Below are 134,220 nucleotides of genomic sequence, written 5' to 3'. Positions count from 1 at the left end.
TAACCATTAACAAAACACACATACTTTACAATGTAGTTAATATAACTCGAGACAGCAAAAGAAAAAACAACACTACCTTTAACTATTAAAGTTATTCAATGAGTTCTAATCTACAATGAACTTATTAGTGAATTTAAGAAGTATAATTAATATAAGATGATATATTTTTTTGGATAATTTAATTTGAATAATATTATTTATGAAATATGTGTACATTTATCTAAACATACAAACAAATACTACAACAATACCATAAATAAATTAATACTTTAACTAGTATACACACATTCCACTCTATTTTACATTTTGCCACCCAAACCTTCTTCCCATGATGCCTGTATTCTCTTGGCCCACAATGAACCTACTGGAAAAATAAAGCACTCCCAACTTCATCATATTACTTTTTTTTAAAAAATATTATACATTAAAATTCTATTTCAAAAAATACAAAATAAGTTGATTTTATTTCTAGGGTTTGTTATTTTATACATCAATAGTAAAAAATATTTCAAAAATATGTTGATTTTATGTCATCTGACATATTTAAATAATTCTAAATTCTAAAATTTAACCTTTAAATTTTAGAATTTAAATCCTAAATTATACACCTAAACCATAAAATCCAAAATCTTAAGCCCTAAAACATATAATCCTAACTTCTAAGAGAACATATGATAATATAAGAACCCCTCTTATGAAATATTTCTTTCACCATTAGTGCATGAAATATATTTTTTATTTTTATATTTGTAGTTTATAATGTAACTATAAAATTGGTAATTAAGTTTTTCTGCTTAGTTTTCTTTACAAAAATAAACTCCCAAACAAGAGAAGATCTATACTTTAGTTTTTATTATCAAATCTAAACTAAATAATCTTATTTTATTATCAACAATCAATTGATCTAGTAGGATGAGGCGCTAAATCTCTTAAGAAAATTTAGTGGTTCAAGTTATAGTGTTTGTGAATTAAGTAAATTAGGTTGGGATGATCATCATTGTTTCTGCAGTATACTAAATCCGAATTAACCGATTAATAAATCAAATACAGATTATGAAAAAGGGAGGCTTACAACCTTCTTTTTTCTTTCATAAATTATTATAATTTCCGAGCAATACTAAATAATATACAAATGATGCTTATTTACCAGGTGTGAATCACTTATATTCTAAAATAGTTCCTAAACTTTTTAACATTCTAAATTAGTTTTCAAATTATGATTTTCATTCTAAATTGGTTCTCAAACTTTTAAACGTTTCAATAACATCTTCTTAATCTCACCACTGATTTTAGATCAATCGAGCTTTTTTCAACCCAAATATTTTATATTACTTAAGTTGCAAAATCTTTGTAATCGTGAACAGTATCGATGGAACTCGGACAGATTAGGAAACCCTTTCCTGAATTCCTGGGATTTGGACAGGATTTCACTTTCTTTAATTAACTAAATTTAATTCTTTTTGATAATGAGTGTTTGTTAAATAAGGCAAAATTTTGGGATTGTTTGTTTAATTAGCAAAATGGTTGTGGATCTCGTGGGAAGTCCAAAACCCAAGTTCGAGGTGATTGCGCTGCCATCGCATCCTATAATTAATTAATTTAATTTAATTACTCCAAAGTGGATAATACTGCTTGATTAAATGCTAATTAATCATGGTTATGTCAGTGCAAATCACATTGTTCGGTATGTTGAGACAATGATGCCTTTAGTGGTCTTTTGACATCCACCATCATTACTTTTTTTTAAATAATCGAGAGAGAGTTAAGGTTTAATTATAGATAATAGATGTTAGTGATATTTAATTATTGGTTTTTTCAGAACAAAACAATTAACTGATAAAAATTCATATACGACGGTATTAACAATATGTATATGATACAACATAATATATATTTTAGATTTTATATCTTTTAAGATAATTGGATGAGTGAAAATAGACAGTTAAGAATACCTCTTTATATTTTTCTGTAATTATTTTCTCATTTTCTGTTAAGCTCAAGTGTTTATTTCCGTGCATTCAATAATTTTTAAAAATGTAAAAATTAAAAGATGGGAACAAAGCTGCCTAATTATAAGCATAAAGTTGGTAACATTTGAAATCATTCACTGTCTATAGTTTCCGATTTTCCTTTGCCTTTGATTTTGCAAGAACTTTTATGCCATTTATGTCTTCTTCCCCAATGATTTCCTTTTTCACCTTCAATTCATTGCCTCTAATTTTTTCCTAAGCTAGAAAGCTTCTTTTTGGTCTCTAAAAGGTTAAAAAAATCCAATTGAAGTTTATTTAATTATGTACGAATTAAATGATTTAAAATTAAAAAGAGGTTATATCTTGAGGTTTCATTTTCGAGCATGATGTTTACATGGATGTATAAACATTCATTGTTAAATGCTTAATAATCTTTCAAAAAATATTATATTATAATTATTCAAGACTATTAAAAAATAATTTAATTACTTATTTTTTAATCACTATCGAAAAGAAAAAAAATAAAACAAAACTACTATAATTAAGGTATTATAATTGTGTTATTGAAAATTATAATCAAGAATGAGCCCCACCGCACGTGCATGTTGCGACAAAATTCCGACATCATCGAATGCAGAAACAAGTAATCCTCACTTTGATTAGCCAAAAAGAAAAGATGTCTTAAAATCTTTATGTATTTACATTTTTTGGTTCTTTTTCTCATGTTGGTCAACTGACATCGCAAATGATTAATGTTGGAGTTTATGCAGAAACGATGATTTTTTTTTTGAAATTATACATGTTAAATCATGATTAGAATAGGAATATATATATATATATATATATATAGCATATATGATTGTTACATAATATAAAATTCTTTTAGTTTTATATAGATTTAGGATCATTGGACGAGTGAAAATAGACGACTTAGATTTACTCTATTTTTTTCAGTGAATATCTTTTTATTTTCTACTGTTAATCACAACCATCTATTTTCACTCATCCAACGATCCTAAAATTGTATAAAATTAAAAGAGTTTTACATTATGTAACAAGATCATATATATATATATATATATAAAGATCTCTAGTTCTTCTTTAATTTTATTATTTTGTTGAAATTTAAGTTTGAATCTTTATATTTTAGTTATTTGTCTGAGATTTAGTTGAAAATCAATCTAAAGGATTTTTAAGACTTTATCTTAAATTAACAGGATTCGTTTCAAGAGTCATGAAGATTTTATTTTAAAGAACGAAATTATTCTCTTTTGTGTTGTTGTCTCTTTTTTTTTCTAATAGTCTGATATGATTATAAGTTAGTATATTAAAAACTTTTTTAATCTATCGACAACATACATCCTACAAACATAGTTGTTCGAACTCCATACCTCTAAAAAGAATAACTTTCTTATTTATCACTCAGAATATATGTAAATTTCTTAGTCTGAAAGAGATTGATTTTCGTAGAGTGAGGTGAAAGAGAATTGGTGTTTATTGATAGATGTTAGAATGATAATGAGTTTATTTCACTAATATGATAATTGTTTAGTAGTACAATATCTATTAATATTTATCATATAATATTTTAGAGATGTAACTGTTTTATTATATAGATTCATGTACTAAGATTCTACGTAGATGGTTAGTCGTTCGGATTTATTTATTCTGTTTGTGAAATTTCAAAGTTGAACCAATCAAATGTTATTGTTTAACCTTTTTTTTTAATGCTTCATTGATGATAACGATGATGACCATGATATGATGTTGGTGGCAGTTTGCATTCGACGTTAGCCACTATCTTTCCACCACGTGGCCATCACACATTGACTTTCCGACAACAGTTTCCGACGTCAACACGTATGGAAATCATTGTTGGTCTCATCCTTCACTTATTATAGCTTTTAAAAAAGTAATATCAAATTAACCTTTAATTATCTCGTTTACTTTTGTACTTGTTTCATTGTAACCCAAATATCGTTTGCCACATGTGCTTGTAGTGATGGATAAAAGGGCGTCCTTTTGAAATTATAAGTTATTATACTATTATTTACATTTTTTAATAATTATTTATGTTAAGAGTTAATGTAAGAACATGGTTTGGAGGCAAATTCTTGAATAGGATGCAGATCAAATCATCAAATTCTTTATTTATGTTATTGTGAATAACATATCTACACGAATGTTCGTTCATTTGTAGCTTATAGGTCAAATGCACTAATCCGACCGACTAAATCAGACCGTATTCTATGTGAATTATTGTTCCGACAACTATTTATTTTAGGGTATATTACACTATTAGTCATGAATCTTTAGATTATGTATCCGTTTTAGTATTAAACTCTAAAATACTTTAATAAATATTGAACTTTAGTTTGTATTTCAATTAGGGTACTAGACTGTTGAATCATTAACGACATGATGATATGATCGTTTCTTCTCAATTTTCATTTAGAAAATTGTCACCTCATTCGAACACTATTGTTCATCAATCTTCACCCATCATCTTTTGTCATTTGTGGCAATATAGTACCAAAATATTCATATTTCATTCATTTTCTTCTTCCTAATTTAATTGTACATGAAATCCACTTGAAATCAACCAAAAAATCTAAATGTTTGATGTTCTAATGCTCTGATCTCCTTCAGTGATTGTTCGATGAGACTAATTTTTAAGCATGTTGTTCGTATTCTTGAAAGAATACTTCTCACTAATCTAATTTTAAAACAAACATCTCAAATCTCATAAAGTCCCCAACTCCTCCAAATATGATATTTTTTAACGTTTTTAAAGAGTTTTTGAGAAAATCTAAACTAATAAAGTGATAGAAGATGTGGGATGAGTTCACCAATGTTTAGGTAGTCACAAAAGATGTTAAAGAATGACGATTTCTAACGACTAGGTGAGAAAATTTTAATTTTGATGAAGATGATGAAGTGAAATAAAAAATTAATGTCTTATCTTCCACGTTTACACATGTTATCTTGACATCAATACCAAACTGTCACATCATTGTATTGTTATGATTTAACGATCCAATACCATAATTAAAACATAGAATAAAGTTTAGTGTTAAAATTGAACAAATTTAAAGGTCAACGATAAAAACAACACAAAACTAAAATTTAATAACTAATAATATAACTTAGCCTAAGGATGCATATGATTTAGTTCGATATTTTTTAAAAAAAAATTAATAGTTGATTCGATTAACATCAATTTTCAAATTTTTATATTAACTTTGAGTTTTGAGATTTTTATTTTATTTTAATAAAATAACTTTATTTGTTCTCCTAAAAAAATTCCCATTACAAAACAATCTAAATTGTTTGGTTAGAATGAATCCTTAAATTTCCGACTTGAAAATGACATGGCACTCCCGAAATACCCCACAAATAATAAGGTCACCATTCATCCTACCTCACCCACTAAAGGATAAGCACAGATAAGGCCCCTAAATCACCATTGCCATCCATCAATTCAATAAATAAATAAAAAATACAATAAAAATTTTGAGATTTTTTTTAAAAATAATTAATCGAACAATATCAATATATTATATAATTTTTAATAATATTTTAATGTTTTTAATGTTTATTTTCTTTCTTTGAAATTTAAAAACTTGTCTATAATGATCATTTCTAATGTGTAATTTCCTACATGTTATATATAATATGGTCTATTTGTATACCGATAACTCTTTAGCTACACCAGGAGTACCACCACCAAGTCTTCATCTATGGCTATCACCGTTGCTGCTACCGCCGTGACATCACACTTTTTCGGAACTCAAATCCATTACCCTAACCTAAAAAGCTCAGGTCGAATCCAAGCTAGGTTTGGGTTTAGCTTTGGCACCAAGAAAGCACCACCGGCACCCAAAAAAGCATCCCCAAAACCGGCCGATCGCCTTGTTTGGTTCCCCAGTGCAAGCCCACCGGAATGGCTAGACGGCACAATGATCGGAGACCGAGGGTTCGACCCTTTCGGCTTTGCTAAACCGGCTGAATACTTGCAATTCGATTTGGACTCATTGGACCAGAACTTGGCCAAGAACGAGGCCGGTGAGATTATCGGGGTGATTAACGAGACGGCGGAGCTGAAGCCAACACCGTTTCAGCCGTACACAGAGGTGTTCGGGTTACAAAGGTTTAGAGAATGTGAGCTGATTCATGGGAGATGGGCAATGTTGGGAACTCTTGGTGCCATCGCTGTTGAGGCACTCACTGGAGTTGCATGGCAAGACGCAGGGAAGGTATGTCGTATAATGTGCTTTGTTGCATGCAATAATAATAATAATAATTACATTGTTTTATGACCTCTTAAAATTGTAGATTTTTAAGCATGCACCCCCTCGTAAATTTTGAAAAATAATGTACCATTTTTTTAATTTTTAAAGTCTCGTCATTTATCTTAATATTTATATTTGAGGTATTAATAATTAATTACATGATTAATTTTAAAAGTAAATTTAAATGATTTAATTATAATAACATATCAAAATCTCATTCATTCATAGTTGCTCATGTAATTCTTATACTTTTGTTTGTGATTTTTACTCCATGTAGATTTTAAAAGTTTGATTTTGACCGAAACAATAATCTGTTAGTTTTAACTTCTTTTATTAGTTCATGTAATATACATATAAGTTATAAATTTAGTTTATATTCAATTCATTGAGTGGCTTCGGTGACAAAACGAAATCTTATTTTCCTTAGAGTAATTCAATTCGAGCAGTTACGTTTGCAAGGTGTGTATTGTTAATTGACTAATAAAATTCTGAACAAATATTATTTTGTAATTCCCAATCCCTATATTATTCAAACAATTTAATTTATGTTCTATGATTGGTTCATTTTAAGTTATTATCCAAACTTTGGCTAGACCTACTACCCATCCAACTTTTGGATAGGTTCAATTGAAATTTTTCTTCAATTTTATATTATTATTATTATTATTCAATTGCAGGTTGAATTAGTGGAAGGATCGTCTTACTTAGGGCAACCACTTCCATTTTCGTTGACCACATTGATTTGGATAGAGGTATTGGTAATTGGTTACATTGAGTTCCAAAGAAATGGTGTGCTTGACCCTGAGAAAAGGCTTTACCCTGGTGGCTATTTTGATCCACTTGGGTTAGCCTCTGACCCTGACAAACTTGATAACCTCAAATTGGCTGAAATCAAGCACTCAAGGCTTGCCATGGTTGCTTTTCTTATTTTTGGTCTCCAAGCTGCAATTACTGGAAAAGGTCCCATCAGCTTCATTGCTACCTTCAACACTTGATGGATTTAGACCTCAAAGTTTAAGCATCTCCTTTCTATATCCATGGATTCTCTGTTAGTAGTTTACAGTGTTGTATTATGCAAAGGTGAATGTTGACTGGCCACATTGCTCATTATATGCAAAGCTCAATGTTGTATTTTATAGGCATAATACCAAAAAAAATTGTTAATAACATTTAATTAAATATTCGTTTTGACGTTTATTCTTTTTGTTGGAGCACTTTGACTCTATGACGTTTTATTTTATGACAAAATGTCAATTGGTTGGATGAAATTGTTTGTTAACTAATGATTAACGTTTATCGTTGACGTGACAAGATTTATGTGTCCAAAATGTTGACATGAGACATGCCACGTATCTAAAATGATGATGTGACAATGTCACGTCACATGCCACATGTTTTAAAATGATGACGTGACATGTATCATATTTCAAAATAATAACATTACATGGCATATATCACATGTTTAAAATGATGTCGTGAAATATATCACATAATCACTTTAGACACATAAGATTTGTCATGCTAGCGACAAGCGTTGACAGTTTGTCAACTAACGTTTTTCTAACATGAAGCATTTACTCCAGAATGAAATGTTGGGACCAAAGTGATTATTTTATCAAACGTTTAGGATAAATTTTGATATTACAGATTTTATTTTACTAGATACTATAACGGTTAATTTAAAATATTTTAAATATCATTCCATTGATTATATAAAACGATGTCCTTCAAGAGCAAACATTGCACATGAATTGAAACTAGTATACATAAATGAAGGGTATACATCAATATGGCCATATGTCATTGGTTTAGGCCTGATTTATTACTATTCGGGTGCATCAAAAACAAGACAAGTGCCTTCGCCACCTGTGTTCCATAAGAAGTTTGCATATTTGGATGCATGAAAAGGGTTCTTCTCATCAACTTGCAAGGCTTGTGAGTATATTTCTTCAGCTTCCCAATGATCATTTCTCACTTGCCATAAGAAATCAGCAAACAGTCCCAACGCCTCAGAATCTTCTGGATCGGCTTCAATTGCACGTTTGTAGAACTCTTCCGCCCTGCATATATAAATTAATTGGTATCGTATAGGTAGGTGTATAGTAACATCGTTCTCGTATGTATTAGTGTATCGAAGTAGAAGTTTACGGTGCAACTCACTTGGTGAATAAATAAAATTAGAAAAATAGGGATCTATATTTGATGAACGCAGAGGATCTTGAGTCTTGTCGCACATTCAGTCTATACAAGCAGGGATGGAGACGCATTATAGGTGGGAGGGCCAATGCCTCCCAACTTTGATGGTCTAATTATATTTAGATCACTGATAATTTTGAAACGATTGTAATTAGGTCTTTTCCTCTAAATTTTTTTTGGGTATAAATGTATTTTAGGACACTGTCAATTTTAAAGTTAATGGAATTAAGCTTTGACCCCAAATTGTCTGGTTTAATTTTTTTTTAAAAATAAATATTTTAAATTTAAAAAATAAACACTTAATCTAGGGATGGCAAACGGGTACAGTTTCGTGGATTCCGCACTGCATCCGCTCCAATTGGAGCGGGGATGGGTATAATTTTAGCGTGTAGTGGGCGGGTGTGGATTTATAAAGTGGTACCCGTCGTGGGTGGTGGGCGGGTAATGGGTTTGAGACATTATCCGCCCCGCATCCGCCCACCCCGCATCCGCCCACCCAACTAAATATCTATTAAATTTTGGACCATAATGAATTTAGGTGTAATTTTAGAGACTAATTATAAATTTTAATATTTATAATATATAACATATAATTTAACCAAATATTAAGGATATTTAGTCTTTAATCTGGTCTTTAATTAGGGAAATATTCGGCTCTTTAATTAAACCCATAATCCCACTAACCAATCACTTTCCATGTTCTTTAGCCATGCTGCCCATACAAATACAAATTAGCCGTACTATAAGCATTAACATCAAAAGCAGCAGTTTCCATGTTCTTTAGCCCCTCAAAACCCATATTAGGCGCTTTATGAGCATTAACATCGAAAGCAACTCAACAATCCAGCTCTGCGACTACATGCTACAATCTGTCTTCATAACATTCGTAGAGCACTCCTCTGACAAATTGAAGCATGCTGCTACCCCATCACGAACTGTCTGGGAACCAACTCCAACATCCATTAGTTTGCTGTCATGCGGGTCTAGATGGGTATGTCGCTATTGGGTAGTGGGGAGATGGATTTGAAAATGCGTGGGCGGGTGTGGATTTGAAAATTTGTACCATCATGGGTGGTGGGCGGGGTGGTGGTGGATTGAAAAAATATTAGGTGGGTGGGCGGGGTGGTGGATTGAAAAAATATTAGGTGGGTATGGGGGAGGGGTATCCGCACCCGACCCCCGACTTAATCTCTTAATTTTTTATGGTTTAATTACTTTTAAGAGCTTACATATTTTAAAGTTAACAACTTGTCCCTCAAAGTTTAGTCACGATTCCATCCCTTCATACAATACTTTACTTCTTTATTAGTGTTTGATGAGATAAGAATTTGTATCAAATAACTCTTTGTAATATGAGTTTTTTTCATCGAATAATTAACTCTTATTAACAATTAGGGTTATTCGTTAAGCCTTAATTAACCATAAACATCTTGTAATTTATGATATTTTCTTTTTAATTTTTCACATAAATCATGATTTCCTTCTTAGTTATGATATTTTTTGTTTCAATTCATATCCTAATGGATAAGACTTCAGATAGTAAAATAACAAATAAAGCTAAAACAATGAAAGGCATAAACTTAGATTTACCTGTCATAGTCTTTGACGACAAGATGAAGGAACCGAGCATAGTTTGCGAGCAAAAGTGCATTATCAGGCTCTTCAGCAACACACATTTGATAAACAAGATCTGTCCTGAAATGAACATCATAGTTATCTGGTTCAAGCTCCACATGCAATGGAGACACCATTTGTTGCCTCATTTGATTATCAAGTGCTCTATAAACCGATTCCCCTTTTCATCTTCGTACGTCGAACCGGCACGGTCTGGGTTTTGATTTCGGTGATAACGTTTACTGGTCCTTGGATTGCCTCAAAGGGAGCCTTGTCTGCCATTGATTGAACCGAAAAGTTAGCCAAGAGAAGCACAACGTAAACCATGAGTGTGGGTGTTTTGGAGAACACATGTTGGAACAACAGACAAATGCCAACGTCGTCTTGTTGGATTTTGGACATAGCCGCCGTCAAATCTTCCGATGAAAGACCTTCCTTTATCATCAAAGAGAAGCTTTGGATCTCTCTGATGATGAAAACCAATGAAGAAATCGCGTTTCTAACAGACGAATATGCAAATTCGCTTGCATGATCGACTAAACTGTTTAATTTCGAACTTCGTTTTCGTTTTATGAACCTCGACGAATGTGGTATCCGGACGTTGTTGGCTTTTTGTTCGATGGGGAGCAGAAGAATCTCGTCTCGTTCCAGCCAATCTGTCGGCTCGGTACAGATTCCGAGCGACGTCGGATCGAGTAACTCGACCTTCAAAGGTAGACGATGCTTCGAAGGATTCATATGAACAATGTTTTCACGTGGGAAGCCATTGGAGCTGCTGAACAAGAATGAACCCTAAATTTTGTTGAAACGAAACGAGATGAAGCGAACAATAGGCCAATGATTGAGTTCCATTACGCAATATCGAAAACGACTGCAAATTCAGGTGAGGTCCATAGCGCAATCTGTTGAAAAAAACACAACTTCATCAATGCAACCAAGGAAACCGATCAAAACTTAAAATAAAATAAAAAACTCATGATTCTAAGGGATGTAAGCAGGGTATCAAATTACGGACCGAAAACGTGATAGCGGCCGTAATATTGATGTAGTACTGCCGTTCGAAACCGGTTTTCATGATTTTTGCGGTAGGTCACGGATTCACACTAATCTCGAAATGTGACACCCGCAATTTAATGGGAAAAACTCGATTGCGCCGATAACAAGATGCAACAACCGTGATTTCAATTTCCGATCATAATTTTTTTTTCAAAACATGAAAGGTTGGGGAGGAGGAAGGGGGAGAGGGGGTTGAGAGTGAAAGCATAATTTTTTTTGGTTTCAGACAATGAAATGGGGGGAAGGAGGAAGGGGAGGCAGAAAAGTCGGGGAAGAGGAGGCAGAAAGGTTGGGGAAGGAGAGAGGAGTTGCTTTATTTCTTTCTTTTTTTTTTAAATATAATTTTAAATGATATATTAATTTGACATTCCTCCATTTTTAAAATTTATAATTTAATCCTATTTAAAATGTAAACTTAATTTTATTTAATTTAGTCTTAATTTCGTAATCTAAATTTCTACAATTAAAATTTACAATTTATTTTAATTATATTTAATTTAGTCATTTTAGGGTAAGTTGTGCAACATTAAAAAGTTCACGACCGCGATACCCACAATGACACATTAAAAGTTCAGACCGCGATACCCACAATGACATCTATTATGTCCGCAAACCGGATAAACGTGACCGAAAAAACTATTTAAAACTCTAGTATAATCAAATAAAGAGTAAAAAAAATGATAGAAACATACCCAGAAATGAATAATTGCAGGAGAAGTACAATAATTATATCTGTTTTTTTTTCAAATCAGATAGCTTATTGTAATAGTTTTTTTTCTTGGAGAGCTTTGAAAAAGTTAGATATTTAGGAAAAAATACATTTTCAGTGGTTATCACTGTACTGGTTTGTTGCAGGTCAACAATTTTAATGGTTAAAAGCAAGCCATGTTTATTGATTTATTTATTTATTTTGGTAAGTATGTCTCTTAGTTTACTGATTTTATTTAAAAGATGATAAAACTTTGATTAAAATATAAAAGTTATATTAAATATAGAGAAGCAGCAGCTTGAAGGTTGAATTGGAAAGAAGCAAAATTTTCATAGCAAAAAAAAAAAACTAAAATAAATAGTGAAAACATATAATCTTTTATATATATAAATAATTTGAATTAATTATAAGATAATATATTCATTTTTAAAAATTAATAACAATACACACATATGTAGATTCAATCCGTAAACTGGCCATCAAACACAAAGCGAACAATGTCGGGTTACTACATTCGTTGAGGTTCATAAAACGAAGATAAAAATTGGATAGTTTCGTTGATGACGTGTCGTAATCGGTTTTCGTCCGGACACGAAATATTTATTTTGGGGGTAAAATCGATATGAATAAATGGTTTTGAAAATAATTTGGGGAGTCGTCATCGGCCTTTTGGGTCAGGTAGGTCGAATACCTAAAAATTATTTTTAAAAGAGTTTTAAGAAAACATCAATTAAAAAATTAAACTGATCTGCGTTTATAACCAAAAATTCATTCTTTTTAATAATAAAAAGGATTCGTGGTCGGTTACGTTTAGGGAAGGATTAGCACCCCTACAACACCCAAAATTGGTACTTTTTAATTATAAATTGTCTCTATTATTAAAATTTAAAAATTCAAAAATATATTTACTTTATAATCCTATTATTTCAAAATTATATAAAAAAAATATTATTTATTTAAAAATATCAGAAAAGAACTTCTAGGTGCCTAAGACAGCTCTTTTCGTTGATATTATAAATATTAATTTAAATAATATTGTTTAATTTTAAAATACCAGAACAGGACATCCAGTTGTATTAAGACTGTCCTTTTCTTCGATATTAAAATAAATAAAAATTTAATTACTATTTATTATATATATTTATGAATACATAAAAATATTTAAAAATATAAACAAATAAAATAAAAATATCACTAAAACATATATTTTAAAAACATTAAATAAATAAAAACATATAAAATAAATGACTAAATTACAGTGAAAATAAATTAAAAATCTAATTCATAATTAATCGAAACATTAGGATTAAACATGCTATTTCTTTATTATTTATTTAATGACTAAAATAAAATTATCTAAAATTAGGATTATAATAAAATAAATTAAAAATATAAACTAAGGATTAAAAATATTATTTATTAAAATTAAAGGATTAAATCTGTTATTTATCCTAAAATATATTTAATATAAGGACTAAAATAAAAGAAATTAAAATTAAAGATCTGAATTAAAAGTATTATAAAATCGATTTAGTGACTAAAATGTAAAACATATAAAACAGAGGGATTACGGAAAGGGTTTAACATTTATAAAATTACACAAATAGCCCTCCCCAAAACGGCGTCGTTTGGGAAGGGCTATTAAGCCCGAAACGGCTGGCCCGAAGGGCCAGCTCTCTCATTTCTCAATTTACTCTCTCTCTAAACTGAGAGAGTTTAAAAACTCTCTCGCCTCTCTAGCTTCCCTCATCGGAGGGAAGCCGGTCACCGGGCGGCAGCCGTCTGCCGCCGTGACCCTCACCGCCGGCCACCGCATAAGGTGGCCGGAAATTTTATTTTTATACCATCGGATAGATCGGACCGTCCTTAGGACGGTTCCGGTGTTCTTTTCACCTAAATATCTCCTGATCGGAGCGAATCTAAAAAGTACCTTCGGTTTCCGAAGGTTTTGGTGATGTTCGAAGGGGTCCGATGGCTTCTCGGTAAGCTCCTTTCTTCTTTTTTTTCTTTTCTGTTTGGTTTTTGCTAGTTGTGGTAGTATGTTGCTCTCTGTTTTTCTCTCTCTGTCTCTGTTCTCTGTCTCTCCTCTTTTTTTTCTTTCAGGTTCGGTGGTGGCTTTATAGCCACCACCGTTGTGGCAGTCGGACCGGTCCGAAGAGGGGGTTTGGTGAGTCACCGGACTACCAGTAGTGACTCACCCTTAGCCATGGCGTGTGGAGGGCAGCTGGTCTTCTGGAGTCTTCATTTGGGACGGGCAGCGGCGGAGGCGGCGAAAAAGTGTCGGCAGCGGTGATTGGAAATTGGGCCGGCGCCGCGTGGCCCTAGGGTAATGATACCCTAGGGTTTCTTCTGGCATATCTGAGGACCGTTGGATCTCTCAGATAGAGATCCAACGGCTGTGATGATGAGGCGGCTGGGATTAGGGTTATGAAACCCTAACTGAAACTCCCAAATGTTTAGGGTTTCTGGTTTGATCTGGACCGGTTCTAGTTTGTTTGTAACTGGGCCGGTCCAGTTGTAATTGGGCCTGTAATTAATTATTATTATTATTATTTTTTTATAATATTATATATTATTTAATATATTTAATAATAATAATGATGATAATAATAATAATAATAATATAATAATGATAATAATAATAATAAATAATATAATAATAAAATGATAATAATAATAATATGGGTAAAAAATTAGTATCTTCAGCTGCCCCTCTTTGCTCATTCTTGTGTTAACAAGAATAGGGCAAAGTTGAAAAGATAATAAATTTTTTTACCATTTGGCTTCACTTGATCATAATGGAGATATGAATAAATTCTTCTCTCTCCAGATGAGTTCTTCTCATTATGAACTTTCTGCTGGGGATGATGATGACCTCTTTTTCTGTGATAGAGTCATTCAAAAGGTTGAATAAGCTTTTGATGAGTTCTTCTCATTAGAACTTTCTCCAGAAAGGCTGATGATAATCTATCCCTTCTGTGATAGAATTATTGAACAAGTCTTCTTATTATAAACTTCTTCCTTCTTCAGATGATGAGTCTTCTCATTATGAACTCTTCCTGACAATGTTGGTCCATCAAATGATGAATTCAAACAAAAGTTGAACAAGTTCTCTCATTATGACTTCTTCTTCCTTCTTCAGATGACGAATTCTTCTCATTATGAACTCTTCCTGGCAATGTTGATCCATCAAATGATGAATTCAAACAAAAAGTTGAACAAATTCTCATTATGAACTTATTCTTCTTCTTCAGATGACGAGTTCTTCTCATTATGAACTCTTCCTCTGGAAAAAATAATCCATCCAGTGATGAATCAGAAAAAAGGTTGAACAAATTCTTCTCATTATGAATTTCTTCTTCCTTCTTCAGATGACGAGTTCTTCTCATTATGAACTCTTCTTCTGGAAATGATGATCCATCAAATGATAGATTTGAATCTTTGCTAAAATCTTTGAAATTCCTGTTAAAATTCAACATAGATGAAAATGAATGAAAATGCACTATTTTGTAAACACCTAAAATATGATGCATGAATGTTGAGTTATTTGATTTCAGATTGGTGAATTGAGTATTTCTTCAATTGTAAAACCCAATAGATCTTTCTTCTTCAAATCAGAGAATCTATCATCTTTGACAATGTAGAGGTAGATATTATATAACAAAACCTCTTGAGAATAAAACTCAATAGTATAGGCTCTTGAAAAAACTTGTATTCATACAACATGTGATTCTGATAACAACTCATCTGATTATGAAGTGACCTTTCAAGATGATTTCACAGATATCGATAGTTCTTTAATACCAAGAATCTTGAATTCTGATTCTGCTGAGGAGAAATAAACTGTTTATACTTGACAAAAATGGGATTCTCAGATGCTGAAGCTTCAATAGCCATGTAGACGTGGTCCAGATTCATCAATTTGCAGAATTGATAAATTTTATATGTGCTGCTCAAATGACTAAAGATGCTGACGCACTTCTTCCGGTAAAAGATGGGAAGTCATTATGTGATGATCCCAATTACAAGAAAATGCGAAACTTGTGCTATGATTTTTAGGAAAGGAATAAGCAAAAGAAGCTTGAAAAGAAAATTCTTAATGAAGATGATCATGCAGTTCATCTTTAATTCCAATGATTGGTTTCTGGGGTTCCTACCGAATCAGATCAGATAACTCAAAGAACACTTCCAGAAGATGCTATTGGAAATTTATCTTCTAATTCAATGATTGGTTCTGCCAACCAGATCAGATAACTCAAAGAACACTTCCAGAAGATGCTATTGGCAAATTCATCTTCTAATTCAATGATTGGTTCTGCCAAACCAGATCAGATAACTCAAAGAACTTCCAGAAGATGCTATTGGCAAATTCATCTTCTAAATTCAATGATTGGTTCTGCCAAACCAGATCAGATAACTCAAAGAACACTTCCAGAAGATGCTATTGGCAAATTTATCTTCTAAATTCAATGATTGGTTCTGCCAAACCAGATCAGATAACTCAAAGAACACTTCCAGAAGATGCTATTGGCAAATTTATCTTCTAAATTCAATGATTGGTTCTGCCAAACCAGATCAGATAACTCAAAGAACACTTCCAGAAGATGCTATTGAGCATACATTTGTTCCAGTTAATGTTTGGATAGGATATCACAGTGCTTATTCGATGTAGAGCCAGAATTTGTAGATTCGAAGCATTCCATGCTACTACACTGAAAAGGGCTATATTAATAATTCTGCCAATTAAGAACAGATTTTTCTTATTATGCTTCTTCCATGTGCTGATGCTTTTCCATTAACAAAGAATGGTGGCTTTCATGGGATCCAAGAACAAAGTTGAACTGTTTATAAACATGTACAGGAAGTGCCAAATTGACAAAGGATCTGTAAGGCTCTGAAGCTTATAACAATGAGCCACCTTCAAGTGTCCAGAAGTATGTTCTTGATGAGTGCTGAAAATGGAATCTAGTATGGGTTGGAAGGAATAAAGTTGCTCCACTTGAACCTGATGAGGGGAAATACTTCTAGTTTTCCTTAAAAAAACCATAACAAGGATCTGTATAGAGACATATTTCTCAATGATATCAATGTCTTGTTCTTTTTGCTAGAATCAATGCTACAAAGGTCGCCTTCTACTGTTTTAGTATATCTTTGAAACAGATGTGCAAGAACTGAATGGTGATCGGTTGGAGCAATTGATGAGTAGATTTGGCGGATTCGACCTTGTTGTCGGGTAGGATCCCGTGTAATAATCTTGATATTCATGGTTTAAGATGGTGATGATTGCTTACTTTATATTCCATGCTTTTAAAAGGTATTAAACATAAAGTAATATTCAAAAATCTTTAACTTATTTCAAAATTATGTTAATTCAATAGAAAAGAATAAATTGAATTTTCAAAAATAATTTAAATTTCAAATAAATTGAACTTGAAATAGATAGAATTGTATTCAAAGTTCTGGCAAGCATAAGAATGATAAAAATTCAAATGTCTCAACAAATTATAAGCATAAGTATTTCTAAATTAATCAAGTTGACACAATTTAGAGAAATGATGTAAGCTTTTGTCTGGAAGATCTCAAACGTTGTCGAAATGCTTGTAGATGTGAAGTTTCTTCCAAACTGTCAAAATCTTAAGAGGGTTCAATTGCCAGATGCCTAATATCAATCTGCATTTGAGCCGCCTTTTCAGGTTTTCAACTCAAATCCTCCCTTTGGTTACAAGATGCCCTTTTCGGGTTTTCACCTTGACCTCCTTTCTTTTTTCTTCTTTTTTCTCTTTTTTCTTTTTTTTTTATTTTTTTTTCTTTTCTTTCCTTTTTTCTTTTTCTTCAAGCATAATATTTCTTGACAGAATCCGAGTTTATTGGATTCTCAGAATTTTCCATCCATTTCTGCCAAGATCAATGCTCCTCCGGAAAAGGTCTTTTTTACAACGTATGGCCCTTCCCAATTAGGCATCCATTTCCCACGGAAATCTTTATGTATAGGTAAGATCTTTTTTAGTACTAGATCACCCTCTTGGAATTCTCTTGGATGTACTTTTTTGTCATGAGACTTCATCATCCGTTTTTGATACATCTGTCCATGGCAAATAGCTTTCAATCTTTTCTCCTCAATAAGGTTCAATGATCAAATCTAGCTTGGATCCATTCAGATCATCCAATTTTATTTCTCTCAATATTCGAAGCGATGGAATCTCAACTTCAATTGGTAAGACTGCTTCCATTCCGTAGACTAAAGAAAAAGGCGTTGCCCCAGTAGATGTTCTAACAGTAGTTCGGTATGCATATAGAGCAAAAGGTAACTTTTCGTGCCAATCTTTGTAAGTTTCAGTAGTCTTTGTAAATCTCTTGATGTTCTTATTTGCTGCTTCAACTGCCCCATTCATCTTTGGACGATATGCCACTGAGTTTGCATGTTGATCTTAAACTGTGCACAAAGTTCGGTCATCATTTTGTTGTTCAGGTTCAGAGCATTATCTGTAATGATCCTTTCTGGTATGCCATACTGGCAAACTATCTCTTTCTTTATGAATTTGCAGACTGTGGATCTCTTAATATTAGTATATGAAGCAGCTTCAACCCATTTGGTAAAATAATCAACTGCCACAAGGATGAAGCAATGTCCATTCGATGCTTTTGGTGTGATTGCCCAATGACATCTATTCCCACATAAAAAATGGCCAAGTGCTGTCATAATGTAAAGGAGATGGGGGTACATGAATCTTGTCTGCATATATCTGGCATTATGACATTTCCTTGCATGATCAATGCAATCTGTGTACATGGTAGCCCAATAATATCCATATCTCATTATTTTTCTGGCCATGGAAAGACCATTTGCATGTGTTCCACATATTCCACTGTGTACTTCTTCAATGACGTTTCGAGCTTCGCTGGTTTAAACATCTCAATAGCATTTGATCATTGCTTCTTCTATACATAATCTCTCCATCAAGAAAATATCCAGCAGTCATTCTTCTCAAGGTTCTTTATCAATTTCCGATGCATTTGGTGGATAACTTTGATTTTTGATATATTGCAGAATATCATGATACCATGGTTTACCATCTACCTCTTCTTCCACACTATAACAATGTGCAGGAATTTCATATACTTGCATTTTGATTGGCATCATATCAACCTTCTTAGTTGCTTGAAACATAGCAGCTAATGTAGCCAAAAGCATCTGCCATTGATTTTCTTCTCGAGGAGATAATTGAAGGTAACTCTCTCAAATTCTTTTACTAATTCGAGGGTAAAATTTCGATATTCCAACAATTTGGGATCTTTGTTTCCCATTCTCCTCGCAATTGATACACCACTAAAGATGAATCTCCATATATCTTGAGACATTTGATTTTTCTTTCTATGGCTGCTTTCAATCCCATGACACAAGCTTCATATTCTGCCATATTATGGTGCAAAAGAACTCCAGTCTACTCGTAAAGGGATAATAAACATTTCTGGAGAAATTAACACTGCCCCGATTCCTCGTCCCAAAGCATTAGATGCTCCGTCAAAATAAAGCTTCCAAGTTGCAAATTCATCATTTGTTCTGACTTCTTCATTCATGGATATGCATAACAAATCTTCATCGGGAAAATTGAAGTTCAAAGGCTGATAATCTTTGATACACGACTGGCCAGAAAATCAGCTATTATACTTCCTTTTATCGCTTTTTTGGTTGACATATACAATATCAAACTCAGATAATAACATCTGCCATCTAGCTTTATCGCTTTTTGGTTGACATATACAATATCAAACTCAGATAATAACATCTGCCATCTAGCCATTCTGCCTGTCAAAGCTGGTGATTCCATTAAGAATTTAAAGGATCAAGTTTGATATCAACCAAGTAGTATGGTATAACATATATTGTCTGAGTCTTCGAGTAGCCACACCAAAGCACAAACATAATTTTGTATTGGTGGATATCGAACTTCACAATCAGTAAATTTCTTGCTCAGATAATAAATAGCTTTTTCTTTCCTTCCGATTCATCATGTGTCTAGTACACATCCCATCGAATTTTCGAAGACGTCAAGTAGAGAATTAATGGTCTATCAGGCATTGGTGATACTAAAATGGGGCATTGGATAAATATTTCTTAATAATATCCAAAGTTTCTTGACATTCTTCATTCCAGACTTCAGGATTCTTCGAAGTAATTTGAACACTGGATCACATTTGTCAGTTAATTGAGAAATGAACCGAGATATATAATTTAATCTTCCCAAAAAGCCTCGAACTTCTTTTTTTGTATTGGGTGGTGGAAGATCTTGAATTGCTTTGACTTTATCTGGATCAATCTCGATTCCTTTTTGCTGACCACAAATCCCAAAAGTTTCCCAGAAGTTACCCCAAAAGTGCATTTGCGGGGTTGAGCTTTAATTGATACTTCCTCAATCTCTGGAAAAGCTTCTCAGATTTTGAATATGTTCTTCTTCAGTTCGGGATTTGGCAATAATGTCATCTACATATACTTCAATCTCTTTGTGCATCATGTCATGAAACAAAGTTACCATGGCTCTTTGATAGTGCCCCTGCATTTTTCAATCCAATGGCATCACTTTATAACAGAATGTGCCCACATGGTTATAAATGTTTTTTTCCATGTCTTCAGGATTCATTTTTATCTGATTATATCCTGAAATCCCATAAATGAAAACCATGCGTGCCCTGCAGTATTGTCCACCAATGTGTCTATGTGGGGTAATGGAAAGCTATCTTTCGGACTAGCTTTGTTGAGATCTCTGTAATCACACACATTCGAACTTTCCCATTTTCTTGGTACGGGAACAATGTTGGCTACCCATTCTGACCATGCGAATATATCTTTGAACTCTTGAAGGAGATTTAGCAATTCTTGTTTTATCTGGATGGTCAGAGTAGTACCAATTTTCACCTCTTTCATTTCTTCATCTGTTCCCAAATTCACAATCTCAATCTCTTCTTTGGGGTTAGAATTTGTTTGTCTTCTTTTTCTATCAATCTTAATAGTTCAGTAGGAACATCACATTCCAGTTCATCCTCACACCCATTGATTTCTTCCAGACATATAGGATGCTCTAAAATTTATCACTGGATTAAATTTAGGAATACACATGCTATTACACGGTGACACCTGCAAATTTAAGTCGGACATATTCCGAAAGAATATAGTAAATTTATGAAATGTAAGAATGTAATAAATTAAAGAATGATTGCCATCCGAAAATTTTAAAGAAAATTTCTTATATTTAACATAATTTCTTTTACAAGATAACAAAAAGTTTTCATTTTTGAGCTAAACATAAGATTAGTTCTGAATATTACTCTGCGTTAATATTAAAAACTATAGGAAGATCTTCATGGTCCAATTGGTGTGTTTCTCCAAGAAGACATGGTCGAATCCTATCCAAGTATTTGCCAGTTTGTTGTCATTCATGATCATGTTGATAAATAATCCATTCATAGCTTCTTCAACTATGTCTTGATCTTTCGTCAACTTTTCTTCTTTAAAGGCTTCAACAAGCTGTGTCTACATTAATTGTTCCCCCTGATCTGAATGTGGTCTTCAATTGTGGAAAAAAACATGTGTTCCCATATGATTTCTTTCCCTTTCAATTTGCCTTTCTGTCTTCACATCTTCTTTTCATCTCTTTGTTCTTTTGCTGAAAATTGGGCTTAAATCCAAGCCCAAAACGATCTTTCTTCATCTGTATATTGACAGGAACTGAAATCCCTTGAAGATTCTTTCCTAACCCTTCCCAGCTTTAGCTCCGAGCCTAAAGTTTGTTGTACCGTCATCTTGGTGCAATCAGACAATCTGGGATATGGAATTTTGCTTCCTTCTGCAATAAAGGTTGCATTTACAAATTCAAGAGCTCGGAAAGAGCATTCAGAGCATCATTGGTGTCAATATATGGAACATCACTTGTTACTGACGCAATGATTTCTTCTTCAGCTCCTACGCATATTAGTTGTCCTCAACAACAAATTTCAATTTCTGATGTAATGAAGAAGGAACGGCTCCTGCTGAATGAATCCATGGCCTCCCTAATAGACAATTATATGTAGGGTGGATGTCCATCACCACAAAGTCAATATTGTACACGACTGGGCCAATTAACAACGTATTTCTATTTTCCCAAGTACTTCTTTTTGAGTTCCATCAAATGCTCGCACTACATTCTGATAACTCTTCATGTGTGATTGATCCACAGGCATTCTTTGAAGTGTGACTAGAGGCATCAAGTTGAGAGCGGATCCATTGTCATCAATACTCCTGGCAACACATGACCATGACAATGTGTTGTGATGTTCAACTTTTACTGCCCCATTCCGCCTTCCGGTATTTCATCATCCGTGAACGTTATGTAATTGTCAGCAGTTATATGTCCCCACTTCTGTCAAGTTTTATTGAGGGATATATCTTCGGGGATAAATGTTTGATTGAGAATTTTCATCAAAGCATTTCTATTTGCTTCTGAATTCATCATAGATCAAGAATGGAAATTCTCGCTTGTTGTTTGTGTAGTTGTTCAAACCACACTATACTCACTATGTTTCAAGAATTTCAAAAATTCTTGGGCTTGTTTTTTCTGTCACAGGCTCATTAAATCTGGAAGGGATCACTCAAATACCTTCTGAGGTATTGCCATGGCTTTTCCTTTTGATTTCACTTGTTCTGAAGCATTGGATGTTTCGGGAGAGTAACATCTCCCACTTCTCGTAAAGAAACCGACTTCGCTCACTGCTTCAGACGTCGATGTGTACCCAAACTCTGTATTTTCTCTTCTATTTTTCTAGAGAAACAGATCCTCCTACCATTGAAACTTGGTAGTATAATTCCAAGGTACCCTGCGGGTATCTTTGTATGAAAATTTCTTGGGCTTGTTTTCTGTCACAGCTCATTAATGGGAAGGGATTCATCTCAAAATACCTTCTGAGGTATTGCCATGGCTTTTCCTTTTGATTTCACTTGTTCTGAAGCATTGGATGTTTCGGGAGAGTAACATCTCCCACTTCGTAAAGAAACCGACTTCGCTCACTGCTTCAGACGTCGATGTTGTACCCAAACTTGTATTTTCTCTTATTTTTCTAGAGAAACAGATCTCCTACATTGAAACATTGGTAGTATAATCCAAGGTACCCTGCGGGTATCTTTGTATGAAATGGTAGAGGAGCGGTGATAACTACTTTTGGCTTTATTGGTGCAGGAATCACCGTAGATGATTTCACATAATGATCACAGGATCATTATTCTTTGACTAGGTTTAGAATCCTCTGATGAGCAAAATCATCTTCTTTTTTCTGGTTCTTCAAAGAATTCTATTTCTCTATTGTTCATCAATTTTGCACAAATCCCTAAACTCGGGACATAGTTGAATTTTATGCCATTTCTCCTGATGATATTCACAATAATTCTTGCCTTCATTCTGCTTTGGCCTGAATTGTTGTGGAATTATACCGGCTAAAGAGAGTTGTTGGAATACCCAAACAAACGGAGATTTAATTTCAGAAATGTCAGTTTTTGCTTTCTTTCTGTTCTCTTCCTGAATTGCATTCACGTTTTTTATCTCCATGATTTGGCAATGGATGATTTGATGCAGATGGTGTATTGAATTCCAACTTCCCAGTGTTGATCAAATTTTGAACCACCCTTTGAATGCAAACGTTTTCAATAGATGACCAGTGATTCCTTCATGATAAACACAGTGTGCCTTTGTATCATACCAAGGAGGGAATGGTGGTTGCATGGGAAACCAAAGGATAGGGCCGTATGAATCTACTTTTAACAGCGAATCATAGATCTCAGCATATGGTACTGGTAAAGGTGTAAAGACAACCTTTCATTTTCCTTTCGAGATCCTCTGGAATCTGCTCGATTAGTGTTTGTTTCCTCTTCTTAACCCTTGGCTGGGTTATTGTAACACTTTTCGATGAATCTTGCTGTAAGAATTTGCATTGTTGACTTCATTCTCCTTTTTCCGGTACGTAGGTCTTTTGGAACTAGACCCCATCATTTGATTCAATCTTGCCACTTTTCAAGACATTTTCAATGAGTTCTCCAGAAATGACCAAATTGCAAAATTTCTGGTTGCATTCCCATTAGATGATTTAAATAAGGAGCCTTCAATGTATGGAACAAAATTAACTGTGGCCTCTTTTTCTGACAAAGGTGGTTTGAACTTGGGCCGCAGTGTCACGCCATCTTGGGCATACTGTTGAATGTTTCATATTCTTTTTCTCCAAATTTTGGAGAGTCCATCTATCAGGAACCATGTCTGTTACGTGGCGATCCTGCTATAAAATGCTTTAGCCAGATCTTTCCAGGATCTAATGTTGGTTTTGGTCCAATTGAGTATACCATTTTAAAGCCGGTCCTGTCAAACTATCCTGAAAGCAGTGAATTAACAATTTCTCGTCCTTCACATATCCTGTCATTCTTCGACAAAACATTGTAATGTGGGATGAAGGGCATGTAGTACCGTCATATTTATCAATTCGGGAGCTTTGAACTTGATGGGAGGATTAGGTCTGGAACCAAACTCAACTCACTAGCGTCAAACCCATAGAATGATTCAGTTATTTCCACGGATTTCATTCGTTCTTCTAAGCTCTTGATCTGTCTAGCTCTTCATTTACTTTTTGTTTCTCATTCAGCTCATTCAAATGGGATCAAATGATCAGTATTAAGATCCCCTATTTTCACATCGGATATAAGCGGATTTTTGCTTGAAGATGCAGGATTCACTTGTTGATCTTCATGTGGTTTGGCTTCTTGTAATGCAGACGAGCATTGATTTGTATAGGTGTAGTACCAGAGTGATAAATTGATTCGGTGGAAACCTAGAGGATATATGGGTTCTTGGTCGAAAGATACAGGATTTCATGCATTTTTCCACTGATAGCCTGCCTTTTAAACATGTCCTCTATTTTTCATCATATTGTCTTGTGAATTTGCAATACTGGCTTCAATTTTTTCCAGCTTCATTCTCATTTCTTCTTGTTCTTTATGATGTTGTTCCTCAATACGCTGTATTTATCTCCATAATTCTCTTAGTAGCTTGTCTAGTACCGTAGTGATGTTGTATTTCTCTTTGGCCAGAATAACTGCGATTGAAAAATCTTTTAATATAATTATTTTCTCAAATTTTAATAATGAATTTTATCTTAATAAATAAAATAATAAATTATCATAAAGAAAATTATGAAATGAATGATGAATGTATGCAAAATGCATGTATGCAAAAAAACATTGATCCCAAAAAGTTAACTGTCATAGAACAACTTTCATCGGCATACAAAAGTTCTTTATAAATTCAATAACTACAGATAGGGCATAGCTTCCTATTAAGCTTGATAACTTCTTTCATTAACCATGACACCTTCTTTCCGCACTTAGAAACTGGTATCAACGTGATGCTCAATTATTTTGCTTAACAGCTAATTCTCCAAACATATCTAGCAACTTCACTCATTTGTACCATGGCCTCAAACACCATATACTTCTTCTTCACTTCTTTCCACATAGAAATCAGTGACTTTTGCCATTGTTCATCGTTCCTTCAAGAGTTTGCTCGAACTCAGTGATTCTGACTTGACAATTATACAGAATTTTTCAAGATCTCTAATGCGTCTTCGCAGTGAAGCATTTCCTCATTACTTTCTTTGAGGTCATTAGGTCCTAGACGAACCTTTTCTTGAAATAATGACTCTTCAAGTTGCAAAATATAAGCGTTAAACTCTGATTTTTGTTTCTAGACTGATCCAGATCTTCTTCAAGTTGTTTGTGCTTCTTGCGTTCTTTGATTAAGCTTCTGGATTTGAACACCCTTGTTTCTGCATCTTTGCATCCAATTCTAGCCACTTCCTGCTCTACCTCAAGTCTGGTGTTGAAATTTTTTCTTTCCAGCTCCCATTTTTCTTTTTCAACATTGGATTCTTCCATTTTGGCCTCTGACTTCAAGTTCAGCAATCAAACTGGTTCATTTCAGATTTAAATCCCTTGAACATGATATTTTCTCACCTTAAATTTATCAAAAATGTCATTCTTCATCTCTTCTAAATCTTTGGTTCGATCTCTTTCTTTGCATTTCATTCATGATCTCGCGATGCTCAGCCTTGTGTTTTATAATTCGCTCTCTTCTGTCGACTCAAAATCTTCCATTTTGCTTTCCTTTCTCAAGGCTTTTGTAGACGGCTATTCTTTCCTTTCAGATCTTCAACTCGTCTTTTCTCGATGTCAATTCTCTATCTGTATTGTTGCTTGGCTTGATCCTGATGTTTTCGGGATTTATATAACTCCTGGTAATTTTCTGTAATGCTCTGAACTCATCATCACCTTTTTCTTTATCTTTTCTCAACATTGCACATTGTGATGAATGAAAGTCAATGTCAAACCCCAACATAGCTTTATCTTGTCTCATTTGCTCTAATTCTTTTTACCAGCCTTCTCTTTCTGCTTCAAACTCAGCTCTCAAGATTTCAATTTCTGACGGAATCACCTTAATGCGATCTTCCATAGAAATATCCTCATTTTGATCTGGTAGAGGAATATTTTCGTTTTTCCTGACAGATCTCCATTCTTCATAATCAGGAGTTAGCATTTCTTTTGCTGCTTTAGCTCGGATACAAAAAGTTGTTTTCCAAGCTGTAACGGCTTCCATGATACTTCTTTTATAATTTTTGCTATGGAATGCGAACTCAGATGACTGTAATCCAGCAGTGACAGGTACAAATTGGCGACCTTCATACTGTCTTATAACCAGAAGTGGTGCATATCCAATTCCTCCCCAATCCGAGCAGCATTATCCAATTGTAATCACCACATCTGTAAAGAATTCCCTTTGGATTTGCCACGGGGCTCGCCAAACAATGTCATTGCTTTGCAGATTTCGAAAGGCATTAATCCACTATTTCTTAATTTCTTTCGGCCATTCCTGCTCCAGAAATTCTTTTAATGGTGAGTAATCCGTATTAAAGCGTCGGTATGAAACTTTTTCTGTCCTCCAGAAATGACTACGGATCCAAACATATAACAACTGGGTACACCCTGAGAATCGTCCACCTCCTAACTTTCTACAAGCATTTAACGATCTGAAGGTCTTGCTAGAATTGCAGAAGCAGGATTAATCTTTTTCGGTAGCTGCTCAAAAAATCTACCACTGCAGCTTCAACATATCCCAATACTTTTGGGAAGATGACCATACCATATATACCCAGAGCAAATAAATCGAATCGTACTTTAATATCTGGATGGCTCTGAATAAGTTCTCTAATGTTGGTCCAAGCAATGCCTTCGCTTTCGCCTTTTTGTTTTGTACGTGATGCCACCCATTCTTCTCGTACCCCGGCAATCTTTGCTAATTAACTCGAAAGGGTTGAGTTTTAATTGACTTTGAATAAATTTGATTCTCCAAAGCCCCATCTATATGTAGCAAAGTTGTGTATTCTTCAATAGTAGGGACCAAATCCTCTTTATTGAGAGTAAAGCAATTGTACCCTGGATTCCAGAATTGAATTAGGGCTCTGAGTAATTCATCATCAACTTCTACATAGAGCAAATATGGGATGTCTCCGTAAGTCTGATAAAACTGCAATTTTTTGTTTGAATCCCAACTTTCCCAAATGCTTCGCAAATCTTGCATATCATTTCTTTTTAGTGAAACTGGAGCATAACTGGCCAAGTCAGATACATAATCATCCTGCAGACTGTCTCCTTCTTGTCTTTGTAAGTCCTCAGCCCACTGTCTTACTTCTGAGTTTAGAATTACTTGATTTGAACACTTTTTATCCATAGATGAAGGCTTTCCAATGAGACAATTAACACAAGGATCAATGTCTTTTATCCTGTATGATGTTATGCAAACAGAAAAATAAAGAACACACAAAAAAGAAAATAAATTAGTTTACATAATAAAAAATTCAATAATAATTTACATAAATATTTTTTATTTAAACATACTTTTTCTAAATTTAATAATTTAAATATACATGTAATTTAATCAGTAAAGAAAATAAATAAGCAGAAAGTTAGAATTCATTTTCCTGTGTGTACTCCTATTTAGACAAAATTTCGGCATGACTTCGGATCGGAAGAGTTTCTAAGGTTTTTTATATGCAGGGTTTCAGATCTAGGAGTAAAGGTACTCGATTGTCCATGTTAGTGCCCCTTAGGCTGCTAACCTCAATCCTAGTCCATCACAGACTAAGTGGATCGAGTTCAATTCGAGGGGATACATTTCTCTATGCCTGACACGGAGAATAAATTCTCACGGAGACATAGAGCATATGAACCCCGAAAGTTACTTGCTAGGTCTGACACGGAGAATAAATTCTCACGAAGACGTCGCTTTCACTCCCACTTAAAAGGAACAACTCAATTATAGAGCTTTATGTAATGCAATGCAAGTGTTGTGTGTGAGGAGAAATGTTCAAACCTTTTACAGAAAAAAATAATGAAATAAATACTTGCAAATAAAATAAAACATATAAATATTATAAAATAATAAAAAAAAAATTTGACAAGAAAGAATTAAAAATTAAATATATGAATTTTTAATTTTTAATTAATAGAGGCAATTTATAATTGATTTTTAAAAGTTTGACCGGGTCCCCAGCGGAGTCGCCAAGCTGTCGTAACCGGTTTTCGTCCGGGCACGAAATATTTATTTTGGGGGTAAAATCGATATGAATAAATGGTTTTGAAAATAATTTGGGGAGTCGCCATCGGCCTTTTGGGTCAGGTAGGTCGAATACCTAAAAATTATTTTTTAAAAGAGTTTTAAGAAAACATCAATTAAAAAATTGAACTGATCTGCGTTTATAACCAAAAATTCATTCTTTTTAATAATAAAAAGGATTCGTGGTCGGTTACGTTTAGGGAATGATTAGCACCCCTACAACACCCAAAATTGGTACTTTTTAATTATAAATTGTCTCTATTATTAAAATTTTAAAAATTCAAAAAAATATTTACTTTATAATCCTATTATTTCAAAATTATATAAAAAATATTTTTTTTAAAAATATCAGAAAAGAACTTCTAGGTGCCTTAAGACAACTCTTTTCGTTGATATTTATAAATATTAATTTAAATAATATTGTTTAATTTTAAAATACCAGAACAGGACATCCAGTTGTATTAAGACTGTCCTTTTCTTCGATATTAAAAATAAATAAAAAATTTAATTACTTTATTATATATATATTATGAATACATAAAAATATTTAAAAATATAAACAAATAAAATAAAAATACTAAAACAATATATTTTAAAAAATTAAATAAAAAAAACATATAAAATAAATGACTAAATTACAGTGAAAATAAAATTAAAAATCTAATTCATAATTAATCGAAACATTAGGGATTAAACATGCTATTTCTTTATTTTATTTATTTAATGACTAAAATAAAATTATCTAAAATTAGGATATTATAATAAAATAAATTAAAATATAAACTAAGGATTAAAATATTATTTATTAAAATTAAGGATTAAATCTGTTTATCCTAAATATATTATTTTAATATAAAGGACTAAAATAAAAGAAATTAAAATTAAAGATCTGAATTAAAAGTATTATAAAATCGATTTAGTGACTAAAATGTAAAACATATAAAACAGAGGGATTACGGAAAGGGTTTAACATTTATAAAATTACACAAATAGCCCTCCCAAAACGGCGTCGTTTGGGAAGGGCTATTTAAGCCCGAAACGGCTGGCCCGAAGGGCCAGCTCTCTCATTTCTCAATTTACTCTCTCTCTCTAAACTGAGAGAGTTTAAAAACTCTCTCGCCTCTCTAGCTTCCCTCATCGGAGGGAAGCCGGTCACCGGGCGGCAGCCGTCTGCCGCCGTGACCTCACCGCCGGCCACCGCATAAGGTGGCCAGAAAATTTTTATTTTATACCATCGGATAGATCGGACCGTCCTTAGGACGGTTCGGTGTTCTTTCACCTAAATATCTCCTGATCGGAGCGAATCTAAGAAGTACCTTCGGTTTCCGAAGGTTTTGGTGTGTTCGAAGGGGTCCGATGGCTTCCTCGGTAAGCTCCTTTCTTCTTTCTTTTTTTTTTTTCTGTTTGGTTTTTGCTAGTTGTGGTAGTATGTTGCTCTCTGTTTTGGTCTCTCGTCTCTGTGTTCTCTGTCTCTCCTCTTTTTTTTCTTTCATGTTCGGGTGGTGGCTTTATAGCCACCACGTTGTGGCCGTCGGACCGGTCCGAAGGGGGTTTTGGTGAGTCACCGGACTACCAGTGGTGACTCACCCTTAGCCATGGCGTGTGGAGGGCAGCTGGTCTTCTGGAGTCTCATTTGGGACGTGGCAGCGGCGGAGGTGGCGAAAAAGTGTCGGCAGCGGTGATTGGAAACTGGGGCAGCGCCGCGTGGCCCTAGGGTAATGATACCCTAGGGTTTCTTCTGGCATATCTGAGGACCGTTGGATCTGAGAGATCCAACGGCTGTGATGATGAGGCGGCTGGGATTAGGGTTATGAAACCCTAACTGAAACCCCCAAATGTTTAGGGTTTCTGGTTTGATCTGGACCGGTTCTAGTTTGTTTGTAACTGGGCCGGTCTAGTTGTAATTGGGCCTGTAATTAATTATTATTATTATTTATTTTTTTATTTTTTTATAAAATTTATATATGTATTTAATATATAATAATAATAATAATAATAATAATAATAATGATAATAATAATAATAATAATAATGATAATAATAATAATATGGGTAAAAAATTAGTATCTTCATGACGCAAGTGAATTCACGTATTCATCGGTTAAAAATGCGATTTCTTCGTTGGTTTTCATCATCGGAGAGATCCAAAACTTCAGTTTGATGATAAGGGAGGGTCTTGATTCCAAAGATTTGATCTCCATCATGTCCAAAATCTAACAAGACATGACGTTAACATTCGTCTGGTTGTTCCCGAGAAATATGACATATAAAATTTTCTGGCTCCGACACTGTTCATAAACCATAGACCCATCGATATGATCACTACAGCAAAATTGTTTTAAAATAGCGTTTTTAGTAGCGTTTTGAGAGTAAACGCACCTAACTTTGAACATATAGCGACATTTACATTCAAAACGTCACAAAATGATAAATTTAATTGCGTTTTTATACAAACGCCATAAAAGGGTCAATTTATAGTGGCATTTTTTCAATAAATGCCGCAATAGAGTACTACTTTAACGGTGTTTTTATACTAGTGGCGTTTTTTCAACAAACACCATAACATAGTCGTACTTTAGTGGTATTTTTATACAAACACCGTAATAGAGTTCATATATAGTGACATTTCCCCCCAAAAAACGCCGCACTAGCATAGTACTTTAGCGGCGTTTTTATATAAATGTTATAATAAGGTACTTCTATAGTGGCCTTTTTTTCAAAAAAATGTTGCAACAAAGTTGTACTTTAGCAGCGTTTTTATACAAATGTCGTAATAGGGTTCATTTATAGTGGTATTTTTCAGCAAATGTTGCAATAACGTAGTATTTTATTGCATTTTTATACAAATATCGTAATAGGATTCATTTATAGTGACTTTTTTTAACAAACGCCGCAATAGAATAGTACTTTAGCAACGTCGTTATACAAACACCACAATGATTAAAAAGTATTTTTTATTCAAAAGGGATGACCAATTAAAATAAAACTGACATTTGGTGTAGTTTACTCTTAAAAAGTAAAAGAAACCAATTAGAGTGGCCTCTTTTCAACTCAATAATCCAATAATCTATTCTTCGCTTTCTCGCAGCCGGAACTTCCCAGGGCGCGTCGCCGTTTCCGGCAACACTTTCCCCACGGTAATGTCATTTTTTCCATAAATACTTCAGTGTTTAATGTTGAAATCAGCTTGATATTAAGGGAAGAAAAAATGTCATTTCCCCCCCCCCCTAAATACTTCAATGTTTAATATAGAAATGAGCTTGATATTAAGGGAAGAAAAAAACTATCGCTTTGGTTCGAGTCGTTAGCAAATTTTGATGAATTGATAAAGAGAAATCCATCGTTGAAGATCGGGTTTCTCATGCTTTTCATTGCGGTGGAAAATAGGATTATGTGCCAACTGTTTTCGACAATTTCAGCGCAAATGTTTCCTTATATTGCGAATAGTTTACAGCCCTAGACTCGACTAGCCAACGTTTCCGCTACGCGACTCCCAAATTTTCTCTGAAAATCTTTCCTTCTTTGTCATCGCCCGCCACTCCACTGTCCAAAGAATCGAAATCGGTACCTGACCATGGATGAAAAGTTCTCGCTCGACGATCCAACTCAATTGCTCGACTCAGCTTCTGAGTTCGCCCATCACCTTGTGCTCCAAACGACGCCATTGAAAGATTTTCTTGATCGTTTCTCTCTCACTGTCATCATTAGGTAACCCTCTTCCCCTTTCAACTATTCTTTCACTCCCTTTACTTCACTAAAGAATTATTTAACGGTTATTTTTCTTGTATTAATTTGGGAATTTCTTTAGCAATTTAAATGTTTTTTTTTAATTTTATTTGTTGGTACAATTAGCAGTTTATAGTTTAAAATAATGCAATTGCAATCATAAAACGTTGTTGGCCTCAAGGCAGATTCTCAAACAGTACGTTGTTTATCATGCAAAACGGCACGTGTACAAGTCCTCTAAATTATTTTCATTGATTTCTTCTGTAGTTTTTGCACTTACTAAGTTGAATTTTTACCCAAAAAAAATACTCTTAGCTATGGTATGAATTTAATTTTCAAAAAGAATAAACTATGTAAGTGTTTGCCACAACTGGTTATTTTCAGATCCCTTTTAAGATATGTCTTTTAGGGATAAACAGAACTGGTAGGTTTTAGGATTTACTATATTATATGGCCACAGGAGTCTATGAGCAAAGCATGACGAATGTGTTTATCTACATGTATTTAGACAACATTCATATACCATTGTAAATTAACGCGTTAATTTTTCTGAATGTTGACAACTATGTCCAGGTTTCATCTTTTCCAAAGAACTTTGACGACAAATCTGTATCCGACATAAAATTGATTATGTATTTAGACAACAATTCTGAATAGTTTTGGTCTTTATGCTGCGAATTTTAGTGATCCGTAAACGACTTATCTGGAGTTGTTGCGAGTAATCCACGATTGCTTTCTTTTCCTAATGATCTAGATCTTCGGGACGATAAACAGTACCTTAATGATCATCCTGGAGCTATGGCCATTTCTACAGCACAGGTAACTGATTTTAGCATTAGTCCATCCTTTTCCTGAAATGTCATTCTGTTTTAACTTGTTTTCCTACTGCATGGATTTTTTATTATTTACAAGCAAATAATTTAAACCCTTCATTTTTCTTCTTTGCGCGTCTACAAGGGAGGAGCTGAGAGAGCAAATTGATGCACCTGCTTACATCGAATACAGTGCCAAGTAAAATTTACATTACGTTGATTTAATTAATCATACAAAAGCTTGTTTCATCTCTATTGGTCAGTTGGTCTTTTTTCATTTGAGTGCTAGTGGAGTTTTTTATCAGTTTACATTACGGCAATTAAAATTTAAAAGAACTTCACTTCTAGATTTTTATTCTCTAGTTTTGTATTTTGTTGTTGCTTTCAGGCCCTTTATTTATTCTAATGAGATTACACTAGCTTTGAACCTTATTGTTTTCAGGCCTGTTACTGATTATAATGAGATTACAAACCTCTTCATCGAGTGTATCTATGTTCATTTGTACAATGCCAAGATGAGGGTAAGAGACTGAGAGTTGATGTTCAAGTATACAAAATTACATTCCAACTTATTTTAATGTAATTGTGTTTATTTTTAGGAACGACTTGTTTTATCTCAACTTTGTATGTAGGGTTGCATCAACACTCAGCCTTATGTAGGGTTGCACCAACATTCAGCCTCGGATGACAAATTTTGTTGGTGGCATGACTACTCAGCCTCAAGTGGCAATAAGCGAGAAAAGCGAGAGAAGCAAAGAGGATATGAAGAACTTCAAAATCAACTTAAAGCTATGAAGCAGTAGAATCAAGCAAAAAAATCTTCATACTAGGTGATTTCTTAGGTTATTGTTTTGTTTATTACAGTGAACAATATTAAACTACGTTATATTTTTGTTGGATGTTTGTAAACTTTGAATTATTCATATTTTTTATGTATTTTTGTTTAATTGGAAGCGTAATTTTATTTTTAGGTTGTTATTAAATATTGTTACAAGTTAAATTAGAGTAATACAAAGTAGGAACAAAACATATTGAAAATAGAGATGATGAACAATTTACGGTTCAAACGAAGAGCAACCCAATCAAACTTGCCTATGTCAACCTTTTGCAAATAGTGGCGTTGTGGTAAAAAAGTCACTATAAATCATAATATGTAATGGCGTTTGTATTACAAATGCCACTAAAAACAATAGCATTAACGGCGTTTGTGGCAAAAAAGGCCACTAAAAGCAATAGCATCAGTGACGTTTGTGGTAAAAAAACCCACTAAAAACAATAGCATTAGCGGCGTTTGTGGTAAAAAAAAGCCACTAAGACAAGAATTGTGGCGTTTGTGGCAAAATGTCGCTATATAACTAAATCTTTTACAGTGTTTTAGGTTCACGAACGCCGCTAACTTTTGCAACGTTCGTTTTAGCGGCTCTTCTTGCGATGCTCTTACTAGTGCCGATAGTATTTTTAGCTGCGCTTAAAAACGCCGGTATAGGACTAAAAAACACCATTAAAAACCTGTTTTGTTGTAGTGAATATAGGCTATTTTATTGTTTCTTATGGTATAATACAAAGAAAAAAAAGAGAAACATAACGTTTAATTGAATAATTATTTAGCTCATATGCATTTTCTAGCAATTTAGCTTTAGTGTTTCATTTTGGGACAAAAATAACTCTAGTTGGATGGAAATCTTAATTGACTAACGATCAATTTCAAAATGAGAGTCTTTTGTCCTAAAAGGAAACGTTGGAAAATGTACTAAAAAAGAATAGGGTTCAAAGTGACTATTTAATCAAACATTTGTGCCCTTATAAATGTTGGGTCAAAACACTCCAAAAAAAAGAATGTATCAAATGCTCTAAAAATTAATAGGGTTAAAAGTGACTGTTTAGACGTTAGGGATTTTTTCACCCGAAAGTGAAATGTTAAAGACACTTTTACCTTAAAATAAAATGTTATGGTCAAATGCTTAAAAAGAGAATATGAAACAAAGTAATAATTTGATCAAATGTTAGGGGTATTTTTTTATTGAATAGTCATATTTGCTCTTTTATTTTTGCAGCACTTTAACCTTATATTTATTTTAGATTTGATGTAAATTGTTGATGACTAAGATCAACATTATCATTGACGAGATAAATTTTATGTGTTAAAAATGATGATGCTATAACTCTTATGTTTAAAGTAATGATGTGATACATATCACATATAAGTGATGATATATATGTTATGTATTCAAATGATAACATGACATGTATCATGCTATTACTTTGTAAAGATAAAATTTACTATGTCAACGATAAGTGTTCATCTTTAGTCACAACAATTTACATAAATTAATAAAATAGAAATAGACCTGGCTAAGGGGCAATTTGGTTTTGAATATAATATTCTTAGATTTATTTATTTTTAACAAAAATTGGTTTTCATCAAATAAAAATTAAAATGTGACAAAGGCAACACAATCTTAATATAAAAACTCAAAGTGTATGAAGAAAAATAAAATCAAAATTTTCCTTTAAATATATGTTTATCTTTTTTTTAAAAAACATAGCAACTATTAATAATATTTTATCTCTCTGTTCAAAATTAGACATAATATTAATGTAGACGAGAATGTGGAGAAAATTAATTTAACAGATAACTTCGTGAACGATTTTGAATGTATATATATGAATTTAAAAATATATATTAAATTTAATATTATTTAAAATGTATAAAACCCTTTAATTTATAAATAAAAAAATATAAATAGTTTAAATATTATTAAATAAATTTTAATTATATACATTGAATTATTCCCCCGAATTCATTATCTTATGAATTATAAGAAGCTAAGGTCTGACATTTAGCCAACCCATGTGCAGAAATTCTTTTTATTTTTTAGCATAGCCGAAAAGATTGATCATGGAATAGGGAGCTATTGTGGCTAGGGTTGTAAATCAGTCAAATCAAATGCAGATTGAGTCAGGTTAATTTAAAGATTCAATTCGAATCAAGTCCGGTCTAGGTTAAATCAATTATGTAATTTTCAAATTGATTTGACAACATATTCAATTTAATTTTAAGTCGGATTAATTTTGGCAGATCAAATCAGTTCAGGTCAAAACAGTTCAGGTTCAAACAGATAATATCAAGTTAATTCAATTTCGGATTTACTTTATTAAGATCTTGTTCTATCATATCACATCATTGACAAAAAAAATTCAAGTAGAATCTTACTAGATACAGATGACTTCAGGTCATGTCATTTTTTTGTTAATTATTTTTCATATTTCAAGAACGTTGAATTGTAATTTGTAATTGTATAAGATTTAGAGTAAATTACATAAAAAAAAATAATTATTGTTTAATTTCAATAGAAATATAATTAAGACTAATTGAACAAACATGAAACTACAAGCTGAAATTTAAATAAATTAAACAACACGTAGGGATTAAATTGAAACAATTGTAAAATGTAAAGATGAAATTAATATAAATTGAACTGATTGCATTAATTTTAAAAGTTGGTGAAGGAAAGTTTATAGGTTTAAATATTATTATAATTTATAGGGTTTGAAATGAAGTTTATGATGTGATTTTTAGGGTTTGGAGTAAAATACAAAAAATATAAATATTTATGGGCTAATATCGGATAAAAATATAGTTTTAAGGATTAAATTGAACAAACATGAAATTAAAAAGAGAATTTAAATAAATAAAAAAACAGTAGGGTTCAAATTGAAACAATTATAAAATGTAAAGCTAAAATTAATATTGAAATGGACTAAATTGCATTCATTTGAAAATTTTGTGAACAAAAGTTTATAGAGTTCGAAGATTATGATAAAGTTTATATGGTTTGTAAATTATGATATAATTTTAGGGTTTGAAATAAAGTTTATGATGTGATTTATAGGGTTTGGGAGTAAATACAAAAACTATAAATAATTTTGTGTCGATTTTGAAAAAAAATATAATTTAAGGACTAATAAGTAATAAATACATGATACATGCATTAAAAAATTACTTATACATACATACATTAATATATTACATACATATATATACACTGATATATGCATTCGCCATATATACATATCACACATTAATACATACTGATCATACATACATGGGTTATGTGACATGCATTAATAAATTATACATACGTACATGCATGATACATGCATAAATAGATTATACATACATAAATATATGCATACATGCATTAATAAATTATACATATATATACATACGTTAATAAATTATACAAACATACATAGATACATACATACTACATAGTGCATAGAGAGACGTCATAGTGCATACATTAGATCAAACATAGGTATATTAGATCGAAAATGCATACATGTCATACATACATGATACATGCATTAATAAAGTATACATCAATGTACGTACATACATTAGATCAAACATACATACCTGCATGCATGTATTAATAAATTATACATACATATATATCATACATGCATGCATTCATACATACATAAATATATTACATAAAAATAAAATTATTTTTTAAAAAAATAGTGAAAATAATAAAAATTATAATCATGAAAAAATTAAATTTATCGGTATGTATTTTTAAAATATTAAAAATGATTGTTAATAACATTCAAAAATTTAATTTAGGACTAAATTAAAAAATATGAAATATAATTAAAAAATGTATCATTTCTAATACAAATTCATATTCAATATCATTGTTAAAGTTGCACTTATATTATTTGACCGTTAGTTTCCAACGTCGGAAAAAAAAGAGAAAGAAAGAGAAAAGACAAATGTAAAAAGACAAGAATGAGTAAAAAAGTTCGTCGCTTTTCGTACAACATAATGAAACTGTGATAAACAAATCAGTTTAACATGACACATTAATATTTCGTCACTTACGTTAATGGTTGTTAACAACGAGTGATTGATTTATTATAAATTTATAATATTAGTAACCAATTCATTTTTTTTTAAACTTTAGTAGTGAAAACAAAATTTTACTCAAACTTTAATGACCATTTATATAGTTTACCACAAACATTAATTTTGTTATATTAAGTCTAAAATGGAAAATGCAAAGGAGAATGAAATCCCGCCAAAAAAATTAGTTTTGGTTGCCGCTCATTCATCTCTCTTATTTTTGTCTCCATTGCACGCCTAAAGGAAAAAAATATCTTAAATTCCCCCGTTTCTAAGCTATAAATAAGAAATTCAACAATTAAATTAAATTTTCAATTTAATAAAATTAATTTAACGATTATAATTAAACTTTTATATAATAATCATAATTGGTATAAAAATCTATTTAATAATTTAATAATTTCAATTAATAATTTGTTATAAATTTTAAAAATATGTTGTATTTATTTTATCCATCTCAATTTATTAATTTAAAAACTTTTGAATATATTTATAGAATAAAATTTATATATATATATATATATATATATATATATATATAATTAAGTTTCATAATTAATTATGCACTTTAAATTATGAAGATGTATTTTGTAACACTATAATATAATAAATTCATAATTTTAGAACTTCATCAATTGTGACTTACAAGTCAAATAAATATCAAATAAATTAAATAACAAATCAAGTATTTTATAGGTTGAGTCAATTATATGTAAGGTTTATAATACGTCAAGTTGATAATAAGTTGGATAATACAATTATTTACAAGGTTAATCTTAGGTTCGAGTTCATATCAATCCGATACAGGTCGAATTCGATTATCATTTTATCAGTTCAATTCGGATTTAAGTCATTCTCAGATCTGGTATAAGTCGAATTCATATCCACAATTTTCAGCTCCAACTCAAATTTAGGTCAACATCAGTTTGAACTCAAATCAGTTTCGAATTGCCATCACCCAAGTCATACATAATTATAACTCAAATCAATTTTAATCAATTTTACATATCAGATAAACTTTTTACAATCCTAATTGTGGCTTCCCATGCCTAATTTTAGGATCTACGACGTGACCAATACACCAAACAATGGGATTCATAATTTCGTGAATAGCTAATATAATACTTATTTATGTTTTTTTAATTAAATTAAATAAATTAATATAAATAAAATTTTAGGTTTATTTTAATAAACAAATAAATATAAATAGAAAGATGTTAGATTCATTTATGTTTATATAAATTTGTATATTAGCTAGTTTTTAAACACATTTATTATTTTTTATTTAATTTTTATTTTAAAAATGATGAAGATAGACATTAAATACATTGTGAATTTTAGAGTTTAAACTGTGAATTTTAAAAAGTTTAAAGATTTAGTGGGTAATTTATTTTCTTTGATTTATAAATAAAGAAAAAAAAAAAGAACCTTTGACATTCAACCATATGAATTAACATATTCGTGAACGTTAATGAATATATTAACAAATTAAATGGATTTACTAACAATATAAAAAGAAACTTATCCAAAAAAATATAAAAACAAACATATTCATATACACTAAAAGAATATATTTACGAATGTTAAATAAACTGAATATAAATCTCTTAAAAAAATAAACAAACTACACATGATTACAATATAATATATTTTCATAATCTTTCTTAGCCATTTAATACACATATTCTACAAATATAATTATTTAAATTCAAAATTCTAAAAAAAAAATTATCTCTTTAAACACTAAAACTACTATAAACTCACTAAAAATAATATCTATAAATTTTAAATATAACCTATAAAATAAATTAAAATACTAAAACTGAGCGGTCCGCGGTGGCTCAGCCCACAAATTTGTGGCAAAAAATTGAGCAAATCATGCAGTCTACATGCTACCATAGCATTGTCGTTTATAACAAAAATATCCCAATCTCAAATAATAGAAATAAAAATCACATTTACTACTCACATATGAACTTTATCTATAAAATTTTGTTTGTAGTCTACACAATTTGATAATTGTTGCATTAATACCAATAATGCTATTTTTTATTGTTAAATTTAAGCTAAAGTATATAAGTCTTATGATTATTAGATGATGTTTTGTTAAATCTTCTGATTATTACAGTTAAAATATCCTTTGAACTATTCATACATTTTACATTTATTTTTTTCGTTAAAAAAATTAACAGTCGTTTAAGTTTGACGTTAACTTGTTGACGAGATATAATAAAATCATATTTTAATGATACTTACTAATATTGTCGTTATTTTCAAGCACCAACTTGATGACATAATATTTCAAATACTAACTTAATATTATAATATAAACGAAGAGTCGATCTACAAAATAAAATTTAAACGATTTTACAAACAAAAATAAATTTAAATACAAACCAGTCTCGAGCATAGGTTATATATTTGGTGATGTCATCTAATTTGGTATGGTTTTGGGCAGCGGATTCTCTGGGTGGGCCCATCCATTGGTGCTGCACTAGCAGCACTCTACCACGTGATTGTGATCAGAGCCATTCCTTTCAAATCAAAGTGATGGGATCAAGATCAAGAGTCGTGATTGTGATCTTGAGATAAAATATGAAGAAAAAAAGGCCCCCCCCCAAACCAAATCTTTTAATTTGTTTGTATTATTTTCCTTGGTAATTGGTACCAAGCATGTAAATATAATATATTATAATAGTCTGCTCTTTTTAAGTTTCGAAAGGAGGTTGGTTGGCAAGGGGCAATGCACGTATAGTTAGGCTGTACGGCAGTTTTAATATTGAATTAAGAAAATATATTACTAGAAATATTAGTATATTTTAATATTTTTAGTAAAATATTATTTTTTACTGAAAATGTTAATTTCGTTATCTAAGTTTTTATAGAAAAAAATAATATTTTAGATAGCGTCCAATATTAATATTTCGGTAGAAAAATAATATTTTAGGTATCGTTTTATCAAAAATATTTAACATTATAGGTAGCATCCAATATTAACATTTCATGTACAAAAATAATGTTTTAAGTAGAAGTTTACCGAAAATTATAATAATATTAATATTTCCGATATATTTCTTAACTGGATATTAAAAGTTATACCTTAATAACCCGCAATGCCCATCTAAGAATTACGTGCCCGTTTTTATGAAATGTATGGCTATAATTTGTGAATGGGAATTGATAAATGTCATATTTCATAATCACCGTTCTTATATATATATATAGTAACATATTTCAGTACAAATATATACTAATAATAAACATTTTAATTTTTGTATAAATAATTGAATTTATTTTATTGTTAAAATTATTAACGAACGTCTGAGTTTGACGTTAATATTGATTGAGATATAATAATTATATTTTAATAATATCTATTAACATTGTGTTATTTTCAAATACTGGCTTGATGATAATGTTTAAAATACTAACTCAATTTATATAAACGAAAAATCGATCTATAAAATAAAATTCAAATGATTATGCCCCCCCCCTCCTGGGAATCTTTTTATGTTGTTTGTTATTTTCCTTTGGGAAATTGGTACCATGCATGTAAATATTAATATATATAATATTTGCTCTCATTTTAAGTTCGAAAGGGAGGTTGGTTGGCAAGGGGGGCAAAGCACGTATAGACGGTTAAGAAAAGAGGTTATAAAAAATATTAATATTTTTTAATATTTTTCAGTAAAATATTACGTAAAATATATTATTTTTACTGAAATTATTAATTTTACTATCTAATTTTTGATAAAAATAATATTTTAGGTTACGGTCAATATTAATATTTTCGGCATAAAAAATAATGTTTTAGGTATCGTTTTACTAATAATGTTAAACATTATAGTTAACATTCAATGTTAATATTTTCGATAAAATAATATTTAGATAACGTTTTATCAAAAATAAAATAAATTAATATATATGGTAAAAATAATAATAATGTGATTAAAGTCATTCCTTTCCAATCGAAGTGATGGGATCAAGATAAAATTTGAGGAAAAAAAGCCCCCCCCCCAATCTTTTTATGTTGTTTGTATTATTTTTCTTTTGGTACCATGCATGTAATATATAATATATTATAATATTCTGCTCTCTTTTTAAGTTTCGAAAGAAGGGAAGTTGGCAAGGGGCAATGCACCCATCTAAGAAGTACTGCCCGTTATTATGAAATGTATGACTATAATTTGGAATGGAATTGATAAATGTCATATTTTCATAATCACCTTTCATGAAATTATGACTGTAATTTGTGAATGGGAATTGATAAGTGTCATATTTTCATAATCATCCCAAATTATTGGATTTATTTTTTATTGTTAAAAAAATAACAGTCGTCTTAGCTGGACGTTAACATATTGATTGAGACATAATAAAATTATATTTTAATAATGTCTACTAACATTGTCGTTGCTTGCAAACACTGGCTTGACGACATAATGTTTCAAACACTAACTCGATATTATAATGTAAATGAATAGTCGATCCACAAAATATAATTTAAACGATTTCGTAATCAAATTTTATCATATCAAAGTTAACATGTTAACATCCGGCTTAGATTACAACCAATACTTAACAAAAAATGACAAGTTTGAAATAAATGAATAGTTGAGTGACAAACTTGTAATTGTTAATAATAGAGACTTAACAAAAAATACCCTACAATCATAAATTATTTTATAATTTTTAATAGTAAAAAACTTAACAAAATATCTTTATATAATCGAGAGACCATTTATTATATTTTAAAATTTAATACAATTTAAACCTTTTTAATAAATTTATATAAACCTCTTAAAATTTTTCCATAAATCATACTTTTTAGACTCTTTAATTTTTATGGTTAAATTTATTTTGAAAAAAAAAGTTTAGATGATGATTTTACCTTAATCATAACGAAGATTATAAATCAAATCAAGAAAATATCAAAACTCTGAGTTATTGTCTTTACACAACTAAATGCATAGTTCATCCTAATCATCTTATATTGCGTTCTAGAATTAACTTTAATTTTAACCTAAAAATGCCAGGAAATGATTGATCGGTCGATATTCACTTCTTTTGTTCACACATAGAATAGTTCAATTTGGGTGAGCGTTCATAACGTGAAACGAGTTAAAAAAATTGAAATTATTTGAGTGAATTAAATTAAGTTGAGTAAATTAATTCAAACTTAAAATTTAACCTATTAGTTATAAGAAATTTTGAGTTATTTAAATTTTATTTTATAATTTATTTTTATAATTTATTTTTTTTAAATCCAATTGAATTTATAGAATTATAAGTGAAGTCAATTCTAATCATCCTTTTCCAAATCAAACTAAATAAGAAGGTCGATTGTTTTTAGATCGATTTTTGCTCTACCCTAAACTCAATACAATATTAGCTTAAACCCCTCTACTCCACCACCCGCCATTTTCTCATCATCAACCTTTGCCTAAAATCACCATTGCAAGCTCCCCCAACACCTCCACTGACTAAAACCAAGAATTCTCTCTTTAATTTACATTGTCCCTTATCTCTTTTTTTTAATAATCAAAAAAGCAAAGAAGAAGTGAAAATGGAGGCCAAGAAGAGGATGTTAGTAGGAGCCAATAAATTCAACGAGAGGCAACCTATTGGGACCGCCGCTCAGAGCCAAGGCGACGGCAAAGACTACACTGAGCCAGCACCGGCTCCGCTTTTCGAGCCCGGCGAGTTGACATCTTGGTCGTTTTACCGAGCTGGGATCGCTGAGTTCGTGGCCACTTTCCTTTTCTTGTATGTCACTATTTTGACTGTTATGGGTGTCTTAAGGAGAAAACGAAGTGCACAACCGTGGGAATTCAAGGGATTGCTTGGGCTTTTGGTGGTATGATATTTGCTCTTGTTTACTGCACTGCTGGAATCTCAGGTAAAAAAAAAACTTTTTTTCTTCACTCCAACCTGTTTGTTTATCGATAGAATCATTCTGATATCGGCTTCTGTGGGCGGTGGTGGATAGGTGGTCATATTAACCCGGCGGTGACATTTGGGATGTTATTGGCGAGGAAGCTGTCATTGACGAGGGCGATTTACTACATGGTGATGCAGTGTTTGGGCGCCATATGCGGGGCGGTGTGGTGAAAGGGTTCATGGGAAGACTCGGTACGTGCCTTGGGCGGCGGAGCTAACTCCGTGGCTCATGGCTACACCAAAACCGACGGGCTTGGTGTTGAAATTATTGGGACCTTTGTTCTTGTTTACACTGTGTTTTCCGCCACTGACGCCAAGCGTAATGCCCGAGACTTTCACGTTCCTGTAAGCATTTCAAATCTCGTTAACTTTTCATTTTGGATGGAATAATAAAAACAACTAAATATACTATTCGAATCAAATTAAATAAAGTATAATATTATTAGTTGAATTGATTTTTAATTTTGTGATGCTAGATTCTGGCACCGTTGCCAATTGGGTTCGCAGTGTTCTTAGTCCACTTAGCCACTTTTCCGATCACCGGAACCGGTATCAACCCGGCTCGTAGTCTTGGTGCAGCTATCATCTTCAACGAAGACAAGGGTTGGGATGATCATGTAAGCCTAAAATTTATTTATTATTGATCAAATCGAAATGATAAAAATTTTAGTATTTAATAATATCTCAAATTCGAGTTTTATAAATTGTTTCGGTTTAAAAGTTTATTTGTTAGGGAAAAAATTTAAATACATACCAGTCTGGAGCATAGGTTATACATTTGGTGATATCATTTAATTTGGTATGGTTTTGGTTGCAGTGGATTTTCTGGGTGGGTCCATTCATCGGTGCTGCACTTGCAGCCCTCTACCAGCTGGTTGTGATCAGAGCAATTCCTTTCAAATCAAAGTGATGGGAAGATCAAGAGTCGTGATTGTGATCTTAAGATAAAATATGAAGAAAAATAAACCCTCCCAGCTAATCTTTTTATGTTTGTTTGTATTATTTTTCTGTTGGTACCATGATTATGCATGAGAATATATAATATATTATAATATTCTGCTCTCTTTTTAAGTTTCGAAAGGAGGGAGGTTGGCAAGGGCCAATGCACCCATCTAAGTACGTGCCCGTTTTTATGAAATGCATGGCTATAATTTGTGGATGGAACTGATAAATGATATATTTTCATAATCACCTTCTTTCTTTATATATATATATATATAGTAACATTTTCAGTACAAATAATATACTAATATTAAATATATGAATGCAGGCTATAATTTGTGGATGGAACTGATAAATGATATATTTTCATAATCACCTTTCTTCTTTTATATATATATAGTAACATTTTCAGTACAAATAATATACTAATATTTAAATATTTTAATTTTTTATATATAAATTATTGGATTTATTTTTTTAACGGGACCCAAGATTTGAAAGAAAAAAATCAAAAAATATTATTTTTTAATAAAAACTTTAACTAATGAATCGTTGATAAACAAAACTATCTGCCATTGTTCGTTATAATAAATGATGACGTAGCATATAATCTCATGAATATTTTTAATACCGAACTTGACCCCCAAAAAATCTAGAGGATCAAAAATATCATATTAAATCATAAAAAATGGACAAAAGTTAAATAAAATTATTTATGTATTTTAAATAATTCCAAGATTCAAAAATATCAAAATACAATATCAAGGTTAACAAAAATAATTAAGAGTTTTCATGGCCACAACTCGGAAGTTCAAAATAATATGACTCAATAGACTTCTAACAAAGTGATAAATTATATGATAAAGATACTATGAATAAAACCATAAGATATAAGGTATTGTATATGTATAGTTCATGCTAAACTCTAATATATTCGTGGAAGCGATAAGTTCACATATAATATGGAGTCCATGCTTATCATAAATCATGAAGAGATTTCATGCTATGTTCAATAACAAATCAGCAATGTCCTCATTCTTAATACTATGATATTTACAAATCTCAATACATAGTAATTTATCAATTTCATTTTGTATTCATTATACTGTTTACATTATTGTCCAAGCGTGATCATAGGTACCTTATGAGATGTCAACCATGCTCAACAATAATTCGTAAGGTTACACGAGCATTATTCATACTATTCAATTAATAACAAAATTTAATTCCATTTGATGAATCTAAATGTTTTCAATAAACATAGGTTCAATCACAAAAGCATATTAACTTCAGTCTCCTTTTAACAAGATTGATGTTAATTCCCTATTTACTTAAGTTTAAAAAGGTATGTAGTCATTTCATGTAATTATTTTAATTCTATATACCTATCATTACTTGCATCAACATCGTTTTACATTTATTTTATTATAAAAATAATATATCACCAATCCTCCCAAGTATTTCTCGTGTTCAACTTCATTGAAAAAAATCAACTGATGCTAAGAGAGATCAAGGCTAGATTGCACACCAGGTTTTGGGATGTTTTACATGTCGCGAGCGTACACAACAACTGATGCTTGAAGATCACGGTCCACCTTGAAGTGGCATGGAAGACCTCTAACCTCTCTAAAGGAATGTGAAACTAGAAAATCTTTAAGCGCCTCTCCTCTGAATCAAACAGTACAATGTGACTGGGGGGAGGCCAGCGTTTTGCAAAATCTACGGCAAAACTAACAGGATCCGTCATGAAACGGTCTGATTCGGCAGGGATTCCCTTACTCGGCGTGCAATCTAAAAAACGCATTGGCAGGTTGTAATGCAGAGTGGAATAGTAGGGTGTGGCATGGCAAGGCATGAGGAAAAGGATACTTTTCACCTTCCCTATTGCAGCTTCTTTAGATAGATAGTTCATCGCATCCTCGGTTCCTCTTTGATGAACCAAACTCATATATAAGGCCATTGGAATATTGCTTGCAAGCAACAAGAAGATAGCAAGATGCTTTCTGGAAGACAATTTATTGCAAATGCATGAAGATCTTTTCCTTTCAACATTTGGAGATCTACGTTCTTTGAGTGAAGCTAGTGAGAATCCAGCGAATATCAACTTATGGGAAGCACAGGGAGGACAAACCTGAATTCTTTGTGACCAAGAATGCTGTAAAGTCCTAAAACCCATAGATAAGCCCAGAAAGCTTCCAATATCTAGACTTGATAATGCCGTCAACACAAAATGGTAGAAAACTGAATAGCATCACTGTAAATCCCTGAGTGAAGTACCAGTGCCACTTGTGAGTTCCGTAATAATCTCCTCCAGAGGAAAGAAAATTGAACTTGAGAAAATTAAGTGGTACTAAAACCCAGGAGCCATACATTAGACGATCCAACAAACACATAATTCCTAACACCACACTCCCGATAGGAATCAACTCCAGAAATATAAATCTCAGCCGCTCATGAGTCAAGTACAGCTCAAGTAGGCCAACATACACCCAAGTATAGCACTTGTTGTCTAATGCACAAGCTAATGCAGCTAGGATCACACCCAATTTTCTTGAACCTGGGGGAACTTTGTTCACAGAGCTTCTCATTGACGGCCAGTAGTATAGGCCTACAAGAGTGAGAATCGTCTCCAAACTATTTGAAAGCGTACGATTGAAACAGAAAAACATGAACCAGTTTGCCAGTTGAGAAAATAGAGCCCATTTTGCAACACCATCACCAAACAGGACAAGCGAAAATTTATACAAGTACAATCACCAACTGCAGAAAATATGGATTGCAGCAGTCGCGGGGCCTTAATCATGACCATGGTGTATCAAGACCCAAATGCGACAAGTTTGTAAAAGAGAGCGCATCATTGGATGCAAGTAGCTTCGAATTCCCTCCTCCCACTCCCATGTCAAATGACCATACCCAAAGGTGATGCGATGCGCAACTTCAAGGGCTTGCCAGTGTTCATCTGGATTGAAGTAAGTTTGGATCAACAAAGCGTTGAGCATTCGAAATCCCAAACAAATCGTGAATACATCCTTTGAAGAATATCGTGAATTCTTTTGTGATTTTTCTTCTGCTTCAGACAGATTTGGATGTTTAAGTGAAGAACCATTCTTTCTCTGTCTCATTGTTTGCTGCGAGCGTGATTCTCCTCGGACGAGTAGAGTAAAAAGGGTCTGGTTCAGTCAATGCGTGAACGAAAGGGTCTCGATCACCAAGTCTGCGATGGCGGTGCTAGCTGCGATGTTCTTGGGTGTTCACTGTTCACCAAAATCGACAACGGTGGTCTCCTTTTTCAGATCCAAGGGCAGGCCTGAAGAGAGGACACCAGACAACAAAAACTCTCTGATCAAGGTAGGGGACGGTGGCACACGATGGATGATCCTCCGGAAATCACCTGATGAAAACAAGAGTAAGAAAGAAAAAGGCTTGCAAGAGGGAAAAAATGAGTCTAAATTAAAAAATAATAGGTGACAAAAAACACTGCATATGACATATAGCTTTGCCTAAGGCCTTTTTACTCATTTTAACAACCTTTTCTGATTAATTTCTGGATTAACACCTTTGAATGAAAAGCTGTATGTATTCGGTACAATGAGATGAGTTTTCGGCCGCCCGGATTCCAACCCAATAATAAAAACATTCCACTCAACCCCACCCCGACCATAAACTTTCTTAATGCTCAATTTTGTTAAACAAAAATATAATTTTCCCAGCATTACAGGTAAAAAATTCAAGAATAAAAAAAATGATATTAGCATATACAAAATAATTTTTTATTTTCAATTTAATCTTGAATAATTAATTTTGTTTCAGAATCAAAATCCAAAACAAACCTAACATCCTGATAATGAACATGTTCGGTAATTACATCCAGAACAAACCTAAGAAAACTAGAGCAAATCACTTATTCAACTTACCAGCAATTCGACCCTTGAGATCCTGATAATGAAGGTCCGATCAAATGTAAGCAGCTGATTATCATCGTAAAGCAAGCACATCCCAATTAAACAGCATATTACGAGATAAATCATTATTATCCACAAATACAGAAAACAACAAAATCCAAGATAATAAGCTAAAGTAGTTACCTTTCAAGCAAAGAGAACAAGAGCAAGCTTTGAGCATACCATTTGCATCCAAATTCGCGCGGCCATCATTCTGTGAGAATGGATTAGGCAAAACCTCGACCGCTCGATGCACCCACCTTCCCTCGAAGCCAATCTACCGACGCCCAGATCTTTATCCGTATTCCTACTATTCTCATTCAATATATGACTTACTTCCGCAACACTTTCACCTTCTAACGTATCCTCACTATCAGACAATTCGAAACCTTCTTTCGACTCGCTGAATTCGTCGTTGAACGACACTAAATCCTCTTTTGGACTATCAATGTTGCCGCTACATGTACGTAAAATTTTAGGGTTTGATTCAAATAAGGGTATTTAAGATTTCTCTTTGATGAGATTTTCTGCACCTACACATACTTTTTTTGCAGATTGGGAATCTGCTTCTCAGATCTAAAAGAACATGTTCCTTTCTGCATCAACATCCAAAAGAAGAAAAAACACATCACTCAGATCTAAAAGAAACGAAGCCTCAACAGATTTCACTTTTGCTAATCAAAACTCTTATGAACAGAAAGAAACGAGAAAACAAAACAAAGGCTTCAAAAATCCAAAATCGAATAACGAATACGATAAGAGAGAAGAAGAAGTACCTAAGAAGAAACGTGCGTCGGGGCGCGTGGCGTGCCTGGAAAATGGAAAATGCACAGAGCAAAAGGGAGAAAACATAGAACTAACCCCGTAGAATGTCATATCGGGGTATAGTAGTAAATTCTCCATAAATAATTATTATTTATATTGAATCAAATTTTATTATTATTTTTAATAGACACTAATTTTATTAAAAATAAAAAATATTTAAATAGCACAAAAATTTACTATCATAATCATAAACTAAACATATGATAAAAACATTTTTTTATAATCAATAACATTAGAAATTAACTACATACAAGGAAAAAGTTAAAAATTTAATCAAATAAATTCAAACAAAAGATAAATACAAGCAAATTTAATAGAATCGATAAATAAACCAACTGTAAATCGAAGTAGAGTGACATGAAAAAAATTCACGATTACAAATTACGTATCCAAATTCAATATGAGGTTCTAAAATAAAGAAGATAAACGTGATAACAAATAAATCAAAGCTCATCATAAGAAATAAGATAAAATAAAATAACAGTCAAACGACGAAAACGAGTCATAAAGATAGAATTATTAAAAATTAAAAAATAAGAAAAATAAAGATATATTATAATAAATAAATAAATAAACATAAATATTGATGATCGACAACCAGTACCAATGCTGGTATCATTATCAGTCACAAAGATAAAGAATAAAAGTGACCAAAGGCAATCAAGAAAAGGAAGAGAAAATTAGAGTTTTCTTTTAGTTGCCCACTAATTCAAATCGAGTCGCGTCATACACCTGATTTTGGTGGGTGAATCTCCCGGTAATGATATTTTATATATACAATGACTTGAACTCAAGACCTTGCTTAAGCGATATCAAATAACTTACTACTTGAACCAACTATGTTGGTAAATTAGAGATTTTTTTAAAGAAAGTGACTCAAAATATTCATTATTTTCATTTTACTTTGTGAATAACATAGTCGAATAATAAATATTCGAATCTATTTTTATAGATAATGAATTTAACTTTACTTTAATATATGAATCTATTAAATGACATCAATGATAAAAAGAGAATGTTGTTCTATCTAGAAGTCATAAGTTCAAATAGTTGTGTTTGCAGTGTATGTACATTGTTAATTGATTAATTTTTTTAAACAAATATTACCGTATAATCTCCTCAGTCTATTCAAAATAAAGCTCTACTTCAATATATAATTATTATTGTTTTCATAATTTTAATATTATAGGTATTATTTAAGGTTTAAAGTTTACTTTTATAATTTAGAATTAAAGAATTATGATATTAGATTTTATAGAAAACCTATGCTATAAATAAGTTATAGATTTAATCTTTATATCAATCTAATTATTTTTAGTCTATATAGTTTTAAAATATTAAAAAATAGTTTTAATTTAGACATTAGTTGTGAATTTTGTTAGATCAAATTTTACTATCCATAAACTATAAGTTTAATTTATATTCTTTAATTTTTTTTAAATTATAAATATTTCATTACATTATTTTACGTTGTTTGTAACAAAATTTTAAAAAAATATAGATATTAAAGTAATCAAATCAAAATATTAATAAATCCATAATTATAGATATTATAAGGACTAATAAAAGAATAATTTGTATACTTTATCTTAAATTTTATAATACAATACTACCTTACTAATGAAGCACCAACATAATTCCCTAATTCTCTCTCTTTCTTAATCATTATCATCATCATCATTATCCACGTTTTACTCCATCTATTCGCTGCAAAAACATCCCAAATCTCCCACTTCCTTTGTATTTCTCTTCCACCTCGGGAAGCCCATTAGACCTCTTTTACTCCCTTTTTGTAACTCTCATTTTATATTGATTTATTCTTTCCTTCATAGATCCAGCCCTTCTTCTTCTGTTTCTATCTAGTATCAAAGGTACATTTTTTTCCTTTTTCAAGTTTCAATTTCAAATCATTTTTGCTTCACTTTATCTCACCATCTTTTCATCATTTTTTGGGGTTCTAGTTTATTTCAAATTAGATCAGCTTACTGGGTTTTGCATGGGATATTTTGTTTTCCCCAAATCGGGGGTTTGAGAATGAATCAAAGTTTCTTTAGTGTCTGAGATTATGTTTTCTTTTTTGTTGCTTTTACTGCTAAAAGAAGAATATAAAAGGCTTAGCTTTGTAGATTCGCATGTATTCATTTGTTTTCGAATGTTTTTTCATCTATTCATATACCGATATATGTGTTGAACACGAGTTTCTAAGAAAAATGATGAGTTAGCTAGGCATAGTGGCTCTATGTGTTGCCATGAATGAAAATAAACTTGTTCAAAGTTCTAAAATTTGTAGCAAATGTTGTTGAATTTGACATGGTCTGATTCTGAAATGTGTGTTTTGCTAATTTTTTAAGCAGATAATATAGTCACATAAAGAGAAGAAATCGAATTAAAGCCGATCTGTGGAATTCGATAAAGAGCATTACGATTTGATCTAAAGCACATTCAAGCATGTCGTTTACCGGTACCCAACAGAAATGCAAGGCTTGTGAAAAGACTGTTCCGGTGGAACTTCTGTCTGCAGATGGAGTTCCTTACCATAAATATTGCTTCAAGTGCAGTCATTGCAAAGGGACTCTAAAGGTTTGCTTTTGTTGATTGCTTTCAGTAGTTTTCTAATCATTCGATGATATCAATTAAAAAAGAGTTGACATTGCTTGTTTTGTATTGCCATTTATTAAATTTAGTAGCTTTTACTTATGTTACTCGGATTTGGGTGTCATTATGTGGTTTTACAATCGCTTTGAGCATTTTCTGATCCTTTGTTGATGTAGATGAAAAGCAAAGTTGACATTTATTAGATATAGTACTTTTTAATTTTACTTATGTTAGGATTTGGGTGTGAGTATATGGTTCTACAATTGCCTTTTAATCATTCGTTGGTAGATGAAAAATTAGTTGACATGCTTGTTTTGTACATTGAATAGGTTTAAAGCAAATGGGACATTGTGTATGTTTTGCCATTTATTGCATTTAGTAGTACCTTCTGGTTATGTTGCCTCGGATTCTAGTGTCAGTGTGAGCATTCGACTTAGATATGCTTTCAGTATGGGTATTTTTTCCTATATATTTGAAGGGTCATTGCCCTATTATCATTGTCCAAATGTGTTGCATATGAGTACTTCAGAGATGTACTAAGGAGTGCCTTAGACATTACTGTTTTCATAAGATGGTCCTGGTCCATACGGAAGAATTTTCAATGTTAATACATTTAGAGAGATATGTTTTGTTCGAGGCTTGGCGAATGTTAGTTGTTGATATGATAGTTTATGTTTTGACGGACTTTATTCATTGAATTGTAATGAAGTCTCTGCTTCTAACTTGGCATATGTATATATCTCCAGTTGGCTAATTACTCCTCAATGGAAGGTGTTCTTTATTGCAAGCCTCATTTTGAGCAACTCTTCAAGGAGACGGGCAACTTCAACAAGAATTTCCAGTCACGTATGTATCTTTGATCTTTTCAGATAAAATCGTTTGTCTGATCCCTTAATAATTTCATTATGGTTTAATATGCCATTAATCTTATTGTCAACAGCTGCAAAGACAGCTGAGAAGTTAACTCCCGAGCTGGTAAATTTATGATGCAAAATACACGTGCTTTGGTGATTCGATTAGCAAAATTATAGGGTTTGATAGGTTATTTGATGTTCTTGCTAATTCCTAATAGCTGAGCAACTCTTCAAGGAGACGGGCAACTTCAACAAGAATTTCCAGTCACGTATGTATCTTTGATCTTTTCAGATAAAATCGTTGTCTGATCCCTTAATAATTTCATTATGTTGGTTTAATATGCCATTAATCTTATTGTCAACAGCTGCAAAGACAGCTGAGAAGTTAACTCCCGAGCTGGTAAATTATGCAAAAATACACGTGCTTTGGTGATTCGATTAGCAAAATTATAGGGTTTGATAGGTTATTTGATGTTCTTGCTAATTCCTAATAGCTTGGTTTGATTGCAGACGATCACCGAGCAAAGCTGCCAGCATGTTTCTGGGACGGTCGAAAAATGTGTACTTGTGGCAAAACCGCATATCCACTTGAGAAGGTAGAGTTCCAAGGTCCCAATAAGTCTTTTTCTTTTTGTTTGGGTGAGAAATGTATCTTTTCTGCATTGCAAGATTCAATTTCTGTCTATCTGCCCTAGTTCCATCTGGGGTAATCAACTGTTCCGATTAGTACGTCATCACGCTATAAGTGATTCTTTGTTCTTTACAAATCGGACTAACCTAGAGCTTAACGGCAATTTGATTGGTTTATATCTGTGTCTATCTACACTCGAGCACACATAAGTCGAAGTAAGGTGTTATGAAGTGTCAAATTGTTGAGATTTTCTTAAAACTACCGTCTCATGCATTTTGATCTTTGCTTCTGTAGCTTTATCTGGCTCTTGACATCATCGAAATGCGTATTAACATACTCATTTGTCTCTACAATGATCTTACTGCTGTAACTTCATCTTCATCCCATTTTTTCGACAGTAACCGTGGAAGGACAGTCTTACCACAAATCATGTTTCAAGTGCTCATGGTGGCTGCTCTTTAAGTCCATCAAATTATGCAGCACTTGAAGGCATTCTGTATTGCAAACATCACTTTTCTCAGCTCTTCAAGGAGAAAGGAAGCTACAACCATCTTATCAAATCCGCATCGATTAAGCGTGCTGCTGCATCCGTTCCCGAGGCTTGAATACCTTCGACGTTCTCCGTTTTTTCGGTGTTTGCTGGTGTGATTTCTTATCGATCTCTCAGATTTTATGCTCCGGAGAAACAAAAAAGAACTCCGGTTCCTCTCCGTTTGCTTTCGGACATTAATCTACATTTAAGCATGGTATTTGTTTGATCTGTGTAGAAGTGAATGTTGTAAAACAACTCTTTCAAGGTTTTATCAAATTCAATTGCCTCAGTACAAATTATTATTTATATAATATTATTAATTTAATTTCAATTATAAAAGATTGATTAAAAATATTTTTTAATAATAAAATAGTCAGCACACTATCCGAGCAGTTTGTATAATAGATTGAATTCGACAATTTATAGAATAAATAAAAAAATTATATGATCTATTTTAAATATTTATTAGGATATATTATATGTACATTGACACCCCATCGTTTAATAATTTAAATATTTATATACGTAATATTAAATTTCAAATATATTTGGTGTGAAAAAAATATAAGAATATATTATTTTTAATTTAGAGTAAATATAAGATAATTTAAAAACTCTTAACTTTTTTAATAATAATAATGAACACTCATATCTTTATAAGAATAATAAATGTATTTGAACTTGAGACCTCAAGAGATAACACAAATGTTTAACTATTGAAATCGTTTAATATGTACAAAAATTTTAAGTTAAATTGATTATTAAATTTGAGATATTTTTTAACGAAATATATAATATTATTTTTAAGGGTCGGAAAATGAAAACTAATTTGAATTCAATTATTGTTATTATGACAGTTTAAAATGTTATAAATTAATATATAAATAATTAAAATATTGTCGTTTAAATTTAATGATTAGAAATGATATATTTATATACCGCCGAGACTTGGTAATGATATTGTACGTGTTTACCAGTGTTGCAAACTCACTGATTCGGAAACGAACCCGTTTTCCAACTGAGTAGGAAATGACGAACTCACTCGCCGATCTCCATTGCCATCTCTCTCAGTAAGCTTTTTTCTTCTCTTTTTGCTCTCTTTTTAATTTAATTTAGATGTGTTTCATTACTTTTTTTGGTTGCAGATTAACGAAGCAAATCCTCGATTCGCTCTTGAAAACGCCAGATGCTCCTCACGTAACCTCCAGAATCTCAACAAATCAACGCTCGAATCTCTTCTCTCAACAGAATCATCACTCAAAGACTTCGCCTTAGCTTGCGCATTGCTCTCCGCTTCTCGCTCCTCCACTCTCGAGCTTCTCACATGGATCCCGGCCACCTTTCGACCGCCGCGGAAACCTCCTTTTCCGATCTCTCAAAGCTTACAGCGTTCCGGATGGCGGAAGCGAAATTTGGCGGCAGATTTAATGCCTGAAATCGTGCCATTTTGAAGAACAAAATTAAGGAGAGCTCCATTGAGAGTGATGAAGATGACGAATTTTCTGCCGCTTCGGGCAGGGCTCCCGTAGATTTCGCCATTTTGGCCGCTTATCAATTAGATGTTTGTTTCTAAGGTTTTATAAATTATAAGTTAATTTTCTCAGAAAATCCGTTTGCTTTTCTTTATTTAAAAGAAAATCAACATTTATAATCTATCATTTTTGTAGATTGAGTATCCAGGTTTAGATAAGATGTTAAATTTTGTTATTCCTTGTGCATTAACTTGTCTTGATCACTGGTCGCCAGAAGTGAAGTAATTTTGTAATTTTAATTTTTTTGTGATTATGGTTTTCTTGAGATTAAGAATCATGTTTCTTTTTTATTGGCATTGATTATGTTTAGGGGCAGGGGATGATTAGCTTTATACATGTAGCAAAAAATGTACAAGCAGGGGCTCTTGATTGGTATGGACGTGATTCTTGATGCTTGCTGCCAGAACATTGCTTCTGCTGATGAGATATGGCAGTATGTTGTAGAGATGTCGTCACTTGCATTCAAAGAAATGATCCCCGTGGTCTGTGGTATACTTGCATTCTTAGTCTCTTTAATGTCTTGATCGTATTATTAACCAAGTTTAGTATTCCTTATTAAGCAAGATCTCTATAATCCCTTTAGTTCGCAGTATGGCCCTTTTCTTTGTCCTTTTAGCATCTTGATTGTGTTTTAACTAAGTTTGGTATGCTGTTGTGATGCACGATAAGCCATGTAGCTCGTGTTATGGTTGTTTCCTTAGTCTCTTAAGTTTCTTGAATTTTCTGTTAAAATAAGTTTGGTATGCTCTCATGATTCATGATAATCCCCAAAGGTTGTGGTAATACTTGTTTTTTTTGTCCGTCTCTTGTGTCATGATTGTGTTTGTTAACTGAGTTTACTGTGCTCTTATGACGGAAGTTAATCCCTGTAGCTCGAGATAGTTGTTTTGTTCGTCTTAGCCTCTTGATTGCTTTTATTAACCAGCTTGGTATGGTCTAATGGTGCAAGATAATCCCTGTAGCTTGTAGCATTTGTTTTCTTCTCTTAAGCTTCTTGAATGTGATGATACTAAGTTTAGAATAGCGATTGTTTCTTCTCTAGCATAGAGATTGTGTTTGTTAACTTAATTTAGTATGCTTAGAATCTCCGTAACTCAGGTATTCTTGGTTTCTTCATCTTAAGCATCTTGACTGTGTTTGTTGATCAAGTATGCTATGGTCTTATGAAGCAACATAATCCCCTTATCCCATGGTATACTTACTTCCTTTGTCTCCTCAACATCTTGATTATGTTTCATTGAATAAGTCTAGGAAGCTCTTATTATCTCGTGGACGTGGTAGGGAAAACTTTGTGCACAATTATGGTGTAACGAATAATTGTGGACTCAATCGTCTTAAAAGGGGCATTAGGGAGAAAATTTTACGAAGTGTTATCAATTGGCCAATTGGATTGCAAAGGGACTTTCAGATTCAGGCATGAGGCTATATGCTTTTGTAATGAAGTTTTTTCATTTCAGAAGATTAGCTGCTGCTTTTGATCAATTTCTGACCTTTTCTTAGTATACTTGTTGGATGGTTGTTTCTTGATGCTTGTAGCTGGTTTTACTTCATTCATATCTCAGGTGTATACATCATAGTTTTGTTGATGTGGTAGAGGACGTAGTGCTGGCTAGTTCTTTATTTCATTTGCATTTATCTAGGTTTGAGAAGATCCTGACCGAGATGTTGAGCCATTTGGACGGCAACCAAGGAATAGAGAACGGCGTATTGCGTGGCTTAAGTTTATTGAGCCAATCTTCAATTCTATGAGCCTCTTGTTATAGTCCATTTGGGCGTATTTTCCTACTACTCTTCCAGTGGCTACATGTTGATGATGATGAAACAGTTCTACTAGTAAGATTGTATATTCTTGCTCATCAAATTTCAGTTTATTGCTGGTTCAAAAGTTTAGTGAACAGATCTTCCCATTAAATTCTCATTGTTCTGCAGGTTCTCAAACAACTTCATACAATTGTCCGGTTAACATGGATACGGAAGTCACCATACTTTGAAAGGTAAACTAAGTACATATACTTTGGGTTTGCATTTGATTTAGGTGGTTGAACTGTCCAATGGGAAGAATTTTGGTTTGTTTGATCATTTTTAATGGCATTTTAAACGGTTTGTAATAACACAATGCTAGTGATTCAAATGATCATAGAGAAAGTGAAATAGAAAGGATATTTCTTAATTCTCCCGTCTTTTAGGAATTTCAATCATGTGAAGTTCTTTCTGTGAACGGTAAAAAGTCCTATAAGTCTGATCTGATTCTTCGTCCAAAGTTGTTTCTATCGAAACTTGTTATGTCATCTCCTTGACTTACTGTTCATCATGAACTCCTTTCAAGGATTCTATAAATTAAGCACTCAAGTACCGTGAATTGTTCAATAGAATTTACTTCCACGTTTTTTTTTGGTTGGTGAAAGGTATGATTCCAGGAAAAGGATCATACAAGGGGATTAGAGTAGGCCTTGTTGAAAACCTCCCTAATCCCACGGTTTTCAATCTTGCATATCCTTTTTTTTTTTCTTTCCAGATTGGTAGATGAACTTGTTGTATATACAAAGAAGCAGCACTGAGAAAGGCTCGTGAAGAAATTCGAACTGATATTCTTAATCTACTAATCACGCTGCAGCAGTAAGTCACCATCGTAATCTCGATCATTTTCTAAAATCTTTTTTCCCCATGACCCTAATCCTTTTCTTTTTTCTCTGTAAGCACAGATGCAAAGGTCTACAGTTTGAAACAGCCTGGAACAAGCACCGCAATGATACAAACTTGACCACCCTCGATCGTAATCTATTAGTGAGCAGAGACTGTATCAAGCCTAAAGAGGGGAGTGGACTAACAGTAGAGACAACTGAAACCGGAGAAAATCAAAATCAATGATTAACCCGAGCCAAAGTCGGAGATGAAGCCAGAGCCTAGCAAAAAGAGGTAAAATAGAAATCGATGAAACTAAGCTTCATATAAGCAAAGACAGAGACTTGTACATAACACTCTTGTGTAAGTCTCTAGTAAGTGTTTAAGATTTGAGGATGTGAAGATTCTATAGGAAATGGTAGGTTTAATGATGTCATGCTTAATGATAACATGTTGAGATGAGCAAATATCAACAATAGTTTTTTGATAGTTTGTGCACGCCTGAATGGGAAGGGCATGGTCGTCACGCTTCTTAATTATTATAGGAAATGGTAGGTTTAATGATGCCATGCTTAATGACATAACATGTTGAGATGAGCAAATACCAACAATAGTTTTTTGATAGTCTGTGCACGCCTGAATAGGAAGGGTATGGAGATTATGGGTTCTTATCATCATGATGACATGGTCATCACGCTTCTTAATTCTTATAGGAAATGGTATGCTTGGTGATAACATGCATACATGCAACCTTTGACATGAGTAAAAATACCAAACTAGTTTTTCACACTTTGTGGAATGTAAAGGATGGTGCAAATCATTGATTCTTATCATCCTCACATTGCATAACCATCATGATGACCATGATCATCATACATGCATAATTCCATGCATACCAAGACTAATTAAACACACTAAACAAAAGAAGTGTAACTTTGAGTTTTCTTTGCCATTAATTAATCAAATATTGAAAATATAAACAATAGCTCAACTGTATACAGACCAATTCTACAACTTTTTTTCCTGAGAATAAAGAACATAAATGGTAATTCCTCTAATTTTTTCACTAAATCCCAAAGCTATTGCCAATACAAAAAAAAAACCAGTTTCCCAGACTTCCAAGGGAAAAAGAATATCTATGGCACGGAATGAGGCGACGTATTCTACCATAAGACTGAAACTTAGCCTCTAAAACATTATAGATGTTCTTGCACTAAAGGAAACCACATATATGCCAATCTTACACGTAGGCTGCGTCTCATTTGCTTCGTTTCTTGGCTTCACTGTAGAGTAACCCCCAAAACTGAGTGTATAACCGAGCATTCCGGTAACGGAGACTGGATTTCTGAAAATTAAAATTGAAACCACCACAGCTACAGCTCCTTTTGCATTTCCTAGAACCTGCAAGAACAAACATCTCAGTACCCATACCATACACCGGTTGTTCCTATGATCACTTCATAAAGAAGCAACATGCATAGGAACTACTTTGGTTACATAAACAACTAAAAGATGGGTGCTATTTGTGATTTTACAAATTTGACGCAATCAAAATCTTCACAAATGACTTTCTTGTTCGAATGATTGAACAAAGTGCACTCATGTTAATGTAATAAACTCGTAAAAAGCCGATCCACAACGTACCTGCAAAGTTAGGGCGCTGGTGTGTTTCGTGACCAAAAAGTTGGTCAAATTCACAAAATATGCAAGTGCTGAATTGAATAGTAGATACCAAATGATCTTGACATCATCACGGGCAAGAGGAAGGGTGATACCAAACACATTCTCCTCCATAATGAGTGTTGCAGGAAGTAGGGGAAAAAACAGCTATAGGGGCCATGTAGAGGAGGAGGTTCATGGAATTCAGCTTCTCTCTAAAATAAAATTACAATAATTTTTCAGCAACCAGTTTCTAGTCTCGAACTAAAGCAAATATATTAAAAATAAAAATCATGCCATAAACCATAGAAGCAGAAGCAAAGCATAAAATCTCCTCTCCCTTCGGATGAAAGTAAAATCCCCTGTAAAACTGACTTGAGAGCTCGTGCAGCTGTAGTTGAAATGCACATGATAAACCCGAACAGATGGAAACTCGGTTCGCCTATGGCCATTGAAAATAATGCAAAAAAATAGCCGGAAACCGGATTAAGAAAATGAAATGAAACGATGTGAGTAATGCATAGATTTAACTTTATAAAAGATAAAGAGGAACATTGAAGGTTTCAAATCAATAAAGGGGTATAATGCCAGCTATATTTGCTCCTCGTTTTATAGAAGCAACAATGTCCATCACTCCCCCCAAATACATGAAAACCTTCAGAAAAAGAAAATCCCCTTCTCGTACACGGATGTGTCCAACACTCAGACTTGAGTCCGAGTCTCGTAGAATTTCAGACTACATGCTTCTTAATGCTAGACTCCAAACATATGATACAAAGAACCATTTGAAGTAGTAATAAAAAGGACCATTGATGAACCATAAACAACAAGGTTTTAAACGAGTTAAAGACTTAATCATCCATTTGAAACCAAGAGAAGAGAAAAGATAATCCACAAATCAAGACCATTACGAAAAACATCCAAATTAAGCAAACAAATTAGTCCTTTCCACACTAAGTTTCTTGAACTCGATTGCGACCGGATATAGGAATGTATCCGAACATGGTCCTTTTAGATTTTTCGGAACATGGAGGTCATAGCCACATGTTCCGATAGTAAAGTAGCCGTTTTGAACAAAATAAAGCAAAGCCAATTTCCAAATTCCAATGAAATCTTCAAGAAATCCCCTAAGAAAGCTATCAATTAGAACAAAAGCTATAAAGCAACAAATTCAACAAAATGAAGCGAACCAATTCAAAACTGATAAAATGAAGCGAAAACATTTCAAAAAAAAGAAATCAAAATAAATGATCAAGTAAAAAATGCATACCCCACTGGCAATGATAACCCCAGTAACAACAGGAACAAGAGTAATGTAAGTAAGCCAAGCTTCCCTCTTCAATGTCATCAAGTAAGCGAAGACCGCCGTGAAAAACGGCGTCGTAGCACCGACAGCCTGGTTAAAACTAACCGGCAAATACCTCAATGAAATGTTCCCAAACACCACCGACACACAGAACACTAAACTCAAAGCCGAGATCTTAAAGAACTGAACCCTAGATCGAATCGTCTGCATTGGAACCATCTTCATCCACGCGATCGCTATGTAGCTCAACAAAGAACAAGTTGTCATGTGACACATGGTAAGAAGATTGGGTACTTGAAGCCGTAATGCTTAGTAAATACTTGTTAACAACAAACACCATGTTGGATGTGTACCAGGCTGATACTAGCCGATTGTGAAAATTTCGATTGGTTTTTCATGGTTTTGTGGGGTTTGAGAATCTGGGTATCTTAATTTGGGTGTAAGAGAAACTGGAATCTGTTGGGGGGGGGGTTTATAAAAAGTGGATCTGAGTGGTGTTTGGGGGACTATGGGTGTTTTTGGTCGGGGAAGTGGGGTTTTTAAAGATGATTTGATGGAATTAGCTTCCATGGATCTGATTCTAGTTTCTCATTTCAATAGCAATTAATTCCAAAGAGAATAACATTGACAAAATTAACTTAAATAAATGAAAAACAAGTAAAGCTATAATGTTATGGAAACAACTATGGGCTGCCCTCTCTGCAAATTTCTCTGAGAAAACGATGAGGACTAATTTTAAATAGATGAAGTAAACGCCTTGGATGTTATTTCTTTATTTTGTTTTTCCAAGTGGTTAATCTAAACTAATTTTTTATTCCATATACTATTAATCATTATATTTAAGCTCAAATTTATCATTCTACCTTGAACTCTACATAGATTGCAAATTTAGTCTAGTATTCTAATTTGATCGATTTCAATTCCTCTATTTTTAATATTTTAGTCCTTACTTAAACAACTCAGGGATTATTTGAGTAAATTACAATAACTTAAAATGATTAAATATGAGTACAAACTATATCTATAACTTATAATTAAAAGATCGATAACATAATTTGATTTAATAAATTGTACAGTTATTGTTGAGTTAAAACTAAAAATAAATACTTAAAATGATCAAATTAAATATATAAATTAAAAAGCATAAAGACTAAATTTACTAAATAAAATATGAAGATTAAATCTACAATTTATACAGAGGAATTTAAACCCGCGTCCATCTTATTAAAAACATTACTTTTATTCAACAAATAGAAATCTAGCTAAAAATTATATAAAAATTCGTATTATTATAAGGTAAGAAAATTTTCATGTTTAGATAAAAATACATGAGCTACAAGACTTGTGCTTTTTTTTATACATATATTTAGAAATCAATAACTTGTTTGTAAAATGGGACTAAAATCGAACAGTTTTTTACATTTCAATGTTCTCCAATTTAGGATTAAACTTGTAAATGAATCGAAAGAAAATATATCTATATTCGTTCGTTTAACTTTAGCAGAACAAAAATAATTAAACAAACAAAATTTCTTATTTATGCTCGTTTGTTAAGAAATATAACTTATTCACATTCATTAATTAAAATAATAAATGAACATAAACGAAAGAATATAAACGAACACAAACGAACAAATATAAACAAACATACATAAAATTAATTGGGTTAGGGCTTGGGGAATTTATATTGTGGAGCGAACGTTTATGGTCCCTAGGAAATCATGAGGTTGATTCAGCCTTTGAGCTTTATTCATTTCAAAAGGCCCAAAATTTAAAAAAACGTCAATATATAAATATAGAATGTGTATGTTCATTTCAACTAGAGATCGTTATGAGATATGAACCCGATGAATTTTGACTCGATTTAATTTTATTGAATCAGATTTTTTTTATAAAAAAAAGATAATGATTGGGTCGAGGTTTTTAAGGGATAAGTTTAGATCTAACTGAGTTTGGATTTATGATGAAAAATAGTTGATCGTGCTCAATCCAAAAAATAATATAATTATATATATTATATATTTAGAGATAATTGTAATAATAACTCTCTCTATATTTTTTTTTCCAATTTCAACTATATTTTAGTGACTAAAATTAATATTTTTTATAAATATATTTATTTTAGGTCAGTTCGGATACGAGTTTTATCTCAAAAGACGAGATGAATTTCATATTAGATAAAAATCACCCCAAACCTTGATCGAATCAAGTTTCAAATGGATGATATTTTTTTCTTTTGATCGAGTCAAATCGAATTAACTTGAAACTCAATCCAACCCATAATCATCCTTAATTTCAATACATACTAATGTACAAGTCTCCCTACGCACTCCCTCAAAAATTACTCTATTTTCTCAAAAGTTTCTTGGCCTTTATAGATAAGACTTCACTTTAATTTTTTGAGTGTACAAAATTTTAATGGATTGTGTTAATTTTAGGAGAAATATCCGTTTCGAATATTATATCAATTATAAAATTTTTATTTGTATGACAATGATTTTTTCACGACACAATTAAGATTTATTTAAATTCATAAATTCATTTTTCAGTAAATACTAACATTCTTTTACAGTAGCACTATTATTTTTCAACAATTATTTTTAAAATAATATTAAATTTTACTGTGACATAATAATATTTTTTTTCTTCCTTACAATTTTTTAGATGATGTTAATATGTCGTTTTGCAATAGTAAGATTTTAATCTTTATCAAGTCAAAATGAAGGAACTTCGAATTGAGGAAACTAGATCCAGCTTTTTTTTTTTTTATTTAATATTGAAAATTTTCAATCTGTACTTGAATTCAAGCTTCAGTAGCTTATTTTTTTTTTCTAGAAAAAAGAACTTAATCAAATGAACTTGAATAGTTCGATCTTCTTCTTCGATTGATTCACTCTAACAGCAAAACTCGATTCAGCTCGAACTTTTGACCAAGAGGCTTCAAAGATCAGCGAACACACTGAATTTGCTTGAATCTCCAATAATGAGCCTTACAGCTGCAACTGTTGCAGCAACCGACATAAGACTAAAGAAAACAACGTTGAGCTTATGCCATAATTGTTGTAAACTACTCACTGTGTCCTTATTTGCCACGAGATACATATGGTTCGCTAGGATGAACGTCAATGGGAACGTGCTCAATGCTCCGGTGAGGCTCTGGAAATCGCCGAGGAAGGGAAGAAGAGCCGCCACGAGCGAACTAATGGCGAGGTACCCGCCCCTTGCTGCGGTCCGGAAAGATAAGCTTTTAATCTCGAAGACACCTCCACTGACTCCGAATTTCGTGTCCATGTACTCGTATGCCGGACTCGCGAATATCTATGGTCGTTAAAAAAGCTAAATCAAGTTAATACGATACGTAGCTCAAATTCAATCCGACCTGACCTATGAACATTGAACGTCCAAAAACTTGAAGGGAAAGAAAGTGTTGCTTACATGCAATGAAATGACTGATTGTAGGAAGGCTGAAATGTTAGCGAATGCCTTCAACCATACCGGACCGCTTACGCTGCTAAGCAAATACGCCGGTGCGGAAGATCCATAAGCCCAATAGCCGATAAAAGTAACAGCGAACATCGGCACGCTTCCGACCGTGAACTGAAAGTACAAAGCTTTCAACATATTCTCCACACATGGCTCCCTCAGTGTTGCCTGACAGGAAAACAATGGTTGAAAACTATAAAAATGACTAAAAATTAAACATACTCGTATCAGACACATACTAATATCTGACACTCATCGTTTAGTTTGAATAACGTAGGGTTCGAGATTCCATAGCTGATATTAAACTCACCTGTATTTCTGGAACCATTCCTGTATTGAATGCAAAGAGAAGACTTGAAGATGCCCCTATGATTTCAAATATTTTGCTACTTATTGTCCCGTGTATACTATAATCTCTTGGTGGTAATTTAATTCCTACAGAAGAAAATCGTTATTCAAATAAAAACACGGTTTAAAACTCGATAAAATCTTATATGATTGTTCGATTTCATTTATTTAATGAGTAATTCAAGTTAAATCATGTTTGTATGTTCATGTTAGAACATGTATCTGAATGAGTAACTAAAAAATACGAAGATTCACAATAAGAATTCTATCTCCTTTGTTGCTGTTACCTTTATATCGGATACATACTTAAAATCTACTTGCATAACGTAAAAAACTTACCATCTCGGGCAGACAGTACGGAAGCGACGATGATGTATATTAAGCTAAGAATTGTGGAACATCCAAGCCATGCTCTTAGAGACGACAAATTGGGCGTTAAAATGGCAAACAATATACAAGCAAATCCAGCTATGCCCGTAAAGTATGGAAGCTTCATGGTATGGTCATCAGTGAAAAGTACATAACAAGCCTGCATTGCATAAAAAAATCCTTAAAACCCTATTCGACACCGAAAAACTCCAACACTTTAGTGTCATACCCTACGATATCTTATAAGTTCGAGGAGTCTTTGCAATATTTAATATATATTTTATGTAAGACAAAACGATAAAAATTTTAAATCAAAAGAGATAATACTCCTAGAGAAAAAAACTCGTATTACCTTTAAGGAAGCACCTCCCATAATAAGAAACCCTATGTCAATCATGAATAGATTAACTTATTGTAATATCCAGGTAATAAGATAATCTTTTTTACCTGTTGAGAAATGAAAGCTCAACGAGTAAATAAAAAAATGAAAAGATCACTATATCTAATACGACGTTCTCCTCTAAAATTATGGAGTTTTGCAACAAGCATATTTGCATACATCGATGCAAATGCTGCCTGGAACCAGTGATCTGTAATCTCGCCAAGAAAAGTCAGGTTACTTCAAGAAGAACATCATGACTTAAAATTAGGCCTATTAAATCAATTAAAATTTTAAAAATTTTCGGATTCAATTAAAATTAGTTTTATTTTCGAGTCATTGTGAGATTTGATCGCGATATAATAAAATACACATATTCGATATATCACTTTGTTCTCTAAAGAAACTTTTTTCTATTATTATAGTGCACGGAGTAATATAATCAATTAAGACAATGACATAATAAAAAATCAATAAATATAACAGTTTATAATTTAAGATATTTGAGATAAAGAAATTATTTAAATACTAAAGTGATAAAAATAAACCGCTTTAAATATCAAATACCTATTTAACTCTAAAATATTTTATTAGTAAACAAGTACTAAAAAAACTATAGCTAATTACAACTAAATATACCAAAAATATACTATCTTCCACACACAAAAACCCAGAAAATTATGAAATTCAAAAGGAAAAAGATCAAAACTTTCCCAGAAAATGGCAGTAAAAATGAGGAGAACGTACCAACACCAATTTCGTGAGCCGATTGTGGGCAGGAAACAGCGGATGATTTATCATTTTCTACATCATATCTATTGTCTGCTACTACCATGTTTGACCTTTTGTTGTTTTTGATTTTTTTTTTTGTTGATTTTGTGAATTATCTTTCCTGTTTTTGATCTATCTTTGGATGTATAAAAGTTATATATTTATATATGAAAAGTGGGATATATTTGTCAACCTCTTCTTTCCATTTTCAATTTTTCACATGGTTGAATTCAATGCGACAATTTATCACACCCAAAGGAAACAACTTTTCTTTCTATTTATGGAAACTCTGCTCTTTTTTAAACTTCTGAGAATCAAATCCATGCTCTTACACATGAGAAAAGGTGACATGTTTCCACCTGTCCCTTTTAAATACGTCACATTTCTTAAATTTGTCTCCCAACTATTATGAGATGACATGTTTCGTGATTTTATTGATGTTCGTGTACTATTAAATAGCACCCAAATGATATTATTTTATCAAAATAACTCCCTTTTGATAGGGGTAAGTGTTCGATTGACCTCTTGAGTCAAGTCGAGTCGAATAAAAAAAACGAGTTATTAAAGTTTTCAATAGTGGTAATGTTAACATTTAGTTCAGATTATCGTTAATTTTTTAACGAAAAATGAGTTTAGTATATATAAATAATCAAATAATAATTTTATAACTTTTAATAATCGATTAATTCAATAAAATAATGTTCTATAATCAAATAATTGTTACTCAACAAAAGAATATCTTATAATTTGAGAAATTATTTATACGAGTACTCGTATTTAATACGTACGTGTATTCATGCATTTACAATGTCCTAGTGGGGCCATAGATGAGAGCGTAGTTCACGTAGATTTTACTAGCCGACCACTCACCCACTTTCTTTATCATTATCTTCAACCTATATTTTACTAACCCAAAGCTCGAAAGGTCTAATCTGCCCGTAGTCTCTGTACTTTTTACAAATTCTTCTCTTACCCTCTGTACCTTTTATAAATTTAAAATTTAATCCTTCTACTTCTAATTTCAGAAATCTAATCCAGATGTTCCTTTGATTTAAAAATTTAAAAGAATTATCAAAGAAATTTCGTTAAATTAGAGTGTGATGTCTTAAAAAGAAAATTAACCATTTGTTAAGTTCCAATCATTAATTGATTATCATATTAATTAGTTTTCATTCTGAAAATAAAGAAAAAATAGAATTTATATGCTTATTGCGATTCAAAAGCTAGGTTCTTTTTTTTCATTCTAGTTTTAAGGTTTTACCTTGATTAATCTGGGCAGATCCGGGTATCACATTTGGTTTTGATAGGTGAGTCTTCCAGCGTGGATTTTATGCATACATAAGACTCGAACTTGAAACATATTTAAACGGTATTAAGTTGCTTGCCATTTTAATCAATCCCGTTACTAAAAAAAACTAAGTTCTAATATCATGTTTAATTAATAGAGAAAATCATTTTATATCTTGAAACTTGACCACACTATCCCTTATTTCTCTCTTGCTAAATATAATAATTAAAACCACTTTGAATTAGTCAAATGATGGTAGACTACAAAAATATTCTCTTACGATATTTGAACACTAAAAAAAACATATTCATCCAGATAATATGAAAATTTTAAAATTAATATGTCTCGAGCTTTTTCCTTTAGTACAATCAGTAAACAAGTGATCCATGATCTTCACTCTATTATCACAAAAATGTTACTAAAAGAAATCACAATCAACTTGACAACTTTTAACTAGTAATTTATTCATTACGATAAATCACTATCATATACTATACCATTATATATCATAGCATAAATTATTGAAAATAAAATATCAGGGATGAAATTCTTGAAACTATGACAAGAGAGATCAATTTTTGAATATTTGAAGAATATAAGGACTGTGAACGGAATTGGACCACTAAAAGCAAAAGCTGCTTTTAGTCCTAAGGAAAGCGACGTGCCCCACGTCATTCTTCTTTTTCTTCTTCAGAAAGTTCAAAAATCAAATTTTTTAAAACTTCCCACCATATCTCACACTCTCGTAAATGTCTCCTTTTTGTGACTCAAAGATTCAACCTTTATTTTCACCTCTTTGAGCATGAAGGGTAGTTTTTTAAGTTAGCAAAATTCTCAAATGGAGGCTTTGTTGAAGAAGAAAGCTAATTGGACTGACTCAGTGTCTGCAAGTGAGTTGAGTAGCTTCAATGGTGGTGAGTCAGAATTTAGTACTTCACTATGTAACTCAAAGATTTAACTTTCTTTTGTTTGTTTTTTTCAAAGATAAAGAAAAGGGTAGATTTTCAAGTTAGCAAAATTTCCAAATATGGAGGCTTTGGTCAAGAAGAAAGATGATTGGACTGAGTCAGTGTCTGTAAGTGAGTCTATTAGCTTTAATGGTTGTGGTGATTCAACAGAGAGCAGTTCCAGTGAGTCCGGGTCCGGGTCAGCTTCTTCTCTTTTGGGTTGGCCTATAAGGAGAGCCATTACCACTGTTGCTGGTTCAGCGTCAAAGAACTCAGCAGATGTTTCAAATGAAAATGGAGATGAAGCTGACAAGCATAAAAAACTGGGTTCAAAGATTAATGGTGAGTCATGTTGTTTCTAAGTTTAAATTCGAATATATTCGTGTTCGACACATATTCATATTTGAAACTCGAATTCGAATACAGGCAATATTAACAAATTAGACCAAAGTTTGAATTTTTTTTACAGCTTAATTGGTTTTATTTTTTTCCCTTTGGAAATTTAAGTAGAGATAGATATGATGAAGGAGAGATTTGCAAAATTGTTGCTTGGTGAAGACATGTCAGGTTCAGGCAAAGGGGTCTACACAGCTCTGGCTATTTCAAATGCCATTACCAATCTCTGTGGTATAGCTCTCTTTTCCCTCTGAATTTTATGACTTTCGAGATTCGGGATTTAAATTACGGTCACGGAAATGATTCCGGTCACATATGTTTATCTATACTTCGTAACATAAACTGTGAATATCATCGACGAGAAGAGCTAAAGCAATGAAATTATGATCATATATGTAGCTACTGTATTTGGACAAATATGGAGATTAGAGCCTGTTCCTGAGGAGAAAATCAATGTGGAAAAAAGAGATGGAATGGCTTGTTTGTGTTAGTGACCACATTGTCGAGTTGATACCTTCTTGGCAAAATTTTCCCGATGGAAGTAAGCTCGAGGTATTGCTCCGACTCTTCATTTTTCGCTTTGAAATATCGATCTAGATATCAGTGTTTGATGTATCTGGACATTAGTATAGGGATATGTCACCGGAGTCGAAGTTTTTTGAATTTTTAACCGTCTATTTTGTGTTTTACACAGGTCATGACTTGCAGGCCTAGATCGGATATTTTCGTAAATCTCCCGGCCCTGCGTAAACTCGATAACATGCTTCTGGTATGAACTAAAAATGCTTGCTTTAAGGTTCTAGTTCAAAACTGTAAGCTTGCTTTTGCTGTGCAGGATATATTAGATAGTTTTGCCAACACAGAGTTTTGGTATGTTGATCAAGGGATTGTAGCCCCTGATGCCGATGGCTCTGCCTCTTTCCGGGAAGCACTGCACCGACAGGATGAGAAGTGGTGGCTACCGGTACCCCGTGTGCCTTCAGGCGGCCTCACCGAAGATTCGAGAAAGCAATTGAATCACACACGCGAGTGCACGAATCAAATATTGAAAGCTGCAATGGCAATCAACAGCATTTCTATATCCGGAATGGAAGTTCCGGACTTGTATTTAGACACACTCCCGAAGGTCAGAAAACTTGATAAGCGTTGCTTTCTCGTAATGTTATCTGTTTCCGGATTGCATTTTGGTCAACAAACAACTCCACATGTCTCTATCTGATGTATTAATTGTTACATACTGTTATCAAATATGCCTTAAGTGACACATAGTTTCCGAAAATTTTGTTGCAGAATGGAAGAGCTTGTCTAGGAGATTTGATTTATAGGTATAACATCCAATCAATTCTCAGCGGAGTGCTTGCTCGATTTCCTTGACCTACCATCGGAACATGTTGCTCTTGACATTGCGAATCGTGTTGAAGCCTCAACATATGTGTGGCGTCAAAGGTCTTACTCGAAGCATTCAGTCAATCCGAACCGGTCCACTACAAAATCGTCATGGAAAATGGTAAAAGATATGATGGTTGATGGAGATAGGAGAGAATATCTAGCAGAAAGAGCTGAAACTCTCCTGCTTTGCCTGAAGCAACGATTCCCGGGTTTGATGCAAACTGCATTGGATACAAGCAAAATCCAGTGCAACAAGGTTTGAACTTTGAACCCATTTTCCGAAAACATCCGGTTTCACCGAAAGCTACTTTGTTATGGTTCGAATGTTATTCATGCTATACCTCATTTTAAACTTACAGGATGTTGGGAAGTCCATCCTTGAAAGCTATTCAAGGGTTCTGGAAAGCCTGGCATATAACATAGTGGCACGGATAGACGATTTGCTCTAGTGGCACGGATAGACGATTTGCTCTATGTAACTTAACAAGCATTCCGAAAAGTTGTTGTCGGATCCAACTACAGTTAGTGTAAACACACAAAAAGGTTCCGTTCCCATATTCGGTGCCCGTCTCGAGCACTCCCTACAAAACAGCCGTCGCCACACCAAGCTTTTCACTGCGTGCACCACGGATCAGCCCTGCAAGGGGAGAAAGAACTCCTTTTCTCAAGGAGAACAACAACAGCAAGCCTCATCGCCTTGGCATCGGTGTGAAGAGGGTTTTGACTAATTATCTCGGAGTCGATCCGAAGGCAAAGATATGCGGTAATCCAACTGACAATGTTTCATCAACAATGGACTCCAAGACTACAGATATCCTAGGGAATCAACAGGATCAAACTACATCAAAACAATAATCGGCGCACCAGGTTGGGACTTGGGACGGGAACACGATGAAATCCTCGGCGATGTACCACCAGTTTAGATGTTTCGAAGAAGAAAAGAGTAAAGAGATGTGATAAATAGAATAGTTGATAACACAAAACTTGTTTGTTGTAATAAAATTGTGATCTGTACGAGTTGGTTACGTTCAACACAAACTTGTAGTTAAATTTGAAGCAGCTTTTCTATCAAAAGAGCGTGTCCTTTGTGCTAATGAGAATGCAAGTGAGATGTGATGTATATTAAATAATCTAAAGCGAGAATCATACCACTAGATCAAATGCCCTTTTTATTTGGATTCACTGAAGTTACAAACTAATCATCTCTACGCAACAGTTTTAAATGATCCCATCTAATGAGATGACGAAAAGAAAAAGGATGATAATTAGAGATGAGTGTTCGATCAAGTCAGTATAACTCGAACTGAACTTAAAAAATTTTTAGGCGAGTTGAGTTGAGTTTTTCAGTTTTTGTTTAATTTTAATTGTAAATATTTCTAATATTATGATATTATTTGAATCTAATTTAAATGATTTTTTATAGCCATATAGAATACATATATATTTTTTAATTTTTTTATATTTGATATGTATATATCATACAAAAGTCGAAGGGCTCAAACTTGAAAAACAATCCATTAAATACTAAAAGTTTTGAATTATTCGAGTTGTATTTTATAACTCGATTGGAATTTGAAATTTTTTCGAATCGAGTTTATGAAATTACAACTCGAAGTCAATTCGAGTCAAATAAAAAAAATCGATTTTTTCTTAAATCGAGTTGAGTTTTACTCACTCCTATAAATAATTATTAAACTATGCTGAAATAATATGATCATTTAGATTTACAAAATAATCATTACATTTCTAATTTTAGAATAAAATAGACGCAACATTATTAGATGTCGTAAATAGTTGTCAAGAAGAATGATGTGATATATTAAATTAACGAATAATATCTTATTTGATCTTTTAATTATAAATATAATTTTATTTAAACTTTTTTAATATTTAATTCTAAAAATAAATAACTTTCATGAACTTAATTTTTAAAATTATAATTTTAAAAAGAATTGCACGTCATAAAATTCTTTTTCCTTGAACTTAATTTTATTACTTCATTTATTTTTCAAATGAATATTCTATAATAGAACATTCAAAAATTTTAAAAATAATTTAAAATAAAAATTGTAATTAAAATACGTATAATATAATTATCTCAAATTTTTATTTCCACATAAAATTGAAACATCAACAACATACAAGCCAACAAGGAATTAAGATTCAATTTTACAAACATTTTAAGGGGGACATAATAATAATAAAAATAAGTAAGTAAAAGCTTTGAAAATTAAATAAATACAACAATGGGACTCCTCACTTGGTGTTCACCGTCATCCCACACTAAAGACCCAGAAACCAACGATTCATCCATCGTCCCTTCAATTACAACCTCAAAAGACAGTTTTTGTCCCACGGATGTGAACGACAGAACATCAGGATTAACTCGGACTTTCAGTACCCCGGTCGGGAAATTCAGGTTCACCCTATACATCGCCAACGGAGACCCCATATTCGTGACGGTCCTTTTCAAGGAACGGCTAAAGGTTTTCGACGGCGAAATCGAAAGACCGAAGGAAGGGTAGTTTAGATCCGACACTGTTCCATTGGTGGATTCAAGACATGTTGTCGAGTTGTCCTTCGTTAGTAATCGTAAGAATCGAGTGGCGTATCCTTGCCGGCATAGGAATGTTATGTAATTGGATTCGTCGGCATCGTATAACAGACCCGGATCAGATGCTTTTAAAGGATTCAAATGGCCTGAACCGTATGCGAATTCAGCTTCTAAGTTGATGCCGGAGCTCATAGGGGAGGCTGCAAATAACATTGCGGTTGGTACAATTAGCTTCGTGACATATTGACGGTCCACATTAACATGTGTTTGGAAAATGAGTTACCTGTGGTCATAAGGGCAGATTGAATGGCAGCCGGAGACCATGTCGGATGGAACGATTTAACGTAGGCAGCCGCACCGGAAACATGAGGACAAGACATGGAAGTTCCCGAGATTATGTTGTATGTCCCGAATCTCTTGTCGCCTTCAATCGAAGAAACAGGAGAAAGTTCAGACCATGCTGCTAGAATGTAAACCCCAGGTGCAGATAAATCTGGCTGCAAGCAACAATTTAATTTAAAAATCATCAAATCATACACAAATTCATATAAAAATATTTTAAAAAATGAAAAGTCTAAACAACATCGAATCTACCTTGATGATGTCTGGTGTGATCGGATTCGGACCTCTCGACGAGAAAGAGACCACATAAGGAGCCAATGAATCATTATCCTCAGTACTCTTGAATATTGTTGCAGTCGGGGTACTATAATTTGTATAGGAAAGTGTTAGATGAGATTATGCAATTCGTATTATATTCGTATTGAATAATCGTACCGCGTTAGATTTATGTATTGATAAATCATGTTACCATCAACCAAATTAAAGCAAGAAGTAGGCAAAGGGAATGAGTTGGTAAAATCGGTCCGATCTTGGTCTCGAGTCACAGTCCCTGCAGCTCCGGCCAAAAAGGGTTCTCTCCCGGTGCCTATCCTGTCACAAAGAACAATTTTACCCTTCACCAGATCCCGGTCTAACGAACTTAAAGAGCAGAACCTGTAATTCAAGAATCAAGTCTATTATCCGATGCCATAGAATATGTTATTTCGATTTTTCGTATAACACACATTAGAAAAATCGATCGGAAAAAGTGATCGAGTTTCGACGTTACCGAGACGATCTACTCGTATATCCTGCAGTAGTGTTGGGTGCATCTCCACCGTAAATCATAGGGTACGTTTTATTCTTGAGATCAAATGTATTTATTGAAATTCCCTACACATAAGCCATATATAAGAATACATTCATATATACATACGTACCAATAATCATACTAGTGAAATTACCTCGTGAATTGTGTTATCGCCGAGCTGAACCTTGGTGGAAAACTTACGATCGATGGTGCTAGCGGCCACGGAAATCGACCACGGTGAGAAATTAGACACCGTCGAACGTCCCGGGCCGTCATTTCCAGCTGAACTTACGGTCAATATTCCTTTTTTCATGGCATGAAAGGCCGCAATCGAGATTGCGTCTTCGAAATAGTCGTTGATCGCTCCTCCTCCAATTGAAATCGATATAATGTCGACTCCATCGGAGATGGCATCGTCGAATGCTGCGAGAATGTCGGCATCATAACAACCGTCAACCCAACTGATTTTGTACACTGCAATACGTGCCGAAGGAACTCCTCCTCGAGCTGTACCCGAACCAAAGTCGTAGAGGCTTGCACCACTGACTAACCTCCCGGCCGCTGTCGATGCGGTAGGAGTCCCATGACCGTCAGAGTCTCTTGGAGATTTGAGGTCAGGTGGCAAAATTATTCCATCGCTGCGGTAATATTTTGCACCTATGATCTTACTGCATTTGAACATATGACGATATTATGGTTATATGTTAGCATAATCAAAATTTTATTAAAATGATTACTTTATTTTTTAAGTTTTTCAGAATATTTTAATTCTTAACATTCTAATTTTTAATGAAAATAGCCCATAATGAATTAAAAATTGTTAGTTGAATAACAATCAACGCAAATTACTAATATAACATTTTTATAAATATTAAATTATTGATAATGCAATATGTGGCACACCATCAAAGATGATGACATGACATGTATCATGTTAACCAAGGTGATGACGTGTCATATGACATACCAATAATTAAGCATATGTGAAAATGTTATATTAACAACATACGGTAACCATTAGTTAACTAACAGTTCTTATCTAACATGGGCCGTTTTAACAAAAAAAAGTATAACATTGATAGATGACGGATCTGAATCCAACCCGACATTATAACAACAAAATCTGACCTAAACCCGAGTTTTAAAGATTACTTGTTGCAAGTGAAATTGGTTGATAGATCAACTTGGCAACTGCCTTTCCATTTGGTAGGAGGTGGACCAATTCCTTTGTCATCAAAGCTTTGAGATTCAGGCCAAATTCCGGTGTCAAAAACTCCAATTATAACATTACTTTCCACGGCTGCTCTTTCAACTTGTTGAGGAAATGCCATGAAATCCCATGACTTTGTTGTGTGGAGTTTTCTCTTCCCGTTTGGAAACACATATATCACACCATCCATTCCTGAAAATGCCCATATAACTTATAAGATATTGTCCGGTAGGGGGTCGATTTTAGATTAGATCGATACAAAATTTTAAAAAATTCAATTGTTTGGCTCAAGCCATATTGAATTTGGATCAATTGGTCAAGTCAGGTTTAAAAAATTTGAGTTTTGGCCAATTTTAAATCGACGGTGTTTTATATTACTTATTCGGATCAATTTACGATTAAATCATTTTAGATTCGAATTAGTTAATTCGAATTCAAGTTGGAGTGATGGACTTACCGGCCATTTTTTGTGCTTCTTCCTCGTTTAGGTCTACCACGAACCCATTAAAACTCTTTCGGTAGCTACAAAGCACTGACTTCGACTCACTGCATTCATTCCATTTGCATAGCACTCACATAATCACAATACAAACCGGTCAATTGTTTTCATTAGTCCTTATACTATCTCTAAATTATATATTTTGTCTTTACATTATAGTTTGATCAATTTCAATCCCTGTACCTTTTGAATTGTAAGTACTAACAACAATCAAATTGAAAAACAATGACTAACTCTATAACTGTGCATAATATAAAGAGTAATATCATAACAATACAAGGACTGAAAATGACACACTTATAATATAAAAACCAAATTTATAACTTACACATAATACAGATACATCTGTTGATTTTATATATCTCATGCAAATAATGTCTGAATATGTAGTCAATACGAGTGTTTTGAAAACGAAATAACGTAGCTTTCGCACCTGCCGAAGGCATCTTGCAGCATGGTGGTATGAAGCAAAGACGTGGAAACACCATCGTCGATCCGGTCGCCCATATAAACAATATAGCTCTGAAAAATCACCAATTTTTTTTAAAAAAAATTGGAAGCTCTTCAGGAAAATAAGAAAATTAAAAGAAAAAAGGTCAGTGATTACCTTTCGATTGGCATTGGCATTGGCATTGGCAGCAAGCAAAGCTAAGAGAAAGAGATGAAGAAGATATTTTACTCGCTTCATTGCTACAATGGCCTCACACAAAAACAACTTTTTCAATGGCTGTATATGTGGGGAAATATGTTTGCCCAAGTCTTAGCCTTCGTCAATGCTAGAAAAATCATATTGGAACCTAATCGATCAAACTTTTGCCATCCTTAAAGATTTCGAGTTCGAGCACGATATTTATAAGGTTGTTTGAGCATTTTTGTCAAATGACTGGGAGTCTTTTGAACAAATATTATCTTATAATCATCCAAACTAATAAAAGAAATATTCTCTGTTTAATCCTAAAGTAAATCCTTTTATTTATAATTTTTTTCACATAAAATTTGTATTTCGTTTATCTTTCTTTCTTATTATTTTATGGACATATAAATATCTGTAACGAATTTTTAAGTAGGAGCAAGATAGAATTGTCCAAAATTTAATTCTAGATTCAATGTTAACTTTATGATATATATATATATATATATAAACTTATGAATTTATATTAGTGTAGAATTATAAATTTTAAAAGGTACGAAATTAGATTATTAATAAAAAATAAAAAAAAAACATATAAAGTATAAAATAATTTAAAATTTTCAAAGCTACAGTCACATTCCAATATTCCATATATTTGTATTAAATCATATTTTTTTTTTCATTTTAACCCTCGAATTCTTCACTAATTACACTCACATAAATAGGACATTATAAATTTAAGTGCAATTCACCCACAACTTTCTAGTATTCTTTTTTTAACAGTAATGGTACCAACAAGTATTGAAATAAGAATCCTGATTTAAATCTTAATGATGATATTATTGACAAAAATAATTATAAAAATTAAGGAAATAAATTTAAAAAAAATACTTTAAAGAAAAGACCAATAAATTGGTAGTATTGTTAAACGAACATTTCTAGAGATATAATTTTTGTGGATATGAATATATTCAATCCAACAACCTTTTTGTAAAGGTACCAAACGTGGAATAAATCAGCTTTGCTTGATTTTTCCATTTTATCAATTAATTGCGGTACCAATTGGCGTTACTGCATGGACCTACACTTTTTCATCAACAAATTGCGGTACCAATCGCTAAATATTGACCTTACACTTTTGATATAATAGATTTAGTTTTCGATTTTTATATATACCTTTTGTCAAAAATATTATAATTCAAATTTTGTTTTGTTTTGATTCGAAAAATTAGTAATTAGTAATTATTTTTTTATATTTTATCATCTTAAATATTAAATTTTATTTTTTTTATTCGTGATTTTTAAAAATAATTCTTACATAAACTTTGTGCACTTGTTTTTTTTTTCTTTCATCGGTAATAATATCAATTTGATTTTGATTCTAAAACATTTAACATTTATATATTATTAGGTCAATTCATTTTTAATATTTTTGAATGATAATAGAAATTTCAATTGTTAAAATATAATCAATAATCATAATCTAATTGAATCTAAATCAGAATAAACCCTAAATAACGTGAACAGTTCGTTGATGGAAATAAAAAGATTTTATCGGTCTAAGCGGTTTATCTCTTTTGATTTGAATAGAGAGCTATCATTCATATTAGTGTGTTGTGGAAGATTAGTCATAAAGAAAAGGATGTATAGGAAGATGGAGAGGAATTGTAATGGGTGTCAGCTGTCTCTCTGACCGTCTAGATGAATATTTATAATGGTCTTTAGTATGTAGGTTAGTCGAGGGATTAGCATGTTTATTCGTAGATCAACATATTTAGGAAATTTATTAATCGAACCCAAAGTTTTATTCTAGTAGATAACGTAGACATGTTTATGTGTTGACCGATTCAAAAGCTTCTATCCGAAGGAAATGGACTCCGTGTGGACTCTGATAGTCTGAGTTTCTGGTGGTAAAACAAATCTTAAACCAAAAAATTAAGGTATATTTATTATCATAACGAATGAAATTGAAATTCACGTTTCGGATAAGTTCACAATGACAATAATGTCAATAATTGACCATTCAAGTTGATACTGAAACAAATGCAATTATTGAACTCCTCACTTGATGTTCACCGTCATCATCCCACACTAAAGAACCAGACACCATAGATTCATCCATTCTTCCTTCAATTATTACCGCAAAAGACAGCTTTTCTCCGACGGATGTGAAAGACAGAACATTAGGGTTAACTCGGATTTTCAACGTACCGGCCGGAAAACTCACGTTTGCTCTATAAACCGCCGTCGGAGATCCCACATTGGTAACACTTCTATTGAAAACGTGTCTGACAGTTGTTGAAGAAGAAGTGAAAACGGAGAACGAAGGGTAGTTTAGATCTGGAACTGTTCCGTTCGTTGCTTCAGGACATGATGCGTTGTCTCCGGTAACTTGTTTAAGAAACCGAGTTCCGTATCCTTGTCGGCATAAGAAATTTATGTAATCGAGTTCGTCCGAATCGTAGACTAAGCCTGGATTTATAGCTTAGAGTGGGTTTATATGGCCTGACCCATATGCAAACTCAGCATCCGAGTTAATGCTTGAACTCAATGGGGAGGCTGCAATGCAAATTTCCAATGAGATTTGTAGTTTTAGGAAATAAAATACATCCAAGATAATTCATTTTTGTGTTTGTAATTTCTAAATATTATTATAACGGGTAAAATGCATAAATGGTCCCCAACTATAGCTTGTTGTTTTATTAAGTCTCCCAACTATTCATATGTTACAAAATGGTCACCCAACTATTCATATGTTATAAATTTGTTCCTTTTCATTAAAAATTTGATGGTCGATAATGACCCTAATTAACGCGAATTAAAAGTTCAGAGACCAAAATGCAAGTGTCTTAAAGTTCAGAAACCATTTTTGTAATTTACCATATATATATCAAAGAAATGGTAATACTCATATAAAGAACTTTTCAAATGTCAAATCTAATATTTGCATAATATGTCATTAGTGTTTAACCTATCACGAAATTATAAAAAATCAACGGTGTCGTTCTTAATATATTTAAGGATGGAAAGTGATATTTTCCATTAATTATTATGTATGTTTGCAATACGAAATTATTTAGAATGATTAAAAATTCAGTTACGTGCCAATTCAAATAAGAATAACATTGACATCTTAACTCAAACTAGGGGTCAAATGGTGCTGGGAGACACAGTCTTTGCAAGCTTTATCCAAATCACTGTCATTAGTCTTTATTCGGTGTATGTTATGGATTTAGTCTCTATGTTTTAATTTGGTCGATTTTAATATTTATACGCTTTGAATTTTATTCTTTTATTTCTAACCCGGAATTGTAACAGGAATAATATGATTGAATTATAAGTATTAAAAATGATTATATTAGAGAATAAGAGCTAAATTTACAACTTACACATAATATAAGGACTAATAATAGAATTTAATTTGTCTATATTTAGCGGCTACTATATTCACCGGGATCAAAAATTTAAAGTTTAGAAAGTACATAAACTAAACATGATTAACTAAAGTACAAATAATGAATTCACAACTTTATGCATAAATAAGGGACTAGCCACAGAGTTTAGCATTTAAATACATGTAACATTTGTATTAGCGGTAAATATGTGATGTAAAAATGGTAAAATTACGCTAAGTCCCCCAAAAATTAATAATTCAATTTTAACACCCTCCAAATACAATTTCTGTCTGCACCCTTAACTCCTAGTGAAGGTCCGGTATATGTGCCTTGCCATTCGTTTATTTTTTCTGTTTTTTTCTTCTTCTCTTTTTTGTTATGGAAAATGAAAATTTTCACACAGCAATCACCAAAATCCTGGAATTCCACTAATCACATTTTTCCGATAATCAAATATTAATCAATCTCTTTATGGTTAATCTCTCTTCTCCCTTCACACTTCATCTTATGAATTTTTATTTATAATTTCTTACAAGATTTCGGATTATTATCGCATTTAGAATTACTCGATAATGTTTGTCCATTTTCTTTCATTTAGCAGGTTTGAGATTCGATAAAGGAAAAATAAATGGCACATAGAGTGAATCATGAATACGATTATTTATTCAAGATTGTACTGATCGGAGATTCGGGTGTCGGAAAATCCAACATCCTTTCGAGATTTACGAGAAATGAGTTTTGCTTGGATTCCAAGTCTACTATCGGTGTTGAATTTGCAACAAGAACTCTTCAGGTTTGGTTTTGTACACAACCATAAATGCATCAATGACCGCCTTTTATATCCGAGTTGTTCCTCGCCTTATTTGTTCAGGTAGAAGGAAAGACGGTAAAAGCGCAGATATGGGACACGGCCGGTCAGGAACGATATCGAGCAATCACGAGTGCTTACTATAGGGGCGCGGTCGGGGCACTTCTCGTTTACGACATAACCAAAAGGCAAACCTTCGACAACACTCCGCAATGGCTCAAAGAACTGCGAGACCATGCCGGTTCAAACATCGTCGTAATCATGATGGCCGGCAACAAATCAGATCTCAATCATCTCCGAGCGGTGTCGAAGGAAGACGCTGAGAGCTTTGCCGACAAAGAAGGTCTGTCGTTCCTAGAGACATCGGCACTCGACGCTTCCAATATCGAGAAGGCATTTCAAAAGATGTTGATGGATATTTATCAAATACTGAGCAGAAGAGCTCTGGCAGGGCAAGAAGCTTCAGCTACGAGCCTTCCTCGAGGAACTGACATTGATGTCTCTAAGAAGAACAAAAATGGAAATAAAATCGCTTGTTGTTCTTCATAGAGCGAAGCGATCATTTTAGGTTCATATATGAAAATATTTTGATTGTTTTTGCATAATCATCAATATCTGATTCATCGATCAATCAATTTGTGAATCAGATATTATAGAGACCTATGATCGAGACATTCTCTAAACCCTCTACTTCATTTGCTTTGAGTTAAAAGTAATGAACATTTGTTAATTTGTCTATCCAAATGAATTGCAATGTTTTGTAGGATTTGTCTCAACATGTTTCAAAAACAATCATTCCTTCGCTCATCAAAGTTATGCCGATTTCGGAATTCACAAACGGAAGTGTTTACCAGCAACCCTCGAAAAACCAACTGCTAGGAAGCCATTAGCAGGCAGTCGAGGACCGTCGAGAAGTTGCCTCACTCGGTAGAGACAATGAATCAATGCTGTCTCTGTTACATAAACGACGTAGGAAGAACAGCGAGAGCCTAGGGAGAGATTCGGTTTCATTTCTTGATTAATCTCAAGACATCGCCGACGAGATGCAAGGAACCGGTGACAAGGACCTAATCAATCAGAAAAAGGGAATTAGAAACCCCAAGAGAAACACAAATGAAGTGAGAGTCATAAGCTTTAAAGAAAAAGTTGCAACCGAACCACTATACTTCGTCGATAAGACCCGATAAAATGAGTGTAAATGGAGTATGACTATATGAAAAAACTTTTAAAACATTTATACTCGTCGAACACACGTCGATATCTACCCCAAGTCCAACATTCATCGATGAGGTACTGTTAGATTAAAAAAACCTAATGTTTTGGAGGAGCAAGAGTCCTCAATGGCTTGATTCATGCATAGCTCTTTGTGTTCTAAACACCTACGAGGTTTTATGAGCTAAGCTTTCGACAACTAAAAAAAGTTCAAATCCGTAAAGTACTCTAAAGTAACATAGCCATGAACTCGATCTGAAGTACTCCAACCTTGTTATGTACAAAAGGCAGGCAAATATTGGCAACGGCGAGCATATAATGTCAAGCATTACCTGAAATTGGACAAATCTATCCTTCTGGGCGGTATCCCTGAGCCACTTTATAGCGGATGGTAGAGAAAAGACCAAACTGTTTCTACAACAACCGACGCTCATTCCCGTATCGTCTTTCACTTCTTCGCAAACTTGATCCGTGTTACTGGCCTCCCCTCCTAGTACATGAAGGAAACAATCATCATAATCAAACTGAACATTAGATATAAAATACAAGGAAGGAAGAAAGCTTTTTACAACGAAAGGATTGCAGTTAGTTTAAAATTACGAATTCAACAGAATTCAGAAACTATGAAATTCGAAAAACAAGAAGAATGTGATGCCATGTATTAGACCGATACCTTTATCACTCTGCATAAGGTTTTCCCACACTCTCTGAAGACCAAATTGCCATGACAAATCAACTTGAGGATCAACCGTAGGTAATGTATGGGATACAACCTTGTTGTACACTGAAATGTTCGGCACGAAGAGAGCCGTATTGAAACGGACACCTGAAATAACGATTAACAGATTGTAAGATACATAAGACATAAATTTCTTTGTCCAGGAAAGCTTCCATGGGATTAAAGCAGTTAAACATAATCATTTCCCTTAAATACCGGTTTTTCATGAACTTTGAATGCATCTGTGATGCTTTCCATCAAAAGGATATAAAATTCTATCCAAGAAAACACATCTAAACAGGCCTCTAACTCAAGCAATTACCATGGTTAGCACATGTCTTCATCAAGCGTGGCAGAAGTAACTGTGGATCTCGCACCGACATACAATTGAACAGCAGAATCTGCAAATAATTCTCAAAAACTTTAGTCCACCATCAGCAAGATGCAGCCCAAATCTAGTTTATACAATTTACAGCTTGAAGTTCCGAAATTCATGATAAAACCAAGCACCAAAAATTATATATTAGATGTACATGCATTTATATTAGAAAAATGTGAGTTTTATAAACTCAATCGTAGAACTTCTGAGTTCTAAAGCTTTCTGAAAACCCGATAACCTCCTACGTTAGGAATTATCCTTAATAATATTAACTCGTAAGCAAAATACAAGCCAGCACCATACTGAGATAGAAATGCTTAAATATTGTATAGAACGAGATCTAATATATAAGTTATGAGAATATCATCAACACCGACTATGACAGCAAAGTACTCTATTTTAAATATAAGTTTTAAAAACTATGGAAATTATTGTGGTACAAAGCAGGTTGCTCGACCTGTATAGTATCCTTAGATCTTCCGTATGCCTGCAGCTGTGCCTCAGAATTCAGGTTTGATTGGTGATTGTCATCCTTAGTGCAAAGAGAAAACCACCTCGCACAAACTTCCATACTTTCAGGACTGTGAGCTCCATCCAAATAAAAAACTAGATCCCCGACGCTTCCAATGTCAGTAAATTGATCACGGACAATCTGAGCCCGCCCTTGCAAACTTGCTGTCGTTAGGCCCTTAATAAACGGTTCAGGTAATGGACCCTATTACAAGGAAATAAAAAACGTTTAAGTAAACAGTAGTTGGAATGCAGAGAAAGTCTCTAATAAATAGAACCCACTGTTTGATCGAAATTGTTGATAGGATGACCAGTCCTCTGAAGCCAAGCAGTACACAGTGCGACGGCAAGACCGCCATTTAAATATTGATGTTCGCCTTCAAGTGCAAGCTTCAGACCATTCAGCGAACTTGCATCTATTGGATGCACCACTTGAAGGTTTACCTGTGAAGAACATAATCATCTTCAGACTAGCATAGCTTATGTCCTCTAGAACAAGGCAAAATCCAGAATTTCAATATAAGTTGAGTCGTGTATTTAAAATCTTTGTAAGGGAACTCAGAAATGAAAGAGTTATGAAACTTGCATTCAATTTTGAAGCTTTCTCTTCAAGCACCTGCATTGCCTCATCCGGTTGAGGTACGGTAAAGGCCGGTATCTCATGCTGCATTTGAAAAGGTACAAACAAAAATAGGAGATAGATTTAAATTATGTTACGACATAGAGACAGACTCGTATCATATGCTTTAAATCAATATAGTTCTAAAAGTAAAAACACCTTAAATATACCAGCCTTCGCCCCAGCAATTTCTCCCAGAGTATTTCCTGTTTATGGCCATCCAGAAAAGAAAAAGAAAGCAAAATCTTTACCATTAACTTGAATTATTCTGAAAGCAGTAGCCGACATACATGGATACATCAAATGACGAAATTCACAACTACTTCTCGTAGCTCAGAAAGTTGGTATAGGGACGCTAAGCAGATTTCATGGTCTAAATCGAGGAAGCAGATAGACAACCAAAAATTTGACCGGATGAAACTTAAACTACCTGGTACCGGTTTAAGACTGGTACAGTTAATACCGATACGCTATTTTGACTACCATGTAGACAACATTAAAAAAAGTCATAACTCTAGTTTCACTTAATTCTGCATAATTTAGATTTTCTCTATTTTAAGATTAAAACTTCGAGTGCTCCGGATAATGAAACCTCACAGATGTAATGAAAATATAGTGTCCAACATGAGGTTCAAGAAAATCATTGATGTCATGAATTTACTGCATGATTTTAAAAATAATGCAATACAGATTAAAATACTTCTTTGTCTCTCGAAGATCTTTTTCAGCAATTTCAAAAGGCTATCTGTAATTTATATTAACTACGATACATTTATGAGCAATATTTTATAGGTCATTATTTAATAGCAATTAACTGATGTAATATATATATAACACTAACCAAGAATCTCCGTATGATCATACCCAAGGGAAGATACACCACACACAATAGGTGCTTGAACCTGAAAAATACAATACATGTTAACAAAAATTAGAACAAGATAAGCACTAGCATTATATTTCAGCACCACGGTGGCCACAAATGATACGCTTTGCTTGGCAGACATGTAGCGTATTTGTGAACTAAATTAGGAAACATACCACATTAGTTGCATCAGCCCTTCCACCCAAACCAACCTCCAGAATAGCAACATCAACCTGCATGGACAATTTAAAGGCAATATTTATTTTTGCTTCACTAGCAGAGGATGCTCGTGAAATGGAAGAAGCGACACAGGAAAACAGCTTCATACAGAAGGATTGTAACACACATCAAACCTTCTCTGCTGCAAATATCTTAAAGGCGAGCAAGGTCAGGAACCGAAAGTATGTAGGCATTGGTACATCCTCACTGGTTTTTTCCTGCAAATCAATGAAGAGAAGGTCAACAGGATTAAACACATTGTTCAAGGGAAAAGCCAAAATGAAAGGCAACACTTTTTGTTCGATGATAAATATGTAACTGGTTAAAGAGAAAAAGATATTGCAGATGATGCCATTCCAAGTTGTCAAAGACAGATAGTCTAGGTAAGTCCATGTGTACTATTCGGGTTTGTTTGAAATGCTACACAGCTCAATTCTTAGTCCTGCTACTAGGTTGGTTGGCTACAGAAGCCCCAACTTCATGTTGCCATGCTGAATTCTCAAAAAGTATTCCCTCAAAATAAATCATATCCACAATGCGGGATCATCGCTTTGATGATACTTTGTTGGTGCCATAGCAAGTATAATGCTAGTTGGTTCCAAAGAAAGTATTTATTGTATAGCCTAACACTTACTACTTAGAACAAAAAATAATCCACAATAAAAAAATAATACTAGTCAACAAAACCCAATAAATAACGTAAAAGAAGGCCGTGCATAATTGCAGAAGACCTGAGCCGAAGTTCGTAGCAAAATCAGTGTGAAACACTACCACATACATACCTTCAGCTTATCATAGCACCACCAGAAATATTGCAAAAATTTCTCCTCACATATTTCCACACTGAATCAGCCAGGAAAGACAAGAAAGTTACAAAACTATTTATACCTAAAATTATAAATACTCGAAGATCGCAGAGGTTCGCCAGATTCTAGAAAATGCCAAGCTAAAAAAACATCAACATACGATGAATCAAATAGACATACTTACCCATCCAATCGAAACCTTTCACGAACATCAATCAGGTGTGGAGACGTGAAAAGTCCGGTTCGAAACCCACAATTACGTAATATTGATTCTGCAAACGTGCATGTTGATCCCTTTTCAATTTAGCAAATGAAGAAAGAATCAGTACAACAACTCACATGCAGTATACAAACAAGATAGAAGAATTATGTTTCACTGAAGCCAGCTAGACAAAAACAGCACTAATGCCTAGGCCAAGCAGTAAGGAGCTCAATACTCTTTGTGCAAGTCTCGGTTTTGAGTTTAATCGAGAAAATAGGTGTTGGGAGCAGGGATTTAAATAGCAGTCCGTTATCAGAATAGTGGCCGTTGCGGTAAACGTGCCGTCCAAAACCGTTAGTGCACAGCCATAATACTCTAAATGACCGCAATAGCACACGCTATTGCTGCAATCATGATAAACACAACAAAACTGAAAATGTGACCACAACCGCAATTTAAATCCCTGGTGGAGCATTTTCGCAATTCAGAGGGTCAACCTACCTCGACTCCAAGATAGTTGGATCCCAATGTGACCAAAAAGAATGTAAGCTACTCGAAAAATAAGCCAAATTATAGACAAATGCAGCATACAAAGAAAAGCTACGGGAAAAGATTCATAAAAAAAGTGAGATTCAGGGAAAGAAAATTTCCAATACCTTTCCCTTGGTGCCAGCAACATGGATGATTTTCAACTCTGAAATCGCGTCTTCCAATTCCAAAATCTAAAACCCATTAAACAAAAACAGCTTAATTCAAAGCTCAGAAAAACAACTCAATCAAAAACAGAACCAAAAAAAAATACTTTCAAGTACTGAAAAAGCAAGTAGAAGCTATCCCCTTTATTGTTCTTATCGGCACGACTCCGTTTCGTTATCAACGACGACAACGCATCCAACGTTGACTCATATCGATCCGCCAAAGACTTCATCGATCCTCCTGCAACAAAACAAAACTAAAAATCATAAAATAAATATATATTGGATTTTTATGCAAAAAAAAACATTTTTTTACCTTTGGCGGAGTGATGAGGGGTTGAGAAGTGAAGACGGAGTGATGAGATTGAGATTGGAGAGCTGAGAAATTATACAGCGAGCAATTCATACACTCAACTGACATTTTTCTTGGTTGTTTGTGGCTTGGTCGCAGACGGAGAGTGACCACTGTCTTTTATTTTATTATTTTATTGTGCTATATATTTTAAAACCTTTGAGTAAATTATTTAAAAGGCCCCTAACCTTTACTATGTTTTCTTTACTTTCAAATGAGTACTTAAATTTTCTCTCAATATTTTTGTACAACCTTTCGCTTTTCTTTTGATTTTTGTTTAGCCAATGACGACATTAATTTTAATATTGATTGTTAAATTCGGTGTTTATTATTTTCTTTTTTTATACTATGTCTTTTGTTTTTCTTTATATTCTTGAGTTTTTTCAATTTTAAATAAGAATTTTGTTGAATTATGTTTCGATATAACAAATTTAAGGCAAAATGTTTTTGGACTTTAATTGAATTTATTCAAAGTTTTAAAAAGGTTTCAAAAATAATTCAAATTCAATTAAAATTCATATTTGAGCAAAAATGCTAAAGGGTGTCAAAGTGCATCCATGCACCCCTGCAGTGCATCCATGCACCCCGGCAGTGCATCCATGCACTCAAACACCGGTGCATCGATGCACCCTATTGTGCATCCATGCACGATGGCTGCAACGGCTAGTAACGACTAGTTTATTTGAATTTAATGAAGGGGTATCGATGCACCATGTTATGGGCAACCTTTTTTAGTAGAAAAATCATCCCCAAACGGCTCCAAAACATCCCCAAACGGCTCCAAAACATCCCCAACGGCTATATACAACATCAAACACATTCCAAGCATAAATACAAGCTAAGGACACTTGAAGAAGCATGAGAACAACTATCCAAGCAATCAAACACAAGAGAAGAGTTTTTCATTCTTATTTCATCTTTCTCTTGTAAATATTTTGTTCTTGTGAGCTCAATCTTGTAAACACCTACCTTAGAGAGGTTTTCTTGTTTACTTATTTTATCCTTTTGTAAAGGGGAAAGGTTCTAGCTTATCCCGTGTAAAAGCTAGGAAAAGGTTATAGTTTATCCCAGAAAAACTAGGGAGTTGTAAGGTTATCTCTTTGTCCTCAAAAGAAAGAACAAATTTGTGAATTTGTTGGAAAATCCTTGGTGAGGAGTTAAGGTAGTGGACGTAGACTTTGGTTTAGAAATTCGAACCACTCTAAATCGCTGTGCAATTTTCTATCTTTCAATCTCCTTACTCCCTAAACTCAAAAACCGTTCCGACCCCTCTTTGCAAACCGTTCCGGTTGTCGAATCGAGCTTCCGAAAATCCCAACAAATTTATATCATTGTGACAATGTTTTTCTCTACTCTTGTGACACGTTTTTTCTCTACTCTTGTGACACGTTCTTTATGATTTTTGGTATGTTTTTCGCATACGGTTGTGTTGGTGTTTGCACAAAGTCATTAACGATATTTTTTTATTGGTTTGTCGGATGTCACTTATTGTCATATCTCCACTTTGGTAAAAGGATTTTTACGATGTAATCATAATTGTGTAGCAAAGTAACCTGCCAAATTTTTTGACTCGCTCACCACTTCTTTATCACTTTGTAAAGAGTCTCATTCGACATAGACAATAAATTTTATGAAGGTTACTAAGTTCTTTTAATGTTGGACGTCATTCTCAATGAAAGATTTCATTTTTTCGTATTTTTGAGTTTAATATTTTTGTTTTATATATGAGTTTTTTTGTGACTATTACCAGTTTTTTCTCTTTATGTTTGGGTGTATTGTAATATTGATTTCTTTCATTTTTTTTAGGGTAAAGTATATAAATAGTCCCCAAACTTTTAGAGCGCTTGCATTTTGGTCACCCAACTTTTGAAACTTGCAATACAATTATCAAATTTTTAATCGTTTTCAGTAAGTTTCCTGTCGTACTCTCCCGTTAGGTTTTGCTGATGTGGCACTTAATTGTCGTTAACCCCCTTCTCCTTCTCCTTCTCCTTCTCCTTCTCCTTCTTCTCCTTCTCATTCTCCACCTTCTTCTCTTCCTTCTTCTCCTCCTCTTCATCCGCCTTCTTCTTTTTATAAATAAGGGACACGAATATGAGCCATGACCGACTGGGTTTTGTTCAGAACGGTGTGAGGACTTCAACGGTGGTGGCGGTGTGGCGAACAAACAACCCTATCGATCGAAAATCGATCAAAATAAAAAAAGGGGATTTAGGGTTTTCCAACGAGATTCGAGACCCTCTCCACGACGAATGGATGTGAGTCTCGACGAGTGGCTAGTGAGGTTTTGGTCAGAATAGGGCAGCGCTCTTACTGGTACTAGTGGTAATGATCACTGGTGATTGACGAAAGAGATCGGGGATGGGTGTTTGAATGATTTTCTCATATTTGGGACAAACAGTGAACAGTGAGTGTTAATCGAGGGTCGGGGTACAGTCGGGAAGCGACGTCGGTGATGATGGTGATGGCGGTGTGACCCACCGCTGATCGGAGGTAGAGTGAACGGGAGAAGAAGTTGAAGAAGAAAACGAAGAAGAAGAAGAAGAAGAAGGGGGAGGGGGTTAACTGCAGTTAAGTGCCATTACGACAGGGACCTTACTACAATTGATTAAAAGTTGGGTGACAAAAATGCAAGCGCCCATAAAAATTAGATGATTGCACTGCAAGTTACAAAAGTTGGGTGATCAAAATACAAGCGCCCTAAAAGTTTGAGGACTATTTGTATACTTTACCCTTATTTTTATTAAGGAAATCATTTTGTCATTGTAAAAAAAATAAAGAATATCTAATTGATATCATACTAATATTTTAAAGTGATTAAAATACATTGACATTTAGAGTTTAATTTAAAATCTGAACAACAATATAGGGATATTAACTCAATTATTCCTAAGAAGACTTATCATTTGATTCAAGTCAAAGACGGATTAATCATGTTAAGAATTTATTACATATTGTAATTTAATAATTTTAAGATATATTTTTGTTCTAAATCTTATTTTTATGGTTACGTTCGAATCAAAATATTTATATTAAGATTCTAATATTTATATTAATTGATGTTATAGTTAAATTTTATTTTTTTTATATCTACATTTTTAAAATTTGAACTTTTAAATAAAATTTATTTTAAATGAATTCGATTTGAATAATAATAATATATTACGATAAAAAGACACATAGCTAGTACTACAAATTAATTATTTTTCATATTGTGTTACTGAAACGGCACCGTTGTACTCGAACATTGAACGGCAAGACTATAAATAACCAAGCCTTTTCCTTCTACACTTCTCTACTTTGGTCTCCTTGAAACATCCAGCTCTCAAAAATGGCGTTCGACAAATCCGACCCGAATCAATCTAAACTGAGCAAGCTCCGATGGGGAGAGCTAGAGGAAGACGACGATCTGGATTTTTTATTACCATGAAGTGTGTTCTTGAGCTGACGACATAAGCTTTCGAGCTTGTTGCCATCCAAACATTTTGTGAAAAAGTCTGTCATTTGGTTTTCTGTCTTCGTCTTCTTGCAAAGCTTTTTCTCTAACAAAATGGTAATGCACTCCCATGTGCTTACTTCTCTCATGAAAAAACGAATTATCGGCTGATCATGTGACTGATAAGTTGTCACAATATTAGTGGTAAGCATATATATGGTTGTTTCGTGTGGACTGGTAATGAGGCCACCAATAGCATTGTGTTTTGCTGGAATACAATTGTTGGATCACGAAACCGAGAAATCAGTTTCGTTTCGAGGCATAAGAAACATTCAGGGACTTGGATATGATTGCAGGCCATATACTGATGTAATGAATCTTTAGTAAATGAAAACCGAGTTCGAATGGCTGGAAGATGTTTGTGGTTGAAATAGTTAAAAATTAGGATGTTGTTTATACAGGTTCCAAACCAGAAGAAATGAAGGCAGCTGGGTACAGTTTGGCTCAGCTCAGCAAAGGAGGAGCCGTTCTCATGGTGTGCCGGACATGTGGTAAGAAAGGTGATCACTGGACTTCCAAATGTCCATACAAGGATCTTGCCGCTCCGGTTGAAACCTTTGTCGATAAACCCGAAGCATCAGAGGCCCCTGTGGCTGCTTCTGGATCCGGTAAGGGAGCTTATGTCCCACCAAGCATGAGAGCAGGTGCTGAGAGAACTGCCCTATCAGATATGAGACGTAGGAACGATGAAAACTCAGTCAGGGTAACGAACTTATCGGAGGATACCCGGGAGCCTGACTTGCTTGAGTTATTCCGTCCATTCGGTGCCGTAACTCATGTTTATGTTGCTATGGATCAGAAGACAGGAGCAAGTCGAGGCTTTGGTTTTGTCAACTTTGTAAACAGAGAGGATGCTCAAATAGCCATAAACAAGCTCAATGGTTACGGTTACGACAATCTCTCATCCTGCGAGTTGAATGGGCCACGCCTAGATCGAACTAGAATTCATGGCATTAGCTCCTTTTTTTTAACATTATTAATTTATTTTCCCACTTGATTATTTATTCTGGAACTCTATTTTGAGAATTATATGTTTAAACCTAAATTTTAATAAACGTCGATACGAGTTTGTATGAGCACGAATAAAGAAATGGAGAAAAAGGCAAAAATGTTACGAATTTCGTTTAAGAAGAAATCTGTGCGACACGTGTTTGTACGAAAATGAGTTGGACACAGCGGTACGTATGTATGATTTTTTTTTTTCAATTCCTCGATGAGTTTGAAAATTTTAATACCTAAATAACATGAGACTCAAGAAATTTCATAATTAAAGTTGTTTGATTTAAAATTATGAAAGCCATGTCATGAACTTTAATCACACCACTATTAGTGCTATATTTAAATAAAGTTTTGAAGTTCAAACTTTAAACTGTCTTTTTTATTCTTTATGGTAAATTGTATGTCCAGCTCAATTGGTAGAGTATAAGGATATTAATCTTGGGGTCGTGGATCAAGTCTTACGGTGGGCAATTCATAATTCGAAGGTCTCCACGGAAGCTGCTCTCAACCTGGTGTTGGGAGCAACCTACTATACTACCTCCCCTTATCCCATTACATATGAGAATAAGGGTTAGCAATTTTTTTTATTCTTTATGGTATTGGATTTGAGTATCATAAATGTCTTAATGTTTAATGTCAAATAATTGAAAGTTATCTTTAAACATATACTACTTGCACCTACCTAGATTATAAAAAAAATTACAGTTTTGAATATTCAAATCTTATATCAGTTATTGTTTATCAAAATTCTCAAGATTTAAGTATTTTAAAAAAATTAACTGTCAGTTAACATGATTCTAATTAAAATTTAGTATATGTTATCTACGATTCAAAATCAATAATTTTAATCAATAATTTTTTTTTAAAAATTTCACACTATTTAGATATTAAACTTTTTGAAGTGTTTAAATATTATCTTTTAATATGTATGATTAAAAATAAAATTCATATATATATATATATACGCCTTGTTACCTGATCTGACTCGTGTCTGTACACACGATCCGTGCATTTTTAGAGAAAATTCATAAGATTTTTAATAACCTTTCCCATTAATTTAATTTTAACCTTTAAAATATCCATTAACTCGAATTTTGGAAGAAAAACAGAGCCACTAGAAACCCCCAATTTTCTTTGGATTATAGGGACAGCCAAACTGAAACTATTTTATTTAATTTCCCCAGAAGCCAGGAGAAAATACATTTCAACCTCAAGAAAACAGTCTCATTTATACACAGAACCAAAACCCCATTTAAAATTCTAACTAATATATCAAACCATGTAAACACATTATCAGGCACTCCTTTGAACATTTTGATTCTATGTCCCGTAAACACCCCAAATACACTTACCTTCGCAGTCAATGTCTCCGAACTCGCCTGCCATTAGGATTCACCGATTCTACCACAGGCCCTTCCGCTGCAAGATCCATCCCATACACACTGCTGGCACTCCTCTTCCGACTTGACAGCAGGCTTGCGCTCTCCTCACTGGATGCGAAGGCCTTCAACAGCTCTGACAACAAAGATGGGCAAGATTCCTCCAAGTGCTTGAACCCTTCCGATTGCATTACCGCTGCAAAACATTGGGAATTTACATTAGTTTATGTGCCACCATGACAAATAATTGCTTTCCATCGACCTCGGAACAAAAACAAGCACATGTTGTCAACAATTGATAGGTCAGCTTAAATAAAAAACATATACTTACAAAAGAATCGACTCCAAGAGGCAATAATTACTGGTCGTCCAGTCAAATAACATTAAGATGAACAAAATTTTGAGTATATTCCAATATCTGTAGCATTGAATAGTTTGGACCACACGAATATTGTGCTATAATCTCTTTCTCAGCATTTTGCATAACAGTTTTATCAAAAAATTTCGAGTACCAAACCCACTTGAAGGTCAATGGATTAACCTTCAAGAGGGTTCGGTACTTGAAAATTGAAATATAAGCATGCATTTAGAGTACGTATCGGGAAAGCATGAAAAGGCTTCTGAAGTGCAAACTATACAAAAACCAAGTTTAAATAACCTGGAATTTGCACCGATAGTATCTACGAACACGCACCTCCCAAGTTAGCCGGAGTTGCCGCAAATTTCAAACATATAGTCTTCAGTTGTGCACAGTGGTGCTGCTCAGCAAGTGCAAGGGTTGTTGCCACCGTGTCAGCATTAAGTTCTTCGCACAATTTTGCCTCACACAACAATTTAAGTCTATCTAAATTATACAGATCCGCAGCAGCCAAAAGATGTTGCACCATGTTGGCAGATGCACACATAGATGCTGAGTCTGTAATTTCTCGTACATCAGGAAGCTTGTCGGTATAAATAAATAAGAGCATTGCCTGGAAGAACAGACAAGGGTAAGGATGAATTCTCATTCGCGTTGATAGGCCGATAAATGAAAAAGCACAACCAGATAACAAAATTCTATACTTGGCAATGGTTTAAAAAACAGACTGTAGGTCAAACCAGTAAGAACCCCTGTTACCGACCAGTTGAACAGATTGGTTGCATTTAAAAAAGAAATTCAAAATATTAAAAAAATGATATTATATAAGTATTAAGTATAACAAGTATTTAATACTAAAGGGTACAAGTTTCAATATGAGTTCTAGTTAAATGTTCAAATTTCATCACGTATTCACGTACAATTTTATTCCATTAAAAATATAAGTTCAAAACCATTTTTAACAGGCTTCCCTTTTTCCGGTTTGAAAGACTTGGTTATATGTACCCGGCCGGACAGGCCACAATTCCCGGTTCAACCATTTCAACCAAGCAATCTGGTCAGTTCACTTTTGGATCTTCAAATCCAGGAAAATACAAGAACCACAATTTGTTGACCCTATTTAATTCAACAAATTATGAAGTAAATTTATTCCAGGGCTGCTTATGCAACATACTTAATTGTAGGTTCATTCCTCAATGTCCAAAAGAAAGTAAAAGGAAGCATCACCTTGAAGATAGAAGGCTCAAAATCTTTCACTATTACTTTATCCAAGTTAGGGTCCCCAACAAGCCCAAAAAACTGTGCTTTAAAAACAGGTGAGCGTGCCGCAAGGATCAACTTATGCGCTTTAAATGTCTCGTCAACTTGAAAAATTATATCACAACCATTTTCAGACTCTAGCAAAGCTCTAAGATTCTGACCCATATCTGATGGTGGTACAGGAATAGAAGAAAGTTTTGGCCCCTCAAGGCGAGTTCTAACTACCCCAACGGTGCAGTTCATGATTAGGCAATCATCCTTTATGTAGTCAGAATTTTCTAAAGCTGTTCTTCTAAAGAATCGCTTGTAGCCCCTGAATGGGTGGAAAAAAAGAAGGTAAAAATCAATTCCTTATCAAAATATGACCAGGGAATGCACAAGTCTTATGTGATTGCAAAAATTGAACATCCTATGGAATGATTATTACACTAAAACGTAGAGAAAATTAGATGATCATAGATATAATATGCGCATGTTTCAACAACAACACAGATGAACATGTAACATTTAATGTGAAATTACATGGAAATAACTAGCATACATTCCTTCATTTCCTTGTCTCAGTCATTGCCTCATTGGTTCCTGTCCCAGATTCACTTCTGTTATACTAACAGCTTCTATGTGGTTTTTAACTTATATGAGTTCATAATTCTCAGAAACCTTAAATAAATTTCAGTTTAATGCTTAGATCCTCAAAGTTATAGATGAGGATTTGCCGCAAATGTAACTCTAACCGTCGATGCTTCCATCCAATTTCCATGTCCTAGAAGAGCACCCAAATTTACCAGTTCATCAATCAAAAGCATAATAACAATTTCATATCCCCTATTGAACAGACCTTACGGGAAAGAAGAGCTACAAGACAACACAAATGTGCAAGTGTCTTAAAATCTATACAATACAATTATTATCCGATCAGCACATACCTTAAACATGATCGTGAATTCAACAGTGACAAACAAATTTCTGAAACCCCACTCTCTATCGGAATTCAACAACACATATATGATAGATATACCCAGTTAATAATCATAATATAACTAAACACAACCAGTACCAAATAAATTATTAGATTCATTCTCCCAACACATAAAAACTAGAGTTTTAAAAAGAACATTAAATTATGAACGAAACCCCTAACTTCTAAAACTCAAAACTCTTACCACATGCTTCCTCTGTACTTCAACGTATAAGGCCCACTCTCCAAAGCTCTATCAAAGTGACTATGAACCTTATGCTTCCCTTTCCCGCTCTGGTCAACCAGGGTGAGCTCGAATAGCGCTCGAACATCGGTACCTTCACTAGCCAGCGCAATGAAAACCGAAACATACATCGCACTATCCTCCGGATTTTTACCGTCTGGATAAAAGTAAATCGCCCAATCATAACCTCCGACGGTAAAAACATCGCTGGATATACATTTCCCGGGACCCATCCCTTTCGCCAACGAATAACCCTTGATCGTGAATTGGTGTGACCCGTTCACCGTCTCGCTCACCGATTTGGATTCCGAGTCCTTGAAACCTTCCATGTTACTTTTCTTTCGTCTTTTCATCAAGTTCCCCAAAACCCTAACCCTAGAAATTTCATTTCATTGGTAATTTGGAGAAATTTCATTTCATTGGTAAATTTGGAGAAACTGTGGGAAAAATGTGGAAGGAGGGGGTTAATGCCAGAGGACGGTGATATGGTGGGGAAGCAGGACCGGCGGCGGCGGTGAATAAACGACCGGAGAGGAAATGTAAAAGAGGTTTTCTTTGAGATTTTCTTTCACTTTTCTCTTCGTGGAGTTTCTGGGTTGGCTTGTGTACGCTACATATAATTTCAAAAAAATATAGTAGCAATTTTTATTATGCAAAAAGTAAATAATTAAAAAAATTATATTTTAATAATTACTCTACAAGTAACCTTTATCTAGTACTAATCAAATTAAAAGTTAAATAATAAAAATATTTAAAGTCAATTATTCATTCCGCTCGTTCAATTCAACTAATATGATTTTAAAAAAATGTTTAAGTGTTAAAACTATATTTAAAATTAATTTTTGGTATTTAAATAATTTTTTTATTAAAATTAGGTATTTAACATTTTCTCCTTTATATTTTTATGTGTCTATAGTTAAAAAAAATACGTTAAGTGACGAGTGTTATATTTATTTTTTAAAAAAATTTAAATGATATTTTCTTTTCTTAAAAAATAAAATTTAAAAAATATATAAATGTAACACATTTCACTTTATGAATTTTTTTAACGATAGGCACCTAAAAGTGTAACGGATAAAATATTATTCAAATATTCTTAATGAAAGATTCTTTAGTCACCAAATGTTAATTTTTAATATAATTTAAGTACTTATTTTTACATTAAACCTATAAAAATTATCAGTATATATAAGACTATATTAATATAAGAATATGTTAAATAATAAAAAGGTTTGAGTTTTATCACGTATTAAGAGAATGACAATTTGATTAGGAAATATCAAAATAATTTGCCCTTTAAATAATAAGTTATTACTATTTATGATCTAGGGATGATCGAATAATTTTAACTCAACGAATTTTTATTTCACTTATAAGATCAAATTTTATTAAAAAATGAGTTAAAATCAAATTTTGAATAAAAATCAGATTCAAATTAAAATTTAGTGTATGGTTAAACATACCATACTTAGCATGGGTACTAAATATAATTTAAGATTTTACTTTTCTTGCCTAAACCAAATATGAATGTTATGATTGAATCTCGATGGATGTACCAACCATAAGAATGATCCAAAAATTATTAATAAAAATTCTAAAGTTCAAATATAATTATCTAATTAATTTATCTTTAACTGATATTACTTATAATCATCTAGACTATTAAAAAATATTATCTAATTAATTATTAAAAAAGAACACTATGTTTATCAAATTATTTCATGTGTTATATGTCAATTAACTTGTATAAATGTCAAAAAATAATAATTATGTAATATCAAACCTGATAAATAATAAATATAATAAATAATAATAATAATAACCTCATAAAAGTGTTATTCAAAATGTTTGGTTAGTGCTACATGCAAAGACAAGCATGTTGACGAAGCAGGGATAATGTTAAGAGGCAAAAATCTACGATATATGTCATTTACCGAAATGTACCACTAATTTTAAAGGTAATATTTTTAAATAGTCATTAAATTATATTAAAATACTCCTTTTGAATATTTAACTTTAAAAGTTACATAATATCTCATTCAATCAATTCTTCAATTGTATTACAAAATAAATATTGCATCTTTAATTATCATTAAAAGGGTAACTTAACATGTTAAATTAATAAAAAATTCTCATTTTACCCACAATTATAAACTAAATTTTATTTTTGATATTTTTCAATATTTTGAAATAATAATTCTAAAAAAAATTATATATATATATATATAATATATATAAATTCATGATTCATTTTTAAAATTATAAATGTATTTTTTAAATTAAATTTATAATTAATCTTTTAATTCATAAAATTGTAATTATTTTTTAGAAATATGAATTTATTAATTCACAAAAAAATTATAATTACTTTTTTATTTAATTGTGGTTAATTTGAAATTTTATAATTATAATTTTTGAAATCCAATAATTTTGGTTATAAAATGGAATCATTTTTTTATTAAACAATGTGATTCAATTCTTTAATTTTTTATTAGTTTTAATATAATTTTAAAAATATATTTATAATTTCAAATAAATTTTCAAAATCCATATATTTAAAAATATTTTTATAATTTTTTGGAATTATTACTTAAAATTATTGAAAATATAAAAAATTTAGTCACAATTGATGGAGCAAATGATATTTTTTTATTTATTTAATATGCTACATTAGCTCTTAACGATAGTCAGTGTCAATATTTCTTTTTAACGAATATAAAATTTAATATTCATTTTTAAACTTGACTAAAAAAAATCATTTTAACATAGTTTAATGACTATTATAAATTTACACCGATACATATCAGTTTGTGGCGTGCGCGGTATCCATGTTAAGAGTTAACGATTAGATTAAAATAGTTAGTTAATATCAAGCATGTTTGGTTAGTTAATCTGTTAAGCTTTGGTGGTTTGTCTGTTGAGATTGGCAGGTGATTATGGTCTATAAAATCTGATAATGTAAATGGGCCTATTATAGTTTTCGGTTTCATGAATATTGGCTTTATTGAAAAATAACCCAATTACTTTTTTCTATACAAACCCTAAGTTATAACGATAAAATTATCTCCAAAGTTTTCATAAATGGTCATTTTGTTCTTTTTTTTAACTTTATTCCTCGATATCGTTAGTGTTATTTTTGTCATTATACCTAACCCTAATTGTTATCACCACTTAACAGATATTTAATCGACGCCTCGATGTTACAATTAACGAAGGATTGCTATCATCTGACATGTGTTGTGCTCTTCTTTTTTATATAGGTAGTCTTTGTTCTAAAAATTCACAACTATTTGACAATGGAAACTCAAACTCCCTTGTAGTCTTTGGTGCTCGGACCTGATATTTCTAGAGATAATAACTATCATTTTAATCATTGAGGTAGCTAACAACAAGTAATCAAGATTATATCTAATCACGTCATCATTTTCGTTAAATTGATGGTCAAACCTAACAACAAGTAATCAAAATATAAACGAAACGTAATATTAGATATGATTTTGAAGAAAAAAAGTTATGAGAACAAAACAGGAGCACGAGAATAAATGAGAACCAAATAGATAGTTTAACCAAATTATTAATAAAAAGACAAAGAAGTCAATTTTAATTTTCAAGAATCAAGATTTTATTATAACTTATCACTTTCATACTTATTAATTAAATTTGAGTACTCAATCTTTCAATTTAATGATTTGTCTTCACTTCTCTCCCATCCACATTTCATTTTATGAATTGCAATTTTATAAATAAATGAGCTTGAACGGATGATTTTTTGAAAAAATAACCTTAGTGATCGAAAATGTCTTATAATATACGATTTTAACTAACTTTTTTTAGATTTGTCAAAATAACCAACAAAATCGCAACGCGAACTCCAAATTCGCAACTCCAACGACCACGACCCGAGACGAGACGGCGGCGGCAGCGACGCGCGAGAGTCCCCCTTGTTCTCTTTCACTCAACAAGGAAGTGGGAAATCCAAGCCTTAAATACCCATTCCCAATAGTGTTTACAATACTATGTGGGATTGAGCATTGTAAGTTGCATGCATTGACTATAGATGCAAGAGCAAGACTTTTATCTTGAATGAATGAACATCGGCAATGGAAGGTCGATGATTATTGGTTAATAAATCGCAATGCGATTTTGGACTATCGCAACGCGAATTTGGAAACGGAGTTGCGAATTTAAGATCGCGTTGCGATATCGCAATGCGAATTTGGACTATCGCAACGTGAAATGGAAAATCGCAACGCGAATTTGGAAACTGAGTTGCGAAGTTGGAGTTTACGTTGTGAATTTAAGATCGCGTTGCGATTTTGTTGGTCATTTTGACAAATCCAAAAAAAATTGATTAAAATCGTATATTATAAGACATTTTCGGTCACTGAGGTTATTTTCTCTGATTTTTTTACTAATTTTGTGCACACAAATTACTAAAATGTTAATTTTTTTATGTCAAAATTAACATTAATGTTTTTTATAGTATTTCATAGTTAAACTAAGTATGAATACTTTTTGACAAATTAAAACATATGAATTAAATTTTTCATTTTCATAATATAAACATAATAAATTATTTTCTTATTTTTAAATAAGATAAAGTTTAGATTATTATGTAGGATAAAGCTCATCAGAGATCATTAAACTGTCTATAAATAACCATCTTAATCACTGAACTTTCAAAAGTTATAAAATAATCATTAAATTTATTGAAATGTTATAAAATAGCCATTAAATTTTATCAAATTATTATAAAATGTTCATTAAATTTATCAAACTTCTACACTTATTATAACGTTAAAATGATCATTTTTTTAATAATTCGGAAAATTAATAATTATTTTATAACTTTTAAAAAATTAATGACTAAAACGACCCTTTAAACATAAATGAATGACATCTAATGTAATTTATCCTATTTTGTATAACCATGCTACGTGGCAACTATTTGCTGGTGAAGCAGAGATGGGGATAAAACAACCAGAGACAGAATATTTTTGTTTTCTGAAAATCCGTTGTGTGGTGATAAATGGAATAAACTATCGAGTGGCAAAGAAACATAATCTCAAGGATAAACCTACAACACAGGAAATCACAACCAATCATCATCCGCCACGTGTATTCATGATCAATCTCCATTGTGTGGCCTTCAAAAATGATAAGAAAATCCTCAATTTTGGTACACAAAAAAGGAAGTGGTTATCCCTATAAGTTCTGCCCCAACAGTCTCCATACTTCAGCAGCTTCTCAAAACCCCACACTCGAACCAATAACAACAGTATTCACGGTTCCATAATCTCCCCGCCAATGGCTGCAGCCATCTCCACCATTGCTGCTTCCAACCGAGCACTGGTAATCTTCGTAACCCTTTTCTTTGTTCGTGTTTGTGTTCGTGTTAATTTATGTTGCTCGAACTATTCATGTTTCAAAATCTATACATGTATGTATATATTCTACTATAGACCACATGAGTGTATTAAAGATACGTAGAATTTTATGTTAAAGGTATGAACTTAGACGGTTATATTAAAATTACATGAGGATACGAAATTATATCATCGATATAAGAGGGAAAAAATATATAAAAATATATGAAAATTTGAAATTTTTAGAGAAACAATTGCACTATTAGCACCTCTCGAACTTCCCTACATGTATGCAAGTAGAGTATCTGGAAATGGGAATGTGTAATTGTTTTCAAATGATTTCTGAAATATCATATTTACATATTTCATGTTGGATATTTGAGTGAGTGTCGAACATAAATACTTGTATGCATGTATGTATGGTATATAATTATACCACATGTATGTATAGATATATTTAAAAATTATAAAATTTTAAAAGTTAAGAAGTTATTCTAGTGGAGTATTTAAAAATTGGGTATGTGTAAAATTTTTCAAATAATTTTTGAAATATCATATTCATATATTTTATGTTGGATATTCGAGTGTGTGTCAATTATAAATACTTGAAAAATAAAAAATGAAGAGTGGGAGTAATGTGGACTAGAACTATGTATGTCAAACTGTATGCAGTTGACCTTGAATGGCGCTGGTGCTGGAGTTTCGGTTCCAAGCTCAGCTTTCATGGGCAAGAAAGTGAGCGCGAGATACAGCAACAGCAACAAGCTTCCGTCGGGAAGTTTCAAGGTCGTGGCGGCCAAAGAGATCGACGAAAGCAAGCAGACCGACGGAGACCGATGGAAGGGGCTGGCCACAGACGTTTCCGACGACCAACAAGACATCACTCGAGGGAAAGGAATGGTCGATTCCCTCTTCCAAGCTCCCATGAATGATGGAACTCACTATGCTGTCATGAGTTCCTATGAATACCTCAGCCAAGGGCTTAAAACGTAAGTATCAAGTGTCATGAGTCGAGCCGGATTCGATAAACTCGAGTTTGATATTGATTTTCGATACTTCATTAGTATTTAGTAATGAATTTGTGATGATTAATGTAATTTAGGTACAACTTGGACAACAACATGGATGGTTTCTACATTGCACCTGCTTTCATGGACAAACTTGTTGTTCACATCACCAAGAACTTCATGACCCTCCCTAACATTAAGGTTGGTTAAAATTTTCGTTTTCGGATAGTAAGTATATCGGTCACGAGTTGAATCGAGTAATTCGAATATTTTCTTTTACAGGTTCCTCTTATCTTGGGTGTTTGGGGAGGCAAAGGTCAAGGAAAATCTTTCCAATGTGAGCTTGTCTTTGCCAAGATGGGAATCAAGTGAGTTCATGATTTCAACAAGCTTCTTAAACAAATATGCTGTGATAACTGATGAATTATTATGAATTGATTGTTTCCAGCCCCATTATGATGAGTGCCGGAGAATTGGAAAGTGGAAACGCCGGTGAACCAGCCAAGTTGATCAGGCAAAGGTATCGTGAGGCCGCCGACATCATCCGAAAGGGTAAGATGTGTTGCCTCTTCATCAACGATCTCGATGCCGGAGCCGGTCGCATGGGAGGCACCACTCAGTACACCGTCAACAACCAGATGGTTAATGCTACCCTCATGAACATTGCGGATAACCCAACCAACGTCCAGCTTCCCGGTATGTACAACAATGAAGAAAACCCCCGTGTCCCAGTCATCGTCACCGGTAACGATTTCTCGACATTGTACGCTCCTCTCATCCGTGACGGTCGTATGGAGAAGTTTTACTGGGCACCAACTAGGGAAGACCGTATTGGTGTTTGCAAAGGTATCTTTAGGACTGACGGTATCCCTGAAGAAGACATTGTTAAGCTTGTTGACACATTCCCTGGCCAATCCATTGGTAAGTCTTGCCCTACTAAATTTTATGTTCAATAGGTATTTCGGGATATCCGGATTCTGGTGCTGACCGTACGCACGATTAAATGATATTTTCGCTTGGTTTTGTAGATTTCTTCGGTGCCCTGAGGGCTAGAGTTTACGACGACGAAGTTCGGAAATGGATCGGAGATGTCGGGGTCCAGGGCATCGGGAAGAAGCTTGTGAACTCAAGGGAAGGCCCCCCAACATTTGAGCAGCCAAAGATGACCATTGGGAAGCTATTGGAATATGGAAACATGCTTGTTGCTGAGCAAGAGAATGTTAAGAGAGTCCAATTGGCAGACAAGTACTTGAGTGAAGCTGCCCTTGGTGAAGCTAATGAAGATTCCATCAACAGAGGAACCTTCTATGGTTAGATCCCTTTCGATTACGATAACCCATAAAATCGTGTTGCGATCGTTATTTAAATCCGTATTTCGTTGTTGTCGATGGCAGGCAAAGCAGCACAGCAAGTTGGTGTTCCAGTTCCAGAGGGATGCACTGATCCAGGTGCTGATAACTTTGATCCAACAGCAAGAAGTGATGATGGAAGTTGCAGTTACAAATTCTAGGCCTTTTGTGTACCATATAGTATTGGGTTGAAGAAGGGAAGAAAAACCCTTTTTTTATTTTAAGTAATTATGTGAGATGTTCCAAAACTATCGTTTGCCCTTTGGTTTTTTTCAAGTGGATTTGATTCCTCTAGTTTTGTGTTAAATGTTTTACTTTATTATGTTCCAATAATTTTATATTATAATCTCTACTAGTCGGATTTTTTACTCGAATTAAATTCATATGAGAAGATTTTAAATTTGAATTTAAATTAATATATTTAAACACAATACAAGAAGAAGTTTATGAATTTTAACCTCAAAAAGCTAATCAATCAAGATCCATGGAAAACAACTAAATAAAATTGATATAAAATTAAAAATTTAATCATTAACATTTAATTTACCGTAAAATTATCTGATTTTATAAATATTAAATTCATTTATAAATAAATAAGAAATGTGATAAAAGAAACTAAATTAATATCATAAAATCATATTTTGAAAAAAGGTAAACCCAGATTTAAAATAGATATAGAAAAGCAAAAGCCCCAAAAAACAAACTGGGCTATACTAAATATAGCCCTAAACCTAGCTCGTAATCCACTATAAATATATGAATATTCCCTCTTTCAAAACCCTAATCGCCTCCATCAAGACCCCAAAATATCTGCGTTTCTAAATTCCTGCCTCCAGCTAAACCTTTCCTCTACGAAATTAATTTTCCGAGGAGCCGAACAGAGGGCTGTGATTAGAAAGAGAGAGGCTCGAGTGGGATCAATAGAAAGAGAAACAAAGTCGAAGACGCCGCCTTCTTTTCAAGGCTTTGGCGTATTGATTTGTTCTTTCTTCCCATTTCCAATCTGGGGATTTCGTCTCCCACAATGACTTGAAAAATCCAATTTTACACTTGATATGAGCCCTGTTTTTTTCCCTCAATTTTTTTAAAAATCATTTTTTTCTTCTCATTGATATTTGCATTTGTTGTATATTTTTAATGAAATAAAGCAAAATTGTTAGTGCTTTGTTTCTTAAACAACAGTGCAGAAATTAAACGCTTGATTATTCTTTTGAAAATGAAAGAAAATTAAGCAGCGGCCAGACAACCGTAGGGGTGGTATCCACAGATGAAGGATTTTTAAATCTCCCCTTTGTCTACTGATTCCATCTCACATTTAATGTTTTTTAAGATTATTTTCTATATTAAATTAGGGTGGAATGAATAGTAGAGGTAGAAGTCGGTCGGATTATTCAATGATTTGTTGAAATCAGTTAAATTGTAGGGTATTTTATGCATCTTCCATGCATATCTCTAGGCTCTGACCACTGCCCAAAATTATTCCAGTCACAATGAGAAAAGAAACAAGAGAGAGAGACCATTTCGACTGATAGCAGTCTGCTTAGACCACCCTTCGTACCAGGCCGAACTATAACCGACAATATCATATTAGCCCAAGAAACAACGCACTCAATGAGGAATAAAAAAAGGGAAGAAAGAGTGGATGACAATTAAAATAGATATCCTCGTTTAACATGCCTTAGAACATAGCAGGATAGATTATGGACTTAATGCCTTCAATGTATCCCGAGCCACTCGATCGTTTCAGGTATGCCTCATTTTAGGTATAATCTTCTATGAACATGTTCATGTTCATGTCCATGTTGTAACTTGATGTATAAAACTGTGCTCATTGTCAATTTCGGAGTAAGGATCCGACTAAGAGCATAGCAGAGGAAAGCCAATTCTGCACGTTTGAATTGATTATGGATAGAAATGAAATTTTATATTAAAGAAGAAGAGGAGGTGAAAACATATTAACAACAAAAAATATAAAAAAAAATACTTAAATTTTCGAAGAGATGATTGTTCTCGTCAGTCTTCCTCTCTATCCATCTTTGAGGGGGACAGTTCTGCTTCCATTGGTTGTGCTTGTTGTTGGATATTGGTGAGTGGCTCTGTTACCGTTACCATTCATTGTAGTGGTGTCCTTCTTCGATTAGTTTAGTTTATTAATTGAGAAGATTCAAATTTGCATCTAGTGCTGCATGATGAAGGCAAAACGCGTAAAACACATGCAAGATATTTTTGATTTCTTAATTCCAAGTGGGATATTTTTGTTTATGTTTAGTGATATTCGAGGTATGAATGTTCGAGTACAACGTATATAGTCGCAGATTAAATGACGATATTGATTACAAGTCGTATTGTTAATTGAGTCAATTACATTAATTATTTCTCATTTATTCTCAAATTGTTTGATGACGACATAAAAGTGAGTAAAAAAATTTATTTATTAAGATACGAGTTTTAAGTTCATCTTTTTATTGCCTGTAAACGAATCGAACGCATACGAACTGAGGTATATTCATGTTCGTTCATTTAATAAATAAACGAACACGAACATAAACGAATAATTTTTTTTTCATGTTCGTTCATTAAGGAATATAGCTTGTTCATGTTCGTTCATTTATAATGTTCGTTCATTTTATAAACGAACGAACATAAACGAACACAATAAACGAACAACACAAAAACAAAAAAAAAAACTTATTCGAACACAACAAACGAATGTAAAAAAAGTAAACAACTTAAAATTCATTAATATAACATGTAACTTTATAGTTAATTTGTTCGAATACAAAAAAAACATACATAAATCATAAATAAGCTATATGAACATAATAAAGTCTTAAAGTTAATTTGTTCAACAAAACAATCTTCTTGAAATCTAAACAACTTCAATAATCTTCGTAACATATTCGACTTGTCCTCTGTTCGAACATAAATGAACGAACATAAACGAATATATAATCAAACGTTCACGAACGTAAATGAACGAACAAACATTTGTTCATGTTTGTTTATTTAATTAAACGAACACAAAATCTTGTTCATGTTCGTTTATTTATTAAATAAACGAACTTCTCGCCACACGGTTCATGAACGGTTCGCTGAACGTTCAGTTCATTTACAGGCCTAATCAGCACATACAAAAAGAAAATCAATCTATTTTGAAAAATCAAATTTAAATAATTATTAGAATAAATTCACTCATTTAAAAATAAGTTTCAACATCTTTATACCAAACCTTTTCGTATGAGATTAAATTTATCCTTTAAATTCAATTTTATTAACTTTTTAAAACATATTTTATTAATTCAAAATTAAATTTTGAAGATTTTTATATTAATTCTCAAAAAATAACATATTAAATATAATATCAAACTTGAATCATCAAGTAATTTCGACAGTGAAAAGAATATTATTCTCCTCAGCCTATTAAATGGTAATATCAAACCAAACATTCAATATCAAATTTAAACAAATCAAAGAAAAAATAATCAAGAAATAATCCACTAATTCAAATTTATATATATAAAAAAGTCATTCAATAATAATATTTAAAATTTCTTAAAATAAGCGTGTCTATAGTTAACGGCAAAGATTTACCCAATCATCACCATCACCCTATTAATTGAAAATCATTTCTTTTGTTCAGCGAATACTTGAATCATTTATATTTAAAATTCCAACGCAACGATCAAGCCTTCTTTAGTCTTTTTCCCTTCCTTTTCTCTCTCAGAATCAGCTCAGGTACTGTTCTTATTTTGATCTTCTCTGCTCCTTTTGAAAAGGTGTTTTTCAAGGCAATTTATTTATCTAAAGAAAGAATTACTTAGGAACTAGCCTGATGGGTTTTTAAGGTTGTTTTGGAACTACTTTGATGGGTTTTTAAGGTTTTCTTCTCAAACCTTAAAGACATTATTTTTTTGAATTTCCAGTTTGATTCTTGTATTTGTTCTGAAAAATGATGATTTCAGCATGGGTTTTGTTTATATTCACTAGCTGCTTCAGGTCCCTTGTTCATTTTTTTGAGACTGTTCAAAATTCTCAATTCTTTCTATGTTTTGCACTGTTCCTTTTCCCCCCTATGTTTTCTGTATGTTTGATGTTTTTCTAGGTAATTTTGGCAAGGAACATAACAGTTTGTAGTTAGATTTGTTGTAGTTTTTTTGGACAATAATGTAATAGGGGAGGAGCTTGATTTGAGCTTGATTTTTCTGGTTTTGATTTAGGGTTTGGGGTTCAGGGTTTCAGTTGTTACTATCATATTTGGCTTATGACTATGGATCCGTCGTTGAAGGGGCTTTACAGTTCTGATGATAGATTCAGACTAGATGAAGATACTTTGTTCGAATTGGCCAATCCGAACTTTAGTACCGGGTTTCGGAATGAAAATTATGTTGATATTCCTCCTATGCAACCTGCTTCGATTCCCAGAAATTTACCTCCTTCCTCTAGTGTAAACGAAGAGTTATATCAGTACGAGGATTATGACTTTAGCGATGTAGTTCTTAAGTACATAAATGAGATGTTAATGGAAGAAGATATGGAAGATAAGACCTGCATGTTTAAGGAGTCATCGGCAGCCCTTCAAGCTGCAGAGAGATCATTTTATGAGGTTCTCGGAGAACGGTATCCACTTTCTCCGGAACCCGAATCAAAGGATCAAAATCAGGAAAGCTTCGATGAACATCATGGTCAAAGTTGTTGGAGATGTATTAACGGTGGTAGTAACTTTGTCAATCTTCCGTGTAACCATGATTTGGGTGTGCAAATGTTTGAACTTCAGTTCTCAAGCTAATTCATCTCCTAGTTCGGGGAATAGTACTGGTAGTCTCATAGAAGGCTTTGTGGATTCTCCGGTGAGTACGCCGAGGCTTCCTGAAATGTTTGGCGATAGTGACTCCATTGTGCAATTTAGAAAAGGGTTTGAGGAAGCAAGTAGGTTCCTTCCAAATCACGGGAGCTTGTTCGTTGATGTAGAAAGTGACAGACTGTTTCTCAAAGAGCTAAAGGAAGAGGCTAAAGATGCTGTAGAGAAGGTGGTGAATGAGTTCTCGCCAGATGGATCGAGAGGAAAGAAGAAACCTCACCCCGGGGATGTGAATTTAGACAGCGGCAGAAGTAACAAGCAGTCATCAATTTATACCGAATCCACTGTAAGCCCGGAAATGTTTGATACAGTGTTACTAAATTGTCAAGGCATAACCGACCTTCAAAAGCTTTGCAAAACGAAACAAACAAGAACTTGCAGCAGAATGGACAGTTGAAAGGATCTACCGGTGGAAAGGCTCGTGGGAACAAAGGTAAACGGAATGTGGTCGATTTGAGAACTCTCCTGACTCTTTGTGCACAAGCTGTTGCAACCGATGATAGGAGGAGTGCGAATGAGCTCCTGAAGCAAATCAGGCAGCATTCTGATCCTACAGGTGACGGGATGCAGCGGTTGGCTCACTATTTTGTTGATGGCCTAGAGGCACGCTTAGCTGGTTCCGGGACCCAGAGTTACAATCCCGTTGTCACGAGGCCGACATCAGCTGCTAACTTTTTGAAAGCTTACCATTTGTTTCTCGCTGCATGCCCTTTTAAGAAGATCTCGGACTTCTTCTCAAACACAACAATAATGCATCTTGCAGAAAATGCAGCTAGGCTTCATATCATCGACTTCGGTGTTCTTTATGGTTTCCAATGGCCTTGCCTCATACAGCGTCTCTCATCTAGACTCGGGGGACCGCCTAAGCTAAAAATTACAGGGATTGATCTTCCACAGCCAGGTTTCCGGCCAGCAGAAAGGGTTGAGGAGACGGGGCGTCGTCTTGCGAACTATGCAAAGACTTTCAAAGTTCCATTCGAGTTCCATGCAATTGCACAGAAATGGGATACCATTGCAATCGAGGACCTCAAGATTGAAAGAGGTGAGGTGCTTGTTGTAAACTGCATGTTCAGGCTCCGGAATCTGCTTGATGAGACCGTGGTTGTGGACAGTCCGAGGAATAAAGTTCTGAACTTGGTCAGGAGGTTGAATCCCGATGTTTTCATACTGGGGATTGTGAACGGTTCTTACAGTGCTCCATTCTTTACTACCAGATTCAGGGAGGCTCTCTTCCACTATTCCACTTTATTTGATATGCTTGAGACTAATGTGCCCCGTGAAATTCCTGAACGAAGGCTGATTGAGAGCGAGATATTCGGGTGGGAGGCAATGAATGTCATCGCATGTGAGGGTGCTGAAAGAATCGAGCGGCCCGAGACATACAAGCAGTGGCAGGTTCGGAATACAAGGGCTGGCTTCAGACAGTTGCCACTAGATAAGGCAATCATGAAGACAGCGAAGGAGAGAGTTGAAACATGCTACCACAAGGACTTTGTCATCAACGAGGATAACGGTTGGTTGCTTCAGGGGTGGAAGGGACGGATCGTTTATGCACACTCGTCTTGGGTGCCCGCCTCATAAGTGCATACTTTTTGCTACTTTTGGAAGGCAAAGTCTTCCAAAATCAGCTGTAGTGACGGATTTCCACATATATGAAGATACGGCGCCGAACTTCCTACACTTACAGATAAAATCTCTCCCCTTCGCTCCGTCTCTTACGCAGACACACACAAGATAAACACGAATACCATAACTTCTTGCTATTGATGATTATTTATCATATTTTCCGAACTAGTTAGTTCGGTAAAATCTTTGCGGGTTCTTATTCACATGCTGTTGAAGGCTGAAATGCAACATGTACCATTTTGCTTCGGCATCGATGTTCATAATGCATAAAATGTATCAGGAAATAATAACGGTAATGCCTTTGACACCTGTAAATTCTCAACTAAACAGCGATGTTTTCATGTTAAAACACAGCCGTTTAGGGGAATGTAAATGAATTTTAGGATGTTTTAAGTCTTTCATACATTAAAGATGATTAGTTTCTGTCTAAATCTCATATTTTCTTTTAACCAATAAGCATTCTGTCTGGGGATGTAAGTTTTATCTGCTGATAATGTTTTCAAAGTGCTGGGGTATATCGTATTGTTTAGTTACTCGGATTCGGATGCAACTGTCGGATACAATTAGGTCTTCGATATGGATATTTTTGTTCTCTTTTCGATACGAATATATTTGGAAGATCTTTGTAGGGTTATATTCTCATACTTGCATCCGACTATGCATCAGATATTTGTACTTGGAAAAATGAAGAATCGGAGTTATATTCGAAGCCAATAATATTGAACTTCGCCTTTCGTTTTCTTGTACCAATTAGATTCCATTAATGTACTGAATCCATTACGAATATTTTAGGATGAAGTTAGTGAAATGGACCTCATTAACATACCAATCCTAAGATCCCTATGGCCTCTGTGCTATGTGAAGTACTGCCATTAGGTTGAGGCATCACAACCTATGTTATTCGGACTCGGGCATTCGAGTATCGACGTATCACAATCTATGTTATTCGGATACGGATGATCGGGTATACAACTGCTAGGGGTATACATTGTGCTCGAACATGCGTCGGAGTCCAGATATCATAAATCACAATTTAATTAAGAAAACTTTTTTTTTGGTTATTTAGTACTTTTTTTGTATGATGTAGTTAGTGGTGTTGATGCATGCTTGTTGACATTATCTCAATAATTTGTCGTATTCAAATGGTAACCAAGACTTCATTGGTTAGCCTTTATTTATTCAAATGTTTGAGTGTGCTGATGTAGTCCTCTTGGTTTTGTATTAAAATTTGAATATAGGTAACCTACCTAAATGGATATAATATTCTAAGGACTTTTTAATTATTTGATATTTGATTGCAAATAAAACATCTAGTTTGATTAAAAAAGAAAATATTTAAAATTACAATAAAGTTTATAAATTAAATATATAATTAGAATACATTTTTTAACTATTGACATAATAAATTAATCACTCAAGATCATATGTGAATCATACAAAGAAAATGTTAAAATCCTTCTAAAAAAATTCGAACAAAAGATATATACGAATAAATTATCTACAAATACAACCGTGTATCCAAGTCCAATATGAGGATTCAAAACAAAGAAGATCGACAAGAGAATAAACAAACATCATATTAATCAGTCGAGATTAAGTGAAATGTAATTTTAAAAGGTATATTTGTATAAATACATCTACATCCTCTCTAACATATTCAAATTCCACAAACAAATATGTAAAAATTGTGTTTTTTTTTAATAGGTTGAGTCAATAATTAAATTAGTTATAAATATTTAGTTGATCTAATCAGTATCTTTATAGTGTTTTATAAAGATTAATTGGTTGATGAATTAAATACTAATAATTAATAAATAATAATAATTAAATCCATTGGAGGAGTTGTTTATCGGGCGGCTGCATAAAGACTTGGATATCCAAAGTCAACATTCTCGCCGAACCACTCTAAAATTAATTTTACTGAAAATATATTTAATTTTTTTTTAATATTTTATAATTTTTTTTTTAAATTTTATTTCAATAAATTATAGTTCATTTAAAAAAAAAAATCAATTAAGCGTCGAAAGATTTCATAAACAGAAAAACAAGATTCAAGTCGATGGGTCTTCATTCATGAGGTTGAATTCAACATGTTAAACTGAATACAGTTTCTTCCCAGTAACATCTATTGGGAGCTGAAAATTATTTAACATGGAATTCAGTAACACACTACTTACATACAGTTTCAAACGCTGTCGCCGGATATGCATTCTTCGTCGTCTCTCTCGAAGAGTTTAGCGGCGTCTGCGTTTAGCCGTTTCCCACATCTCCAGTAAATACTCGACACCCTCTTTCAGGCTTGCCTTTCTTCCTTCTTCATAGTTCCACAACTCGGAAATTATGTACCTTCCGCTCGGATTGTATTCGTTTATTTCTTTTATAGACGAAGTGACCGACTTATACACTTCATTCCCCATTTCATCCTTTAAATCTCTCAGCTTTTCATCTTCATCATTAATCACTTCCTGAATCAGCATTACCGAACTTTGAGCAAACCAGCAGGAAAGCAACAGAACAAGGAACAATCTTCGTATATATATATATATATGACATCTTCGTAGTAACAGTGCTAAAGTTGAGAAAGAGGAAGAAAGGGGGATTGCAGCACAAGTTTAACGGGAGTCATGAAAGAAATACCTTATATTCTTCATTTCCCTCGAGTTTAATACGTTTGAACGGATGCCAGTCCGGATCCTTCAGATATTCCTCCCACAATGAGCACAGCTCCGAAGCTCTCTCCTCAGCTAGTTCCTCATTATATTTTCGCTTCATAACTTCAAGGAACGGTTTACCGTCAAGTTCTCCCATTCTCTTGACGCCGATATTTCCGCGACTTGATATTTCTTTCAATCCCTACAAAATGAATGCAGGAGTACTTCCTGATTGGAAAGTGTGACGAGCCATAAAACGCTGATGCAGGGTTTTAAGAAATATACGAAAAGCACCACAATAGCTTGCATATCAAGTCAGACTTATAATTCTTAGTGAAAAACAGTTGCAAAGCCTTAACCCATGTTTTAATAAAAAGGGCGGACCGAACTGCGGTATTCCACGTAAAAACCATTTACCAATGATGAATGAATGATGAATGAGCATAATTTCTTCAGCGTATTTCAGTTTTTGCAATACCATATAAAAAATCATGACTAAGAAAGTTCACCCTATAATGTTACACATATCATCATAGTCTTGATATCCACCATAGGAAAATATATTTGTTCAAAGATCTTAAAAGACTTCCAAACGGACATCTGCTAACTAAAGTCCGCAATTATTAGCCATAATGTTGAAAAGAAAACTCACATTAATCAATTCTTTGCGAGCATCCTGCAGCTCATCATTGCTCTTACGTTCTCTTACAATAAGAGTTTGGTTCAATGCTTCTAAATCTTCCAGCTCTTCCTCCTTTTCTCTCAACTCCTTAAGACTTGCCTCCATTTTTCAGAACTTCTATATCGTCTTCGTCTCCCATATGCCTAATCACATTCAATGAACCTCTCAATTGCTCGATTTCCAGTTCTAATGCCTGTTTTTGGTCTAATTTTTTCTCCAGTTGAATTATCCTGTTGTGAAGTTCCTCCTTTTGCCTCTGCATAATTGATGGTCCAATCATATGATCAGTTCCCAGCAATCTAGAACCGAAAAGGAAGTATTGTGGTAAAAAAAAGGAGAGGGTACAAATGACAAACAAACCTTCTGATCTTCAGCCAATTTCATTACTTTTTCATCAGCCTTTTTTTGCTCCAAAGCAGCCAATTGTAATGCACTATTTTGAAAAGCATTCTGGAAGAAGAAATATGTTAGTTTTAGATTTTCCAGCAACTCTTTCACCGGCACTTCCGAGCATACAATTAAAATAAAAAACATCAACTGGTGCTCCAAGGGCAAGTGAGTTGTTTTTATTCTTTTTAATGCTAAACTTGTATGATAAAAGAAAATCATGGTAGGAAATCACCAATCCTAGATTTCTAGCCTGCAAAGTAGGCGCCTATGTTTACCCTTCAAAATATATGATTACACATCATTCGAGGAATCCGTGATCTTGAAAATCAACAACTATATCCACTGTATGCGATAGATGAACAAACCACACCAGTATTGAGTTCCAATGGCATCAATTCCAAAGTGGTCATATGAACAAACTATGAGCCAGAGTTTCACCCAAAAAAAAAACACTTCGTTATAAAACTTAGGCGAATGGGCAAAAGCAAAAATGAAGAATAAAGCATATCACCTCTTCAAGATCCTTAGCCAACTTTTTTCTTTCAGTTTCATTGAGTGCCTCTCGCTTTTCAAGTTCAGCTCCGCGCAACTCCAGCTCCTGTTTATGGGTTTCTAGCTGTAACTTCAGTTTTTGGTGGTCACTAGAAATCTTCTGGAAGTGTTCCCTTGCACTTAGTTGAATCTTTTTAATCTCTGCGAATAGAAGCAACATGATTTTGATACCTTTGAGACAACAGTGTCATCCGATAACACTTTCAGAAATAAAAGTTGATGGAACACCACAGTATAGTTATGAAAACAGTAATTTCATGTAACATACTCGATGTAAGATGGAATAAAAACAACGGCTGAATAGAATGTATATATTATTACAACCTTCATTATATGCTTGAAGAAGGTTCTCCTTTTCCCCCATTAAAACCTCAAGGGACTTGGAAGTTTCAGAGCATATTGCTTCCATCTCTTTTATGTTGTTTTTAGTCTCGATGATATTTGTCAAATTTGATATAAGTCTATCTTGTTTCCTGGTTTCTTCCTCCATGAGCTCAGAAATTGTTTTAAGGTCACCAATCTTGCGTAAATATTCTCCGATAATACCACTTGAATTGTAGTCATCAGCACGGGCAACCCAAGCATAAAGACCATTCTTAGCATCATCATTAGCATTCCAGTCCTTTTTCCCATGGTGATCTGCTTCATAAGCCTTCTCAAACGACAACGCATTATGCAGCCCTGGCCAGCCTTTTCGGAATTCCACGGCAGCAGTCCCTGAATGACCACGGAAATTCCAAAGTGGGTGAACTCTTACGGGGTTGAACCCTCTGTTGATAAACTCATCCCTAAACTTCGATCCACTTCCTCCGACAGATCGCCCATCCTCAGACCTTCGGGTGGGAATATTAACCACAATTCCGGTCCACGGCCAAACAATTTTCTCATCATGGTCACACTCACAACCACTAGGAGGATCCTCTCGAGCCACAGGCTTTGATGAACCAACAACAGGCACGACATCTATCTGCAAATATTTTGCCAAAGCTAGGTGATTGGCTTTCACCCGTGGTTTTCTTTTCGAAGAACAACTATTTCCCACACCAGAAGCATGCTGAAGGAGATCCTTGTATCTGTAAGTTTGCTTATTCTTCTGAGGACAATAGGGACACGTATAAGTTTCGTCCGAAATCGTGATGTTATACTTCCCATTCTTTAGTTTTTGGTAAGATTTATCTTCATACTCCCCCATTTCAGATTCACTTATATCTGAATCATCATCTCCTGAGCTGATATCCATTCTCAAGGAAACCTAAAAGGCAACAATAAAACAATAAATCAAACTACATCCAACAGCAAACATGCGAATGGTAACAACTTGCTTGTTGAGAACCACAATCCCATGTTTGGTTACCAGGAAAATAAAATTAAAATGAAGAAATTATGCATCTAAGATATTATAAATTCTAGGGGTGCGAAAATAGATTATCAATATAAAATACAAAAAAATATATAAAAATTTAAAATTTTTAGAGTGATCCATCCTGAGGAAACCCAGAAGCAAATCCAATTACTAAGATCTTAATTTCAAAATCTAGAAACAGTGTTGCATGTTAGTTATTTGCAAATCTTCAATCAATTCCCATTTATATCAATAACAAAACTACAAGCAAAAGACGTCGCATTGTAGCATCCAACCAAGCCAAGTATTGTCCTTCCTTCTTCACGTGTTTTTCCCAGGAACCAAACAAAACCAGAATGAATTAAAAAAAAATGCATGCACTGACTTAGATTATCATTTCCGATGTCCCCATTCATGATCACAGTAAAAAGAGTGAAAACAATGCAGGAATTACAAGATCAAAAACAAGCAGCAGATCATTAAAACTAAAATATTTAAAATTCAAAAAACAAGGGAAACATGAAGGATTTGACTGTTTACCTACACAAAATGGGCCTTTGATTTTTGGGGTTCTTGAGCTTCTCCCAAAAGCTCTGGTTTTGCTAAAATTACAATTTTTTTCGTACAGAGAATCAATTAAATACTATTATTAGGGAATTATTGGAGAACTGAAAAAAATATACGTGTATTTGCTTTATTTACACCTGGATCTGGCAATATCAGACGGATACGATTACATCAAATAAATAAATAATATTAAAAAATAAAATAAAATAATCTAAAATTTTATTATTTGCTGAATTAATTGTATCATATGTCCTCAAATTACGACTATCCATCTTAAATTGGTCTTTTTTTTATGCAATTCCATCCCAAGTTTTATCTTTCATTATAAATTTGTTTTTAAACTTTTCAACATTTTAATTTCATCTTCAAACTATAATCATCATTCTAAATTGATTTCAAAATTCTGAATGTTTCAACTTCATCTTAATCTATTAGCATATGCTAATCATATACCCTATAACTAAAACCATCATGTCAAGCTATTATATTATATGTTTGAAAAAAAATTAGGTTAAATTATATTCGAAACTTTTACAAGTTTAGATGAATTTGTGAATGAAATTATAAGATTAAAAAAATAGAGATCATTTTAGAAGGAGAGTTATAATTTTAGAATGAAATTGAAATAATTAAAATTTTAAAAATTAATTAAAATAAAAGTAATAGTTTATAGATAAAATTAAAATACTCAAAATTTGAAAACTAATTTAAAAATAAAGATCATAAGGCGTGTGATATAATGTTTAGTTGGGATAGATAGAGTTCAAAGTTGAACTGAGATCAGATCAGTTACTTTATATTTTTATCATTTCATGATAATTACTCCAGTTTTCTTATTTTATTTTTTATATTTTATTTTAGTAAAATAAATTTTTTATAATAATTATAACTATTTGATAAAAAAAATAAAATGTTTTTATAAATATATATTTTATGAAAATAGAAATCGTTAATTTTATTAAAAAAAAGGAGATAATGTCTACCATTACAATAAACATATAATTATGGCATATCCATAAACTATTAATATTGTGCACAAGAAGTTAGTCACTTGAGATAATATAAAGACTTTACAAAGAAAATGTTAAAACCATATCTAAAAAACTTAAATAAAAGATAGATATGAACAGATCTAATCGTATCGTAAACTAACTTCAACAAATGATGAAACTATTGAAAACCATTGCCAATTACAAATCAGAATCGAGTGTCATGAGAAAACTATCTTCAGACACAAACTACGTATCTAAATCCAATCTAAGTATCCAGAACATGGAATGTCAACAAGACAACAAATAAGTGTAATCTTAATCAGTCGTTGCGTCGCCAAATCCAACCCCAGAAAAATTAAACGAAAAAAAGTCAAACAATTAAAACGTGCCAAAAGACAGAGAAAATGTGTCATAAAAACATACGAAAACATACCATAAAGGTAGAGTTATTGAAAATTAAAAAAATAAAATAAAGAAAAAACAAAATGTGGTATGAAGAAAAAAACGTGCCAAAATAAAGAATAAACATGAAATAAATACAGAATTATTGAAAATTAAAAAAACAAAATGTAGTATAAGAAAATAAAGAATAAGCATGAAATACATATGGTCGGTGATCAACATCAAAACTAATGTTGTTATCTGTCTTATTGTCGATCATTTGGCAAACAAAGAAGAAAAGAAAGGAAACAAAAAGAAAATGGCTAAAAAAAGTTTTTTATAAATATTTTAAAAAAATATTATTTAAATAAATAAGAAATTAATTTATATAATATACTAAATCATTTTTACTATTTTAAATATAAAATATTTATTTTTACATTATAAAAATAAATAAAAATAAAAATCAATTTAATATATACACATAAATTTAAACATGATTATGATACAATAAAATATTCGAACATGAGTTTGTAACATGTTTATAGGTGTTTAGTCGTGAGATATAAAATTATCTTTATAAATAAGATTACGATATTATATTAAAAGATTATTTTTTGAGAAAATAACCTCAGTGATCAAAAATGCCTTATAATATACGATTTTAACCAACTTTTTTTGGATTTGCCAAAATGACCAACTAAATCGCAATGCGATTAAGTAAATCGCAATGCGAATTAGGAAAATCGCAATGCAAATACGTAAATCGCAATGCGAATTTGACTATCGCAATGCGATTTACATAGCGCCATTCGTGTTAACGCGTATTTTTTTTTTCAAATTCCAAACACGAATTTTTTCTTAATATATCAGAAACTGAAGTAATTCTGGCATATTCCAGTTATACTCCCGTGACATTTTATTCGGGGACTTTTCTTTGGGGATTTCTTCTTCTTCTTTTCCTTCTTCAGTGTTATATGAATTACAGAATGGATGTTCAACATGTTCATTTACAGTCGTAACTTCCTCCTCATTATCATCAACAACATCTTCCTTGGCAACGGCTGTTTCATCATCAAAATTCGGGTATTGACCAATATCAAAATCATTACACGCAAGGTCTGTTTCTTCTTCTGAAAAATCATCAAAATCCGAGTATTGACCAATATCAAAGTCCGGGTATTGACCAAGATCAAATTTTGAATACTGACTAGTACTCACAAATTTTTTTGTTGGCTCATCATCGTCTAACTGGTCAATACGAAAACCGGAATTTGGTGCTGAAAGTTGATTGAGATTTGGATTAGGGAAAGGTTGTGGGTTTTGAGATTGTGTTTGGTATTGGAAATGTGGTGAAATAATATTTGCTTGGTGATGAAATTGTGGTGGAACCATTAAATTTTGAGCACCATAAACTGGGGTTGAAAAACTTAGTTGATTACTACCCGCTACTGACCCAACTTCACTACTTCTAGGTTCAACAACATACAATGTAACATCATCACTTGAAACACTAATGTAAGCAATGAATCGTTCAACATCTTCATTGTCGGTTAACAAATAAACTTTACCATTTTTCTGATAAGATAGCCTAAATCCACTTAGGGGCTCTAAATTCAATTTATTTGCAACACGTAACATTAGAGTTTCATAAGTTAACTTTTTTAATGACAGTTTTAGTTGAAGATTCATGGGTAAAGGCATATATTGTAAAACACCATGAACATTCTCCCATGACCCTCCAAAACACAAATCTATCCAAACATGATCAACATTAGATAATTTCATTATTGTAAATTAATTTACTAAACAAACGAGCTGCAAAACTAAAACCTGTTGCCGGATGGGGAAGGATGTCGTTGGATATAGGAACGGATGTCGCCGGAGAGAGTGATAGATGGAGATGGAATGAGTTGCGATTTAGGGATTTAGGTTATGAGTTGCTACTGCTGCGTATTTATATACCCAAAACATTTGTGTTGCGAAATTAAAACCTGTTGCGAATTCAGAAATCGAGTTACGAATTTGAAATTCAGTATTGCGATAGTCAGAATCTCGTTGCGATTTACTAAATCGCAATGCGATTACGTAAATCGAAGTGCGAATTAGGAAAATCGCAACGCGAATTTGGGAAATCGCAATGCGATAGTCAGAATCGCGTTGCGAATCTGGAAACTGATTTGCGATACCGGAGATCGCGTTGCGAATTATCGATCGCATTGCGATTTAGTTGGTCATTTTGGTAAATCCAAAAAAAATTGGTTAAAATCGTATATTATAAGGCATTTTTTGTCACTGAGGTTATTTTCTCTTATTTTTTTTCGATTCATTTAGGTGGGATATAAGATTACAATATATAATTAGACGAACATTGAAAGCACTTTGATTAAATTACTCTTGTAATAGCCTTTTGGCAAATTCGACACTTACACCCGAATCCGAGTAGCATAATTCAGTTATAAGGGCAGCAAAGCAGGTATCGGAATTCGGATTCATAATGCTGAACTTCAACCATTTTGGCAATCTGGGATTTTGGGCTCTTTGTTCAAACATTCCATGATGGATCTTTTCAAGGAGCCAGAACGAGGCAGTTGGCTGTATATCCATTCGAGTAACGATTCGACGTCGTCGGCGAAATCTTTCATGTGCCATTGAAGAAGCTTCGGCAACGAAATCTTCTTCTTGTTGGTAATTCCCACTGAAGCTTCCAAATAATCCACTTTCGCTTTCTCCAGTTCGTTCACTACTTCATCCGCCGTATAAATCCTTAACTGCAATATTCAATTCACCGCGAATTTTTCAACTCGAACCAAACAGAATTCGAATCATAATCACATCGACATACTTATATTAAATATGAACTCGTATATCCGATACCAACTCGAGTCCAAATAAGATTAGACACTTACTGCTGGTGAGGACCAAGTGCCTCGGCAAAGGGCGAAGGTAACATTGGGTTCTGGATACCCCAAACCATAGGCATGTCTCAGCAACATTTCCTTCTCATCCATCGGACCCTAGGGAAGTCAAGACCTTAATCAGAAACTATAATTAAATTGGATTTCGATTTCTCGATTTTGTTGGTACGATCTCGATCTAAAGATCCGAAATCGAATCCGAATGAACTAAACGAATAATCTGATCCTTTTATATACGGGAAGTGAATTGTAAATAATTTATCTATTTTGACTCACGTATTCTGGTTCACATGGATGGCGAAGAATGAAATGCTCAATGGCTAAAGCATTCAGCACTATTCCACCCACATTGAGTGCAGCCTGCAGGATCAAAACCAAATTCGTGTTTAGGGTTTAAACTGCGGTCTCATATTCATTTCAATCAATATAACCGATATCGAACATCATTCATTCATATAATTATGACCGAACAAAATAATCGAAATCATAATTGAGGTCGATGAAAAAAATCGAAATTGAAATGACCGGGTAGCAATTTCACCTTGTTCATAAGTGCAAGTAGTTTCTCTTGTGTGGAAGGTAGCCCATGTTCAAGAAATGCCTGAAATTATGATTAATGCTTTAGTATTTGTTTTGGTATAACTATTAATATTCGATCCATTGATCTACTAATCTGAATCGAGTACTGCAAACATCCGTTATAGAAGCAACCGTTCTAATCGAGTTAAAGGTTCGATGATAATATATTATTTCGAATTAATTTTTGAGGTTTCAAAGATGTCTTACAGTACATGCATAATACAAGCATTGTAGACGTTGATCCAAAATGCTAGCTTTTGCTTGTAGGTTAAGAATGCCAGGTCAACGTTAGATAGTTTATGCATCAAAATCCTGAAAAAACAAGAACGAAGAAAGAAAATTAATGAAGTTATTTTAACAAATATAACGGAATCGGATTTGATCGAAACTCGTCTTCAACCTGATTTCAAAAGTTCAGAACAACTTACCTAACCTTCCTATTGCCACTAAACAATCCGATAATCGACCGAGATCCATTGAATTCCGAGTTATTTGGATGAAGTTCTGTAATCTCCGATGTCTCTTAAAACTCCATCGAATTCAGGAATTATACCATAAGGGTCGATATTTGATGTGTTTTGATTGGAACCAAACAATGAGGTTTTGGTAGAGTATCCTCTTGGAGCCATGCATGAGAAGCTAAGCTTTGCAACAATGGCGGATCCTTCTTTGTCTTGGGAGGATCCTTGGTTTAATTCAAGGAATATGCCTATCAAGCGTCTCACAAGCTCTTCCGAGAGTTCGTTCGGTTTCTCAGTGGTGATATCCCTGTTGATTGGGCTTTGTTTTGGATTCTAAATGCTTGCAATTTCTTTGATCCTTGATGAAATTCTCCTGCTCAAGAACATCAAAAACTTTTTAATTCGAGATTTAAATTATGATCACGAATATAGCATTACATATTTGATGAAAGTATATGTGTAATTTTATTTATAATCTTTGTATAATCATTGTATTAAATTATTGAAAGAAATTTCTGGAAAATACAAATCAAGGAAAGCTTACCAGTGCAGTGTGAGGAAGACAAGCTTAGGATATCAGTTGCAGAACCTATGGAAGCTCTTCCATGTCTTTTTAGCTTCCCTTTTCTGAAAACTTCGTAATTTTGCGATCTCGTTCGTGTTTTAGATCGTCGTCGACATCGATGGCAGGTCCGCATATGAATCGGTTCCGTTGTTGCCGGATTTTCCATTCTTGGGTTATTTTCTTCTCTTGGTACAATTTCATTTTCAGGTCGTCGATTTTTCTCTCTAGCCAAACAATCTCTTCCTCAACTGTTGTTAGTTCAGCAAGGAGTGCTTGAACCTAAAAGAACTGAGTTATTATCTATTGATTAATCCGAATAAAATATTATAAAATTTATTGTGAGATTGAATTTTAAATAAATAACACAAACAGAATTTTAAATTTTTTTAACAGACATAAACTGAGCAAACTTAAAGACAAACAAAGAATATGTGTACATTCTTTCAAACTCAGTTACTATTCTATCATATATATACAAATGTCTAATTCAGGTTTCAAGTCCTGATTACGTTCAAATCTAAAATTATTATAAGCGCTTACTTGAGGCGGAAGCAACGACGGAAGCAGTGGCGGCTGCCGAGTTAGTAACAGCGGCGAACCCTCTAGCGCCCGGCGCAAAACCTTGTGACTTCTTTCTCTTCATCAAATTCCGCTTGCAACTTATCGACCTGTCGAACAAACACTGAATCGTCAAAGAAAACTCCATTAATTTCTTCTAAAATAAAGCATTAATGGAGCTCAAATCTTACCTCTTCTTGAAGTTCGATCTTCTTCCTCGATTCCTCGCTTCTTTCCATCAAAAATCTTCGAATTTCATCGTCTTGGAAAAAACCCAGATTTTCTCAGCTCTCACATTCAGCAACAATAAATTTTAGAAGCCTATATAGAAAGAGAGAGAATTTGGGAAGGTATTAATGGTAGCAAAAATTTTGGAGGGAAAATGTGAGGCGTTCTGCGGTGGAAGAAGCGGTGGTGTTGTGATTGGGGAGCGGTGAGTCGTTGGCAGTGGATTTGAAAGTGCATGGCCATCACATGAATTTATTTAATTGCGAGGAAAACAGGAAAGTTATTATAAAAACCCCAGACGTGAAGTCCATGAACAGTATACACATTCATGGATTGGCTATATCCTATAATATATATATATATATATATATATATAACTCGTTTAAGTGGGCCAGTTCGGTTTACAACGGTCTGTGGAGCGAATGGTCTGTTTGGTCCGGTTCAGGTTGAGTATGATAATGAATTTTAATTTGAGGGTTTTTAATTATTAAATTAAAGTTAATTACAAAATAATATATTTATTTGACAATGAATACTCAATCATTCTTACAGTTGTTGATGTTCGAGTCTATTACTTTTAGAAATAACAAGGATTATTTTAAGCATTTAAGAGTTAAGTTTGAAAAAACATATATAATTGAATATTCCGGAAGAACTTCAATCCTTAGACCTTAATCGCTCATGACAATAGTAATTCTTCTTATTGTATTTAGAGTTTGTCTTTAAGTTACGGCTTTGATCTCATATTGATTAAAAAAACCTTAAATAATAATAATAATAAGGATTGAATAAATTTTAACTCTATTGAAAAATCATTTTTTATTTGATTCAATATTAAAAAAAATTGATTCAACTCAAACGTCGTAAACTTAATTAAAAAAAGCAAATAAAATTTGAATTATAAAATAGAATTCATATAACTCTAAATTTTTAGTAATTAGTTGGTTGATTTTTAAGTTGGAGTTGAGACCCTCAACTCTGTATAATATATGTATATCATATATAAAAAATTTATGAAAAAATGTATATCGTATATGATTATTAAAAATTATTTAAATTAGAATCAATTAGTAACATAAAATTATAAATATTTATAATTAAATTTAAACATATTTTTCAAATTGATTAACTTGAATTTTTTTCATGTAATAATAATAATAATAATTCAAATACTCTTTTCTCAGTCAATGACTTATATTTTAATTATTTGTTATTCGGTTAGTTGTTTAAGTATAATTTATTTATTTTAAAAGGAAAAAATAGATTGATTGATTTAGTTGATACATAGCTAGGAATAAAATAGGTAATCCTTTTTTACAAGGGAATATTAGGTGATTTTTAGTTATAAACTTCTACATTAGTCAATCTTGTTAACAAAACATCAATAAACTTAAAAACCACAGAAAATAAAAATAATTTAAATCTAATTGTCCGTTTGGCGGTTGATTAAACCGAAAAATTATCTCCATGAGAGAGAACAAAAAGTGAGAAAAAGGAAACACATGCCAAACGCCGTCTGTGGGAATCGAACCCACGACCACGTGGTTAAAAGCCACGCGCTCTGCCGGCTGAGCTAAGACGGCTTGATATCATGGTTTCTTAATAATTATATATGACAATAAACTAAAGGGAAACCATTGTTATATTGTCAAAATTTGTTGCGTTTTTATTTTCCTTTCATTTTAAAATGGAAAATTAGGTGATTACGTAGCTACAAATAATATGTAATCTTTCTTTTAGAGAATATTAGGTAACTTTGAATAAAATATATCTGAATAAATTAATATTTAATGGATTTGATAGTGCATAACTTTCAATTATAAAATACTATATTAGGTAATTTCGTTGGCAAATCATCAATAAATTTAAACACTATTGAAAATAATCATAATGATTTTTATTTTTCATAAATTGTATATTTACGGTCATTGGCAATGTACAAATTTATTCTTGAATTTATAAATGGTTTGTGCATAAAGTTCAATTTAAAAATGATTATGTTCAGTACTTTAATCATAAAAAATTATGCACTCTATTTACTGAGGTAAGACGACTTATTATTTACTGTTGTCCAACCAAGTTAAGATTTCTAACATGTTGTCCAGCACCTCCATCACATGATAATATAAATTAAGAAGTTAAAGTCTCATTTACCTATCGGTCTACTCGATTACAATCCGAGTAGAATTGAATTTAAATAAGAAAATGGAATTGTTATTCAATTTCCTAGTTTTTAATATTGTGAAAAATAAATTATAAAAATGCAACTAAATTGAGTATTCTTGAAATTGGACCATTTTTATAAAAATAAAAAGCTAAGAGAAATGTTACAAATAATAAAATTCAATCTCTAAACTAATTTGATTAAAATCTAATTGTAACTTTAACAAAGCAACCTTTATGAGGTTATAATTTCAATATCTGCAAACTCTTATCCGTTAAAAGCTCTTTGTTATTAAGGAAAATAACACAAACCCCTTAAATACTTGTGTTAAAATCAGAAGGTCCATTGACTGCTTTATCAGCTACGCCTTGGTGACGGGTCGGCCGACCTAGACCGAGACTCAGGCGGCGATGGCATCCGTGCAGCCCATGGTGCTTCCTCTGACTCATATGCAGCCTTCCTGCAAGTGGTCAAAAGATAGAATCGATTAGTGTTCGGAAAGGAATTTAAGCCGAGGTCTTGGATGTGTTTTTGGTCACATTGTGTTTATCTCAGTCGTTGACATAACGAATGTTACTGTGGTCAAAGCGGTAAATATCGAAACTGCGGAACTATGGAAGTTGAAATGATGAGATAGAATGTGACTTACTCGCCGTACCCATTCCCACCAGCATTTTCATACCCAGGAGAATACAATCTGTGACCGTAGTCACCACCACGATCTTGCGGAGGACCTCTCGGAGATCTTGGATGGCCTTCATGCCTTCTATCTGGTGAAACTGAATAGTTTCCTTGCCGCCTTGAACAGGGAATATGACCTGACAAACCGATATCTACCATCATTATTTGCCAACACTCCAAGGATATGATGGCAATTTGACAGCTTACCTTGAACGGTAACGGCCTCTAGAACCCATCAATTATTTGCCAACACATCCAAGGATATGATGGCAGATATGAACGAGACCGGGAAGAGCATCACGGTTGCTACTAACCATAGGACAAGACATTATATTATTAAGAACGGAATAACATACCATAATAAGATGATCGTCCCCCATATCCCGAAGGTCCTCTGAAGAATCACATGCCGTATTAATCTCGAAGGAAATATCAGTAAAATAACATGAAACAAAATGTGTGAGAGAGGGATTACCTTAGCCTTTCTTTATGCTGCATCTCCTCGGGCCTTTTCCTATTCTCCGCAGCAAAGACGACGGATATCTCTCTCCCACCAAATATCTTACCATTCATGCGCCATTGAGCTTCAGCAGCATCATAAGGATCCACAAACTGCACAAACGCAAACCCTCGCGGAGTCCTGTGGAAAGTATACAACGAGCCTTAACTTAAGCACTCAAGTTAACGAAAAGAAGAGACCGGGATGTTGAAACTAGAATACCGCCTCACCACTACAATGACATTACTTTGTATACTTTACATATCTAAATACGGTTCCGAATCACGACGACAACATACATGGTCGGAATTTACATAAGAACGGGCATAGTGGCGGACCTTTTCCCTTAATATTCAATACCAAAGGCGACTTCAAAAGGAGTGAATCGAAAAATCTTCACATGCTTGTAAATATAAGAAGCACTCGATATTGACAATTTTCCTCAAACTAAATCTCTCTTCGAGTAGCCTTCAATTGGTCGGGTCTCGGATACCAATCTTCTTCCTCATTAAACCTCTATTTGATGGTGTAATTATATAGTTTCGCTTCATAAAGGAACATTCTTCGTATGATCATTACCATTAAAATCCTCGGATTCATCAAATCCGGGGCTTTGGCTTGTTTTTTACTTCAAACCAATTACCACCTGATAAACCAGTTCAAAATTGAATTCACTCCAGAAAAATGGGTAAAAAAGTGTCTTAAGAAACAGCAAGAAAAGCAATTCGAAGGAATCAACTTCATTTACATGTACCGACATAAAATGACTAAAGATTGTAGAGGCGAATACTTAAAACAAAGCAGTTGATAGCCTATGCTAGCTTTGGGGAACAAGACGATCGAATTATGGCAGGCTTACGAAATGGCACTAAAAGCAATTCAAAGGAAGCATACGATGACTAAAGATCCATGATTCCAATACAAAAAACTGTGAACTTCGTAAAACCATCAGTTTAAACCCCTATTTTCCGATCCTAAAAGCTTTCTGTGCAATGATCAGTAATGGTTGAAGAAGAAGACGATTCGGTTTGTGGTAGGTTTATGAAATCTCTCATCCTATATAAAAAGTAAGCACTTCCATATGATCATATCATGTGACGAACAAAACTCTTACATAATCCGGATAAAACTGAAACGAAGGAAACCCAAAGATGCCTTAAACAAACATAAAATACAAAGAATGAATGTTACACCGATTGTGGCAAGGAGTTGAAATATCAAAATTTTCAGAACCAAAATCTCAGGATTCAAATAAAGTAAATGAAGCTCGTGCTTAATCCGAATAAAACTAAGCTGAACGTAACCTACAACGCCTTAAACAATCATATACTGAAATGAATGAACTTCCATTTAGAACCATTGCAAAGAAATGATGCAGGATTAAAACAAATTACTTCAGAGGTGCAATTACAAACCCTGTATGGAAATCTTTCGGAATATACACATCTCGAACAAGTCCGAACCTCTCGAACGGAATTCGGAGTTCTTCGGGTCTGCAAACAGTAATCAAACAATCCATTTAACCAACAATTTAGAAACAAAAGGGGGTTTATTATGATGAATGATTTTACCTGCAATCCAAAGGAATGTTTCTAACTAAGAGGCTTCCATTATTCAGCTCCCTCCTTCTACCACCTCCACCGCCGCCGCCATATCCCCTCCTCGGAGGACTCCTTTCTCGGCCGCCATAGCCTCTTCTTGGAGGACTATAGTATTGAGGACTGTACCTCCTCATCACAAAAAGACCCTTCAAAAAGAAATGTCCACAAACTTCATAAGAAACCATAAAAACGATAGTCTTTATTTACTCAAAAAATACCCAGAAAAAAAAATCAAATTCTATATTTAAAAAAAAAAACCCAGACTTTCTGTTTGGTTTATGAGAAAACTAAACAACATAAAGTTGTATACAAGCATTGACTGGGTTGAACAACTACACGCTGTTAAAATTAAATTTGTACAATAAAAGAAATAAATTTTACAAAATAAAAAGCTAGAAAAACAAAGACCCAAATCTGGAAAATAAAGGGTTCCAATTTTGGAATTGGAAATGATTACCTGAAAGGATATTTCGAAACAGAGGCGGAGGAGACGACAAAGATTTTGTTTGGAGATTTAGATCAGAAGTTCTAGCTCTCCAAGTACTATGTTATTTATTTCCACGTGCTTTATTTATTTATTATTATTTTTACTTTGACTTCAAATATAAATGACCGATAAAAAAAACCAACATCAATTTTATTTTATTTTTTCGAATGAAAAGAAAAGAAACAACTGCACCTCCAGTTGTAAGCTTCAATAACTTCATTAGATGAAGCTAATATTCAAAAGTACTCATGTCACGCAAATTATGTAACATATGATTGTTATATATGATCACATTAATATATCGTTTATAAATTATATTTTCACATGATAAAATTACAATTTATCATTAATTACTATATCATCACAATGACCAACAATCAATATAGTATGAATAAGATTTCATTAACAAGTCTATAATCAAACTAGAAGCTCTTCATAATCGAAGGGTGGGATATTTTAAGTATTAATAAGGGAACTTAATCATCATGCTCAATTATCATAATTAATTATATGATAATTGAGCATGATTGATTAAAAATTAATTATAAGAGTAAATAAAAGCCTAATAGAGATGTTTCTAAAGAAACACTTAGTTCAAAGCTCAAAGGTCTTATTTCATTATTCATATAATAGTTTTTAGTTTTCCACCATATTCCCACTACAAAGTATGAAACACAAAGTAAAAGTGAACAAAACAACTATATTTTCAACTTTTGATATACGATTATAGAAGATACAGTCATCCAACTCTTGTTGTGCTTCAACATCTTCATAACTCTTAGCTATTTCACAGATAAACCTGCGATTTAATAATAATAAACCCATTTTTATAAAATTAATTTATAAAAAATATGAAAAAATAAAAATTGAAAAGAGTGGGTTTTTTTTGGGATTAATCCATGATAATTTCACCTTTGATTTAATCATGAAAATGAGATCCTTGGTTTTCTCCCATGCATACAAGACATCACGTTTGGTGCGGTACTTCATCCCGGCTGGATCATAATAGCACTGCATCAACATCATTTAGGAATTTTAAGATATATATTTGAATATGAATATATCTGTTATAGATCATTTCATTTTAAAATCTCGAGTAAATATTAGGATCAATCATATGAAAACATGAAATTGTACATAAAATCAACATCTCTTACATATTTATGCATACAGATAGCATGCATGAATGGATATATGTATGTAGGATAAGGATTAAAAGCGCTCCTCGCTATCCACCCTGACAAGAGCCACTGATAGCGAGCATAGGTGTTGTCGTAGTGAAGTTCGAAGGCACCTGGAGTCTTCTTACGAGACCTTTTCTTGTTCCGTTCTTTCACTGCCTTCAACGTGGCTTGCGACATCGGAGACAGCTTCGGAGCTGGTGGTGCTTGGGTAGGCGGTGGTGTTTCCGTTGGCGGTGATGGTGTTTCCATAGGCAGTGGTGCTTTCACCTTGCTTGACTCGGGGCTGATCAGCTCGACCTTCTCATACCTCATGGCTGCGCTAAACTGCAAAGCAGTTGCTCTAGCGTTTTACTTGTTCATTTTGAACGTTCTCCCTTTCTCAAATATATAGACAATTGAGGTTTGGTAAAATTCTAGGATTTCGCCATTTCGCCTCTAATTTACTCTTTCTTTTACATTAGTCCCTCGGGTTTTTAAAATTCTTTTCAAAATTTCCCTTTACACACATGTGTATCTTATAAATTAATTGAGCATATTTTCATTTAGATAAAAAACCATGATTTAAAAAAATCATTTAGAACTACTATTCTTTTGAAATGAAGCGCGATGATTTTACGTACTTTACATGAAAATGCATGTCGCGCGTGTCGTCTCACTTATCTCACTTTCTTTCATGAGCGCGTATTTTTTATTTTAGATCTTTACTGATTTAAACATCGAGAATTGAGAAAATACATAATAGATATTAATTGCCTCACGATCAAACAAGATATCTTTAAGTGATCGATTTTCCATTTTTATTTGTTCATTTTTATACATTTAGAAGATCATAATTATATATATATATATATATATATAATTTTAACCATTGTTCTATCAAAGAAGAAAACATAATAATAATATTAACATTTGTTTTTTCCATTTAAAATATTAAAAAAAACCCAATAAAATTCACAAAGCATAGTTTTTTATTTATAAATATGGGTTTTGCTAATGAATTATAATGGCGGACTTAAAAGAAAATGTTAAAAAGCATTGGATTTAAGGACTAATATCCATTAGTTAAGGGTTAACACGGAAATTAATCATATATCAAGGATACAAAAGCAAAGAAGCGTGTGCTTGTTGTCCGAATAGTATATATGAATTCCGTTGGATTTTTTGCGCTGGATTCCCCGGCCTAAATTAATTACGTAACTTACCACTTCTTTTTCCTCGATTTTTCCCATTTTTTATTTTTAACTTACCATATATACTTTAATAATAAAATATTAACTATAATATTTTAATATAAATATTTAACTATTTAAGGTTAAAAAGTAAATGGTGATTCAATCATTATAAAGACCACTTATGGAAGTAATACAAATTAATTTTTTATGTCATTCATGTAACCGTTTATCTTAAGATATGTTCAGGGCTGAGTTACCTACCTAAGTCCCGAGTCCCGCTCAAAATTTCGAATAAAAAAATTAGGTTTATTCTAAAATATGAGTTAAATTCAAATTTTAATATTTTAATTTATTTTAATTATATTAAACAAGTGATCTCAATGTTTAAAGATTTATTTTTATTTTTAGAGATTTCGAGTTCGAACACGACATATGCATGACTGTTTGAATGTTCATTGTCAAACAGTTGAGCGTCTTTCGAATAAATAATATCTTGTAAACACTTTAAACTAATAAAAAAATTAATCTAGTAAATTTTTTAATTATATTTTTTGTAAACATTCATTTTCATCTGAATTTTAATGAGATCACTCCATGAATATTAATTTTATTTGAATTACTTTAGTTTTTTATTAATATTAATTAAATATATATTTATTATAAATAGTTTTGATTTATTAATTAGATTATATATATATATATACTTAATTATAAATAATGTAAAAGTATCATTTTTTCCCTGTAAATGTAATAGACTCAATTTATTATTGTAATCTTTATTGTATTTTCGTATCAATTAAATCAATTTAGCCATTGAAATTGCTCAATTGCTTCATTCTATACCATATCTCTCACTTAAAATCCTAAACTGAGGGTTTTAAGTTAGAGATTAAGATTTAGGTTTCATGGTTTAGAGGTTACAAGGCTATGGTTTAGAGGTTACATGGCTATGGTTTAGGGTTATTAATGTAGGGTTTTAAGTTAGGGGTATGGTATAAAATAATACAATTAAACAACTTTAAGGGCTAAATTGATGCAAAAAATACGATAATGACGAAAATGATAAATTGAATCTACTACAGAGGTAAAAATGACCCTAAACCTGTAAATAAATATTAATACTTTTTGACGTGTTCCATTATTACAAAACTAAACCGATTGAATTAAATCAGCCCCTAAACCGAATCCAATAACTCTACCCAGCCAACCAATCCATTATACCGAAACCGACCCAAAACCAAATTACAATACCTGAACTTGTTTAACCCAATACCCTTCTAACCAACTAAAACCCAAATTATCAATACCCAATTAAGTACACCAGACCAGTTACAAATCTCATACATTGACCCGTTTGTGTCGTTATTCTTTTAAGTACCTAAGTCATAACGATCTTTATGAAAATATAGTTACTTGACACATATTATTTTTATTTTTTTTAAGAAAATTAATTATTTTTCAGAAGAAAAAAAACCCAAACTTTTTCTAAAATCCCAAATCCTATAATCTCTCATTCCAAACCTCATTATCAACCATCACCAATCTTATCACTGTATTTTTATAAATCTCAAATACATACATACATACGTACATACGTACGTACATATATATACATACATATATACATACATACATACATACATACATACATACATACATACATACGTACGTACATACGTACATACGTACGTACATACATACGTACATACGTACGTACGTACATACGTACATACGTACATACGTACATACGTACATACGTACATACGTACATACGTACATACGTACATACGTACATACGTACATACGTACATACGTACATACGTACATACTTACATACTACTACGTACATACGTACATACGTACATACGTACTACGTACATACTACATACGTACATACGTACATACGTACATACTACATACATACATACGTACATACATACATACATACATACATACATACATACATACATACATACCTACATACATACATACATACTACATACATACATACATACATACATACATACTACATACATACATACATACATACATACATACATACATACATACATACATACATACATACATACATACATACATACATACATACATACATACATACATACATACATACATACATACATACATACATACATACATACATACATACATACATACATACATACATACATACATACATACATACATACTACATACATACATACATACATACATACTACTACATACATACATACATACATACATACATACATACATACATACATACATACATACATACATACATACATACATACATACATACATACATACACATACATACATACATACATACATACATACATACATACATACATACATACATACATACATACATACATACATACATACATACATACATACATACATACATACATACATACACATACATACATACACAATACATACATACATACATACATACATACATACATACATACATACATACATACATACAACATACATACATACATACATACATCATACATACATAATACATACATACATACAACATACATACATACATACATACATACATACATACATACATACATACACATACATACATACATACATACACATACATACATACATACATACATACATACATACATACATACATACATACATACATACATACATACATACATACATACATACATACATACATACATACATACATACATACTACATACTACATACATACATACATACATACATACATACATACATACATACATACATACATACATACTACATACTACATACATACATACATACATACATACATACATACACATACATACATACATACATACATACATAAATACATACATACATACACATACATACATACACCATACATACATACATACTACAACATACGTACGTACGTACGTACGTACGTACGTACGTACGTACATCGTACATACGTACATACGTACATACGTACATACGTACATACGTACATACGACATACGTACATACGTACATACGTACATACGTACATACGTACATACTACGTACATACGTACATACGTACTACGTACATACGTACATACTACATACATCGTACATACGTACATACGTACAT

General features: G+C 33.1%; 11 protein-coding genes, 2 non-coding genes and 9 pseudogenes across 15 annotated transcripts; 10 read left to right on the top strand and 12 right to left on the bottom strand.

The window, feature by feature from the left end:
* The first annotated feature begins 5,658 nt into the window (after nucleotides 1-5,658).
* On the top strand, nucleotides 5,659-7,395 carry LOC120147052 (chlorophyll a-b binding protein CP29.3, chloroplastic-like). The gene is made up of 2 exons (XM_039160517.1): nucleotides 5,659-6,226; nucleotides 6,940-7,395. Exons 1-2 carry the CDS (start codon nucleotides 5,711-5,713, stop codon nucleotides 7,255-7,257), a joined length of 834 nt encoding a protein of 277 aa, XP_039016448.1. The 5' UTR covers nucleotides 5,659-5,710; the 3' UTR covers nucleotides 7,258-7,395.
* A 692-nt stretch (nucleotides 7,396-8,087) lies between these two features.
* On the bottom strand, nucleotides 8,088-10,221 carry LOC120147087. The gene is made up of 2 exons (XM_039160542.1): nucleotides 10,049-10,221; nucleotides 8,088-8,322 (listed from the first exon to the last, which is right to left on the bottom strand). Exons 1-2 carry the CDS (start codon nucleotides 10,219-10,221, stop codon nucleotides 8,088-8,090), a joined length of 408 nt encoding a protein of 135 aa, XP_039016473.1.
* A 33,290-nt stretch (nucleotides 10,222-43,511) lies between these two features.
* Nucleotides 43,512-44,848, top strand: LOC120147202 (annotated as a pseudogene).
* A 1,339-nt stretch (nucleotides 44,849-46,187) lies between these two features.
* On the bottom strand, nucleotides 46,188-49,652 carry LOC120147199 (annotated as a pseudogene).
* Nucleotides 49,653-51,264: 1,612 nt separating this feature from the next.
* Nucleotides 51,265-53,224, top strand: LOC120147206 (LIM domain-containing protein WLIM2b-like). 2 transcript variants are annotated; one of them, XM_039160640.1, is made up of 4 exons: nucleotides 51,265-51,479; nucleotides 51,963-52,188; nucleotides 52,950-53,049; nucleotides 53,144-53,224. In XM_039160640.1, exons 2-4 carry the CDS (start codon nucleotides 52,057-52,059, stop codon nucleotides 53,188-53,190), a joined length of 279 nt encoding a protein of 92 aa, XP_039016571.1. In that variant the 5' UTR covers nucleotides 51,265-51,479; nucleotides 51,963-52,056; the 3' UTR covers nucleotides 53,191-53,224. The 2 variants fall into 2 exon arrangements, with proteins under 2 accessions (XP_039016571.1, XP_039016572.1); XM_039160641.1 differs by having other exon boundaries at nucleotides 51,960-52,188.
* A 2,022-nt stretch (nucleotides 53,225-55,246) lies between these two features.
* LOC120147208 lies at nucleotides 55,247-58,883 on the top strand (annotated as a pseudogene).
* A 419-nt stretch (nucleotides 58,884-59,302) lies between these two features.
* Nucleotides 59,303-60,232, bottom strand: LOC120147205 (annotated as a pseudogene).
* A 79-nt stretch (nucleotides 60,233-60,311) lies between these two features.
* On the bottom strand, nucleotides 60,312-61,640 carry LOC120147204 (probable sugar phosphate/phosphate translocator At5g05820). The gene is made up of 2 exons (XM_039160639.1): nucleotides 61,303-61,640; nucleotides 60,312-60,475 (listed from the first exon to the last, which is right to left on the bottom strand). The coding sequence occupies exons 1-2, from the start codon at nucleotides 61,613-61,615 to the stop codon at nucleotides 60,312-60,314; spliced, it is 477 nt and encodes a 158-aa protein (XP_039016570.1). The 5' UTR covers nucleotides 61,616-61,640.
* A 2,626-nt stretch (nucleotides 61,641-64,266) lies between these two features.
* LOC120147201 (proline transporter 1-like) lies at nucleotides 64,267-65,987 on the bottom strand. Its single transcript, XM_039160637.1, has 5 exons — nucleotides 65,892-65,987; nucleotides 65,510-65,699; nucleotides 65,133-65,257; nucleotides 64,775-64,990; nucleotides 64,267-64,657 (listed from the first exon to the last, which is right to left on the bottom strand). The coding sequence occupies exons 1-5, from the start codon at nucleotides 65,934-65,936 to the stop codon at nucleotides 64,280-64,282; spliced, it is 954 nt and encodes a 317-aa protein (XP_039016568.1). The 5' UTR covers nucleotides 65,937-65,987; the 3' UTR covers nucleotides 64,267-64,279.
* A 2,766-nt stretch (nucleotides 65,988-68,753) lies between these two features.
* On the top strand, nucleotides 68,754-71,158 carry LOC120147200 (annotated as a pseudogene).
* Nucleotides 71,159-72,900: 1,742 nt separating this feature from the next.
* LOC120147196 (cucumisin-like) lies at nucleotides 72,901-76,819 on the bottom strand. Its single transcript, XM_039160634.1, has 10 exons — nucleotides 76,712-76,819; nucleotides 76,538-76,626; nucleotides 76,063-76,151; nucleotides 75,548-75,797; nucleotides 74,550-75,063; nucleotides 74,375-74,478; nucleotides 74,041-74,259; nucleotides 73,858-73,969; nucleotides 73,547-73,760; nucleotides 72,901-73,463 (listed from the first exon to the last, which is right to left on the bottom strand). The coding sequence occupies exons 1-10, from the start codon at nucleotides 76,790-76,792 to the stop codon at nucleotides 72,940-72,942; spliced, it is 2,196 nt and encodes a 731-aa protein (XP_039016565.1). The 5' UTR covers nucleotides 76,793-76,819; the 3' UTR covers nucleotides 72,901-72,939.
* A 3,939-nt stretch (nucleotides 76,820-80,758) lies between these two features.
* Nucleotides 80,759-81,487, top strand: LOC120147203 (ras-related protein Rab2BV-like). Its single transcript, XM_039160638.1, has 2 exons — nucleotides 80,759-80,923; nucleotides 81,002-81,487. Exons 1-2 carry the CDS (start codon nucleotides 80,759-80,761, stop codon nucleotides 81,485-81,487), a joined length of 651 nt encoding a protein of 216 aa, XP_039016569.1.
* A 157-nt stretch (nucleotides 81,488-81,644) lies between these two features.
* On the bottom strand, nucleotides 81,645-87,616 carry LOC120147198 (folylpolyglutamate synthase-like). Its single transcript, XM_039160635.1, has 16 exons — nucleotides 87,480-87,616; nucleotides 87,271-87,420; nucleotides 87,125-87,190; nucleotides 86,451-86,560; nucleotides 86,243-86,303; nucleotides 85,595-85,678; nucleotides 85,418-85,474; nucleotides 85,218-85,278; nucleotides 84,536-84,582; nucleotides 84,344-84,421; nucleotides 84,040-84,201; nucleotides 83,705-83,962; nucleotides 83,191-83,269; nucleotides 82,824-82,976; nucleotides 82,483-82,640; nucleotides 81,645-82,005 (listed from the first exon to the last, which is right to left on the bottom strand). The coding sequence occupies exons 1-16, from the start codon at nucleotides 87,582-87,584 to the stop codon at nucleotides 81,946-81,948; spliced, it is 1,689 nt and encodes a 562-aa protein (XP_039016566.1). The 5' UTR covers nucleotides 87,585-87,616; the 3' UTR covers nucleotides 81,645-81,945.
* A 3,796-nt stretch (nucleotides 87,617-91,412) lies between these two features.
* LOC120146989 lies at nucleotides 91,413-91,953 on the top strand (annotated as a pseudogene).
* Nucleotides 91,954-93,156: 1,203 nt separating this feature from the next.
* LOC120146951 (BTB/POZ and MATH domain-containing protein 3-like) lies at nucleotides 93,157-96,615 on the bottom strand. Its single transcript, XM_039160427.1, has 4 exons — nucleotides 96,171-96,615; nucleotides 94,975-95,320; nucleotides 94,084-94,360; nucleotides 93,157-93,585 (listed from the first exon to the last, which is right to left on the bottom strand). Exons 1-4 carry the CDS (start codon nucleotides 96,560-96,562, stop codon nucleotides 93,371-93,373), a joined length of 1,230 nt encoding a protein of 409 aa, XP_039016358.1. The 5' UTR covers nucleotides 96,563-96,615; the 3' UTR covers nucleotides 93,157-93,370.
* A 4,808-nt stretch (nucleotides 96,616-101,423) lies between these two features.
* Nucleotides 101,424-104,229, top strand: LOC120147236 (ribulose bisphosphate carboxylase/oxygenase activase 2, chloroplastic-like). The gene is made up of 7 exons (XM_039160673.1): nucleotides 101,424-101,561; nucleotides 102,248-102,564; nucleotides 102,678-102,783; nucleotides 102,865-102,950; nucleotides 103,031-103,503; nucleotides 103,611-103,892; nucleotides 103,977-104,229. Exons 1-7 carry the CDS (start codon nucleotides 101,517-101,519, stop codon nucleotides 104,090-104,092), a joined length of 1,425 nt encoding a protein of 474 aa, XP_039016604.1. The 5' UTR covers nucleotides 101,424-101,516; the 3' UTR covers nucleotides 104,093-104,229.
* An 826-nt stretch (nucleotides 104,230-105,055) lies between these two features.
* LOC120147253 lies at nucleotides 105,056-105,248 on the top strand. Its single transcript, XR_005518277.1, has one exon. It is a non-coding gene; the product is annotated as a small nucleolar RNA snoR143 (small nucleolar RNA).
* A 2,348-nt stretch (nucleotides 105,249-107,596) lies between these two features.
* LOC120147235 lies at nucleotides 107,597-110,825 on the top strand (annotated as a pseudogene).
* A 1,637-nt stretch (nucleotides 110,826-112,462) lies between these two features.
* LOC120147059 lies at nucleotides 112,463-116,644 on the bottom strand (annotated as a pseudogene).
* Nucleotides 116,645-120,413: 3,769 nt separating this feature from the next.
* On the bottom strand, nucleotides 120,414-126,285 carry LOC120147086 (annotated as a pseudogene).
* On the bottom strand, nucleotides 124,792-124,864 carry TRNAK-UUU. The gene has a single exon. It is a non-coding gene; the product is annotated as a tRNA-Lys (tRNA).
* A 138-nt stretch (nucleotides 126,286-126,423) lies between the features above and the next one.
* LOC120147136 (serine/arginine-rich SC35-like splicing factor SCL30) lies at nucleotides 126,424-128,756 on the bottom strand. Of its 2 annotated transcripts, XM_039160581.1 has the most exons (5): nucleotides 128,684-128,756; nucleotides 128,197-128,372; nucleotides 128,041-128,118; nucleotides 126,602-126,766; nucleotides 126,424-126,520 (listed from the first exon to the last, which is right to left on the bottom strand). In XM_039160581.1, exons 2-5 carry the CDS (start codon nucleotides 128,358-128,360, stop codon nucleotides 126,463-126,465), a joined length of 465 nt encoding a protein of 154 aa, XP_039016512.1. In that variant the 5' UTR covers nucleotides 128,361-128,372; nucleotides 128,684-128,756; the 3' UTR covers nucleotides 126,424-126,462. The 2 variants fall into 2 exon arrangements, with proteins under 2 accessions (XP_039016512.1, XP_039016511.1); XM_039160580.1 differs by lacking the exon at nucleotides 128,684-128,756 and having other exon boundaries at nucleotides 128,197-128,649.
* Between the last annotated feature and the right edge of the window lie 5,464 nt (nucleotides 128,757-134,220).

Source organism: Hibiscus syriacus, unplaced genomic scaffold, assembly GCF_006381635.1.
Source record: "Hibiscus syriacus cultivar Baekdansim isolate YM2019G1 unplaced genomic scaffold, ASM638163v2 tig00110933_pilon, whole genome shotgun sequence".
Taxonomy (NCBI): Eukaryota; Viridiplantae; Streptophyta; class Magnoliopsida; order Malvales; family Malvaceae; genus Hibiscus; species Hibiscus syriacus.
This window is presented reverse-complemented; position numbering and strand designations above follow the sequence as displayed.

Bases quoted from the DNA above. Each gene is read 5' to 3' on its own strand.
- LOC120147052 (XM_039160517.1), top strand. From the start codon at position 5,711: ATGGCTATCACCGTTGCTGCTACCGCCGTGACATCACACTTTTTCGGA. The intron at 6,227-6,939 runs GTATGTCGTATA...ATTCAATTGCAG, and splicing joins CATGGCAAGACGCAGGGAAG to GTTGAATTAGTGGAAGGATC.
- LOC120147087 (XM_039160542.1), bottom strand. From the start codon at position 10,221: ATGAGGCAACAAATGGTGTCTCCATTGCATGTGGAGCTTGAACCAGAT. The intron at 8,323-10,048 runs GTAAATCTAAGT...TTATATATGCAG, and splicing joins GTCGTCAAAGACTATGACAG to GGCGGAAGAGTTCTACAAAC.
- LOC120147206 (XM_039160640.1), top strand. From the start codon at position 52,057: ATGTCGTTTACCGGTACCCAACAGAAATGCAAGGCTTGTGAAAAGACT. The intron at 52,189-52,949 runs GTTTGCTTTTGT...ATATATCTCCAG, and splicing joins ATTGCAAAGGGACTCTAAAG to TTGGCTAATTACTCCTCAAT. The intron at 53,050-53,143 runs GTATGTATCTTT...TATTGTCAACAG, and splicing joins CAACAAGAATTTCCAGTCAC to CTGCAAAGACAGCTGAGAAG.
- LOC120147204 (XM_039160639.1), bottom strand. From the start codon at position 61,615: ATGTGTCACATGACAACTTGTTCTTTGTTGAGCTACATAGCGATCGCG. The intron at 60,476-61,302 runs TATGCATTTTTT...CAATGGCCATAG, and splicing joins GGTTATCATTGCCAGTGGGG to GCGAACCGAGTTTCCATCTG.
- LOC120147201 (XM_039160637.1), bottom strand. From the start codon at position 65,936: ATGATTGACATAGGGTTTCTTATTATGGGAGGTGCTTCCTTAAAG. The intron at 65,700-65,891 runs GTAATACGAGTT...TATGCAATGCAG, and splicing joins TGGGAGGTGCTTCCTTAAAG to GCTTGTTATGTACTTTTCAC. The intron at 64,658-64,774 runs GTAAGCAACACT...TAACGACCATAG, and splicing joins AATCAGTCATTTCATTGCAT to ATATTCGCGAGTCCGGCATA.
- LOC120147196 (XM_039160634.1), bottom strand. From the start codon at position 76,792: ATGAAGCGAGTAAAATATCTTCTTCATCTCTTTCTCTTAGCTTTGCTT. The intron at 75,064-75,547 runs GTAATCTTTAAA...GTTCAAATGCAG, and splicing joins ACCAATTTCACTTGCAACAA to TAAGATCATAGGTGCAAAAT. The intron at 73,970-74,040 runs GTACGATTATTC...TACAAATTATAG, and splicing joins CAATACATAAATCTAACGCG to TACCCCGACTGCAACAATAT.
- LOC120147203 (XM_039160638.1), top strand. From the start codon at position 80,759: ATGGCACATAGAGTGAATCATGAATACGATTATTTATTCAAGATTGTA. The intron at 80,924-81,001 runs GTTTGGTTTTGT...TTATTTGTTCAG, and splicing joins TTGCAACAAGAACTCTTCAG to GTAGAAGGAAAGACGGTAAA.
- LOC120147198 (XM_039160635.1), bottom strand. From the start codon at position 87,584: ATGTCAGTTGAGTGTATGAATTGCTCGCTGTATAATTTCTCAGCTCTC. The intron at 86,561-87,124 runs GTATTGGAAATT...TAAATTGAAAAG, and splicing joins TTGCTGGCACCAAGGGAAAG to GGATCAACATGCACGTTTGC. The intron at 82,006-82,482 runs GTAATGCTTGAC...CTGATTGATTAG, and splicing joins ATAGATTTGTCCAATTTCAG to GTCCTTGTCACCGGTTCCTT.
- LOC120146951 (XM_039160427.1), bottom strand. From the start codon at position 96,562: ATGAAAAGACGAAAGAAAAGTAACATGGAAGGTTTCAAGGACTCGGAA. The intron at 95,321-96,170 runs GTAAGAGTTTTG...CCACCCATTCAG, and splicing joins AAGTACAGAGGAAGCATGTG to GGGCTACAAGCGATTCTTTA. The intron at 94,361-94,974 runs GTGATGCTTCCT...CTGTTCTTCCAG, and splicing joins TTGAGCCTTCTATCTTCAAG to GCAATGCTCTTATTTATTTA.
- LOC120147236 (XM_039160673.1), top strand. From the start codon at position 101,517: ATGGCTGCAGCCATCTCCACCATTGCTGCTTCCAACCGAGCACTG. The intron at 102,784-102,864 runs GTTGGTTAAAAT...TTTCTTTTACAG, and splicing joins TGACCCTCCCTAACATTAAG to GTTCCTCTTATCTTGGGTGT. The intron at 103,504-103,610 runs GTAAGTCTTGCC...TTGGTTTTGTAG, and splicing joins ATTCCCTGGCCAATCCATTG to ATTTCTTCGGTGCCCTGAGG.
- LOC120147136 (XM_039160580.1), bottom strand. From the start codon at position 128,411: ATGGTTTCTTATGAAGTTTGTGGACATTTCTTTTTGAAGGGTCTTTTT. The intron at 126,767-128,040 runs GTTTGTAATTGC...TACTTTCCACAG, and splicing joins CCGAAAGATTTCCATACAGG to GACTCCGCGAGGGTTTGCGT. The intron at 126,521-126,601 runs GTAATCCCTCTC...GTGATTCTTCAG, and splicing joins CAGCATAAAGAAAGGCTAAG to AGGACCTTCGGGATATGGGG.